This window comes from Myotis myotis, unplaced genomic scaffold (assembly GCF_014108235.1).
Source record: "Myotis myotis isolate mMyoMyo1 unplaced genomic scaffold, mMyoMyo1.p scaffold_m19_p_7, whole genome shotgun sequence".
In the NCBI taxonomy this organism is placed as follows: Eukaryota; Metazoa; Chordata; class Mammalia; order Chiroptera; family Vespertilionidae; genus Myotis; species Myotis myotis.
This window is the reverse complement of record NW_023416379.1, coordinates 71,194,932-71,319,845: the sequence shown is the minus strand read 5'-3', so window position 1 is coordinate 71,319,845 and position 124,914 is coordinate 71,194,932. Positions and strand designations below refer to the sequence as shown.

General features: G+C 39.9%; 1 protein-coding gene and 1 non-coding gene across 11 annotated transcripts; one reads left to right on the top strand and one right to left on the bottom strand.

Annotated features, from left to right (window-relative positions):
* Nucleotides 1-19,571: 19,571 nt before the first annotated feature.
* Nucleotides 19,572-19,634, bottom strand: LOC118660860. The gene has a single exon (XR_004969055.1). It is a non-coding gene; the product is annotated as a U7 small nuclear RNA (small nuclear RNA).
* Nucleotides 19,635-23,384: 3,750 nt separating this feature from the next.
* On the top strand, nucleotides 23,385-119,579 carry PHF3 (PHD finger protein 3). Of its 10 annotated transcripts, none has more exons than XM_036317818.1 (16): nucleotides 23,385-23,519; nucleotides 36,290-36,558; nucleotides 74,063-74,224; nucleotides 82,430-84,203; nucleotides 92,299-92,608; nucleotides 96,172-96,355; nucleotides 98,975-99,122; nucleotides 99,205-99,361; nucleotides 100,780-100,896; nucleotides 104,662-104,793; nucleotides 106,546-106,681; nucleotides 109,237-109,432; nucleotides 109,916-110,063; nucleotides 113,103-113,192; nucleotides 115,347-115,542; nucleotides 115,939-119,572. In XM_036317818.1, exons 2-16 carry the CDS (start codon nucleotides 36,315-36,317, stop codon nucleotides 118,041-118,043), a joined length of 6,099 nt encoding a protein of 2,032 aa, XP_036173711.1. In that variant the 5' UTR covers nucleotides 23,385-23,519; nucleotides 36,290-36,314; the 3' UTR covers nucleotides 118,044-119,572. The 10 variants fall into 10 exon arrangements, with proteins under 10 accessions (XP_036173711.1, XP_036173712.1, XP_036173720.1 ...); XM_036317820.1 differs by lacking the exon at nucleotides 23,385-23,519 and adding an exon at nucleotides 38,500-38,572 and having other exon boundaries at nucleotides 36,445-36,558; nucleotides 115,939-119,579; XM_036317821.1 differs by lacking the exon at nucleotides 23,385-23,519 and adding an exon at nucleotides 38,529-38,572 and having other exon boundaries at nucleotides 36,446-36,558; nucleotides 115,939-119,579.
* Nucleotides 119,580-124,914: the final 5,335 nt, after the last annotated feature.

Genomic DNA, 124,914 nt, shown 5'->3' with positions numbered 1-124,914 from the left:
ATACATAAAAAAAGAAGTAATATGCACATGAGGCCAAGACTCCGTCATGGTCACGACCAGCTCAGGAGGAGGGGCCGAGCTCCACCCGAGCCTGAGAGATCAACACAGAGGAGTGCCTGCTCCGAGCCTCCGAGGCGTGGCTGGGGGTAGGCCCCCTGCGGACACACACACACACACACACACGGCACCTGCTCCAAGCCTTCGTGGCCAGTCTGTGGCCAGTCCTAAGCCGTTAGTAGGACATCCCCCGAGGGCTCCCGGACTGTGAGAGGGGACAGGCTGGGCTGAGGGACCCCCCGCCCCCCCGAGTGCACAAAGTTCTTGCACCAGGCCTCTAGTGTAGCAATAAAAAAGAAGGATATCTTAGCCTTTGCGACAGCATGGAGGGAATTGTAAAGTATTATGCTAAGCAAAATAAACTAGTCAGAAAAAGGCAAGTATCACATGATCTAATGAACAAAATAAACAGATGAGCAAAACAGATCCAGAAACATAGAAGCATAGAACGCACTGTAGAATCTCAGAGGGAAGGTGGGGGTGGAGGATGGGTGGAAGAAATTAACCAAAGAACTTATATGTATATATTAATAACCCATGAACATAGACAATAGTGTGGTGAAGTCCAGGAATGAGGATGCAGGGTGGAGGGGGTTATGAGGGGCCGGGGGGGGGGAGAGGAGAAGGGGACATCTGTAATCCTTTTAACAGTAAAGAAAAAATAAAGAAAACAACTGGAAGTGCTGCCCTGGCTGGTGTGGCTCATTTGGTTAGTGTAGTGGTCAGCAAACTCATTAGTCAACAGAGCCAAATATCAACAGTACAACGATTGAAATTTCTTTTGAGACCCAAATTTTTTCAACTTAAACTATATAGGTAGGTATATTGTTATTAACTTAATTAGGGTACTCCTAAGGCTTAGGAAGAGCCACACTCAAGGGGCCAAAGAGCCACATGTGCTTGTGGGTTTGATACTGGTCTGGGCATGTCCAGGAAGCAACCATTGATGCTTCACTCTCACATTGACATTTCTCCCTCTCCCTCTCCCTTCCTCTCTCTCTCTCTCTCTTTCAAATCAATTAAAAAAAAAAAAAAAAAAAAAAGCATGTCCTTGGGTGAGGATTAAAAAAGAAAACAGCTGGAAGTAATAAGTTCTATTTTGATAGAGTAGAGATCACTACAAACCATAGCATCATTTTGTAGCCAGTGTATCTGATATTCCTATTTGATGGCACGTAGGTAAACCACAATATATGCATAGAATTTCACAGTCAACAAACAAGTATAAAATTATCACTGAATATATTAGATTTTTATTAGAAATTTCATTGGCTTACAAATAGTTATATATTTTTAGAAAAACTTCATAGCGAAATCATAAAGAAAATAGCTCTTGGGATCTTCTTTAGTTACCTTTTTATATTTTTATATCTAATCTAATAAAAGAGAAACATGGTAATTGGCGTACGACAGCTACCCTTCCCATTGGCTAATCAGAGAGATATGCAAATTAACTGTCAGCCAAGATGGTGGCCGGCAGCCAGACAGCTTGAAACTAACATGAGGCTTGCTTGCTTCAGTGATGGAGGAAACCAACATTCCCGCCTGCCTTGCAGGCCTCTGAGCCTGCAGTTTGAAACATTTTAACAAAAATAGAAGCTAAAAAAAAAACCCCAGAAACCAGCTTTCAGCGAGCTGGGATCTCAGAGCTGGAGTCAGAGCTGGAGTTATACATTGTTTCAATTACCTACTTTCAGCAGCGGAGGCCTAAGAGCTGGAGCCTCAGAGCTAAAGCTGGCCCAGAATTAAAAAAAGAAAAGAAAAAAAGGAGCGGTTGGGAGCTTCCGTCACCTCCCAGCCTGAAAACAGCCCTCAGCCCCTCACCCAGACTGGCCAGGCACCCCAGTGAGGACCCCCACCCTGAAGGGTGTGTGACCAGCTGCAAACAGCCCTCAGCCCCTCACCCAGGCTGGCCAGGCACCCCAGTGGGGACCCCCACCCTGATCCAGGACACCCTTCAAGGCAAACCAGTCAGCCCCACCCATGCACCAGGCCTCTATCCTATATAGTAAAAGGGTAATATGCCTCCCAGCACCAGGATCAGTGGAGCAGAGACGCCTCCCAGCACCGGGATCAGCGTGACAGGGGGCAGCGCCCAAACTCCCTGATCGCCCTGCAGCTCTGTGTGTGACAGGGGGCGGGGCCACAACCTCCCTATCGGCCCTGCTCTGTTTGTGACAGGGTGCAGCGCCCCAACCCCCTAATTGGCCCTGCTCTGTGTGTGACAGGGTAGAGCCATAACCTCCCCATCGGCCCTGCCCTGAGTGTGAGAGTGGCGGCGCCCCAACCCCCTGATCGGCCCTGCTCTGTGGGTGATAGAGGGCGGCGCCACAACCCCCACCCCTCCCATGGGCCCTGCTCTGTGTGTGATGGGGTAGAGCCATAACCTCCCCATCAGCCCTGCCCTGAGTGTGAGAGTGGTGGCGTCCCAACCCCCTGATCGGCCCTGCTCTGTGGGTGATAGAGGGCGGCGCCCCAACCCCCTGATCCACCCTGCTCTGTGTGTGACAGGGGATGGTGCCCCAACTCCCCTATCAGCCCTACTCTCTGAGTGACAGGGGGGAGCTCCTCAACCCCCTGATGGGCCCTGCTCTGTGCGTGACAGGGGGTGGCGCCGCAACCTCCCCATCGACCCTGCCTTGAGTGTGACAGGGGACGGTGCCCCAACCCCCCAATCGGCCCTACCCTGAGCGTGACTGAGGGTGGCATCACAACCTCCCGATCCGCCCTGCTCTGTTCATGACAGGGGGCGGTGCCCCAACTCCCCAATTGGTCCTGCTCTGAGCCCGACCAGGGGCTTCACCTAGGGATTGGGCCTGCCCTCTGCCACCCGGGAGCAGGCCTAAGCCAGCAGGTCATTATCTCCCTAGGGGTCCCAGACGGCGAGAGGGCACAGGTCAGGCTGAGGAACCCCTCCCTTCCCCCTGAGTGCACAAATTTTTGTGCACCGGGCCTCTAGTTAAATTATAAAACACTTCAGGCATATAAAAAAGTATGAAAATAAAGATACGTTTACTAATGAACCACAAGATTGAACAAAAGTAAACATCTGACCACATCAGCTCCCTTCCTCCTCCCATTCTCTCTCTGCCTCTCTCTCTTTCTCTAAATTAGATACAATTAAAAAATCATCCCCATATTTCTACCTTCCTTTTCTAGCTCTGCCATATAGGACTGCAGATTGTAATCATCGTAGTTTGCATGAATGGCGCCCCAGAAAGTCATGCAAAGCAGAACACAATTAAGCATGGCAGTCCCAGTATTAATGTACTGAAATTAGTAATTTTCATTATTATTCTCATTTTTATACTTTCACTACAAATGAGGATTATATATAAATGTTCTTCATATGTTGACCTTGAAATTTTTACATAGATGATTTATTTTGCAATTTGTTTTTTTACTTTCCTTATCTATGTCAATACGTGTGTGTCTATAATTATTACTGCTCTATAGTATTCCATTTTATGAGTCCCCCTGGGTTCCATTGCTTCTGAGTTGCCTATCAAGGATTTTCCTGCCATGTATGTTCCTCTCTTCCTCAACTACCTGTAAATCACTTTTGAAATTTAATAACCCATCACACACACACACCCTTTTCTTCTTTGTCCAAATATGTTATATATATATATATATATATATATATATATATATATATATATATATATATATATATATATATCTTACCTAATAATAGACAAACATGCAAATTGACCATACCTTCGCTATGCTCCAAGCCACACCCACCAGCCAATCAGAGTGACTATATGCAAATTCACCCAGCCAAGATGGTGGCCGGCAGCCAAGGAGCTGGAGCAAGCAGGAGGCTTGGTTGCCCCGGCAATGGAAGAAGCCAATCTTCCCGGCCATCTTCCCGCCCGCTGCTGCCTCCTTTCAAGGCAACAAAGTTTCAATTATAGAAGGTAAATAAACCCCAGATATCTGCTTCCAGTCGCCATGGCCACGGAGCTGGAGTGAATGGAAAAAAAAAAAAAAAAGGAAAGGCTGGGAGCTTCGGTCACCAGGGGGCTTGGTCAGTCTGAAAACAGCCATCAACCCCTCACCCAGGCTGGCCAGGCATCCCAGTGGGGACCCCCACCCTGAAGGGGGTGTGGGTAGCCTGAAAACAGCCCTCAGCCCCTCACCCAGGCTGGCCAAGAACCCCAGCGGGACCCCACCCTGATCTAGGACACCCTTCAGGGCAAACCAGTCAGCCCCCATCCGTGCACCAGGCCTCTATTCTATATAATAAAAGGGTAATTTGCAAATTGACCCTAACAGCAGAACGACTGGGAATGACTGGTCACTATGACACACACTGACCACCAGGGGGCAGATGCTCAATGCAGGAGCTACTCCCTGGTGGTCAGTGCACTCCCACAGGGGGAGCTCTGCTCAGCCACAAGCCAAGCTGATGGCTGCCAGCACAGTGGTTGTGGCGGGAGCCTCTCCTGCCTCCTCAGCAGCACTAAGGATGTCAAACTGCAGCTTAGGTCTGCTCCCTACTGGCTAGTGGACATCCCCCGAGGACTGTCGGGCTGCCAGAGGGATGTCTGATTGCCAGCTTGGGCCCGATCCCCCAGGGACCGGGCCTAAGCCAGCAGGTGGACATCCTCCGAGGGGTCCCAGACTGCAAGAGGGCATAGGCCGGGCTGAGGGACCCCCCACCCCTGAGTGCACAAAATTTTTGTGCACCAGGCCTCTAATATATATATATATTTTCAATGTGCCTCACCATCTTTGGCATTTCATGCCTATGTGAATTCTCCATGTGCTTATATTAAAAACTTTTCTTTTCTCCTGTTGATCTGTCTCTGTTAATTTAATTATTAGCCCAGTTAGAAGAACTTAGAGAAGGTGGGAGAAAAAAGTTTTGTAACCACTTAGAAATCTTATTTCTTTAACCTGGCCTTTTATTTTGATTTTGTTTTTCTTGGACTCAAACAGGCCTCCCTGGCACCCTGATTCATTCACCTCCCTCTTCCTTGCCTAATCATTGAGCCCGCAGGACAATGAGGTTCTGGTCAGTATCCAGTAGTCTTACAAACAAAGTCCTGGGTCTATTGACTATTGAGACAGAGTTTTCAAGCAAACTAAACATAATTTTGGCTTCAGTGATGTTTTAGCTGGACCCAGGAAAGCAAAACGATACCACAAAGCAAATCCTTGCAAAATTGGACAAAACAACTCCATGGCTGACATCAGAACCAAATGCAATGATCAATTACCCCCTACCCTAGCACCAATCAATCAGTAGAGACCACAACCCTAACTCTATTGGTCACCATGATTAATGATTTTTTCTTTATGTAATCCATCTCCAAAAAGCCATTGAGGGGCCAGGTCTTTGAGCATGAGCTACCTGTGACTCCAGGCATGCCGCCATGTGCTTAATAAATCCTTACTTTTTTGGCTGCAAGCTCCTGTTTGTGTCTTATTGGGCTTTGAAGTGTTCAGGCAAACAGAGCCCTTCAGTCTGGTAATAGTATTAATTATATTTGTCCCCACACTGTTCCTGGATGTTCATTGCAACACTGATGGCAATAGAAAGAAAAAGGGGGAAAATGAACTACTCTCATACAGGAATGAATAAATTGTGGTTCTTTCTGAGTATTTTGTTTCTTAATAAACAGCTTAAAATTAATATCCAAAAATGCAGCTTCAGGGTGGAAAATTTTGGTTCCCTTCATCAGGCATCCCTGTTGACATGACTGTGTTTCTTTAGGGAATAAATATACCCAGAAACAGAACTGCTCACAATGACCATATATAGATATTAAATATAGCCAAATGCATCTCTAGGAATCAAACTGTGAGCTCCTGGGAAGGTTAGGCTACAGTAATAAGTAGACCAGCGGTTCTCAACCTGTGGGTCGCGACCCCTTTGGCAGTCGAACGACCCTTTCACAGGGGTTGCCTAAGACCATCCTGCATATCAGATATTTACATTACGATTCATAACAGTAGCAACATTACAGTTATGAAGCAGCAACGAAAATAATTTTATGGTTGGGTCACAGCATGAGGAACTGTATTCAAAGGGCCAGAAGGTTGAGAACCACTGAAATAGACCCCAAAATGCCCTGCTTCAGTTCAATAGCAGTTTACTTTTCATTCACCTAAAAGCTTACAACAGCATGTGCTCAGACCTTCATAGTTACATATAACTTGCAGAGTGGATTGGGTGAAGGGGACCCTGCTCCGTACAGCTATTCAGGTAACCATGCTGTCAGGGATTCTGCCATTTTTAACATGTGCTTTCCAAGTTTCCCTGTGCATTGCCATCCCAGTAAGCCATAAAGGGAAAAGTACATGGAGAAACACATCACTTAAAAAAAATTATTGAATTTATTCGGGTGACATTTGTTAATAAAATTTATAGGTTTCAGGTGTACAATTCTATAATACATCATCTATATACTGCCGTGTGTGTGTTCACTACACAGTTAAGTCTCCGTCCACCACAATTTATCCCCCCTATACCCTCTTCTACCTCGCTCCACCCCCCTTTCCCTCTGGTAATCACCATACTTTATAAAGCACATCACTTTTCATCCCATTCCACTGGTAACACTCAGTTACATGACCACATCTAAATGCAAGAGAAGCTGGGAAAGATAGTCTATGTCCAGGAAGAAGAGGAGAATGGATTTGATAAAAACTTAGTAATCAGTGCTTTCTTTATTTTCCCAAGTAATGGAAATAATTATATTTCTTCTAGGAGTGTACAAGAATTTCTAATCCTGCTCTGCCAGTGTGACTCAGTGGTTGAGCATCGACCTATGAACCAGGAGGTCACAGTTTGATTCCTGGTCAGGGCACATGTTCGGGTTGCAGACTTGATCCCCAGCGTGGAATGTGCAGGAGGCAGCCAATCAATGATTCTCTCTCATTATTGATGTTTCTATCTCTCCTTCTTCCTTCCTCTCTGAAATCAATAAAAGTATTTTTTTTAAATAAAATATTTTCTCTTCTTATATTCAATCAACTATGCAAGTCATTCTATATTTCAGTTTACTATATTTAAACCACTGTTTCTCATAAAGCTTTTATTTTTTCCTGGTATTCCTAATTGCTTTTCTTTTGCCTTGCTGATAAAACAAAACAAAAACAAAACAGAAAGCCTCTGAATCAGCCCAAGGAGCAGGCCAAGGAGATGAACGAGGAAAATAAGGCAGGCATTTGAGCAGGAGCAAAAAGAGAAGAAACTCCTAGGAACTAAAAGGGAAGGCCTTGGAGAAGGGCCCACTGGCCACAGGTGGAAAGAAGAAATCTGGCAAAAAGTAAGCTGTTCCTTGCGCCTAGGCAGGGCAATGATGATCCATAATCCCATTCCTGTTTTAATACACGGATTCCCTGCCATCACATCTGTTGTCACCCAAAGCTAAAATGAAGTGCTTTCTTGGAGCCTGTTGTACATTTAAGTATAAACTTTTGTAATAACAATAACAGTCGTCATCATGCAGTGGCTCATCTTCTCTCTAGTTCTCCCATTCATAGTGTCTACCTTGACTGTGAGGACAGAGTAAACCCAGCACAGAATTATCCAAAGTATGTTCTATTCTTCAGCCTTTGCTCTTTCCTGAATTCTGTGCTGCCTGGAATTATTAGTAAACCAATGCACTGGGGAAAAAAGACAAATGTCAGTTGGATTTTCATTACTATACAAGTGAATGAACCTGGATTCTCTTTATGGAAGCTTTTATTTATTTTATTTATTATTTTTTTATGGAAGCTTTTAGAATTTTATCTTTATCCTTTGTAAGGTGAAATATAATGAGGAAAAATATGTATATTTTATTTTATGTTTTATACAGTTACCGGATTCTTCATAGGTATTTTGCTTTCAGCCTGGCTGGTGTGGCTCAGTGATTGAGCATCGACCTATGAACCTGGAAGTCATGGTTTGAGTCCCAGCCAGGCACATGCCAGGGTTTCGGGCTCGATCCCCAGTGTGGGGTGTGCAGAGGGCAGCTGATGGATGTTTCTGAGAATATTTTTCCATTGATTTTTAGGGAGAGTGGAAGAGAGAGGGAAAGAGAGAGAGAAACATCAATGTGAGAGAAGCACATCAGTTGGTTGCCTCCTGCATGAGCCCCAACCAGGGTCCGGGCTGGGAGAAGCCTGCAACCAAGGTATGTACCCTTCACCAAAATCAAACCCGGGGACCCCTTGGTCTGCAGGCTGATGCTCTATCTACTGAGCCAAACCGGCTAGGGCTCTCTCTCATCATTGATATTTCTCTCTCTCTCTCTCTCTCTCTCTCTCTCTCTCTCTCTCTCTCTCTCTCCCCCTCTCCCTTCCTCAATGAAATTAATAAAAATATATTTTTAAAAAACACAAAACTTTATTTTCAGTCCCATCCCCCCAAATTTCTTTTATAATCTTCTGTCCTCTAGTTCTTTAATTCTCTGTTTGTGAAGTACATATCAGTCAACTGTTGGAGTTTCTGGATTGATCTTCTATATACCATCTTTCCATCTCCATCTTTTTCCTCTTCATTCCGGGAGACTTCCTTGTAGTTCTTTTCTTTTTTAACAATCATTTTTTTGCTTCCAAAGCTATTTGTGTTTTCTGATTGCTTTTTAATAATTCCTAGCATTGTATCTAGCATAGTTTTATGGGTAAAATATCACGTTGAGCTTTTCAGAGGGCACTAATTCCGTCTTACTAGTACTGTAAGTTCTCTTCTCATCCCAAATTGGCTGTTTCCATCAATTTTTTTGATTGTTTGGTTGTTCATCATGGCCTTTTACATTCCGATTTTTAATTTTCTTCATAGTTCTGGGGATATGTACTTTTCCATTTATATTTACAAAATAAAAGGCCAGGTTAACTAGTATAGATGCTGATGTAGGTTTCTACTGCTGTGTATTGTTCCTCCAATAGGCCTCACCCGGGGCTAGGAGCAATATATAAGTAAATGAGTGAGAGTACTGGTTGGCCAACTTTATGCAGGCTTTCCAGGTAGAGATAAAGAGGACAGTTTGGAGGACTACCAAAAGTCAGGATGGGGGTGGGGAGACTGCTCTGGGATATAACTCTCATAGCAGAATCCTTAGGCCTCCTTAGGAAATTTTTTAAAACGTCTTTGGAAAACTGCCCCCACTCTTAGCCTACTGGTAAATTCAGGGCTTCTAGTTGCTGTGCTCTTTCAGAAAGAGGGGTACCAGGAAGACAAACACAATAGTTGTTCCAGAAATAGACTTACTAACTACCATGTTGGAACATGACAATTTCACAACAGGAGCCTCTGTAGAATCTTCCGCTGGCAAGTTCAGATCCTATCGGTAGCTTTCCCATGCTTGTATTTTAAACTGAAGCTTCTGCTTTGTGTTATTTGTCAATGAACTACTATCCATTTTCCTTCTTCCAGAAATTCATTGATAACTCTGCTTAATCAACTGTTTTCCCATTTTATTTACTGCTATGGTTTTATTCCCATTTGTATTGCTTTATTATCATTTCAATGATATTTAGGGAGGGATGAACAGTAAGTGCACTCAATCTGTTAATTTTATTTATTTGTCTTCAAAATATTTACTGAGAGCATACAAGGTGTTAAAATTAACATGAGATTGGTTTCTTGGTCTGTAAAATTTCCCATTCTTGGGAGGCCATTTTTCCTCTTATTTCATATGTAAGACACAAAGGGCTCTAACACTCATAACTACAGCTCTTAAGAAAAACTAAATGTCTCTGGCCGGTGCAGCTCAGTTGGTTGGGGGTCGTCCCACACACAGAAAAGTTCAATTCCTGATTAGGGCACATGCACAGGCTGTGGACTCGGTCCCCAGAAGGGTTTTTGGGGAGGTTGTGCAGGAGCCAGTTGATGTTTCACTCTCATATCAATGTTTCTCTCTCTCCCTCTCCCTTCCTCTCTCTCTAAAAGCACACTGTCTAAACCAGCAGTTGAACTCTCTTTTCCTGCTACTTTTATCTTAGGTATTTTCACCTTTCTCTTACTCCTTTCAGTCTGACTTCCGAAAATTTTTAAGAGTATAGAGTAAACAGCAAGGAACAATTAAGGAATAATTAAGGAATTATTAGGCCAAATCTGAAAAAGGAAACAAGAACCTGGAGAGTTACTCTAACAAGGAAACTGCTTTTGGCCAACATTTTCCCAAGGTCCAGGGAGGGAGTAGAATTTGACATCTTTATGGAGTGCAAGGAAGATAAGTCCACCCAGGTCTTGAGCAAAGGTGTGTGTGTGTGTGTGAGCGTGGGAAGGAGGGAGGGGGGCCCTAAAGGATTATCCCTGCAATAAACAGGGGCTGTACTTTCTTTTTTGTTTTTTTGGGTTTTTTAAAATATATTTTTATTGATTTTTTACAGAGAGGAAGGGAGAGAGATAGAGAGTTAGAAACATCGATGAGAGAGAAACATCGATCAGCCGCCTCCTGCACACCCCCTACTGGGGATGTGCCCGCAACCCAGGTACATGCCCTTGACCGGAATCGAACCTGGGACCCTTCAGTCCGCAGGCCGATGCTCTATCCACTGAGCCAAACCGGTTTCGGCTCTTTTTTGTTTTGTTTTAATATATTCTTTATTGATTACAGAGAGGAAGGGAGAGGGAGAGAGGATAGAAACATCAATGATGAGAATCATTGATCGGCTGCCTCCTGCATGTCCCCTACTGGGGATAGAGCCCACAACCCAGGCATGTGCCCTTGACTGGAATGGAACTCAGGACCTTTCAGTCTGCAGGCTGATGCTCTATCCATTGAGCCAAACTGGCTAGGGTAGGGGCTGTACTTTCAAGCTGAGAAAGAGCCCATGTAGAATTACAGCCCAGTAGAAACTTCTGGGACATCCAAAAAATTCAAGACATGAACTTGGTTTTCTATGGTCCAGGACTTATACATGCCCTGACACAAATGCTACTTTTTTTGGAGGAAAGTAACTTCAAAGTATTTTATTTGCCATCACAATGCACGACAGCCATAGACAATCTGCTTCCATGAGCAAGAAGCAGATCCTCAGAGAATTCAGATATTGGAATTACCAAATGCAGGCTCTAAAAATACTATGCTGACCATTTAAATAAATAAAAGACAAGACTGAAGAATAGGAAACTATAAAAAGTAATACCTGGGGAGTGGGTAAGTGTGAAAAACAGAATCGTCTTTTAATCTTTTTTTTTTTTTAATTTTTTTTAAAAATATATTTTATTGATTTTTTTACAGAGAGGAAGGGAGAGAGATAGAGAGTTAGAAACATCAATGAGAGAGAAACATCGATCAGCTGCCTCCTGCACATCTCCTACTGGGGATGTGCCCGCAACCCAGGTACATGCCCTTGACCGGAATCGAACCTGGGACCTTTCAGTCCGCAGGCCGATGCTCTATCCACTGAGCCAAACCGGTTTCGGCGTCTTTTAATCTTGATAATCTAACAGGAGAGGTTCTAGGCCCCTCATGGGCGTGGGAAATAATAGATAATAACAAGAGCTGACAGAACCTGGACATTTACCATATACCAAATCTTTTCTTTTCTCTTCTTTTCTTTTCTTCTCTTTCTTTTTTTGTTTAGTCTGGTAAGGCTGCCATCACAAAATACCACTGGCTGGATGACTTAAACAACAGTATTTCTTTTTTCTCACAGTTCTGGAACCTGGACAGCCAAGATCAAGATGCCAGCTGGGTTGGTTTCTCCTGAACTCTCTATCCTTGGTTTACAGCTGTATCTACCTCTTTCTGTGTTGGCCTTTTTCTCTGTAGTCCATGATAACACTAAGCAGTGTTCTAAAAGCCTTACATTATTTAATCTTCAGAACTCTTCTAGAAGATAGGTGCCCTTATTATCTCCATTTTTTAGGGGAGCAACCAAAACATAGGCACTATAAGGGCAACTTCATTGCTGTGTGTTTGACAATAATTTTTCCTGACCTGTAATATCAAACTTTTAAAATTAAACCGCTAATACTTTTTATAATAAATATATAAGAACAATAATTTTTTTAAGTTTCGGATTTATTATTGTTTTCTAGAAGCTCATTCTTTTAAGGTGCCATTTGGTTTGGCACCAGTTTTTGCTAAATATTAACTACCATGCAAGCATTTGTCATTTGCCTAAAATGTTAATCTCTGCATGACTAAATATGTACTTCATTTCATTGTAATATGAAAGGGATACCCAGTTCCTCCTACAGCTGCTGGAGCTGGCATGCTCCAGTTCTTATGTAGTGTGTAGGAATTTGATCTCCTTATCCTGTAGTGCATCCCTCTTGCCACCTTTATTGAGGGTGGAGGTGGGGGAACAAGAGTCCAGTGATCCCATAAAAATATCAATGGCTAAGTTTTGGTTTATAGATATTTAGCTTAATCTTATTAATGGGTTTCACATGAGCTCACAGTGTTCTCCTATTATCCTGCCCCAGCTTTCCTCAAGTTCATTGCCTACTAAATCACTAGTATTGTGTTTGGGGAGGGGGAGACACCATGACAATGGTGATGGCCAGACTGAAGGTCACATCTCTCAAAGCTGTCAAAAGTGTGAACCTCCAAGGTGCTAACAAAGCAACACATCCCCCGAAGTCTGGTGGATGTCAAAGCTGTCTGTGTTCTACTCAGAAATAGAGGAAATGCCTCCTCCCTCTTCTACATGAGCCTGGCTTGTGGCTGAGTGGCACTCCCCCTGTGGGAGCGCACCAGATCGGACACTTGGCATTCTGAATACCAAGGAACAGTGCCTTGCATCTTCACATTTCCTGAACTCCTTCAATTGAAAACAACTCCTTTGGCTTCTTCCTGGAGAAGCACTGGGACAGAATTATACTGGACCTACCTGGCTCATGAACCAATATCCATTGTTGCTCAGTCTCCACTCTCTTTGACCCCAGGCATAGGGGATGTTGGAGTGGGGTGATTGGATAGAGACAGTAAAAGATGGTAATGAGACACAACAAAAATGCTTTCTTAGAGGTTAAAGTCCTCATGCAAATCCACTTTTGGTAGATTTGAGTAATTATGCCAAGGAATGTTTATTAGATTTCTATTATGAGCCAAATTGTTCTTTTTGTTTTTTGTTTTTTTAAAAAAATATATTTTATTGATTTTTTACAGAGAGGAAGGGAGAGAGATAGAGAGCTAGAAACATCGATGAGAGAGAAACAGCGATCGGCTGCCTCCTGCACATTTCCCACTGGGGAGGTGCCCGCAACCCAGGTACATGCCCTTGACCGGAATCGAACCTGGGACCTTTCAGTCCGCAGACCGACGCTCTATCCACTGAGCCAAACTGGTTCTGGCTATGAGCCAAATTTGTGCTGGGAATGAGGAGAGGTTTGAGCAGTTTTGTATAATCTTTGCTCTTTTGAAGAGTACAATATAGGAGAGAGGAGGAACATTAAACAATTAATTTACACATGCTTAATTAAATAATTACAAGTGGTAAGAGTTAGGGGAAAAGAGACCATAACAGAGGATCTGTGGTGTAGGGAATTAGGGAAGGTGTCCTGAAAGAAGTGATGTTTGAACTGAAACCAAAGGATTAGGTGGTTTTATGATTCTGTTCATATGAAATCTCCAGAACAGGCAAATCTGTAGAGAAAAGAAGTAGATTAGTGAAAAGTAATTACTGGTTGCTTAGGGCTGGCGGGAGAATGAGGGTTGGGTGGTGATGGCTAAAAAGTTAGAGATTTATTTTTGGAATGACAATGTCAAGGTAAGAAATGTCCAAACCTGTAGGAATTTTTATGAGTATATTTGAGCCAAATTGACAACAATTGCTGGGAAGCAAAATTTCAATGGGTTGAGGAAGTGCTCCAGAAAATAGCAGTTTTGCACCTTATTTTATGCATTAGAATAAAAGAAGGAGACATAAAGGGGTTATATGAAATCCATTGGTGATGGATTAGGAAGGCAGAAGTAAGCCAAGTGGGGAATTCTCTGGGATTGGACAAAAAGTAAAACAGAGAAACACATACTTCTTTTACATTGGTGGGTATTGGATAGTTAATAGATAACAATTAACACAATAACAATAACAATTGTAAAGATTGACATTTGGCTGACCTGTGTGACTCAATAGTTGAACATCGACCCATGAAACATGAGGTCACTGGTTCGATTCCCACTCAGGGCACATGCCCAGGTTGCAGGCTTGATCCCAATGGGGGGCATGCAGGAAGCAGCCCCTCAATGATTCTCTCTCATCATTGATGTTTCTATCTCTCTCTTCCTCACTCTCTGAAATCAATAAAAGTGAAAAATAAAAAAAGAAATGTTCATTTCAGTCCCTCATATGTGGCTACTTTAGAGGTCTCTGAGTTGGTAAGACTCACAATGTAGGCCTTCCCTGAGCTGGTCAGGTTTAGTATGTGGCCCATTTTCCATCCACAAAAATCTTTTTTTTTTAATACTATATTTTTATTGACTTCAGAGAGGAAGGGAGAGGGAGAGAGATGTAGAAACATCAATGATGAGAGAGAATCATTGATCAGCCGCCTCCTGCATGCCCCCTACTGGGGATTGAGCCCACAATCCAGGCATGTGCCCTTCCCCGGAATCGAACCTGGGTCCCTTCAGTCTGCAGGCCAACGCTCTATCCACTGAGCCAAACCGGCTAGGGTGCCATCCACAAAAATCTAAAATTAATTGGTATTGGTGTGCAATTTTATGAATGGACTTTAAAAATTAAATTGTACAATTCAAATGGATACATTTTATGATATGTAAAATTTATCATAAAATTTATCAACAGCCGAACCGGTTTGGCTCAGTGGCTAGAGCGTCATGTGCCTTGGTTACGGGCACATTCCCACTGGGGGGCGTGCAGGAGGCAGCTGGTCGATCTCTCTCATCGATGTTTGTAGCTCTCTGTCCCTCTCCCTTCTTCTCTGTAGAAAATCAATGAAATATATTAAAAAAAAAAAAATTATCAACAAGCCCTAGCCAACTTGGCTCAGAGGATAGAGCGTCAGCCTTCGGACTGAGGGGTCCCAGGTTCGATTCCGGCCAAGGGCACATGCCTGGGTTTCAGGCTTGATCCCCAGTAGGGGGCGTGCAGGAGGCAGCCAATTGATGATTCTCTCTCATCATTGATGTTTCCATCTCTCTCTCCTCCCTTCCTCTCTGAAATCAATAAAGAAATATATATATTTTTAAAAAATTTATCAACAAAGCTGTTACAAAACAACAACAAAAAAAAACAGATCATGTTGCTCCTTGCTTAAAAATCCCTCAATGCTTCCAATTTTGTTTGCAACAGATTCTAGCTTACTAGGTTCTTGCCAATCTCTCAGCTCTCTGTCTCATACTTTATGATTCAGTCATACTAGCTTTTTCTTTTTCTAGAACATCCCAAATTCATTACCACCATGGAGTTTGGGGATTAGCTTTTTCTTCCGATTAAGCACTCTTCCTCTATGACCTCCTTGGTTATTAGTGAAGAACCACAGTCTCACCCCCTCAGTTCCCAGTCCCTCTTCTAGTCTGATGAAATCCTCTTCCTTGGTCCTCTCTTCCCACCTTTCCAGTTTGTGCTCTGATTTCCAGCTTGTGATAAGCAAAGCTTCTTACATATTTTTATTGACCGTACTACCTGGGAGAACTTTTCTCCTAGGGCCTGGACCCTCCTAGCAAATGCTGCATTGCCTTGAGGCTCTCAGATCTGCAGATAAATTAAACACAAGAATTTATAACTTTTCCTTCAATAGTTTGAATTCAAACACCAATGACAAACAAGTGATTAGCTTTGAGTGATATAACTGGAAAGAGTCATGAACGTATTGTTTAGCCCAGGAATACTGGGACTGCTCCCTTTTGAGAAAAGCCATAGAAAAGAAGTTCCTTAGCCCCTATTCTGAGGCAGTCTGACCTAATGGACCTGCATTCTGCTTTGCTGAAACTTGCTGAGATTCCTGTTGGTGACATGACTCAGTGCATCTTGGGAAACTGCAAGTTGTTGGGAGGATAGCCACCACCTTCTTTGTCCCCTGGGGGAGTTGGGGGAGGGGGACTGTTACCCTTTCTGTGCCTTTGGGCCAAGGACCTGCCCTTTAGCGTTCCTACTGTGCTAAGGGCCAAATACAGGCAGTGCAAGACTTACTTTTATCTTAATCCTATCGATGAATCTGGTTCTGTATGTGCTAGGAGTGGAAATCACTGCTTTCTCAACTGGAAGATGAGTCTTTAACCAGTCAAAAGTTATATTTAACTGCCTCTCAGCATTTGACCTTTACCTCCTTGATTTAAACAAATTCTGGCTATTTCCTGAGGACCTTATTTGCTCTCCAATTCTCTCAAGTGGAGGCTACATATTTTTTACATTCCTCTTACCTTAGGTTAGGCTTTCCATTTCTGCACTGCAGCTTCTTCTTCTTCTTTTATAAATATACTAGTGGCCGGGTGCACGAAACTTGTGCACGGAGGGGGAGTGGGTTCCCTCAGCCCAGCCTGCACCCTCTCCCATTGGACATCCCTCTCACAATCTGGGACTGCTGTCTCCTAACTACTCACCTGCCTGCCTGCCTGATTGCCCCTAACTGCCCTCCCCTGCTGGCCTGATCTCACCCCCAACGCACCTCCCCTTCCAACCAATTTGGTTCTGATTGGTCAGTTTCTATGCTAGTCAGCGTCAAAAGCTCCACCTCCTAGACAGCCATTGGCTCCTCACAGTTCACCCAAATTTGGTTCTGATTGGTCAGTTTCTATGCCAGTCAGCGTCTCTGGGCTTATCTCTGGGCCTGATCAGAGGGGTGGGGCTGATCAGCAGCCCCCATGGAGGCCTGAAGAGAAACAAAGGCGTGGCTGCTGGCAAAGCCCAGAGAGAAATAGAGAGGCAACAGCTGCCACAGAGGCTGCAGATCAGATCCTGCCTCTCTCTCTGGGCCTCTCTTCAGGCCTGATCCACAGCCTCCTTGGCAGTCAATGGTGGGTCGCCACGGCAACCCAGCACTTCCAGTGGGACTGACTTCCAGTGTTCGGTCGAGCCTTTGGTTGGTCCTTACAGTCCCTGGGTTTTTATATATTAGGACTAGAGGCTCAGTGCACAAAATTTGTGCACTGGGGGGGGGCATTGCTCAGCTCTCCTGTGTCCTCTCGCAGTCCAGGAGCCCTCGGGGGATGTCTGACTGACAGCTTAGGCCCACCGTCAGACATCCTTAGGCAGGGGTGGGCAAACTTTTTGACTCGAGGGCCACAATGGGTTCTTAAACTGGACCGGAGGGCCGGAACAAAAGCATGGATGGAGTGTTTGTGTGAACTAATATAAATTCAAAGTAAACATCATTACATAAAAGGGTACGGTCTTTTTTTTTTTAGTTTTATTCATTTCAAACTGGCCGGATCCGGCCCGCGGGCTGTAGTTTGCCCACAGCTGTCCTTAGGGCTGCTGTGGAGGCAGGAGAGGCTCTCGCCACCGCCGCTGTGCTTGCCAGTCATGAGCCTAGCTCAGCCGTGGGCAAACTACGGCCCGCGGGCCGGATCCGGCCCGTTTGAAATGAATAAAACTAAAAAAAAATAGACCGTACCCTTTTATGTAATGATGTTTACTTTGAATTTATATTAGTCCACACAAACACTCCATCCATGCTTTTGTTTCGGCCCTCTGGTCCAGTTTAAGAACCCATTGTGGCCCTCGAGTCAAAAAGTTTGCCCACCCCTGGCCTAGCTTGTGACTGAGTGGCACTCCCCCTGTGGGAGTGCACTGACCATCAGGGGGCAGCTCCTGCATTGAGTGTCTGCCCCCTGTTGGTCAGTATGCATCATAGTGACTGGTCATTCTGCCGTTTGGTCGATTTGCATATTAGCCTTTTATTATATAGGATTTGTATTGATTTCAGAGAGGAAGGGAGAGGTAGAGAGAGAGAGAGGAGAGAGAGAAACATCAATGATGAGAAAGAATCACTGACTGGCTGCCTCCTGTACAACTTCCACTGGGGATCAAGCCCAGAAACCTGCAACCCGGGCATGTGCCCTGGCTGAGAATCAAACCATGACCTCCTGGTTCATAGGTCAATACTCAACTACTGAGCCACATCAGCCAGGCTCCCCTCTTTGATCTTTAATGAACTGATACTGTAGGAACCAAAGTTTCAGTCATGGCATACATTTTTTCATATCAAAATTAACTTTTGTATCTGTATTGTGAGATGTCTTCCAATGCCTCACTCTCCTCCAGGCTCAGTTTTCCTGGGTAAAGTTTACAAGATCCAAATTTTGTCAGTTTTCATAATTTTCAAGTCACTTACAAATATATTGTCAGTTTTAGCCATTGTTGGTTGCCCTGTTTTCTGCCAAATTTACTTTTCCTGAGTTAATTTGGAGTTTTCAATATAATATGATTTTCTGATAGGTCTTTTAACTAAAACAGTGTCCTGCATGAGGTTAGATCCATTCCCCGTGTTATGCTGGTTCTTTCTTTTAGCAAACTTTGCATGGATTGTGTTTATATCTGGAAGCAAAAAGCAAAGATCATTAATGGACAAATGTGAAATTTAAGTGCTTGGCTTGTTCAAAAATAATAGAATCAAAACATTATGATTTGTGACAAGTTTGTTGGATTTTTTAGGATTAAAAATCTTTGTTTTATAAATATGACAGCCTTATGGTTCCTACATTCTCTTTTTACCTCCATTTTTTAAAAATTAAATCTTTATTATTGAAAGTATTATATATGTCCCTTTCCCCCCTCATTGACCCCTCATAGTCTGCCCCTACCACACGCCTTGCTATCCTATTGTATGTGTCCATGGGGTATGCATATATGCATATAAGTTCTTTGGTTGATCTTTTTTTAAAATATATTTTTATTGATTTCAGAGAGGAAGCAAGAGGGAGAGATAGAAACATCAATGATGAGAGGGTATCATTGATTGGCTGCCTCCTGCTAGCTCCCTGGGTATGGAGACCAGAACCTAGGCATGTGCCCTTGACCAGAATCGAACCCGAGACCCTTCAGTCTACAGGCCGATGCTCTATTCACTGAGCCAAACCAGCTAGGGCTGGTTGCTCTCTTCCCACCCACCCTCTCCCATCTTCCCTCTGTGCATTTTTTTTTTTTTTTAGGGTGTGGCAAGCCGGCACAGCCATGGCATACTCAGCCCCACATTGGGTGCCTTATGTGCCGAGCCAGCTCAGCCAGGTTCAGTGAGCCTAAGAGGGGGCAGTGAAGGATTGAGAAAAGACAGACAAGAGTATGAAAGCTGGGTCTGTGTGGGACGCTGTCTTCTCTGATGGAGAGCTAGCGATAGTGCCATGGACTACAAGCTGTGTCTTTATTTTATAGCCAGATTCCATGAGGCAAAGTAAGGGAGTGGTTAATATGTTTACACTGTTCTAATCTACTCAATTACATGCACCTGAACTCTATCAAGTCCACATTACTCAGACACATGGGGCCACGTGTTCCAACCAGAGTTTCAAGCTTACAACTATAGCTGTTGGCTATAATTGTGCTGGGAGGGCTCTGCCATCCAACCTGGGACTTGCACGTGGCCATGGGAGGACTGTGCCCTCTTATTAGTCCGAGGCTTGAACCTGTCCAAACACTGTAGCTGCTCTCCACATTAGGGCCTTCCGGTGAAAGCTGGAAGACCTGCTGGACAAATTCAAAAAGAGCTGTAAGAACTTGAGCATCTTTAAAAAGTATATTTTTATTGGTTTCAGAGAGGAAAGGAGGAGAGATAGAAATATCAATGATGAAAAAAATCATTGGTTGGCTGCCTCCTGCATGCCCCACACTGGGAATTGAGCCTGAAACCCGGGCATATTGCCTTACCAGGAATCAAACCCTTATCCTCCTGGCTTCCAGGTCGACGTTCAACCACTGAGTCATGCCAGCCAGGCCAGCATTTTTTTTTTTCTTTCATAAATTTACTAAAATTTCTCTAACATGGTAAGTTTTTCCTAGCTCGACTAAAGGGATTTTCCATCTAATGACTTTTCATTTGAGTTTTATTCTATTGAATTCCTTTAGGATTGGATTTTGTTTATAGCAATAATCTTATTTTTTTTTCTTAATGCTTTTGAAATAGGAATTTTGAGGGGTGAAATAGGCAGGTTTAGGGAATTTTTAAAATTAAGGGGGTCCATGGAAAAAGCACAGGGCTACAGAGTTACAAAAGTTACATTTCCATAAGACAAGGGAGTTGGGAGAGACAAGTTACATTTCCATAAGATAAGGGAACTGGGAGTAGCAAAATGTCTATATTTACAAAATAAAGGAGAAAGAAAGCCCAAAGGGAATAGGAGAACAATGAGGGAGGAGGGCCTCACATGTCCCATGTGACGTTTGACCTTTGAGCTCAGGAGTTGCTATAGTGACCAAATTAAAGGGGAATAGCGACCAATCAGAGGGGATATCAAGGCACAAAAAACTCAGTTTTTATAAACCGTGGAAAAAGGAACTTGGTGGGACTCTTTCCCCCTCCCCGCGTAGGAGTCTGTGCTGTGAGATTCTTTTCCCCTCCCCACCTGGGAGTCTGTACTTGTTCTTCAATAAATTTCCACCTTTACTATACCACCTTTCATTTGTGGTTTCAGTCTTCAACTTGGATGGACAAAGAGCCTGGGGAAGCCAGGAGACCACCGTGTGTTCCAATCCAAAAATCCCGTATCACTTTTTTCAAATTTCACATTGAAGTCCAGAAAAAGATAAAACTAGATTTATTTTTGCAATTCATGCCAGACGTTCCAAGTAAAAAACATTTTTAAATTACTCATTTCTAGCCCTAACCAGTTTTGCTCAGTGGATAGAGCGTTGGCCTGCGGACTGAAAGATCCCAGGTTCAATTCTGGTAAAGGGCATGTACCTTGGTTGCAGGCACATCCCCAGTAGGAGATGTGCAGGAGGCAGCTGATCTATGTTTCTAGTTCTCTATCCCTCTCCCTTCTTCCCTGTGAAAATTCAATAAAATATATATTTTTAAAATATTACTCATTTCTATTTTCCTTTTTTAAAAAACATTTTTTTTTTTTTTTTTTTTTTTTTTTAGGGAGTGAAAGGGAGGGGTAGAAACAGAGAGAAACATGGATATGAGAGAGACACATTGATTGGTTGCCTCTTGCATAGGCCCAACCAGGGCTGGGGATTGAGGTACATACCTTTGACCAGATTGAACCCATGACCCTTCAGTTCGACACTCTAATTGAAACAGGAATTTTTAGGGGTGAAAAAGACAGGTTTAGGAAATTTTAGAAATTAAGAGGACCATGGAAGAAGCACAGGGCTGCAGAGCAGCAGAAGGTATATTTCCATAGAATAGGGGAGCTGAAAAGCTGCAACAGGTATATTTCCATGAATGAGGGAGCTGGAAACAGCAAAAGATCTATATTTACAAAATAAAGGGAAGGAAGCCATTCATTCAAAAGGAGAAGAAATCCTAAAAGGGAATAGGAAAACAATAAGAAAGGAGGGGAGGAACTGTGAGGTTCCACCTTTGAGCCCAGGAGTTACTATAGTAACCAGTTTAAGGGAATAGTGACCAATCAGAGGGGATATCAAGGCACAAAGATCTGCAGCCTTTATAAGCTGTAGGAAAAAGGAGCTCAGTGGGACTCTTTCCTTTTCCCCACGTGGGAGTTGTTCTTCAATAAATTTCCACCTTTGCTATACCACCTTCTGTCTGGGGATTCATTCTTTGACTCTGTCCGACAAGAGCCCGGGATCTAGTCTGCCCAGGAGAATACTGTGTGTTTTCCAGTCCAAAAATTCCGTTTCATAAGCACTGAGCCAAACTGGCCAGGGCTAAAAAACAATTAAAAAAAAGATTGTAAAACAAAGTTTTGAAGGGTTGATGAGTTAAGGCAGGGGCTGGAATTCTAGGATTCCCAGTAGAATTAGGACAACCTAAATTTCCTTTGTGGGCAAGCATTTAGAATTTGGAGTGCTTGAAATATCAGAAGACTGGAGAGAGTTACAGAAGAGATCTTCACCACATGCCTGTAAACTATTATTCTACTCTGTACAAATCTTAAGATGTGGCCTGTGGTTGGCGTGAGGCTTAAATCAACAAAGGTTTTCGAAGAGCACAGCAGGTGCTGGCTGCCATTTAAAATTTCTTTTTTTATTGCTGACAGTATGGCTGTCAGAGGGCACTGTAATGGCCCCTGCAGATAGCAGACGTAATTCCTGTCCTTAACGGGTTCATTTTGGAAAAAAAAAAAAGTTCGTTTTGGTTAGAGTGATGGCTAGCAAGTTACTCGGAGTGCTTAGTAAAGGCTGAGATAGGGGTCAGTCCAAACTGCTGTTGGAAACACATAAGCTAGAGTGGTGGTTTTTCAACTTTTTGGTCTCAGGACCTTTACACACACACTTAAAAATTACGGAGGGACTTCCAAGAGCTTTTGTTTATATGGGTTAGTTACACTTATTGACGTTTACCCTCTTAGAAATTAAACCTAAGCAAAATGACATTTAAAAACAATTCGCTGTGATCACATATAGCTATGATGAAAAACATTTTTCCCAAAACTTAATAGAGTGGCACTGTTTTTACACATTTTTGCAAATTTCTTCAACGTGTGGCTTATGAGATGGCTGAATTCTCATTCTTGCTTCCTTATCGTTTTGGTTTAAAGAGATCAAGAAAGTTTGGCCTTATACATATGGAATGGCAAAAGGACTCAAGAGTCTCTGAGAAGTCTTGGGGACCTCTCAGGGGGTGCCCCGGCCACACTTTGAGAACTGCTGACTTGGGCCAGAAATGTTTCTTGGAGGCGGCAACTTGAGTCCTGAAGGACAGCAGCCATTGAGGGTGGAGGTGGCTCCTGCTGGGACTTCTGTGCCGCGCCAGCAGGGGCTCTTGGGCAAGAGGCTTTCCTTTTTTCTCCTCTGCAAAGGACCCGGGGAGCAGATCTGCCCATCGATATCACACTAACTATGAAGCCTCGCTGCTTATTACAACCGAGAAAAAAGACCGTCCCTTCGCCTCTCCCCTTCCGGCTGCCGGCGAGGTGAAAGCTAGAAGCCCGCGGGCGGTACGCGGTCGTGTGAAAGCTTAGGAACCGGGCGGAGGCGAGTCGGAGCGCGGCCGCCGGGGGCCCCGCAGAGGCGCAGCGCGGCGCGGCACGGCGCGGGAGGGCCCACGGTGCGCAGGCGCGGCGGCGGTCCGGCCGCGGCCCCGGAACGGTAAACAGAGGGGTCACGTGACGCGGGCTGGCTTTTACCCCCGCGCCGCCGCCGCACGCCGATGGCTGTGGGGTCTCGCACCGCCGTCCAGTCCCCGCGAGGCGAGCGACCCTCGGGTTCCGGGCGGCGGCGGCTGCAACGAGGACTGGGAGGGCGGCGCAGAAGCCAGGAAGGTGTCGTCAGCAGCAGCCGCCCGACCCCGTGAGGAGAAGAGGCTGTGGCAGCGACGCCGACGTCCTGCGCATACCCCCTCTCCGCGGCACCCACCGGGCCCCCTCCTCCTCCTCCTCCTCCTTCTCCTCCTCCTCCTCCTCCTCCTCGGCGGCGGCGGCGGCGGCCACCATCTTCCTCTTGCTGCCAGTGGTAGCGCTCGTCGGCGGAGCTGGGTGAGTTGCGGCTCTGGCCGCGGCCAGCGAGACGGGCAACCCTCCCCTCCCCCATCCCCTTCCACACGCACGACGCCTCGGCTCCTCTCCCCGCCCCTCCCGCGGCGGGCACTCCGCGCCTCTCCCCGGCGCGGCGGGGAGAGCTCTCTGGCCTCTTGCGTAACGTCCTCGGCCTACCCGGGCCGCGCCTCCGCCGCCCGGGACCGTTTGGACCGCGGGCTGGGGAGGGAGGGCGGGAGGGAGCCGCGGTGGCGAGGTCGCCGCGCGGAGGGTCGGGACCGCGGTCTCTCCCCGGTCCCGGCTCCCGCTCCCGCTCCCGGGCCCTCCGGGGTGAGTGTGCCCCGTCGCTGCCGCGCGGGCGAGCAGGCCTGGAGGCGCGGCGGGCCTGGCTGGGAAGGCCCGGCCTGCAGGCCCCGACCCTGCCCACTCGGGCCTCTTCCCTCCCAGGGAGCCCGGCCATCGAGCTTGGGGCCCCGGGTCCGGGGAGCCGCGACCGGCCTTGGCTGCGAGGCCGAGTGCGGTTCCCGCGTTTGGAGACGGGGGAGTTGGCGCTCCATCCATCCTCTTCCTGCCGCGCGCTTTTGTGCTCGGGAGCCAAACTGTCGACGCCTTTTTGCTGAGGTTGGAAAGGAGAAGCCTGGGGCCCGGCCTCCCGAGGACCCGTGTCATTGACCGAACCACTTGTCGCTGTGTGCGTGTTGCTAATGGTGCCCAGTCACTAATCACCTGACACGCACCGGGGGCGGGGGCGGCGAGGAAGGGGGAGAAGCGGGGAGCGGCGCGCAGCCCCGGCCCCGGCCCCGGCCCCTGCCTGCCGCCTTCGGCCCGGCCCGGCCCGGCCCGAGGAGCCTTTCCTGCCTTCGGGTGGGAAATGCCATTTCCTAGGGACTTAGGATTCGAGGTCATTTGAGCTTGGTGTGTGGGTGCTGTTCAGGAATCATTCGCAGAATACGACCATGGATGGCTAGGGAGAGTCATTCTTGTAAGTAGCAACAAAGCTTTCCTCTCCGCCTGGCCCTCGTTCATCTTCATCACGTGTAGAGAGGCTTAATTTGCAATGAGGCATAGGTCATTGGACCTTCACCAGAGAAATTTACCACCTTGTTTTTAAGCTAAAAAAAAAAAAAAAATAAAAAATAAAATGATATAGCAAACTACTGGGGAATACTTAAGTACTACGTTCTATTTGGTTACTATTTGGGGGGGGGGGGGGGGGTCGAACTTGCCTTTTTCCCAAACTGGTTGGTTGAGATCTTCCAAAATAGGACGCCTCCATTGCTCATTCATTTCCTACCATTTTTTTTTTTTTGATAGTTGACAGGTGTTGGGGATTGTGAAAATGTTTGGATGTGTGTGTGTAGTAGAAAAGAGACACGAGTCAAAGAGCCAGGAAACCTTTGTAGTATTCTTTTATTTTTGAACTTGTAGCTTCATTCCAGAGCCCATAAGGTGTTGCATGAAGGTTGTTAGTTAAAATAGTATTTTTAACATTCACTGCCACGTGGACCTTTTCTGAATTTACTGTTTTTCTCAGTTCTTTTGTTTACTGGCCATATGTTAATTTCCCTCCACCATCATCACTATTACTGCTTTGAACTGCATACTCCATTTCCCCAAGATAGTAACAGAATTTAAAGGGGGATTTTAGGAGTTATTATTGCACGCACAGTTCAGTGGATTCCTTAGCAGCAGGAAGTTGGCCATTTTTTAAGGATGCAGACTTACAACCTTAGATTTTGAGCTTTATTTGATAGCTGTACTGGAGAATTGTCAAAAGGATAAAAAAATGAGTTAGTGATAGGGCCAGTTTTCCCATTCCTTGCATGCTTTATAGGTCCATTTATTGAAGAGCACGGACATGTGATTTATTATACTGCTTTTGCATCCTTATGGAGGATAGTGAACTTCTTTATCACACTGAATTAATTATGCATTCCATGCTGTTTGGATAGACCTCAGCTAACTTTAGCTGATCCTGTAGTATACTCATCGGGTTGCAGATTCAGATACCGCAAATCTAAGAGAAGTGGTTTCTGTAAATGTAGGTGAAAAATAGTTTTAGTCAAATTCAAATTTCAGGATAGAAAAATTGAAAGGAATTTGTATGTTAATTACTTATAGCCATACTATTAAAATTTAAATTGTATTTAATGTTGGAATCAGCTAGGAAAGGTTAATCTTTGCTTATGTAATAGCTTTTTAATAAAACAATTGATTAAAGTTGGAAGGAAGCAAGTGATTTGGATTAGTGCAAAATTTAAGAGTTTAGATTTTTACATTGTATGGGTTATACTTGGAAAAACTGGTAAATGTAAATTATGTATGCAGTTCTGTTTGGGGGAGGGGTACTAAAATATAGATAATGGTTATCTTCCTTGACATGGTAATATGGCGTTTGCCTTTTTGATACATTTTGCTTTTATTAATTTTTAAAAAATTTTATTGATTTCAGAGAGGAAGGGAGAGGGAGAGAGAGAATCACCAGTGATGAGAGAATCATTGATTGGCTGCCTCCTGCACACCCCACACTGGGGATCGAGCCTGCAAACTGGGCTTGTGCCTCAACCTGGAATTGAACCCTGACCTCCTGGTTCATAAGACTGACTCTCAACCACTGAGCCATACCAGCCAAGTGGTACATTTGGCTTTTTTAAGTGTACTGTTTTGTCTTCAGAAAGATTTCTCATGAAATTCTTTTTACTTAAGGTTTGGAGATATCTTTTCTATATTTTGGGGATAATGAGTTTTATTGATTAGCATCTCAGGTTTGTGGATTATCATAACTACTTCACCACTCACTGTCAGGGAGTTCAGGGTTCTTGGAGTCCTGTTTTCTTTTTTAAAAAATATTTTTTTATTGATTTCAGAGAGGAAGGGAAAAGAAGAAAAAGGTAGAAACATCAATGATTGGCTATCTTCTGCATGCCCCTCACTAGGGATCGAGCCCACAACCTGGGCATATGCCCTGACCGGATTTGAACTGTGCATGACCTGGTTCATAGGTTGATACTCAACCACTGAGCCACCCTAGCTGAGTGCAGTTTTCTAAATATTTTCATGCATCTACATTTCAAGAATTCTCACATTTGGTTGCTGGATTTCTTTTCTTGGGCTCTATTTCTCTTTTATTTCTTGGAGCACCCTCTGAGGATCCTGGAGTATCTTTTCAAAAGCATAGGCATTTTACATTTTAACTACAAAATTGACTTGGCAAATTGTTACACATTTATGATACTGGTGCATTTTTGAGAGCAGAAATGTATTCTTTTTTAAATTGTTGCCCTGTGATTAAACAGGGAAAGATATCGAGAGTATTGAATTGATTCAAAGTATTTGAGCTCCACGTGCTGTTTGTACTCTCAAGGAATATTCTAGATTGAGAAAAAGATTTAAAGAAATGAGGTGTTAGATCATATTAGTTATTAGAGTTAAAAGCTATTGTATGAGAAATTGCCCAGAGTATGGACTGGAAATTCTATGCATTGTGCATTTAATTTAGATTATCTTGTAATAAGGGAATTTAAATTTTTATGATAATTTGTATAATGCAGAGGGGATGAAGAGAGATAGTTAAGTAAAAACTTCATACTATTACAAGTTTTAATATCTTAGCTCAAATATAACTATCAGACGGTTTTGTATGACATAGTAGATTGTACAGGAAGGCAAAACTTCAGTCTTTTTAAAAATATATTATTTATTTTTTAATATTTTTATTGATTTCAGGGAGAAAGGAAGAGAGAGAGATAGAAACATCAATGATGAGAATCATTGATCAGCTGCCTCCTGCACAACCCCCACTGGGGGGGGGGGGGTGTCAATCCTGTAACTGGGCATGTGCCCTGACCGGGAATTGAACTGTGATCTCCTGGTTCATAGGTCGACACTCAACCATTGAGCCATGCCAGCTGGCTAGAGTTTTAATTCATTCATAATTTGTGTGAGCTGGCCACATGAAAACATTCTAATATTGTAGGCTGAAAATAAATGGCGAAGTTTGTAGTTGATAATTTGTAAAATGTTTATACACATAGAGGATAGCCATTTTATTTTTTATGTGTAGGGAGGGGCTAAATGCATATTTCCTAATTTATTTTGGAAGAAGTGTACATCACTTTGTTTCCAGTATTTTTATTTATTTATTTATTGATTTCAGAGAGGAAGGGAGAGGGAGAAAGAGATAATGAGATGGAATCATTGATTGGCTACCTCCTGTGCACCCCCTACTGGGGATTGAGCCCACAACCCAGCATGTGCCCTTGTCTAGAATTGAACCCGGGACCCTTCAGTCCACAGACTGATGCTCTATCCACTGAGCCAAACCAGCTAGGGCTGTTTCCAGTATTTTTTTAAAGGTTTCATTAATGGTATATTAACAACATAAAAATATGTTATGCAAGCAGAGTGCATAAAGTGCAGACTTGGGAATCATACTGCCTGGGTTCTGATTTAGGTATACCGGGTATGTGACTTTAAGCAAATTATGTAATGGTTGGATCTCATTTTGCTCTTCTGTAAAATAGAAATAATAATTGCACTTACCTCACAGAGTTGTTGTGAGGAACAAATGAGATAATGCATAGAGCCTGGTTGGTACCTTGTACATGCTAAATACATCTTAGTTTGAACTACTATTACTTAGGCCATAATTTTAGTGGTGAGTTGCTTTCACTGTTTTTATGGTTAATCCAAACTGTTAATGCTTCCCATAATGTCAGTAGGATATGGTTGTAAACTTTTTTTTGGTAAGTATGTTTTTACTGATTTTAGAGAAAGGAAGGGAGAGGGAGAGAAGGGTAAAAACATTAATGATGAGAGAGAATCATTGATCGGCTGCCTCCTGCACACCCACCTACTGTGGACTGAGCCGGAATATGCTCTCACCGGGAATCATCCATGATCTCTTGGTTCATGGGCCCATGTTCAAGCTCAACCACTGAGCCACACCAGCTGGGATGGTTGTGAACTTTAAAGTTACGTCTTAGTACTGTTCACCTTACACTTGATAGTTCTTTTTCTGGGTTCTTGGTTCTGCTTTGGTCTTAGTCTTAGTAAGTCATATACCTTGGATTTTTATATATTATTTTTCCTGATAAATTCAGAAAAGAAGTTGTGATTCTTGGCTTTTTCTTATGAAATCTTGTTAATAGATTCTAACCAATGAAACTGTACCCTAATTTAACATGGGTATGCAGAACAAGTGATTAGGTTGTATCACTTCGTGGAATTTTTGTCATATCACATGGCGTAACCACTTAGTGATTTTCCTTGACTTTACATTGGAAGGGTAACCTATTATTTCCTTTTAATGTTACCATATCATGGTGGTTAAGAACTGACTTTTGAGTCAGAGTGGATTTGAGTCCCAGCTCTGTCACTTACTTTGTAATATTGTGTGTAACTTTGCTAAGCTTTATCCTCTCTCATAAATTGAGAATGTAATAGTACCTGCCTAATTGTGTGGTTGTGAAGACTAAATGACGTTATGCACTTAAATGAATGTAGCACAGTGCCTTACACATAATAATCATTCAATTTAATTTTACAAAGAGATAATAAATACAGGGTACTGTTAAATGCATTGACTCTTGAATGAAATTCTGGGTTCAGATTTCATCTCTACCACTTACTATGTCAGATCATTTTATTTTTATTTTTATTGATTTAAGGGAGGAAGGCAGAGGGAAATAGAAACATCAGTGATGAGAGAGAGTCATTGATCAGCTGCCTCCTGCATGCCCCCTGCTGGGGATCCAGCCCACAACCTAGGCATGTGCCCTTGACAAGAATTAAACCTGGGACCCTTCAGTCCACAGGCTGATGCTCTATCCAATTAACCAAACCAGCTAGGGCTCAAATAATTTTTTTGATTCCACTTTTATTTTATTTTTTGTATAATTGGGATTATAATACAGCATTGGTGTGAGGATTATATTAATAAATGTCGAGCAGAGTTTCTTAATCTCAGCATTTATTTTTGGGGGGCAGGTTAATTCTTTTTTGTGGGGCTTTCTTAGTGCATTGTAGTATATTTATTAGATGTCAGCCTTCCCTCTCCAGTTGCTATGACCACAAATGTCTCCATACAATTCCATGTGTAATTTAGATTATCTTTTAATGGTCAAGGGATTTAAGTTTTTGTGATCATTTGTATAATGAAGATGGGATGAAGAGAAATAGCTAACTAAAAATTTCAAAATATTACACAGGAGTTTTAATTTCTTAGCAGTGTATCTTTTTAAAAAAATACATTTTTATTGATTTCAGAGAGGGAGAGAGAGAGAGAAACATCAGTGATGAGAGAATCATCCATCAGCTGCTTCCTGTATGCCCCCTACTGGGGATCAAGCCCGCAACCTGGGTATGTGCCCTTGACCAGAATCAAACCTGGGACCCTTCAGTCTGCAAGCCTATCCTCTATCTACTGAACCAAACCAGCTAGGGCCAGTCTATCTTTACTAGACAATTTTGCATGGCATAGATTGTACAGATTGGCCAAATGTTCTCTGGAGGGATGTAATCACTTCTGATTAAAAACTGATGTAAAGCATGTAGGACAGTTCCTGGCATGAAGTTAGAGCACATTAAGTTTTACATTTTGTCATCATTAGTAGTAGTGGTATTTTTATTTTTCTTCTCTTTCTGCTACTAGTACTGCTACTGCTACTGCTGCTGCTGCTGCTGCTACTACTACTACTAGTACTACTACTGCTTATTAGAAATTTGTTCATTGTAAGCATGCTTAATTAATTGATGGCTTAATTTAAACTGTGGTGTAAGGGCTGGAAGGCACCAAGTAGTTGTTTCATTCCTAGGGCCTTTGCATTTAAGTCTTTGCCTGGGTTGCTGTTTCTCTTATGCATGGATCATTTCTTCATTTCAAGTTTTGGCTCACATGTTTCCCTGTTAGCAGGTCCTTCATTTACCATCATATACAGAATGCCCTCTTTAACCTTAAACCCCCCCTTCCCAAATCACTATTACCCTGCTTTGTTTTTCTTCTTAGATTTTGTAATCTCTTGATATATATTTGTTGTCCTCTGCCACCCAAATACACATAAGACTATAGTCTACACGAGACAGCTTCCTAATACGATAACCTGTTAGGGCCTTTTGATTGCTTTAGCGATTTAATTTTTAGGTTTATATGTACTATTTTTTTTAAAGAAGATAAGATATCTAGTTTTACTTGAAGATGTTTCTGAAAAGTTGAGCTACTCTACTCTTAATTTACTTTTAAGTTAAAGGGGATCTTTGTAGAAGTACATTATTGTTGTTGGTACTTTCTAAATCTTATCTTTTTACATTCTGTTCATACATGAAACACTTGGAAAATAATGTATGCTGGTTTCATGAGTGTAAATGAATGTATAATTCTTTGAGAGTTCAGATGAAACAAGCATTTTAAAGTGGGATCTATCTCCAGACTTAGGTTAAATTTTATTCAGAATCTTAGAACTAATACTTGAATCTTTCTAAATGGTCCATTAGGATCAAAGTTGGCTGTATATAATTAGCAAATGCTATTCTCTTTGCCTGAGTATCTTCTGGACTTTTAGGAGCCAGCACTCACATAACCTGCTTAGCTTTTCTTGTCTCAACGATTTTCACCTTTCTCTGTGATACTGTCTGCAGCACTTCAATATAACACTTTTATATTTTGTTGTGATATTTACATGTATTAGTTTTTATGTCTGTCCTCTGTTTTGGGGTGTGCGTTCCTTGAGTTAGAGACGGGTTTGTTTCACTGGCACCTATGATGCTTAATAAGTACACTATGAATAAATGAGTAATTTTGAATTAAGCAGGTTATCCAATTTCCTGATTTAGATTGATACATTTATTATCTGTAACCATGAGGTGTGACTATGAACTCAGAAATATTTATTGATTTTAGCATATATGTACTGGTCTAATTGGATATGTACATTTTATTAGCCACCTAAAATAGACTCTAGATAGACTTGTTATGTTTTAATTATTAAATTTATAATCCCAAATATAAGGAAGCATTTAAAATTTCAATGTAAGAAATAGGAATTTGTTTAAATTAAGTTGATTAATAGTCTATTTAATTAATTAACTTAAGTTTTCTTAGTTAGATTTGATTATCTTTGCCTATTTACATTACTAGGTATCTCAGGGCATTATATTTTAGATTGTGTTTATTTTTTTAAAAAAGGACTAATTTTGGAATAATTTCAGAGTTATAGAAAAGTTGCAGACATAGTATAGAATTTCTATATACCCTTTATTTAGTTTCCTTTATTGTCTTATTTGACATGCCAGTGTCTTTATCAGAACTAGAGATTAACATTTGTACATTACTATTAACTGAATTCCAGACATTATGATTTTACCAGTTTCCCAACTACTGTCCTTTTTCTATTTCATTTTAAATGTGCGTTAATCTACACTAATAAAAGAGAAACATGGTAATTGGCGTAGGACCGCTACCCTTTTCATTGGCTAATCAGCGAGATATGCAAATTAACTGTCAGCCAAGATGGCGGCTGGCAGCCAGGCAGCTTGAAACTAGCATGAGGCTTGCTTGCCTCAGTGACGAGGAAACCAACGTTCCCGCCTGCGGCTGCAGGCCTCTGAGCCGGCAGTTTGAAACATTTTAACAAAAAAACAACAACCCAGAAACGAGCTTTCAGCAAGCTGGGATCTCAGAGCTGGAGTTATACATTGTTTCGATTACCTACTTTTACCAGCGGAGGCCTAAGAGCTGGAGCCTCAGAGCTAAAGCTGGCCCAGAATTAAAAAAAGAAAAAAAGAAAAAAGGAGCGGTTGGGAGCTTCCGTCACCTGCCAGCCTGAAAACAGCCCTCAGCCCCTCACCCTGACTGGCCAGGCACCCCAGTGGGGACCCCCACCCTGAAGGGTGTGTGACCAGCTGCAAACAGCCATCATCCCCTCATCCAGGCTGGCCAGGCACCCCAGTGGGGACCCCCACCCTGATCCAGGACACCCTTCAGGGCAAACCAGCCAGCCCCCACCCATGCACCAGGCCTCTATTCTATATAGTAAAAGGGTAATATGCCTCCCAGCACTGGGATTAGCGGAGCCGAGAGGCCTCCCGGCACCGGGATCAGCATGACAGGGGGCAGCGCCCAAACTCCCTGATCGCCCTGTGGCTCTGTGTGTGACAGGGGGCGGGGCCACAACCTCCCTATCGGCCCTGCTCTGTTCCTGACAGGGGAAGGCGCCCCAACCCCCTGATTGGCCCTGCTCTGTGCCTGATAGGGGGGAGCTCCCCAACCTCCTGATCGCCCTGCGGCTCTGTGTGTGACAGGGTGCGGCGCCCCAACCCCCCCACCCCACGGGCCCTGCTGTGTGTGTGATGGGGTAGAGCCATAACCTCCCCATCGGTCCTGCCCTGAGTGTGACAGTGGCGGTGCCCCAACCCCCTGATCGGCCCTGCTCTGTGGGTGATAGAGGGTGGCGCCCCAAACCCCTGATCTGTCCTGCTCTGTGCGTGACGGGGGGAGCTCCCCAACCCCCTGATGGGCTCTGCTCTGTGTGTGACGGCGGGGAGCTCCCCAACCCCCTGATCGGCCCTGCTCTGTGCGTGACAAGGGGTGGCGCCGCAACCTCCCCATCGACCCTGCCTTGAGTGTGACAGGGGGCAGTGCCCCAATCCCCCAGTCGGCCCTACCCTGAGCGTGACTGAGGGTGGCATCACAACCTCCCAATCTGCCCTGCTCTGTGCATGACAGGGGGCGGCTCCCCAATTCCCCAATCGGCCCTGCTCTGAGCCCGACCAGGGGCTGCACCTAGGGATTGGGCCTGCCCTCTGCCACCCGGGAGCAGGCCTAAGCCAGCAGGTCGTTATCTCCCAAGGGGTCCCAGACTGCGAGAGGGCACAGGCCAGGCTGAGGGACCCCCTCTCCCCCCCCGAGTGCACAATTTTTTGTGCTCCGGGCCTCTAGTCCTATATAATAAAGAGGTAATATGCAAATTAATGCTCATGCCCTCATAAGATGGCTGCCTATGACCAGGCCAGCAGGGGGGTTAGTGAGGGATGACCAAACGACCTAACAAGCAGGCTGTGTGGGGCGACCAGGCCGGCAGGGGGTGCAGTAAGAGGCAACCAGGCTGGTGGGGGTTGGGGGAGGGTGCAGTTGGGGGCAACCAAGCCGGCGGGGGTGGGGGGGCAGTTAGGGATGATCAGGCTGGCACGCAGAGGCAGTGAGGGGCGATCAGGCTAGCGGGGGGAGGGGGGGGGGCAGTTAGGGGCGACCAGGCAGGCAGGCAGGTGAGCGATTAGGAGCCAGTGGTCCAGGATTGTGGGATCCCAGATTGGAGAGGGTACAGGCTGGGCTGAAGGAACACCTCCCCCCCCCCCCCCCCCGCACGAATTTCATGCATCAGGCTTCTAGTTTTAATATAAATACATTGTAGAAGAGATATTGAGATCTGTCTATTTAGAAGAGGATTACTTTTTGTGAGAGAAAATTTTCTTTTTAAAAAACTTAAAATTCAGTTACAATAAATGCATCCATTTAAAATGAACAGGTTGATGAATTTTGGTGGATATATATACATTCATGAAATTACTACCACAATCAAAATTTAGGATAGTTTCATTATAAATTTCAAAGTATCTTCCTGTTCCTTTGCAGTCCATCCCTCTCTTATTCAAGGCCCAAGGCAACCACTGATTTGTTAGAAAATTAGGGAAAATAGTTTTTAAAGGAGAGCCTTTAGCTTACTAGGTCTGTGTTGCTCAGTTGGTTGGGAGTCATCCTGTGCACTAAAAGGTTGCTGGTTCAATTCCCTGTCAGGGGACATGCCTGGGTTGAGGGCTTCATTCCCGGTGGGGGGTGTGCAGGAGGCAGCTGAGCAATGTTATGCTGTCACAACAATGCTTCTTCTCCTTTTCGCTCTCTCTAAAAATCAGTAGGCTATTCTTAAAACAAAACACAAGTGCCTTTAATGAATCAAATCTAGTCAGTTTTAGCTAGGTAGCTCAGTGTGTAAGGATTATGGCCTTGGGCTGTGGAACTTGTAAACCTGTTTGAATCTTGGCTCTGTTTTGTGACTTGGGAAGACATTTAAATTATTTGAATGCGTTTTTGTTCTTAAAACAATTAATGGAAATACATTAATTAAATGTAGGTAAACTGTTAGCAGCATATGATATATATACCTAGTAAATTGTAGAATATCTTTGAACTTCCTCTCTCCTCATTTTCTTTCTTTCTTTTTTAATCCTCACTGGAGGATATTTTCCCATTGATTTTTATTTTATTTTATTTTGTTATTTTTATTTTCCCATTGTTTTTTAGAGAGGGGAAGGGGAAGGGGGAGTGGGGGAGGGGGAGAGAGAGAGACAGACAGACAGAGAGAGACAGAGAGACAGAGAGACAGACAGACCTATGTGAGAGAGACACATCAATTGGTTGCCTCCTGCCTTGGTTGCCTCCCCCCCAGGACCTAACTGAGGTACATGCCCTTGACCTTGACCAGAATCAAACCTGGGACCCTTCAGTCCGGGGGCCAACACTATCCACTGAGCCAAACCAGCCAGGGTCCCCTCATTTTTATAGGGAAAATAATTCAAGGACAGTTTGAAGAAGTTTTGGTAGATTTGGCTAATCTAAAAAACCTTGGAATCTTGCTTAATTAGTGGAATTTTCTAGCTAACTGAATATTACTAGATTTTTGTTGACTCCCCTGCCCCCTAGAGTACATTACTTCAGTTTTCTCTGAAACCAATATTGAAAATAATTCAGCTTTTTATAATTGAGGCTCCTCTAGAGTATAAGACAGCCGTGGGCAAATTACGGCCCTCTGGCCGGATGTTTGAAATGAATAAAACTAAAAAGAAAAAAAAAAAGACCGTACCCTTTTGTGTAATGATGTTTACTTTGAATTTATATTAGTTCACACAAACACTCCATCCATGCTTTTGTTCCGGCCCTCCGGTCCAGTTTAAGAACCCATTGTGGCCCTCGAGTCAAAAAGTTTGCCCACCCCTGCTATAAGAGGACTTTTACTGAGTGATATCTAGTAGGGTACATTTCAAATAGGAGACTAGCTTGATATGTGTATGAGCTGCACATAACTCACTAAAATAAATTTAAGTCTCTGATATGTTGTTGTCTTGTTTATCTCATTGTATCCTAAAAGGGTTCCCCCCTCAGTGTGTGTATGTGCACATCTGTTCCTGAATGTGTGTAGTTTTTTGAGTTTTGACTTGTTGGTTTTAGTTTAATAGTTTGTTTCTACCTTCCCCACTCCCCCCACCAGAAATCTTTTTCTCTCTATATTATCGTTCTTTAAATGCTTTGTAAATAAAACAAGGCTATTTTACAGTTTTAATATGTATGGGACAATAAATTATTTGACTTTAGCTCTTTTATATGGACTTATTGTAAAACCAATGTCTTATTCTTAATTTATGGAAAGATTATGGTTGAAAACATGATTTTTATGGTTTAAGCCTTGTAGTTCTTTCAAATGTGTGGAATTAATGGAGTATGTACATAGTGTTGTTTTTTTTTTCTTTTCTAAAAGTGAGTGAACATTTAATAGGGTTTCTGGTACTATGATATTCTACATGCATGATGAAGAAACATTTAGTAACGATTCGTTCTACATATCCAAATGTATATTGGAAACAGTGAGGATTTTTTTTTTTTTTTAACAGTTCAATTCAATTCAAGTGTGTTCTTAGACTCAGAACTATTAAAATAATTTGGTTTTAGGTGATTATCAATTGGTAGCTTTATTTCTTATGGTATTTTTTTTGTCTTTCTATAGGGTTGAAAGACACACAGAAGTCTTCATGGATATAGTTGATACATTTAATCATTTAATTCCTACTGAACACTTAGATGATGCCCTATTTCTAGGATCCAACCTGGAGAATGAAGTCTGTGAGGATTTTAGTACAAGTCAAAATGTCTTAGAGGACTCGCTGAAGAACATGCTCAGCGATAAGGATCCTATGCTAGGATCTGCAAGTAACCAGTTCTGTTTGCCTGTTTTGGATAGCAATGATCCCAATTTCCAGATGCCTTGTTCAACAGGTAATTCTTAACTTTTTTTTTTTTTTTTTTTTTTTTAGTCTGCAATTTAAAATAAAAAGAATTTTTAGCAGCATTTTTTTTTCCTTTTTCTTTTTTTGTTGAGGGCAGTGAATTTAGGGTTCTTTCCTTTGAATTTAGATATTCTAGGCATCAGAATTAGAATTTAAACTAAATTTCCTTCTAAGGAGTGTGGAGTTATTTTCGAGGATATTATGGATATAGATAGGGCAACCATATAATTTTATCATCCTAAGTGGGACACTGAGAATTATAGGGGATGCTGTTAATAATTATTTCATGACAACAGGTGTAATTAGGATTTTGCCTAGCAAATTGGGACATGACCCTAGGCTTGCTGGAGTCAAGGGGAACAGCTGAATTGACCTTTCTGTTGCCCTTTCCAGCCTTTCAAGTTTAATATTGTCTGCTCCTATCAGATCTTCTGATATTTTTACAAGTACCTCAGAACCAGAGAAAGAACTCTAGACCTGTGCTATCTAACATAGTAACTACTAGCCACATTTAACTATTAATCACTTGAAATGACTCTGGTCCTAATTGAGATGTGCTATTAAATGCATACCATATTTTAAAAACTCAATATGAAAAAAAAGAATGTAAAATATTTCATCAAAAATTTTTAATGTTGATGTGATATTTTGAATAATTTTTGTTAAATAAGATTTTAAAATTCATTTCACCTTTAAAATATATATATATGTTTAATAATAACTTTTTAAATATATGTTTTTTGATTTCAGAGAGAAAGGGAGTAGGAGAGAGATTGAGAGAGAATCATTGATCGGCTGCCTCCTACACTTCTCCCACTGGAGATAAAGCCCACAACCGGGCCTGTGGGACAAACCATGACCTGGTTCATAGGTCAGTGCTCAACTACTGAGCCATGCCAGTGGGTTCACCTTATTTTAAAATTTTATTTTTGTTTTTAAAGTGGTTACTTGAAAATTTAAAATTAAATATGTGGCTTACATTACATTTCTGTTGGCCAGCACTGCTCTAGGATCTCTATGTAGTTGAAGTCAATGAAAGATTGAGGAAAGTAACTTTCTGTAGGGCTAAACTAATTCTCAATAAGAAATTATTTTGGAGCTAATATTAATATGTGGAAAAATATATAGATTTTCTTACATAGTGCAAAGAGAATATTACAACAAACTTTGGTGCAATTAACCTATCCTTTAAGCTAGAATTAGATAAGGGAAATCAGCTTCAGATGGAGAAGCTAGGCTTTCCCTTCATTGTTCCCTAGAGTAGTTCAGAGGTTTAGGTTGTGTTGGTCTATTTTTCAGTGACTCTAGACTTCCTCTGCATTACAGTTTTTCAGTATATTTTTTCATTTTCTTTTAACTTTTTCTACTTAATATAATAATACTTAAAGTTTTGGATTAGGTGGCCTGCTATTTATCCATAAATTTATCAGATAACTCTGCCTAAAGACCTCGACATTTTGGCTAACTAGGAATCTTTTCATTCTAACTACTGTATCTTTTGAATTGCTTGCTAATGATGTATCTCTGAATTATATACATTGTTTGTGTTATTGCATAGGCTTACATTGTTTTGTTGTATTCTAAATGTTTTAAAGCTGTAAAAATTTTGTTTTATGTATATGCATTGTTCAAGTTTTTTACTTTGGTTCCTGTGTCAGTACAGTATATTGAATTATCTTTATTGTCAAGCATTTTTGACAATGTTTGATTGTATGTACAAAATTTCAGTTTAGTCCAAATTAAGTAAAAACATTTATTGAATACTTCAGTGCTTGTTACTGGGAATGCAGTAACCCACAAAGATGCTATACTAGGCCTTGAATTGGCAAGTATAACATCCCCTAGACTTATTTACTTAAGAATTCCAGCCCTTTAGTAATATTGGTATTCCTACATGCAATCCTTTTTTTTTCTTCTCCTTTTTCTTCAGTTTTGGTGAACATTTTCTTTTGCTTATAGAATACTTTGAACATCTTTATTCACATGCTTAAACTTTTTTTGAGGTATGATTATTATTTGTGATTTTATTATTTTGTAAACTTTAACTTTTTATTTGAGTTTTAAGTCAAATTATTTAAATATTTTATTTTAAATTTGTTTGCTACAATTATTTATTTTGGTTCCGAACAGACTGTTTCTATTAATATATGTGTAGTACATGTTTTTAAGATATACAAGGGAATATGTGGGGGGAAACTTAAGGTAAAGCTTTTCTGTCTAGGATTATTTAGATTTCATTGTGCCATCAGGCAGGGGATTTATCTTGATTGCTTCAGAATTTGTGTTGCCCATTGGGATATTTGGTTTAGTAAAAGGCTTATATATTTTCTAATGATAGCAAAGTGGAATACATGAAAAAGTTTTTCTTTTAAAATCTGTTTTGAAATAATAGATTTAAGAGCATTGCAAAGAAGAAATTTTATTGTAAATTATTTACTGAAAACCCAATGTGGGCAACTTGTACAATTTTCAGATAGTCAGAAACTACTTCAATTTTTGCCATATGACACAGTTCTTACCTATATGTTTGTATTTGGATTTATAGGTTTTTACTAATTGTCTTAACTGAAGCTTATCAGGGAAATGACCCTATCGGTATTTCTCAGGCCAACAAAAGCTACAGATTATGGTTATTTGGTAACATTGGTTTTGGTAGTGCTAAACTATTATATCTTGTTCTCTATGCTGAACCAGGTTGGTTTGCTGTAATTGTTAAAGATCAGTATTTTGGTTGGCATAGTTGAGTGGTTTGCATTATATTTAAGCTGTCTCCAAAAATCATAGAAGGCGCTTTAAAGTTTAAAAATAGGAAAGAAAAAGGGAAGATTATGTCTAGTGTTCTGTCATATGCACAAAAGTTAGGATACTAATTGTTAAACTCTCCAAAGCAGCGGTCACCAACTGGTGGTCCGTGGACCACGTCCGAAAGGTTGGCTACTGCTGCTGTAAAGTGTTTCTTTAACTACAGTGTTTGCATATGGTTTTTATTTTATTGGAGTGACGCTGGTTAACCAAATTATACAGGTTTCAGGTGCCCAATTCCACATCACATCATCTGTACACTGTATTGTGTGCTCATCACCCCAAGTCAGGTCTTCTTCCATCACCATTTATCCCCCCTATCCCTCCTGTCACCACACTGTTAAATATGGTATTTTTTTGGATTTGCCCAGTAATACATTTTAAAAAAACTCCAAGTGAGGAAAATCATTACGTGTGAGAGAAATATTTGATCTTGATGATAAAATCAATTATTAGTGTTTTTAAAAAATCCTGGTATCCTTAAAATGAAAATTAGATTTTCCCAGGTATTATGTTCAAGATACCGAATATATTGTGTATATACACTACTTGAGGAATGTATTCAAAGTCATTATAATGGTGTTTGAAAACCTGGCATTATAGGGTCATGAAGAAATGTTTATCATTTTACAAACAAATGTTCCCTTTTTACATAAATAGCTATGATTCATAAATGTGAAATAAGTCTTGCATTTATGATCTATTTCTTTATATGATATATTGAAAATAAATGTCCAGTAACTATAATTTGATTTGTTGCATTAAGACCAGGAAGACACACTGTAGATATAAGGATATTCAGAGCAGCCTTTCATTTAAAAGCACTTGTAGGTATTGCATCCTTTAATGAAAACCAAGATGTCCTTTCCAAGCTACATCGGGCTTGCAAAGTTATCATTCACTAAATTAAAAAATTATAGCCCTTTTGTAGCATGGATTTTAGAGGTTAAGTACATCAAAAAGTCATGGAATTCTTACAGTATCTTGGCATATTTGTTAAATGTTGACTCATTGTGTATTTAAGTGTAAAGGAAACTTTGTGCTAGCATGCATATATAATAGTTGTTTTCTTATCGTGAATGACATTGGTAATATATGACATCAGGCAGTGTTATTTAATAAGGATTTTAGCACGTGCTGCTTCCTTCCGAGCAAAGTATTGTAATAGCATGTTACAAGTTTCTCGGTAGTAGTGTGATATGGTCCCTTTATTAGTTCACAGATTTTGTTTTAAATATTTTTATTAATTTCAGAGAGGAAGGAAGAGGGAGAGAGATAGAAACATCAATGACGAGAAAGAATCATCCATTGGCTACCTTCTGCAGGCTCCCTACTAGGGATCGAGCCAGCAATCTGGGCAAGTGCCGTGACTGGGAAATGAACCGTGATCTCCTGGTTCATAGGTTGACACTGAACCACTGAGCCACACTGGCTGGCTGACACACAAATTTTTAATCTTTAATCATAGATCTATAGCTTGGGGCTTTATCATTTGAGGCAGATTTCATTTGTAATATTGGAAAAATTATATTGTACTTGTTCTGGAGAAATGATTAGTGTCCTTAGTGTATCACTGAGATTTGTTTGAAAGGTGTTTACAAGTTTTTATAGCTTCATACTTCTCTTGGACAGTATTTCAAGACAGTGCATTGAACTAACCACAGTGGCCCTCTAGTCCAAAAAAATTCATGTTTTCAGAATTCTTATTTGTACTTTATTTGTGGGGGGGTAGCAAACTTTTTGTACAAATTAATTACAGATAATGGATCTAACTGCACATTATTTTGAGTGGTATCTGTCATTTAAAATTTTTTTTTAACTTCTGAGCTTCAGTGAACCTCTTGTGCCATTGTTCTTATTTTTGAGAATTGCATTTGAACAAGAAAATACAAACAATATATGTAAAGTAGTCATGCAAATGAGATGAAAATATATTGGTTAAGACAGTGTATACTCTTTTTTTTTAATTGATTTTTTTTTTTTTTTTTTTTACAGAGAGAAAGGGAGAGAGATAAAGAGTTAGAAACATCAATGAGAGAAACATTGATCAGTGCCTCTTGCACACTCCCTACTGGGGATGTGTCCGCAACTAAGGTACATGCCCCTGACCGGAATTGAACCCGGGACCCTTGAGTCCGCAGGCTGACGCTCTATCCACTGAGCCAAACCGGCTAGGGCTGACAGTGTATACTCTTAATTGAGTGTTAGAGAAGAGTAACTGATCAGCCTTTTAAGAACATGCATAGCCTCTAAGAATAAAACTATTTCTGTAAGGTTGATGATTAATATTAAATAATCATTTTGAGTTATACTTAAAGGGATTTTGGTGAAAGTGGAGTATGTTTAGAAGAGAGCAAACAGAAAAGAGAGGCAAGATTCAAAATGTAGCAGTTAGGGGGAGACAAAGTTTGACTAAAAGAAACGTGGGATTCACCCCGAATAGAATGATAGTTCCCTGTGGGAATATGGGATTTAATCTTTTGCTGGATATGACTCTCTAGCCTGGGTTGTTTCATTGGGAATTAGGTGTCAGATCCACATACCTCATTTTATTGCGATTCACAGGTGTTGTGTTGCTTTTTTTTTTTTTTTAATTACAAATTTAAGACATCCTCTGCCAGCAAAAAGATGACAGCTCATTTATTGCAAAACACACAAGGAAAGGAAAAATGTAGGGCCAGGTAGTGGAATCAGAAGTTAAGATAGTAAAATATTTGCTGCAGGTGGGACACAGTTTTGGCTTTCAGATTTCTAGCAGTCATTGTGTGAAAGTACAACATTCCACAGTGAAACATTAGTGTCCTTGAAGTAAAAATAAAAACAAAATCGGTGCCCAGGAAAAGGAAAACTATTTCTGACACTAAAATCAGAAATTTCATGTACAGTTTTATCATGATGTGTGATATAATAAAGGAAAATCCTTAACATGCTTTTAATGAACTGGGCATTTTTTCTATAATCTCTCTCAATATGCATCACAGTACACACATATTACAGGGCTAGTATAATGGTTTGGCCCAATCACAGGTTAGATTTTAAGTCACTTTTTTGTTGTCGTTAACCCTTTGAGTGCCAACCAATATCCTAGGAACTATGCTAAAATTGCCAAGGCATTTTTACAGATTTTACAGCAGTTTAGGAAAAAAATGAATCGCAAGTAAATGAAGTTACATATTCAAAAACTTTTTTTTCCCCCCAGGTATTTTTATTTATTTTTTTTAAATTAAATCTTTATTGTTCAGATTATTACATTTGTTCCTCTTTTTTCCCCCCCTAACTCCCCTCCTCCTAGTTCCCACCCCACCCTCCGCCCTCACTCCCCACCCACTGTCCTCATCCATAGGTGCACGATTTTTGTCCAGTCTCTTACCGCATCTCCCACACCCCTTTCCCCCCCAAGAATGGTCAGTCCATTCCCTTTCTATGTCCCTGATTCTATTATAATCACCAGTTCATTCTATTCATCAGATTATTTATTCACTTGATTTTTAGATTCACTTGTTGATAGATGCATATTTGTTGTTCATAATTTGTATCTTTACCTTTTTCTTCTTCTTCCTCTTCTTAAAGGATAGCTTTCAGCATTTCATATAATACTGGTTTGGTGGTGATGAACTCCTTTAGCTTTTCCTTATCTGTGAAGCTCTTTATCTGACCTTTAATTCTGAATGATAGCTTTGCTGGATAAAGTAATCTTGGTTGTAGGTTCTTGGTATTCATCACTTTGAATATTTCTTGCCACTCCCTTCTGGCCTGCAAAGTTTCTGTTGAGAAATCAGTTGACAGTTGTTTGGGTATGCCCTTGTAGGTAACTGAGTTTCTTTCTCTTGCTGCTTTTAAGATTCTCTCTTTGTCTTCTGCTCTTGGCATTTTAATTATGATGTGTCTTGGTGTGGTCCTCTTTGGATTCCTTTTGTTTGGGGTTCTCTGCGCTTCCTGGACTTGTAAGTCTATTTCTTTCACCAGGTAGGGGAAGTTTTCTGTCATTATTTCTTCAAATAGGTTTTCAATATCTTGCTCTCTCTCATCTTCTGGCATCCCCATAATTCTGATGTTGGTACGCTTGAAGCTGTCCCAGAGGCTCCTTAAACTATCTTAGTATTTTCGGATTCTTTTTTCATTTTGCTTTCCGGTTGGGTGTTTTTTGCTGCTTTGCATTTCAAATCTTTGACTTGATTCTTGCGATCCCCTGGTCTGCTGTTGGGAGTCTGTATAATATTCTTTATTTCAGTCAGTGTATGCTTAATTTCTAGGTGGTTCTTTATCATAACATTGAGGATCTCATTAGATTTCTTGAGGATCTCACTATATTTATCGGCGGTCTCACCAGTCTTTTCGAAGGCCTTACTAAGTTTATCGGTGACTTCTAGACAGTTCTTGAGAGACCTTAAAAGTGTGGTTTTGAACTCAATATCCTCCATTTCTGTCGTTTTTGTCCTGTTTCTTTGTCTCCGCGTTTTTTATACTTTCTTGATGCACCCCCTTGTGGTCTTTGTGCGCAGTCTTGTTGTAGTTAAGCCTTGATTGTTGTAGGTAACACTGGGGGGGATTTGACCTCCAGGACAACTGGCTGTGAGAATCAGCTGTGTCTGCCGTGGGAGAACTTCTATCCTCTAGGGAGGTGCTAATCTAGCCTTTGCCTAAGGCTATCCCACAAATACCTCTATGCAAGGCTTGGGCAGGGCGGGTCCCAGGGGATCAACAGGGCGGGCGAAGCGAGCAGTTATGGCTGCTCTCAGTTCCGTCCCCAGAGGCTCTGCCTCTCAGAGTCCCAGCAACCGCTGCAAACCTCGGAGAGAAAGCTGCCCTCGAGTTCCGACCGATGCCAGACAGTCCTGCTTCTCCCGTTTGAGTCTGGGTCCTCAGAGACTCGCCCGGAACTGGAACGCAGAGCCTGAGACTCCCTCCTGATTGAAACAGGCAACCGCGCCCTCAGCCACCAGCCCGCTCCGCACGCACCTCCACACCTTTGTATTTTCCGCACTGCGCCTCCTCTGAGTCTCGGTATGCTTTTCTCTTTCCTTCTAGTTGTATAATTTCCCCTCAGCCAGCCTTCCTGTCGTTCTGGGTGATGTCCGTTCCGTCTTTTAGTTGTATTTTTGAAGTGGTTGTGCGAGGCAGCAATCTCCGGTGTTTACCTATGCCGCCATCTTGGTTCCATATTAAAAAACTTAAGGAAACCTTTACTACATTTGTTTTCATCTTTGACATATATTGTTTGCTGATTGTATTATAAATACTAGTAGAAAAAAAAATTGCCGCTAGTGCTCCCGGCACTTTGGCAAAAGATAGGAGGAGCCGATCATGCTCCCTGGCACTCTAGGGGTTAATCCTCACCAGTTGATATTTTTTCATTGATTTTTTTTTTTTTTAAGGGAGTGGAAGGGAGAGGGAGAGGCAGAGAGAGAAACATCAATGTGAGAGAGACTCATCTATTGGTTGTCTCCTGCATGCACTCCAACCAGGGCCAGGGATTGAGCTTGCAAATGAGGTACATGCCCTTGACTGGAATCAAACTCGAGACCCTTCACCCTTCAGTCCACAGGCCAGCGCTCTATCCATTGAGCCAAATTGGCTAGGGCTTAAGTTACCTTCCAAACAACTTCCTTGGATATCATTTTCTCCCACCAGATTTTTAGTTTTCTTTTTCTTTTTTTTTTTTTTTTTAAATTAAATCTTTATTGTTCAGATTATTACATTTGTTCCTCTTTTTTTCCCCCCCATAACTCCCCTCCTCCCAGTTCCCGCCCCACCCTCCGCCCTCACTCCCCACCCACTGTCCTCATCTATAGGTGCACGATTTTTGTCCAGTCTCTTCCCGCATCTCCCACACCCCTTCCCCCCCCAGGAATAGTCAGTCCATTCCCTTTCTATGTCCCTGATTCTATTATAATCACCAGTTCATTCTGTTCATCAGATTATTTATTCACTTGATTCTTAGATTCACTTGTTGATAGATGCATATTTGTTGTTCATAATTTGTATCTTTACCTTTTTCTTCCTCTTCCTCTTCTTAAAGGATACCTTTCAGCATTTCATATAATCCTGGTTTGGTGGGGATGAACTCCTTTAGCTTTTCCTTATCTGTGAAGCTCTTTATCTGACCTTCAATTCTGAATGATAGCTTTGCTGGATAAAGTAATCTTGGTTGTAGGTTCTTGGTATTCATCACTTTGAATATTTCTTGCCACTCCCTTCTGGCCTGCAAAGTTTCTGTTGAGAAATCAGCTGACAGTCGTATGGGTATTCCCTTGTAGGTAACTGAGTTTCTTTCTCTTGCTGTTTTTAAGAGTCTCTCTTTATCTTTTGCTCTTGGCATTTTAATGGTGATGTGTCTTGGTGTGGTCCTCTTTGGATTCCTTTTGTTTGGGGTTCTCCGCGCTTCTTGGACCTGTAAGTCCATTTCTTTCACCAGGTGGGGGAAGTTTTCTGTCATTATTTCTTCAAATAGGTTTTCAATATCTTTCTCTCTCTCATCTTCTGGCACCCCTATAATTCTGATGTTGGTACGCTTGAAGCTGTCCCAGAGGCTCCTTACACTATCCTCGCATTTTTGGATTCTTTTTTCATTTTGCTTTTCCGGTTGGGTGTTTTTTGCTTCCTCGCATTTCAAATCATTGACTTGATTCTTGCGCTCCTCTGGTCTGCTGTCGGGAGTCTGTATAATATTCGTTATTTCAGTCCGTGTATGCTTAATTTCTAGTTGGTTCCCCAATATAAGATCGAGGGTCTCATTAGTTTTCTTGTAGATCTCATTAAGTTTATCGGCGGCTTCTAAACAGTTCTTGAGAGACCTTAAAAGTGTGGTTCTGAACTCTATATCTTCCATTGACAATTTTGTCCTGTTTCTTTGTCTCCGCATTTTGTTATGCTTCCTTGGTGCACCCCCTAGTGGTCTTTGTTCGCAGTCTTATAGTTAAATCTTGATTGTTGTAGCTAATTCCAGGGAGGGTTTGACCTCCAGGCCAGGTGGCTATGAGAATCAGCTGTGTCAGCAGTGAGAGAACTTCTGTCCTCTAGGGAGGTGCTAATCTAGCCTTTGCCTGAGGCTATCCGGCAAATGCCTGTGTGCAGGGCTTGGGCGGTGTGGGTTGCACAGGATCAACAAGGTGGGCCGGAGAGAGCAGTTATGGCGGCTCTCAGTCCCGTCCCCAGGGGCTCCGCCTCTCTGAGTCCCAGCACCCGCCGCAAAGCTCAGAGAGAAAGCTGCACTCGCTCTGACCGAAGCCAGACAGTCCCGCTTCTCCCGTTTGAGTCTGGGTCGCTAAAGACTCGCCCGGATCTGGAGCTCAGAGTCTGCGACTCCCTCCGGATTGAAAACGCCAACCGCGCCCTCCGCCGCCAGCCCGCTCTGCGCACTCCGCACCTCAGAATTTGACTTCAGCACTGCGCCTCCTCTGAGTGTCCGTATGCGTTTCTCTTTCCTCCTAGTTGTAGGACTTCCACTCAGCCAGCGTTCCTGTGGTTCTGGGTGATGTCCCCTCCGTTTCTCGGTTTCACTTTTGAAGTAGTTGTTCAAAGCAGCAAACTCCGGCGCCAGCCTATGCCGCCATCTTGGTTCTCTCCCCTCTTAGTTTCCCACCAGATTTTTAAATGTATTGATGTGAAGGTGAGTTTATAATACTGTCTGAGAACTGGGAATGCAGTTTCTCCCCTCACCCCCTTTTCCAACTAAGTGCATAGGTATAAACTTTATAAAGAAAATAGTTATATGTATGGGATTATGTAGATTTAAAGGCTATGATGGGGGCATTTGTTTGAATAGGAGGCTGTTCTGCCCATCCTGAGCAGAGAAGGACAGAGCCAAGATTTTCCTGAGAAGATAATTTTGGGACCCTTTGTAATACAGAATTGGTCAGGAGAAGCCTCATAATTTCAGACGTAAATGAAGATAATTTTGGCATAGATAAGTTTTGTTTCATAGACCATATTTAAAGTGGCAAAACATTGAGTAAAATTCATAGATTCTATCATGTTTAGTTCCAGTTGATTAATCTTGCTGTTTTCTTCTAGTCGTGGCAGGATTGTGGAATCCATTGTTCCCATTTTCATCATAATCGTTGTCTGGATTCCTTCGGAACTCTTTAAACCAGGTCTTTCTGTTTCTACCCTTTGTACTTTTTACCCATTCCATAATTATTTGTCTTAGTTGGAGAATTTTCTGAAAAGATTTTTGAACTGGAGCTACATTGGTATCCTTAGCTGTCTGTTCTTCCCTAAAGTATCACCTTTCCCTAATTTTGATTTTTTTTATTATAGACTTTATGTCTTTGAGTGCTTCTTGAATGACAAATTACTTGCCAATTATAGTTACATAACAAAAGAGGTAAATTGTCATAGGATGATGAGCTAAAGCAGAGGAATATCCAAAATGATGACATTCTTCTAAGCATAAATGATCTAATTCCTCTTTTCCTGGTAAAGCTATTTACCTGTAGCCAGACTCTATGATTAGCATGAGGGCACTTTACTAGTTGGGTTGCACAACTGTACTAGGTACCAATCAGAGAACATGTGAATTTGCCCCCTTAAGGTGAGTGGACAGTGGCATGGGATAGTTTAAGAGAGTGAACAATAATTTATAGATATTTTTATTCAAAATTATGTCTGAAACTTATTTGATTATATTGTGGTTATTTTATTTTTTAGATCCTCACTTGAGGATTTGTTTTAATTAATCTTTAGAGAGGAGAAAGAAAGAGAGAAGGGAGAGGAAACTTTGATGTGAGAGAGAAACATTGATCAGTTGCCTCCCATATGAGCACTCACTGGGGATGGAACTTGCAACCTAGGTATGTGCCCTGACTAGGAATCAAACCTGCAACCGGGTTTGATTGTGTACTGGACGACGCTCCAATCAACTGAGCCACTGGCCGAGGCATAGTTTGGTTATTTTAGTTTTTAATTTTCTTAAATAGGAAAAATGATACATTTGACAAATCTCATAAGACTGCTTTGAAAAACTAGTCTAAAACAAGATTGCTGGCCCTGGCCTGGTAACTCAGTTGCTTAGAGCATTGTCCCGATGATATACCAAGGTTGCAGACTCGATCCCCAGTCAGGGAACATACAAGAATCAGCCAGTGAATGCACAAATAAGTGGAACAACAAACCAATGTTTCTCTTTCTCCCTCACTAAAAAATAAAATAAAATTTAAAAACAAGATTGCTATCTGGTTATTGGACTACCACCACCTGATAATGATGTATTCTAATTACCTGTGTTTTGAGTAGAAAGGCAAAGGTTTTTCCCCCCCCCCCACAAAATTAATGATCATCTGATCATTTTATAGCTGTTATTGGTCAGGAAACACTCTTTTATTATTTATAAATATAAAATTCATATTTTATAGAGAATATATGTCAGATATTAAAGATACCTTAAATTTTATTAAAGTATTGTTAAGAAACAGCTATGAGTCATTTCTGAAGATATACCAGTATAAGTTTGAAATTTCTCATTAGGAAGGTTAGGAATGGTCATATTTCCAAATTAGCTTTAACATGCTTTTTAAAACCTGTAACTTTGTTGTTTTAGAATTATAATAGAATGAGCCTGACCACTTTGAGTCCTGGTTTTGTACAGAAGTATGAAAGAGAATTGTTTTTAAACCTCTTATCCTGGAACATTTTGAAGTGTGTAATATGCTTGTTTACCATCTTATAGTTTATTTTCTGAGTTCTATCACCTGTCTACCTCTTCCTTTTTCCCAGCTGAATTCTTTTTAGCTTCATTCTTTATCTGAAAACAAGGTTTTTCCTTTCAGAATTAATTGCTTACTCTATCAGTATACCTCGTCCATGATCTCAGGTCAGCATTTAAGCAAGAAGCTTATCATACTAATATATACCCAATTTAAACTTGATTGATAGTTCTTTAACAGTTCCAGAACTATTTGTATTATTAAAAGAGGATGTTTTCTAATGCAAATAATTGTGCAATTATTGGGTGTTCATACATTTTAATAATTATGGAGTAAAAAAGTTTTATGGCCTGGCCAGCATGGCTCAGTGGTTGAGCATCGATCGACTTATGCTCCAGGAGGTCCATGGTTCGATTCCTGGTCAGGGCACGTGCCTTGGGTTGTAGGCTTGGTCCCCAGTTGGGGAACGTGTAGGAGGCAGCCAATCTATGATTCTTTCTCATCATAGATGTTTCTATCTCTCCGTTTCCCTTCCTCTCTGAAATCAATAAAAGATATTTAAAAAATTTTTTATGGTACCGTATGTGGATAATGGGTAGTCTTTGGGCAGAAAGGCTGAACTATGATTTTGTAATTTGAAAGGCTAGGATTCTTAGTTTGATAATTATTTAATGTGGTACCAACTTGATCAAATGTACTTCTTTTTCATAATCATAGAATATTATTTCATACTAGATGTGCAAAAGTTGATATTTAACTTATTTAATCTTTAAAGTAGTGAATTATTCTACTTTAAAATTCAAAAATAATTTTGGTGTAAAGAAAATTAAGGATCCTTGAGCAAATACTTCCTTGACCTAGGTTTTGATCTTCTATTCCTTTGTCATATTAACCCATACTTTTTACTCTTCCTGTTTTTTTCCCCAGCTAGTATGAAAAATGAATAAAATCTCTATGCCCTTTGCTTTGTTGAGGATGTTGATTAAAAAGAATTCTGATAAAGGAGAGCTGTATCTGTGATTCTTCTGGGATCTCTAGGATGAGACTGGCTGACTTTTAGTGGGCCGAGAGAAATTTGCTTGTTAATAGGACCCCTTTCCTGTCTAACAGGTGTACTTGCCTTGCAGCCAGAGTTGAATTTTATAATTCCTTGGTGGTTGTTGATTCCTATTGTTACAGAACATTAAGAAAATTAGTTACCTGGATTTCCCTAACCAGACCTAGGTAGTTTCAGCATTTAGGCTGACCCCAGAAATGCTTTCTCTATTCCAGGCTCTTTGTTCTTTTCCTAGTTGGTTGCTGTCATGGATTTGGTTCTCATGGACTGGGTCATCTTTGGCCTAGGATTAGGTTCAGCTGGGAGTGACAGAAAACTCCAGATAACAGTGATGTAAAGAAATAAATTTATTTGGTCATGTATTAAAAAAATAACTGAGAGCTGTTATGGAGCTCCACAGTGTCAGGGACCTAAGCTCCTCTACATGTATGATCCCGATTTCAAGGCTTACTGCATAGTTTGACATGGCTCCTCCAGCTGTCAAGTTGGAATTCTAGTCAATAAAAGAGAAAAGGGGAAAGGAGAAGGGGAAGGTATGTATGCTCCTTCTTTTATCATCATATCCTGAAAGTTGCATGTACCATTTTATCTTATATTCTGTTGGCCATAACTTGTGGCCACATCTAGTAGTTAAGGTGGATTGAAAAGTATAGTCTTTATTTTGGGTGACAATGTAAATAACAAGAATTCTAGTAAATGAGGAAGGATGGCTGAATGGATATTGGTCAACAGCTAACCATCTCAAGCATAGCTTCTGTAGTTTACTCCACGGAGGTTAGGTTAAGATTAGAACCTTTTACGTGGTAAGCTGACCCCAGCTCACAGGTCATCCTGTGAGGTTTGAATACTGGGTTTGTTTTCAGTGCTGATTCTGCTTCACTTGTCAAAAACTTTTCTATGTTCCATATCTATTTTTTACTCCTAGCTAGTGGAACTTGTTTGGGTCTCAGTTTGTAAATTCGGATTTCTGTTCATTGATCATGGTCAGTTGCTCATATTAAAGATATTAAAAGGCCCTCGCCAGTGTGGCTTAGTTGGTTGAGTGTCATCCTGTGCACAAAAGGTCGCTGTTTCAATTCCTGGTCAGGGCATAGGTTCAGTGTGGGGATGGGGTGGTAGTGTGTGTGCGGGAGGCAGCTGATAGATGTTTCTCTGTCACATTGATGTTTCTCTCCTTCTCCCTCTCTCTTTAAAAATCAATAAGAACATTTAAAAAAATTTAAAGGGAGATTAGATTCTTGTATTGCTTCACCCTGAAGGGGTAGGTGTCAGAATCACTAATTGTGTACCTCAGGCTTCATTTCATTAAGTATATTTATCATAAGACCTTTTTGAGTACTTATCAGTACTTTTATTTTTAAAAAATGCTTGTCCTACTGTGCTAATATGTTACTGTCCAATGTAACATACAATAGGCATTTAAAAATAATTAACTATAAAAAAGATTAAAATGATTAGCTATAGATAACGTAAGTGGTATTTACACTTTAAGAATTAATTACAGCCGAAGCCGGTTTGGCTCAGTGGATAGAGCGTCGGCCTGCGGACTGAGGGGTCCCAGGTTCGATTCCGGTCAAGGGCATGTGCCTGGGTTGCGGGCACATCCCCAGTGGGAGATGTGCAGGAGGCAGCTGATCGATGTTTCTCTCCCATCGATGTTTCTGACTCTCTATCTCTCTCCCTTCCTCTCTGTAAAAAATCAATAAAATATATTAAAAAAAAAAAAAAAAGAATTAATTACAATTGTATAAAAATGTTTTTTGGAGTGCAGTATGATTGGATATACTTATTTATTTTACTTTTTTAAATGCTTTTTTATTTTTTAACGACTAGTAGGTTTTCTGAATGCATATGTTAAGAATTGACAAATTAGTTTACCAGTTTTTTTTTTTAAATATATTTTATTGATTTTCTACAGAGAGGAAGGGAGAGAGATAGAGAGTCAGAAACATCGATGAGAGAGAAACATCGATCAGCTGCCTCCTGCACATCTCCCACTGGGGATATGCCCGCAACCCAGGCACATGCCCCCGACCGGAATCGAACCCGGGACCCTTCAGTCCGCAGGCCGACGCTCTATCCACTGAGCCAAACCGGCTTCGGCAGTTTACCAGTTTTTAACATTTGTAGGCACATTTGTGTAATTAAAATTAAGTATGTATTAAAAGCTTAATTTCACAGAAAAGTTTTCTATATGTATTACTGTAACTTTAAATTTATACTGACTAGTAAATTGGTGTATTCACCAATCACCGTGAGTAAACACATGCACACTGCTGGCGTATGCCTTAGCATATGGAACATTGGCCAGTATGCATTTAAACTGCTGCAAAAACTCACCCCACCCCACAACAGAACCAGTTACTGCAGTGTGGTTACGTGCTAATCATTCAGCAAACGTTGTTTACATTGGTGATTCTTGGATTTAAATATGTAGACTGTAGTTGTAGATATGTAATATTATGTCAGGAAATTACTACAGTGTTTTTCCAACTTAGGACCTATTCGTCAAAATTGATTAAACATAACAGTAAATTAATTACAAAAAATAACCTGTTAACTTATAAGCAAATTTTGGTTAAAATCATTTAAAAATTAACAGGGTGCTAATTTTTACATGACATACAGACTGGAAATTTTGTCTGTTAAATCCAAAGTCCATTAAATCAAGGTTTGCAAAATTGAGGGTTTATGGTACTTAATCTTTTTTTTTTTTTAAATTTCATCTTATTCTGATACAATCTTTTATACATCTGGTTCTAAGTTGAATTTGATTTTAATGTCTGTTGTGGATGAAAAAGATAAACCCAGGAAAGATACATGTATTCAAATAGAAAAAGTTCACTGTAGGTTCTACTAACAAGTCATAAGCCTAGTTTTTTGTTTTATTGAGTATACAAAGTCTGTTATTTGCAGCTCCATTGGAATATATCTGCCACCTTTAGTGTGTCTGTTGTTCTTTTACACCAATAGGAAGTCTATGTTTTAAAATATTTACCATTTGAGCTCAAAATTCTCTGAATCTTTTTTTAATATCTCAAGAAAAATGATTTTAAATATAATAATGTTACATGCAATATCAATTACTCAAGAAAAATGATCTTACATATAATAATATTACATGCAGTAAACATTAATATTTCAAGAATAAAAGAATTTTAAGTATAATAGTACCCAAACTGTACTCACATAGTATGATATCACAAAAGTTGTAGGAAATATTAAAAATCTGCAAATAACAGGATTACTTCTATTATATTCTAGAATATTCCCCTCCCCTCCCATCCTGTTTTTGTTCATCAGTTCATGTTCATTATATTCCACAAATGAGTGAGATCATATAATATTTACCTTTCTCTGACTGGGTTATTTCACTTAGCATGATTCTTTTAAAGACTATTTTGTCGAATATGAGTATTGCTACTCCAGCTTTTTTTTCTTTTCCATTTGCATGGAAAATTTTTTTCCATCCCTTCACTTTCATCCTGTGTGTGTCTTTTTTTTTGAGATGGGTCTCTTGTAGACAGCATATACAGTGGGACCTTGACTTACGAGTTTAATTCGTTCCGTGACGGAACTCGTAACTCAAATTACTCGTATGTCAAATCAAAAAATGAACGAGTGAGACACGTGATGCTGGGCTGATGTTGTGGCGTTCACTGTGACGTTCGCTGCGCCAACTAGCAGTGGGGTATCTGAAGCTGGCACGTAACCCGAATTTTAACTTGCAACTCAAAGCAAAAAATTGGCCGAGAGACGACTCGTATCTCGAAAAACTCGTTAGTCAGGACACTCGTAAGTCAAGGCCCCACTGTAGTTGGGTTATGTTTTTGTATCCATTCAGCTACTCTACACCTTTTGATTGCAGCATTTATTTCATTTACATTTAGGGTTATTATTGAGAGGTATTTATTTATAGCCATTTTAATTCTGTATGGCTAGGTTTCTCTCTCTAATTCTTCTCAGCAGTCCCTTACAGCAATCCCTTTATCATTTCTTGTAATGCTGGCTTGGTGGGGATGAACTGCTTTAGCCTTTTTTTGTCTGGGAAGCTTTTTATTTGACTGCCTATTTTGAATGATAGCCTTGCTGGATATAGTAATCTTGGTCTCTGATCCCTGGTTTCCATTTCCTTAAGTACTTCATGCCATTCCCTTCTGGGCTGTAGAGTTTCTGAGGAGGAATCAGGTGTCAGCCTTATGGGAACTCCTTTGTAGGTACCAGTTTTCTTTTCTCTTGCTGCCATTAGATTCTCTTTGTCTTTAATTCTTGGCATTTTAATTATGATGTGTCTGGGCCTGGGTCTGTTTGGGTTCCTCTTGTTTAGGGTTCTCTGTGCCTCTGAACTTGTGTGACTTTTTCCTTTTCTACAGTGGTTCTCAACCTTCCTAATGCCGTGACCCTTTAATACAGTTCCTCATGTTGTGGTGACCCCAAATTTCATTGTTACAAATTTAACGTAATTAAAGCATAGTGATTAATCAAAAAAACAATATGCAATTATATATGTGTTTTCCGATGGTCTTAGGCGACCCCTGTGAAAGGATTGTTCGACCCCCACAGGGGTCGCGACCCACAGGTTGAAAACCACTTCTTTACCAAGTTAGGGAAATTTCCTACCATTATTTCTTCTAACGCCTTCTCTTTTCCTTTCTCCCTTTCTGTCTCTTCTGGCACACCTATTCTAATATTGTTACATTTCACATTGTCCCACAGCTCCCTTAAGCTGTCCTGTTTTTTAATAGTTTTTTTCTTTTTGGTTCTCTAATTGAGTGATATTTTCAACTCTTATCTTCTAATTCACTGATTCCTTGGTCCTCAGCTTCCCCTAATCTGCTGTGTATTCCTTCCAATGTGTTCTTTATTTGTGTATGTCATTCTTTATCTCAGACTGTTCTTTTTTCATAGTTACTATATCTTTTCCATACTGTTGAGCATTTTGAGCATCATTACTCTGAGCCTCTGTTTCAGATAAATTTCTTATCTCTGCTTCATTTATCTCTTCTGGAGAATTCACTAGTTCTTTCATTTGGGGGTTTCTTTGTTTCCTCATTTTGGTTGTCTGGGTTTGTGACTATGTTTTAGGTAGATCCTCTACGCCTCTCAATCTTTATTGCAGGACAGTGTTAAAGGTTGTTTCTGACTAATTGGATCAGGCAAAGACTCAAAGCTTCCAGAGACCTTTTCTGACTATGGACTAATAGGATTTCGACTTGAATTGCCCCCAGGCAATCGTCCTCAAGTGTGGCGAGAGTTTTTTTAACAGGGTGGGGCAGTTGCTTCTGCCTAGAGGTTAATTGTTACTTTTAATCTCTTAAATGGCCAGTAGGGTGTGTTTCCCCCAGGCAAGGCAAGTGTCTGTGTGGGAAAGATGTCCTCTGCTGTGTGAGGGAATGACTCAGCCCAGGAAACTTGGGGTATCTGCCTTCTGAGCTCTATCCCCTGAGACCCCAGTCCTGGGTTCTGCTCTCACAGCTCTAGTCCACTTCACCTTCCCTCTGCCACAGCACAAGGTGGGTGGCTCCACAGGGAATTTTTGTGCATTGGCCCTTAAAAGGGTGCCTGAACTTTCAGCTGCCACTCCCTGGCAGGCAATACTCCACTGCTTTTCACAGCCAGATATTATGTGGGTACCCTCCTCAGTTTGGTGCTCTCTGCTGGGGAGCTCAGCTTTGGGATTAGATCCCAGAGTTATCTGTGGCTTCCCCCCCCCCCCCCCCCCCCCCACAGCTGAGCTATCTCTCTGGGACTTCAGTTGCCATCTGTGGGTGCCTGGCCAGCCCTTTCATGCCTCCACCCCTCCTACCAGTCTCTGCGGTTTCACCTTTGGTCCTTGGGTATAAGGGTTCTCTTCTGTGAGTTTTCCATTGATTAATTCAGGAAGCCTTTCCATATTTCAGTTGTAATTCCAGCTTGTTCCTGGGAGCATGTTTGTGCAGCATCCTCCTACTCTTTTTTTTTTTTTTTTTAAATATATTTTATTGATTTTTTACAGAGAGGAAGGGAGAGAGATAGAGAGCCAGAAACATCGATGAGAGAGAAACATCGATCAGCTGCCTCCTGCACATCTCCCACTGGGGATGTGCCCGCAACCCAGGTACATGCCCTTGACCGGAATCGAACCTGGGACCTTTCAGTCCGCAAGCCGACGCTCTATCCACTGAGCCAAACCGGTTTCGGCAGCATCCTCCTACTCTTCCTCAATTTTTCCACTAAATCTTTTTATTTGGGAAAATTTTAAGTGTCCAGTAAGAGTTTTTATAGGTGCCACATTACATTTTTAGTCACAAACCACAGAATGATGGAAACATTTCTAAGCATAATTTCCTTAGCCAAAATTATTTTTAGAAAAGTAATATTTTTTACTCATTACTAAACTATCAACTTTGTCTTGAAATGACAGATTAGGGTGCTACTTTTTTTTTTCTTTTTAAAATATTTTTATTGATTTCAGAGAGGAAGGGAAAGGGAGAGAGGTAGAAACATCAATGATGAGAATCATTGATCAGTTGCCTCCTGCATGCCCCCCTACTGGGGATTGATCCCACAACCTGGGCATGTGCCCTCGACTGGGAATCGAACCGTGACCTCCTGGTTCATAGGTCGATGCTCAGCCACTAAGCCATGCCTGCCAGGCTTGTGTGCATTCCTTTAGTTATGTACATCTCTTTGGGAGAACATCTGCTTAGTGTATACTTAAAGTTTAATGAAAGCTTTTTATGTAAGGGTGTCTGTTGAAATGGTAAATGCTTTATTTAGTGGTAATACCCCCCCCCCCCAATTGTGTAGTTTATTTTTACACTGGAGGCCCAGTGCACGAAATTCATGCACTGTGTGTGTGTGTGTGTGTGTGTGTGTGTGTGGAGTCCCCCTCAGCCTGACCTGCGCCCTCTCACAGTCCGGGACACCTCGCTGGCAGTCAGACATCCCTCTTGCAACCCGGGATCCCTCGCTTCTTCTGCCCGCCTGCTCGCTCCTTACCACTCGTCTCGTTGCTTCTTAGCACTGCTGCGGAGGTTGGAGAGGCTCCTGCTGCTGCGCTTACCATCTGTGAGCCTGGTTTCTGGCTGAGCGGCGTTCCCCCTGTGGGAGCGTACTGACCTGTGTTGAGCATCTGCCCCCTGGTGGTCAGTGCGCATTATTGCGACCAGTTGTTCTGCCATAACGGTCACTTAGGCTTTTATTATATAGACTAGAGGCCCGGTGCACGAAACTCGTGCACGGGTGTGTGTGTGTCCATCAGCCCAGCCTGCACTCTCTCCAATCTGGAATCCCTCTCACAATCCGGGACTGCTGGCTCCCAACTGCTAGCCTGCCTATCTGCCTGATTGCCCCTAACTGCTTCTGCCTGCCAGCCTGATCACCCCCTAAACACTCCCCAGCCAGCCGGATCAACACCTAACTGTTCCCCTGCCAAGCCCAATTGCCCCTAACTGCCCTCCCCTGCCGATCTGGTCGCCCCCAACTGCCCTCCCCTGCAGGCCTGGTCGCTCCAAACTGCCCTCCCTTGCAGGCTTGATCACCCACAACTGCCCTCCCCTGCTGGCCATCTTGTGGTGGCCATCTTTGACCACATGGGGGCGGCCATCTTGTGTTGGAATGATGGTCAATTTGCATATTACCTCTTTATTATATAGGATGTGAATTAAAAAAATGATATTGTTGAAAGTATTACATAGGTCCCCTTATTGTCCCCCTGGGTACCCCTCCCAGGCCTTCACCACCCATTGTCTGTGTCAGTGGGTATGCATATCTGCATACAAGTTCTTCGGTTGATCTCTTCCCACGCACCCACGCTGCTTTCCTTCTGAGTTTCAATAGTCTGTTACATACTTCTATATCTCTGGATCTATTTTGTTTACCAGATTATTTTGTTCATTAGATTCCACATATGAGTGAGATCATGTAAGACTTGTCTTTCTCTGACTTGCTTATTTCGCTTAGCATAATACTCTCCAGGTGCCTGCATGCTGTACCAAAGGGTAAGAGATCCTTCTTTTTTTTCTGCTGCATAATATTCCATGGTGTAAATGTACCACAACAATTTTATCTACTCATCTACTGAATGGCACTTGGGCTGTTTCCAGATCTTAACTATAAATTGTGCTGCTATGAACATAGAGGTGCATACATTTTTTCTGATTGGTGTTTCAGGTTTCTTAGGATATATTCCTAGAAGTGGTATCACTGGGTCAAATGGCAGTCCCATATTTAATTTTTTGAGGAAACGCCATACTGTTTTCCATAATGGCTGCACCAATCTGCATTCCCACCAGTGTAGTAGGGTTCCCTTTTCTCCACATTCTTTTTTTTTTTTTTTTTTTTTTTAATATATTTTATTGATTTTTTACAGAGAGGAAGGGAGAGAGATAGAGAGTTAGAAACATCGATGGGAGAGAAACATCGATCAGCCGCCTCCTGCACATCTCCTACTGGGGATGTGCCCGCAACCCAGGTACATGCCCTTGACCGGAATCGAACCCGGGACCCTTCAGTCCTCAGGCCGACGCTCTATCCACTGAGCCAAACCGGTTTCGGCATTCTCCACATTCTTGACAGCACTTGTCATTTGTTGATTTTTTGGTGGTAGCCATTCTGACAGGTGTGAAATGATACCTCATTGTCATTTTAATTTGCATCTCTGTGATGATTATGACTTTGAGCATTTTTTCATCTATCTCTTGCCATATGTATGTCCACTTTGGAGAAGTGTCTATTTAGGTCCTTTGCCCATTTTTTAATTGGGTTGGTTTGTCCTTCTTTTAAGTTGTATGAGTTCCTTATATATTTTGGATATATATATTTTTAAAATATGTTTTATTGATTTTTTTACAGAGAGGAAGGGAGAGAGAAACATCTATCAGCTACCTCCTGCACACCCCCCACTGGGGATGTGCCCACAACCAAGGTATATGCCCTTGACCGGAATCGAACCCGGGACCCCTCAGTCCGCAGGCTTACGCTCTATCCACTGAGCCAAACTGGTTAGGGCTATATTTTGGATGTTAACCCTTTATCAGATGTATCATTGCCAACTATTTCTCCCATACAGTAGGCCCCCTTTTCATTTTGTTGATGGCTTCTTTTGTTGTGCAGAAGCTTTTTATTTTAATGCAGCCCCAATTGTTACTTTTCTCCTTAGTTTACTTTGCCCTAGGTGATGAGTCTGCAAACATATTGCTACAAGAGATGTGTGAGAGTTTGTTGCCTATGATTTCTTCTAGGATTTTATCCATTTTGAGTTTATTTTTGTGTATGGTGTAAATTGGTGGTCTAGTTTCATTTTTTTTGCATGTACTTGTCCAGTTTTCCTAACACCATTTACTGAAGAGACTGTCTTGACTCCATTATACTCTCTTGCCTCCTTTGTCAAATATTAATTGAGTGTAATGGCTTGGGTCGATTTCTGGGGTCTCTGTTCTTTTCCATTAATCTATATGCCCGTTCTTGTGCCGGTACCAGGCTGTTTTGGTCACAGTGGCTTTATAGTATAACTTGATATCTGATATCAGTATAACTGATCTCTCCAACTTTGTTCTTAAGATTGCTGTGGCATCCGGTCGGTATGGCTTAGTGGTTGAGCATCAATCTATGAACCAGGAGGTCGCCGTTTGATTCCTGGTTAGGGCACATGCCTGGGTTTCAGGCTTGATCCCTCAGAGTGGGGCGTGCAGGAGACAGTCGGTCAATGTTTCTCTCATCATTGATGTTTCTCTCTCTCTCTTCCTTCCTCTCTGAAATCAATTAAAAAATATATTAATAACTATTACTGGGTTAAGGTGGCAACAGCCAAAACTTTTCTTCCTAAATACTTGGGATAACAAATATTCTGTAGGGGTATATAACCTTGGCAACATGAAAATCTTTAGTTCCTCTTTAGCCTTTCCTGTAATGGTTTTATGCATTCATTGATAAATCAGTTGTAGCAAAGGGATGATTTTCTAATTCTATCTTTTCTTTTACATTTATTTGTTGGCATTCTTCTGGTAAAGAAAAATTCTCCCTCATTATCTGGTTACTCTGTACTGCAGAGCCTACTGAAGAGGCAGATTAAAGTTAAAGAATTGAGGTTTCATTACTATTTTCCAAAGTAAGGAGTTGGTGAAATGATCACATCTAATGCCAGAAGTGGCAAATTATTATTATTATTATTTTTTGGCTATTTTTTTTTTAGGTTGCCATAATAGGTTCATGGGTTTTATTTTATTATTTTTTAATCAGAGAGGAAGGAGAGGGAGAGAGAGAGATAGAAACATCAATGATGACAGAGAATCATTGATCAGCCTCTTGCACATCCCCAACTGGGGATTGAACCCGAACCTGGGCATGTGCCCTTGACGGAAATCGAACCCAGGACCTTTCAGTCCGCAGGCTGATGCTCTCTCCACTGAGCCAAACTGGCTAGGGTGGGTTCATGGATTTTAAAAATACATTAAGTGCTCACTTAAAATCACTGATAGGTTTTGTGCCTTTAAGAGAAAGGATGTATAAGGAAACCAATTTTACTATAGGCTGATTAATATATAAACAAGAGTTAAGTTCTTTTTTTTCCTTTTGTCTAAAGTTTTACATATGTCTTCTTTTACCCCAATTGACTTCCCCCCCTCCCCCAGCCATTCCCACCCCCGGCAAGCTCCCACCTCTCCCAGTGGCTGTGTCCATTGGTTATGCTAATAGGCATGCATACAAGTCCTTTGGTTGCTCTTTAACCCCTCCCTTTCCTACCATTTGTCTCTGGATCTATTCTTGTTCATCAAATTATGTCGATCATTATATCCCACATATGAGTGAGATCATGTGATGTTTATCTTTCTCGGACTGATTTATTTCGCTTAGTATAATGCTCTCCAGTTCCATCCATGCTGTTGGAAATGGTAAAAGTTCCTTCTTTTTTATAGTGGCATAGTATTCCATTGTGTAGATGTACCACAGCTTTTTAATCCACTCATCTGCTGATGGGCACTTAGGCTGTTTCCAAATCTTAGCTATTGTAAATTGTGCTGCTGTGAACATAGGGGTGCATATATCCTTTCTGATTGGTGTTTCTGGTTTCTTGGGATATATTCCTAGAAGTGGGATTACTGGGTCAAATGGGAGTTCCATTTTTAACTTTTTGAGGAAAGTTCATACTGTCTTACACAGTGGCTGCACCAGTCTGCATTCCTACTAGCAGTGCAGGAGGGTTCCTTTTTCTCCACATCCTCACCAGCACTTGATTTGTTGTTGATAGCCATTCTGACAGGTGTGAGATGGTATCTCGTTTTGATTTGCATCTCTCGGATGATTAGTGACTTTGAGCATGTTTTCATATCTCTGGGCCTTCTGTATGTCCTCCTTTGAAAAGTGTCTATTTAAATCCTTTGCCCATTTTTTTGATTGGATCATTTATCTAAGAGTTAAGTTCTTAATGTTTTGAAATGATGAACTTTATTCAAAGACCTTCTGTGAAGTGTCCTTGGACTTAGTAGTGTATCTTTCTTTTTTTTAAAAAAAATATTTTTATTGATTTCAGAAAAGGAGTGAGAGGGAGCGAGAGATATAAACATCAATGATGAGAAAGAACCATTGATTGGCTGCCTCCTGCACGCCCCTTACACTGGGGCTTGAGTCCACAACCCAGGCATGTGCCCCAACCAGGAGTCGAACCATTACCTCCTCATTCACAGGTCAATGCTCAACCACTGAGCCATGCCAGCTAGGCAGTAGTGTATCTTTCTTAAACATCTAGTATATTCATCCATCTAATTGAGAGACTAGGAAAACAGATTATTAAAAATATGTGAAATAAAATAAGGGTTTAGCCTTGGCCAATCTTGCACAGTGGTTAAAGCGTCAGTTTGGGGACCCAAGGGTCATAGGTTGTTCAATTCCCAGTCAAGGGCATGTATCTCAATTGCAGGTTAGATCTTGCCCCAGTTGGGGTGAGTATGAGAGGCAACCAGTTGATGTGTCTCTCTCACATTGGTGTTTCTCTCTTTCTCTCCCCCTCTTCCCTCCCGTCTACTTTCTAAAAATCAATGGAAAAAAATATCCTCAGGTGAGGACTTTAAAAAAAAGCTGGTAGATGCTTATGAAGGTGTAATAACAAAAATGAGCCTCATTTTTCTCTGCTATTCACTTCATTTTTCTTATGAAGGGCTTGAATTAGAATCTTGGCTGAAATTAACCTGGTAAGAGATCACCCAGTCCAAAATGCTCATAAGAGCCAAGAGAGACTTATTGAAGATAAAGTATTTATTGACTTCGAAACTTACATTGTGGAATGGAATGAGATATATTTTACTGTATATAGTCTTTGGTTTAAGACTAAATACATATAGTATTAATTCATTTATTGTCATTAAATTAGGACCTTTACCTAGGTATATTTAAGTTTATCAGGTATGTTTAGGTTTATTAGAATTCCTTTCCTTGTGTTCCAAGTTCTAATACTTGCACATGTTCTAAATTTATTGCAGAGTTGACACTTTTTTATATCAAGCTTATATGCATTTTTAAATTACCTTTATTGAGGTATAATTGACATATAAAATTGTAAGATATTTAAAGTGTACATTATGGTGATTTGGTATACATATGCATTATAAAAGGATTCCCCCATTTAGTTAATAACCATCACCTCACATATTTATCTTATTTTGTATGTGTGAGAACATTTAAGTTCTATTCTAGTCATCTCAAAAGTACGATACAGTGGTTATCCACAGTAGTCACCCTGTTTTACATTAAGTTCTCAGAGTTTACTTATCTATAGTTGAAGGTTTGTACCCTTTTGTCAACCTCAACCCAACTCTGTTTTCTCCCACCCCAAAACCCCTGGCAATCACTTTTTTATCCTTAGTTTGACTTTTTTTTTTTTTTTTTTAAGATTCCACATGAAAGTGATACCCTGCAGTATTTGTCTTTTCTGTCTGCCTTATCTCACTTAGCACAATGCCCTCAAGGTTCATCCCTGTTATCCCAAGTGGCAGGATTTCTTTCTTTTTTTTCTTTTTCCAAATGGCAGGATTTCCTTCTTTCTCATGGATAAATAATATTCCAGTGTGGTGTGTATGTGTATGTATGTATACCATATCTTTATTCCTAGGTGTGGGAATGCTAGATTATGTGGCAGTTCTATTTTTAAATATTTTTAGGAACTTTATATTGTTTTTAATAGTGGCTGCACTAGTTTACATATCACCAATAGCACAAGGATTCCCTTTTCTACACATCCTCACTAACACTTAACTTTTAACTTTTTGGTAATAGTCATTCTAACAGGGTGTGAGGAACTACTGAATTGTGGTTTTGATTTTCATTTTCCTGATAATTAATGATATTGAGCACCTTTTCTTGTATCTCCTGTTCATTTGTATGTCTTTAGAGGAATGTCTATTCTATTCATCTGCCTATTAAAATTTTTTTGTGTGTGCTGTTGTATGAGTTCTTTATACATCTTGTATATTAATCACTTATCAAAAAATGATTTGCAAATATTTTCTCCTGTTCCGTAGGTTGTCTTTTTGTTTTGTTGATGGTTTCCGTTGCTGTGTAGAAGCTTTTTCATTTGATGTAGTCCCATTTGATTATTTTTGCTTTTGTTGCCTTTACTTTTGGTGTCAAATCCAAAAATTTACTGTCAAACAGTGATGGCAAGTAGCTTAATTCCTGTCTTGTCTTCTTTTTCATTGATTTTATTGGTATGGTATAAGATAAGGGGTCCAGTTTTCAGTCTTGCATCTGGCTTCCAGTTTTCCTAGCATCATTTATTTTATTTTTTATATATTTTATTGATTTTTACAGAGAGGAAGGGAGAGATTGTTAATATATTAATATAATATATAAATATAACATAATATATTTACATGATAGAGAGTTAGAAACATCGATCAGCTGCCTCCTGCACACCCCCTACTGGGGATGTGCCCCCAACCAAGGTACATGCCCTTGACTGGAATCAAACCCGGGACCCTTCAGTCCTCAGTCCAACACTCTTTCCACTGAGCCAAACAGGTCAGGGCCCTAGCATCATTTATTGAAGAGGCTGTCCTTTCTTCATTTTATATTCTTGGTTTCTTTGTCATAAATTAATTGACCATATATGCATGGGTTTATTTCTGGACTCTGTTCTATTCCATTGATTTTATGTGTCTGTTTTTATGCCAGTACCATACTTGTAATTACTATAGCTTTGTAATATAGTTGGAAATCAGGAAGTGTGCTGCCTCCAGCTTTGTTATTTTTTTTTCCTCAGGATTGCTTTGCTTTTGGGGTGGGGGGTCTTTTGTAGTTCCATATAAGTATTAGGATTTTTAAAATATTTTTGAGAGAGGAATGGGGGAGGGAGGGAGGGAAGGAGGGAGGTAGAGAGAGAGAGAGAAAGAAACATTGACTTGTTGTTCCACTCATTTATGCACTCATTGGCTGAATTTTGTATGTATACTGACCAGGGATCTAACCTGCAACCTTTGCATATCAGGAGAAAGCTCCAACCACTGACCTACTTGGCCAGGGTTGTTTTTTCTAGTTCTGTGAAAAATGCCATTGGTATTTTGATAGGTATTGTCTTGAATGTGTAGATTGTTTTGGGTTGTATGGACTTTAAAAAAAAATTACATTTATTGATTTTAGAGAGAGAAACATCAGTTTGTTGTTCCACTTATTTATGCATTCATTGCTGCATCTTGTATGTGCCTTGACCGGGGATCGAACTTGTAACCTTGGCATATTGGACCAATGCTCTAGCCAACTGAACTACCAGCCAGGGCACTTTTAATTTTTTTTTAAATCCTCACCTGAGGATATGTTTTTCTTGATTTTGAAAGAGAGAGAAACATCAGTATGAGAGAGAAGCATAGATCATTTTTCTCCCTGTACACACCCTGACCAGGGATCGAACCAGCAACCTAGGTGTATGCCTGACCTGGAATCGACCCCTCCACTTTTTGGTGTACAGGACGATGCTCTAGTCAATTGAGCCACCCAGACAGGAAGGTAGTATGGACATTTTAACAATAAAATTCTTCCAATCCATGAACATGGGATAACTTTCCTTTATCTTGTATGTGTGTCTTCAGTTTCTTTCATTGTTTTTAGTGTACAGATCTTTCACCTCCTTGGCATTGTTAATGGGAGGTTATGTCTTTAGTCTGTTTTAATATACTTGATCAAAGTTTTTTTCGATAGAGATTTTATCAGTTGTAGCCCTAGAGAGTGCTTGGTTGCTATGCACATACCCTGAAAAATGATGTCTTTCTGAGTAAGGAGCTTTTTTGTTTGGTTGCTCGATGTTGGGATGCTTCCTTCTAATCTCTGTTTTCTAAACTATTGCATTCTTACTCTGAGTTCTGCAAGGAATTAATTAGCACTACTGTGATGGGAGTAGAGGCTAACTTCTTGCTTGGAGTGTAGTTTAATGTGGAGGTTCTAATCTCATGACATTTTAAAAAAATTTGAGCTGTTTTTAACACTGGGTACTGTATGTTTTAGCTGCTATTCTAGGAATTAGGGATGTCTCAGAAAGTAAAATGACAAATTCTTGCCCTCGTGGAATTTCTGTTCTGTTTAATATTGGATATATCATTAAAATCTTTTCCTGGGCTGCTACGGATTAGGGATGTTACCTTCTAAGAACTTTTTCTTGAGCCTTGATTGTCTCTGGTTTTTCTCTTTTATTTGAGTAAAATTGAACACAATGTTATAAAACACAGTGCCTGGTTGAGATCTGTGTTTTTGATATATGAGACCAATAAATAGTAATAAGATCCATATTATAAGAGTAGAGTTGCATTTTTTTTTAACTGATTTCTTTTTATGGTAACATTCTTATTAAATAGCATTTCCAGGTATCAGCAGTTTGGCTCATGGTTCCACAATTGTGAGGTATAATGATTTGTATTGGCATAAAAGTAGTTGGTACTGTTTGTTCATTTAACAAATATCCCTATTGTGTGCCAGACTCTTTCCACTGCTGGAGGATACAGTGGTGTTTGAGACAGTATACCTGTCCTCATGGAGCTCACAAATAAAGTGTAAGATGATGCAAAATGTGTGGTTGTTTGATTGGCAGTGGGAAGTCATGGTTTATTTGATTTGGGCTGGTTAGGGCAGGCCTCTCTGTGTAAGTGACCTTAAGAGTAGCAGCATCCTTAGAGATAAGTAATGGCCAGCCTTTTGAAGATTCTGGGTAAGTGCCCTAGCTGCTTTGGCTCAGTGGTTGGAGCATTGCTCCCCGGATTGAAGGGTCCCAGGTTCGATTCCGGTCAAGGGCACGTACCTTGGTTGCAGGCTTGATCCCGGCCTTGGTCGGGGTGCATGCGGGAGGCAACCAATTGATGTATCTCTCTCACATTGATGTTTCTCTCTCTCTGTCTCTCCCCCTCCTTTCTGTTCTCTCTCAAAATCAATGGAAAAATATCCTCAGGTGAGAATTAACAGCAACAAAAAGATCCTGAGTCAGTGAAATACATTCCAAGTAGAAAAATAGCAAATGAAAAGTATACCTACATTAATTTAAGTGATTAGTTAGTCCTTTTTATCAAGTTAAAATCTATTGTTGATACTAAATAGTTCTAGTATCCTCTTGGGTTGTGTTTACATGATTATATTTATATTTAGCTTTACACAAGTGAGTCTTAATTGGTGGTCCATGCAAATCAACTGTGAAGACAGTTATTTCCCATGTGCTCTCCCACCTTAAAAAGAAAAACCTAAGAAATAAAAGTAAGATTTAGCTCTGGCTGCTTTGGCTCTGTTGGTTGGAGTGTCGTCCCATGCATCAGAAGGTCATGGGTTTGATTCCCGGTCAGGGCACATACCTAGGTTGCAGGTTCTATCCCAGGTGGAGCCCATATCGCAGGCAGCCAATTGATGTATCTTTCTTAAGCACCTAAGTACTCCCTGATGCTTCCCAAACACACAAGCTTGTATTAACAGTGTTAAACTGGTCACTAGTTTTTCCAGAATTGGCCAGTGGGTGTCCCAGTGCCTTTTCTGTGTGCTTGTTTTTAGAAACATTGGGGCACATCTAATCCAGTTGAAATTTTGGTATGTATATTTCAGCATTTTCCTTAAAATCATAATCAGTGTTGCCTGGGAGTGAAACATAAACCTTTAGTAAATTTTCAGCCCTTATATCTTAGATAATATTTAGATTATTTTATGAAATTAGATTTTCATGTTTTGACTTTAGGTTTCTATTCTGTTTTCCATAGATATGGGTTGTAGTTAACATGATGGAATATCCAACGCTCCCTTTTGTTTTATATGTGCTTGACAGAATTGAAAAGAAGTATATACTCTGTCATTCTTACAATTGAATTTCAGTGTTACCTCATATAATCTTTTTTTTTTTTTTTTAAGCAGGCTTTTAAAAAATATACATATTTTTACTGATTTCAGAGAGGAAGTGAGAGGGAGAGAGATAGAAACATCAATGATGAGGTAAAATCATTGATCAGCTGCCTCCTACATGCCCCCAACTGGGGATCAAGCCTGCAACCCTGGCATGTGCCCTTGACTGGAATTGACCTCGGGACCCTTCAGTTCGAAGGCCAACATTCTATCCACTGAGCCAAACCGACTAGGGCATGACATATAAACTTTTATATTTATCCACTAGTATATTTATATTGCCCTGTTCTTCCACTCTGTGCACAACAGAACTCCTGGAATTTCTATGCTCTCTATCCCCGCTGTTTCTCTCCTTCAAATTCAGATTTCACCCTCACTGGTCACTGTCATACTACCAGATCCAAGGGCCATTTCTCTTTTATTCTACCTATTAGTGCCACTTAGCTCAGTTGATCTGCCTTTTGAAATAATCTATTCACTTTGACTTTTTACAACTCTCTTGGTTATTCTCTCACTTTCCTTTCTTCCTCTTTGCTGCTTTCTGACCGAACACTGGAGTATATCAGGGTTCAGATTTTAGGCATTATTTTAGAAATCTGTTTCTACTGACTTTTGTGGTAATGTTACCCAATTTCATAATTTAAAAAACTGTAATTCAGTATCCCAGTACACATACATACATACATACATATATACATACATATCTCCTTAGCCTTAACTTGCCTAAACTCTAGACACCTGTGTTTACTTCTTTGGATGTCTATTTGTCATCTTAAGCTTAATGTCTAAAACGGAACTCCTTGATACCTACTTCCCCACATCCCAGGTTCCCTGGTACCATTCTTCTTACAGTCTTCCCCCTTGGCAACTCTTTCTTTTGAGTTTCTTACTTTGCATCATTCTTTACATATCCTTTTCTTTCACATATTCAATTGGTCAGCAGTCTGGCTACTTATACTTCTGTTTCTTCACTGCTACTGTGGTCTTAGCCATTTCCATCTCTCACTTGGATTATAGCTTTAGTCAGTAAGTGGCTTCCCTGTTTCTGCCTTTGAGGATTTCTACAGTGTATTCTCAAATGAGCACCAAGAATGATCCTTTAATAAGTTAGGTCATATCAGCCTCATGTTCACAGTGTTATGGAAACTTTCCATTTTGCACAAAGGAAAAAAGCTAACGTCCTTTTGGCCTACAAGACACTCCTCAATTTGGCATGCTACCTAATTTTTAAAAAAATGTTTTTATTGATTTCTAGAGAGAAGAAAGAGGGATAGAGAGATAGAAACATCAATGAGAAAGAAACATCATTAATTGGCTGCCTCTTGCACTCCAACCAACTGAGCCACACTGGCCAGGGCAGTGTCAGTGAGTTCTTACTGAGGCATAATATGCAGCCCTTTACACTATAAATTGTGTGTAATCTTTATGCAAAGTTATATAATGAGATAAAATAGTAAAATAATATATATTTGCCTTTAACTCAGCAAACCTATGTTTTAAAGTTTATTGTAAAGAAGGAATTGAAGAAGAAAAATATATGTGTATAGTAGTATTATTTGTATTTTTCAAATTAGGAACTGCTACTATCTAAAATGATAACTTCATCCCAAATGGTTAATTACATATAACGTAAAACTTGATGGCGAATGGACTGATACAGCCTATTTTAGGAATAAATATATGAATTATCCATGAAGGAAACTCTGTTTCAAAACACAAGACTTATCTTTATTCTTGTGACTCTGGAAAGACATCATGGTCTTTAGTTTTTTTTTTAAATCTGATTCTTAATGTGAACTTTTATAATAGAGGAAATACTTGCCATAGAAGTAGTTGAGTTGGCTTTTGTACTGCCAGCATGAATTAAGAAATGTCAAATGTGGTTCTCCCTTTTGTATGGTACTAAAGTGATTTAAACTAATTCCAGTTGTTGAGAAATTTAATAAATCTAACTCCAAATGATTTTGTTTTGTTTTCTTTTGTCTCCTTTTCCAAAAAAGAGATCAGAATTAAGTAGTCTGAAATAAAGTAGTGTTAGTGTTAGGAGGACTTCCCATAGACCTGACTGGCATCACACCTCAGCACATTTAATTAGGGCCATTTCAGTATAGGGATGGGGGAGGGATTTTAATGTGATTTAAATTCAGGTTAAAAGAGATTTCTGAATATGGTCCTAGATTTTATGCCAAAATTTCCAAATGAGAATGACACCTAATTCTGAAATGTGGGAATGGGGGAAAAGCTTATTGTTTTTTCTGCATGGTATGGCTGGCTGAACAACTTGTCTTCTAAACAGTTCAGGACGTTGTACTTTTTTGGGGTAAACCAAAGTTCCCGTTGTAGTGGTTGTATTGAATAGGACTGGTCACTTTTTAAAAAGTTGGATATCAAACACTGAATCTTAGCTTGCCTGTGGCCCTGGGAAGGGAAGATGTGAGAGGGCCCTGAGAATAGGCAGTGTTCTGAAAAGAACCCAGGTTCTCCTTTACTTCTACTCATTTTCTTAGCAAAAGCAGTTGGATTAAACTTTTTAAAGTACCTAATTTGAAGGATTTGCCTGAGATTATTCTTTACTGTGAATTATTTCAATTGTGCATTAGAAGAAAGAAATCTCAGATACCCTTTTTAATGGTTAATTAGTTCTAAGGCAGTGGTTCTCAACCTTCCTATTGCCGCGACCCTTTAATACAGTTCTTCATGTTGTGGTGACCCCCAGTTTCGTTTTTACAAATTGAACATAATTAAAGCATAGTGATTAATCATAAAAACAATATGTAATTATATATGTGTTTTCCCATGGTCTTAGGCGACCCCTGTGAAAGGGTCGTTCGACCCCCAAAGGGGTCGCGACCCACAGGTTAAGAACCGCTGTTCTAAGGGAAGTTGAAGAAAATAAGGGAGAAGGAATACATAATTTTTGATTGTGAGGTACATGAATGGGGATACTTTGAAACAAAACAGCAGTTAATATAGGGCTTTCTATGTAGCAAAGCCCTTTACACATATTAATTTGATGATCACAGTAACCCTCTGATCACTAGTATCTCCACTTTATACAAGCATTTAAGGCACTGAGAGGTTAATTAGTAGGTGCTTTAGTAGTTGGGGATCCTTGGATAGTATAAGAATCCTAGGACATACATATTTGAGAAGGATTGCAGTGATGACTGTGGAGAAAAAGCTTTGTGTGTGATTGGGTGACAATAGAGGAATCTGGGATACTAGGAAACTTACAGTCTTTATGAGAGATGATGGTGGTTATGAGTGGAATGTTAGCTGTGGAGGAGATAAATGGTCATATGAGTGATATGTATATTTTAAAATATTTTAAAATATTCCACATTTCAGAGAGGAAGGGAGAGGGAGAGAGAGAGAGAAATGTCAATGATGAGAGAGAATCATTGATGGGCTACATCCTGCACGCCACCCACTGGGGATCGAGCCCACAACCCCAGGCATGCGCCCTTGACCAAAGTCGAGCCCAGGACCTTTCAGTTTGCAGGCCGATGCTCTATCCACTGAGCAAAACGGGCTAGGGCTCAGATGAGTGATATTTTATAGGTAGAGCTAGCAGGGTATGCTCATAACTTGGACGTGGGATAGGAGAAAGGAGCTAAAGATAGTTCTAGAGCAGGGGTGGGCAAACTTTTTGACTCGAGGGCCACAATGGGTTCTTAAACTGGACCGGAGGGCCGGAACAAAAGCATGGATGGAGTGGAGTGTTTGTGTGAACTAATATAAATTCAGAGTAAACATCATTACATAAAAGGGTACGGTCTTTTTTTTTTTTTTTTTAGTTTTATTCATTTCAAATGGGCCGTAGTTTGGCCACGGCTGTTCTAGAGTGTTGAGGCTTGAACACTGGGGTGAATGAATGAGGGTTCTGTTACTAGGAATATCCTTGGTTGGGCAGTTTTATTGAGGGGCAGGAGAATAGGTGGTATTAGTGTTTATTTTCAATATGTTAAGCTTGACATACCTAGTGGAGATGTTAAATTATACTCTTCCAAAGGTCATCTGTGAGTTGGGGATAGAAAAAATAACTTGGGAGTTATCCAAGTATAGATGGGTCCTAGATGAGATTGCTTAGGGAGGAGTGAATGTAGATACAGAAGAGAAAAGGGAGGACTGAACCCACTTAAGTCTTGCAGTATGTAGACATCTGAAAGAAGTGGGAGGCTCTATCAAAGAATTTTAAGGAGTGGCTAGAGGATGTGATGTCTAGGAGCTAAGTGTGGAGGGAGAAGTGTCAGCTGTGTCAGATGCTGCTAGCAAATGAAATATGATAAGACTTAATAACTGACATTTGAATTTGGCTTGCTAAATCCTGTTGACTCTGCTTTGCAATATAGCTCTAAAATTCATAACATACCTTTTCACTCCCTATGAACAAACACTATTATTCAGACTTTAGTCACTTTTCTCCTGGACTATTTTCCTCTTTTGAATTGTTTTTTTTCTTTACATGTTCATTGTAGAAAATGTGGAAAGCACAGAAATAACAATGAATAAAAAAACTCCAAAATTCCTTATCCATCTTACCACTAGAAATATAATGACTGATAACACTTGGTTTTGTTTTTTTTTTTAACTATTTCTATCCATATTTGTAATGCATATATTGTATATATGCTTTTATATAAAATTGATAAAATAGTCTTAAATTTTGCTTTTTAAAATGAACATGGTAGAAATGTAAATATGATATTAAAAATTCTTTGAGAATATATGTGAATGTGTGGCAACATAAGTTTCCATCATGGTGGGATAGCTTTCTAACTGGACTCTCCACCTGTTTCTCCTTAAATTATATCTTAAATGAGTCCTGATGAATTTTCCTAAAGTATATTCTCTAAGCTTTTAATGCCAAGCATAGTGATACTCTGTGAGAGCAATACAAATGGCAGGAAATGTGGAAAACAGCAAAAAGTATATTCTTGTCTTTTATAGAACAGCTGTTATAATTTTCATCTATTTCCTGCTAATTTGTCTGTTTATCTAAATGTCCATACACACATATCATTTATTTGTTAACAAGGATCAAAGTATGTTTTTTAAAAAGCCAGCGTTTTTTCCATAATTCAATTTTCTATTCTTTGTAATTTTGTGGTCAACGTGCATTAGCAGTTTTGTGATTCCATTTGTCAGATTGCTCTTCAAAAAGATTGTACCATTTGAAACTATATTTATAAGGAATTTTGTTCTCTTTAAATTTTAGGATAGACTACTATCTTGTTGAGCTCTTTTAAATGAAGTTCTACTTGGCTACAAAGATGATGACTAGATAACTTGTTGAGGGTCCTTCTAACCCCCTAGGATAAAGATAATAACTAACATATGTCTAGTATTCTAAAGTTTACAAAGTGAGTTTTCATACATTACTTCTTCCTCACAAGTCCTGTAAGGTAGGTAGGAGAGGTATTGTTATTCTCATTTTAGAGATAAAAAAACAAAACTGATATGCTAGGTTAAGTGACTTGGTCAAGTTTTATTTAAGTACTGGATGCCTGATGCACGAAATTTGTGCAAGGGGCTTGGTCCCCGCCCGGGCCCTGGCTGCCTTGGCTTTGTCTGGAAGGACGTCTGGTCTAATTAGCATTACGCTTTTATTATAGGTTCTAGCGGGGATTTGAATTTGGGCCTTCTGATCTAAATAATCACATTCTTTTTTACTAGATTTCATGCAACTGCATATTTAGAATTGTTTTATGTCAGCTAGTTAAGGTATATTTGTTATATAAAGAAATAAACCCAGTGACAGTATATAAGTATAGTGTTTCAGTATTTATATTTTCTTAAGTATTTCTCAGTCCTTTTCTATATCTTCCCACTTTCTCTCTTTTGAGTAGGAGAAAGTAATTTGATTATATAGCTATATTAAACAACTACCATTTAAGATTTTAGAGAGGAAGGGGGAGGGAGGGAGGGAGGGAGGGAGAGAGAGAGAGAGAGAGAGAGAGAGAGAGAGAGAGACAGACCGACCGACCAATGATGAGAGAAGAATTATTGATTGGCTGCCTCCTGCACAACCCCCACTGGGACTGAGCCCACAACCTGGGCATATGACCTGACCAGGAATAGAACTGTGACCTCCTGGTTCATAGGTCAGTGCTCAACCACCGAGCCATGCCACCTGGGCAACAACTACCATTTTTTTCTAGCATTTGGGGGAAGGGGAAGTTTCACAGTGTTTTCATTTGTGTCTGTGTATTACCACTAAAAAGTATTATCTACAATACTTTCATACATGTAGCATATAAAGTTAGAATATTTTTGGTTCTAGCATGAATCTAGAATCACAAGCTTTTTAGGATATTAAACTCTTCTGTACTACTTTAACCAAAATTGGTAATCAAGTACTCAGGTATAGTTAGTTGCTTGTTATGTTCACAAAGGAACAGTGAATAAGTGACAGTGATAGTGGAGGTCAAATCAAGAAAGATTATAGCCTTTCCTAGTTTCCTCATAAGGTAGTTTGTAAACCTGAATTGGGAGCTTGGTAGTGGCAATATCATATACTAGGAATAGACCTAGATTTTCAAGCCTATGTACTATTGCATTCAGTTCTCACAGTATTCTGTACAGGCCATTACGTACTTAAACATCCCCAATATTTTTTAGAAGTAATTTTTTTGGTTGTTTTTGTTTTTTTCTAGTTGTTGGTCTTGACGATATTATGGACGAAGGAGTTGTTAAAGAAAGTGGCAATGATACCATTGATGAAGAAGAACTGATTTTACCTAACAGGAATTTGAGGGACAAAGTAGAAGAAAATTCAGTGAGATCACCAAGAAAATCACCTCGTTTAATGGCACAAGGTAATCCTTTCAAAGATTACCTAGAAAATCCAAGGTGTAGGGACAGATGTGAGAAATTGTCAGTTTGCTGAGCATTTTGATAATGAGTTTTGAGCTTATACCAATATGCTGACATAATTTTTATAAATTTTAATGGAAATGATACATTCGCATAATTTAAAGAATTGACTAGTTCTATGAGTTTCCAGTACTCACTATCGCACTACCCATTTTCATTTCCCCAGAGACATTTATTCCATGTTTCTGAGTAGCATGTATATTGCTACTTTATGATTATTCTGATGTAGGTATTTATTGACTTCCCACTGTGAATTATGATGATTTAGCATTCTTCTCTTGTCCCTATCACACAAAAGTACATTTTCTCATCCTTCTATATAATTTCGTTAGAGCAGTAGTGTTTATGTATGTTACTGTGATTTTCTATTCTAGCAGAGATGATCTGTTTAGTGAACTGTGGTTACTTTTCCTATACATCTTTTTGTCTTTCTGATGTAAGATTTTTTTTTTCATTTGCTTATAGCTTTATATATTTGTACACACAGCTTTTTAAAAAATATATTTTTATTGATTTCAGAGAGAAAGGGAGAGGTAGAGAGAGAGAGAGATAGAAACGTCAATGATGAGAGAGAATCATTGATCAGCTGTCTCCCACACGCCCCCACTGGGGATTTAGGTTACAATCCATGTGTCCTGACGGAATTGAACCATGACCTCCTGATTCATAGGTTGTTGCTCAACCACTGAGTCGTGCTGGTCAGGCTCTACTCAGAGCTTTTGTATACATGTTAATAATTACACCCCAACCACTCTGCCAGTTGTCTAAATTTTTCCTAAAGATATCTGTGCATATCATATATTCTGTAATTGTTATTTCATTGAAGAAATATCTCTGGGAGCCTTTGATCTACTCCTAAGGGCTCTCCCCTTACCATTCTGAGGATTCTGTTGTGTATTACAGTTTCTATTTTCTCTTTTTTGGCTTAATGCCTTCATTTTGGTGACACACTTCTTGTATGTTTGTAAATGTGATTAATTTGTCCTTATTGAAGTCATGGTTTGGTTGAGCATTGAATTCAGGGTTGGAAATAATTTTCCTTCAGAAAGTTAAAACTATTCCATTTTGGGGGGGTATATGTTAGCTACTTTTCTTCTGGAACTTAGTGGAATCTCTTCCTTATCAGCTCTAGTGCTTTGATATTTCTGATACTGCATCTTGGTGTAGGTGTGTTTTATATATTGAGCTTGGTATTCAGTAAGTCCTTTTAGTCTGAAACTGTTATTATTCAATTCTGGGAACATTTCTTGGATTGTTTCATTGGTAATTCCCTCTTTATTTTCTCTGCTCTTGCTTTCTGGAACTCCTGTTATCTATCTATCCTATCTAATAAAAGACAAAAAGGGTAGTAATTAACCGTACCTCTGTTACACTTCCCATCGGCTAATCAGCACCATATGCAAATTAACCGCCATCCAAGATGGCAGCTAATTTGCATACTGCAGGCAGGGCTGGCCAGTGCCAGATGCCATCCGGGCCGGGTGCGGCCCTGGGCGGCCGGGCTTAGGCGGTGCGATCGCATCACCTAAGCCCCGCCCCAGCCGGGACCCCCGTGTGCTACCTAAGCCCCGCCCCAGCCGGGACCCCCGTGTGCCACCTAAACCCCGCTGCCAGCTGGGACCCCGTTGCGATCCCAGAGCAGGCAAGTGCGGAGGGCGGCGGGCTCCAGGAGCAGGAAAGTTCCCCATAGGCAGGACCCAGCAGGGCCTGCCCCTGGTCTCTGAAGTGATCCGGTGATCCAGGAGCAGGAAAGCGCAGCCTGCAGGCAGCACCCCACCCTGGCCACTGCTCAAGGGAGAGAAAAACACGCAGTGGAGGCCAGGAGCCTGAGATATCAACACAGAGGGGCTCCTGCTGCAAGCCTCCATGGTGTGGCTGGTGGCAGGCCCCCAGCGGGGACACACACACACACACACACACACACAGGACGCCTGCTCTGAGCCTCTGCTGCCAGACTGTGGCCGTCAGTAGGACATCCACTGAGGGCTCTCAGACTGTGAGAAGGCAGGCTGTGCTGAGGGCACCCCACCCCCCAGTGCACAAATTTCATGCATCGGGCCTCTAGTCCTCCTATCTCATAAAAGAGAAACATGGTAATTAGCGTACGACCGCTACCCTTCCCATTGGCTAATCAGTGAGATATGCAAATTAACTGCCAGCCAAGATGGCAGCCGGCAGCCAGGCAGCTTGAAACTAACATGAGGCTTGCTTGCTTCAGTGACGGAGGACTGCAACGTTCCCCGCCTGCCGCTGCAGGCCTCTGAGCTGCAACTCTGAGCAACTATGTAACAAATATAGAAGCTAAAGAAAACCCCAGAAACCTGCTTTAGTCCGCAGTGCTTCAGCCAGCAGGATCGCAACATTGTAAGCAAAGTCCAGAAACCTACTTTCAGCAGTGGAGGCCTAAGAGCTGGAGCCAAGCCTCAAAGCTAAAGCTGGCCAGAATAAAAAGAAAAAAAGGAGCAGTTGGGAGCTTCAGTCACCCTCAGCCTGAAAACAGCCCTCATCCCCTCACCCAGGCTGGCCAGGCACCCCAGTGGGGACACTCACCCTGATCCAGGACACCCTTCAGGGCAAACCAGCCGGCACCCACCTGTGCACCAGGCCTCTATCCTATATAGTAAAAGGGTAATATGCCTCTCAGCACCGGGATCAGCGGAGCCGCGAGGCCTCCCGGCACGGGGATCAACGTGACGGGGCAGCGCCCAAACCCCCTGATCGTCCTGCGGCTCTGTGTGTGACAGGGGGCGGGGCCATAACCTCCCTATCGGCCCTGCTCTGTTCCTGACAGGGTGCGGCGCCCCAACCCCCTGATCAGCCCTGCTCTGTGCCTGATAGGGGGGAGCTCCCCAACCCCCTGATCGCCCTGCTGCTCTGTGTGTGACAGGGTGCGGCGCCCCAACCCCCTGATTGGCCCTGCTCTGTGTGTGACAGGGTGCGGTGCCCCAACCCCCTCCACCCCCCGCTGACGGGCCCTGCTCTGTGTGTGACGGGGTAGAGCCATAACCTCCCCATCGGCCCTGCCCTGAATGTGGGAGTGGCGGCGCCCCAACTCCCTGATCGGCCCTGCTCTGTGGGTGATAGAGGGCAGTGCCCCAACCCCCTGATTGGTCCTGCTCTGTGCGTGACGGGGTGGCGCCGCAACCTCCCCATCGACCCTGCCTTGAGTGTGACAGGGGATGGTGCCCCAACCCCCCAATCGGCCCTACCCTGAGCGTGACTGAGGGTGGCATAACAACCACCTGATCGCCCTGCTCTGTGCATGACAGGGGGCGGCGCCCCAACTCCCCAATCGGCCCTGCTCTGAGCCTGACCAGGGGCTGCACCTAGGGATTAGGCCTGCCCTCTGCCACCCGGGAGCAGGCCTAAGCCAGCAGGTCGTTATCTCCCGAGGGGTCCCAGACTGCAAGAGGGCACAGGCCGGCTGAGGGACCCCCCTCCCCCCCCCCCCCCCCGAGTGCACAAATTTTTGTGCACCGGGCCTCTAGTATATATATAAAAGCCTTAGCAACCATTAAGACCGAACAACTGGAATGACCGAAACAACTGGTCAACCAGTTGCTATGATGCGCACTGACCACCAGGGGCTGATGCTCAACACAGGAGCTGCCCCCTGGTGGTCAGTGCCCTCCCACAGCCAACCGGCAGGCCCCACTCAGCAGGCAGCAGGACTGGGTGAGACAGCCCTGTTAGGCCTGATTGCTGCGCAGGCCTAGGGACCCCACCCGTGCACGAACCTCTGGTTCTAAAATATTAGATAGCAGGGACTAGGCTTTCCATTTTCTTTATCTTGCCTACTTTTCACCTCAGTCTTTTTCCTCTATTTGCTAAAGTTTTCTCATATTTGTCCTTCAACTTTTTCATTAAGATTTGCATTTATAATTTGTAATGTTCTGTTTTTTGCTTTGGGAATAGTCTTTCTGTAGCATTTTAGTCTTGTTTCATGTATGCTGTATTTTGTTTTCTTTTGTAAGGTACTTACGGTGTTTTAAAAAGTTTTTTGTCTTTTTTTTCATAGTTTCATTTTTTTCCATGTCATTTTTGTCTTTCATGTTAGAGACATGCCTGATCTTGATTGTTTGGTCATGCTTAGGAGTAGGGAACTAAAATTGTATGGAACCTTTTAATGTGTAGATTGGGTTTTGTTAACTCTGAGTATTGCTGTATGGTGATGTGGCTGTGTTGGGGAAAATTCTGGTTCCCTGGGCCTGTGATGAATTATACTTTCTTGTCTCAGTTATCCCTCAACCTCCTCACCCCTTTGGATTGATTTGATTGGATTTCAAATAGGATCGTTTTAATTTGATTGCATAAATATGTTATGGATATTTTGAAAGTCTTCTTTTCCTTTTGGTTTTTAATACTATATTGAAGCTGTTAGCCTTATCACTTTCTGTTTACTGTTATTTATTTATTCACTTAATCTCACAAATTTCAGTGTACTTGACTCTTCAGTTCTTATCTGTGACTGATGTTCCTTAGCCTAGAAACTCTTGTTTTACACTCTCCACAGACTAAATCTTTCAGTGTTGGATTAGGACCAGGCAAGGGAAGTTGCCCAAACAGATGGAGTCTGGGAGAGGAATGTAGGGATCTAACTACTTCTTTAATAGCTTTCTACTTATCCTAATTTTAACCACCTTCCTTCATCCCCACATTAGAATCATCTGAGGTCACCAATTCCTAAGCCTTTTGAGGTGTTAATAGTATTAGTTTTTGTCAGCACTGTCAACTTTTAGTGTTGGTCTTATTTTGGACTTCTCAGGTCATTAGTTCCTTCTTTTTTTAAAAAAAAAAAATATATTTTATTGATTTCTTACAGAGAGGAAGGGAGAGGGATAGAGAGTTAGAAACATCGATGAGAGAGAAACATCGATCAGCTGCCTCCTGCACACTCCCTATTGGGTATGTGCCTGCAGCCAAGGTACATGCCCTTGACCGGAATCGAACCTGGGTCCCTTGAGTCCCCAGGCCGAAGCTCTATCCATTGAGCCAAACCAGTCAGGGCAGTTCCTTCTTTTTTTATTTTTTAAAGCTGAGGTTTTTATTTTTTTTAATTAAATTAAATTTTTTTATTGATTTTAGGAAAGAAAAGGGAGTGAGATAGAAACATCAATGATGAAAGAGAATTCATTGATTGGCTGCCTCCTGCATGCCCCTTACTGGGGATTGTGCCCCTGACCGGAATTGAACTTGGGATCCTTCAGTCCGCAGGCCATGCTCTATCCACTGAGCCAAACGGCTAGGGCAGTTCCTTCTTTTAAAAAAAAAAAAAAAAAAAAAAAATATATATATATATATATATATATACACACACACACACACACACACACACACACACACACACACACACATATATACACACACACACATATATACACACACACACATAGATAGATAGATAGATAGATAGATAGATAGAAAGAAAGTGAGAGGGAAAGAGATAGAAACATCAATGATGAGAATCATTGATCAGCTGCCTCCTGTATGCCCTTGACTGGGGGTGAAGCCCACAACCCAGGCATGTGACATGACTGGGATTCAAACCTTGACCTCCTGGTTCATGGGTTGATGCTCATCAGCTGGGTCATTAGTAGCTTCTTGATCATCCTTGTTTGGCTTCCAAACTGTCAGTTTTCTCTTCTGTTATTTCCTTTTAGATTTATGCCTTTTTATAGCTTTAGTGGGGTTTTGAAAAGTGGATTGACTTAGATGCATATATTTACTTTGTCATCTTTTTCTCAATTTATATTTTTAATCAGTTATTTTGTATATACTTGTGACTTTGAGAAATGAAAAGAATAGAATGCATATTATAGACAAATTTTTGGCCTATACAGCTAGGCTTCAGACTAAGGCAGTTGATATTTAGAGGAGAAAAGGGGACTTTTTACCCTTTGCTCAATAAATCAATTACTATTGCAAAACCATTTTTTAAAAAATATATTTTTATTGATTTCAGAGAGGAAGGCAGAGAGAGAGAGAGAAACATCAGTGATGAGAGAGAGAGAATCATTGATCAGCTGCCTCCTGCACGCCCCCTACTGGGGATCGAGCCTGCAACCTGGGCATGTGCCCTTGACCAGAATCAAAACCGGGACTCTTCAGTCCGCTCTATCCACTGACCAAACCACCTAGGGCCAATTTTTTTTTTTTTAATCTGAATACCTTCTCAGTTAAATATGCTATTCATTTATCATTTTTAGCAACCACTTAGGTCAGGAGTCCTCAAACTTTTTAAACAGGGTTCAGTTCACTGTCCCTCAGACCGTTGGAGGGCCGGACTATAGTTTAAAAAAAAAACTATGAACAAATTCCTATGCACACTGCACATATCTTATTTTGAAGTAAAAAAACAAAACGGGAACAAATACAATATTTGTATTTGCGTGTGGCCCATGGGCCGTAGTTTGACGACCCCTGACTTAGGTAATGGATGTTAAACGTTCTTCATTTATTTTATGTCAGGGCAGGTGAATAAAATAGAGCTGTAAATTATTATAAGCTGTCTTCAAAGCTTTACAAATTATCTAAATACTAATAACCAGCCATTAAAATTTTAGTTATTTAACAGTATTATATAGTTGAACATGTGATAAACAGTTCATAATCCACTAAGAAAAAACTTGAGTGCTTAACCTAATGACCAAATATTATAGATTTGGATGACCATATAATTTTTTGTCCAAGCTGGGGCACTTAAGAGTGAAAGGGTATGCTCTGACATAGGACTGTTATAGACAGATAGGGACATTTATACTTTAAGAGTCCCACAGTTTAGTGATGAATGACAAATTAGGAAAGTGTTCTAAATATGGGTGCATAGTAGGATTTTGCATTAAAAGGAAGGGGAATTTAAAAAAAGCTGATAGTGTTTAGTTATACAGAATTGATTCAGAAGTATAGGATATGCATAGGTTTGGAAATAGCTTTTTATTTTATAGTTTAGTTTGTGAGTTGTTTTTTCTTTTTAACTTAGTGAATTATTTAGCTTTCTCTTTTTCCAATATTTTTTTTTCTTTCCCACACTTTTATGTTTCTCCTTCCCGTAGATAAAATATACAGATAGGGAAAGAAGGAAAATTAATAGATTTTTTTATTAGAAGCATTGTTAAAGGTGAGAAGGTTTATTCAATTATTTTCATACTCTTCATTTTCTTTTATGATACATTTTCTTGGCTTAAGTGTTTTTCATTGTAATTTTTCTTTCTGTTGATCTAATACTCTAGTCTAGTATATACTTCATTTCCTCTTTTAGGAATAGCTTGGATGCTAAAGTGGTAATATAAGTGAAGCACATTCAAAAAGAATTTGAGTTCTTTTGAAGTTGTGCTTTAAAACACAGAGCTTGTTTGTAATAGGTAGTTTAGTTCATTTTATTGGTAGTTGAATTTTTGTTTGGGTTTTATATATTTAAAAATATTTAATGTTTAAAATGGTATGGCAGCCTTGCTTTAGGATGGGTATTGATGTAAATGAAGCTTTTTCAACTTATTTTACTCCCAGCTTATTTCTTTTTATTTTTTCCTTTATTGATTAAGGTATTACATATGTGTCCTTATCCACCCATTGCCCCTCCCTTCCCCCCCCCCCCCCCCCCCAGCTTATTTCTGATCGAAAAGAGACTTGGTTTAAAAAAAAAAAAAAAAAGAGCCCTAGCTGGTTTGACTTAGTGGATAGAGGGGTCAGCCTTTGGACTAAAGGGTCCTGGGTTCGATTCCAATCAAGGGCACATGCCCGGGTTGCTGGCTCGATACCCAGTAGGGGGCGTGCAAGAGGCAGCCGATCAATGGTTCTCTCTCATCATTAATGTTTCTATCCCTCCCTTATTCTCTGAAATCAATAAAAATATATTAAAAAAAAGAGATGATGAAAACATTTGTCTTATAATAAGGTATAATAGTCTAAACTTTAGAGGTCCCCCCCCCCCCCCGCCAGAATTTATAGAACTTTGATAAATATAAAATTTAACATATGTATGTATATATCTTAAAATCACCATCATGAGTAACTAACTGTTCAGGACATTTTCGTTGAAATGATACATTTTGTAGCTCAGAATAAAGAAGTGTATATTCTAAGTTGTATTGAAATAAAAACACATGGCAAAATAGCTAAGTTATTTTTATTTTTTTCCCTTGTGATAGAACAAGTAAGAAGTTTGCGACAAAGCACTATTGCCAAGCGTTCAAATGCAGCACCTTTAAATAGCACAAAAAAAGCACCTGTGAAGACTGTATCTGCCCCTAAAGCAGGGGGAAAACAACCAGAAAGGTGTCAGATAAAAGAAGAAGCTTGTACATCACCGAAACCTGAGTATCATAAAGAGAGCAGAAGGAGCAGTCGGCATCTTGAACAAACTGAAGTATCGGAAGTATCTGTGTCTTCAAGTCACTCTTCAGTGTCATCTTGTCTTGAAATGAAGGATGAAGTTGGATTAGATTCTAAGAAGTGTAATAATCAGGAAAAAGCAAATGTGCCATCTGATGAATTAAATTGTCCACTCCTTTCAGAGACTTGTGATAGTATTGAAGAAAAGAAAAATGAAGCTCTGGTGGAATGTAAAATCAAGACTGTTAGTAGCCCATTGTTTACATTTTCAGGTAAAGAAGAACATGAACAGAATGATTCTATTTCAGATAAAGTGGATGAGACTATTGTTGAAGAAATGAGTACAAAGGTTGAACAAGAATCAAAGGAAACGGTCAAATTATCCCTTGAAGGTGACCAAATTGTTGAGGAACCAGAATCTGCTGCTGCTCTGTGTGGTGATGCTTCTTGTACAAATCCAAATAAGACCGAAAAGAACCTTGTAGGTTTGTCTAGCACTGTGGATGAAGTAAATGAATGCCATTTGGAATTGAAGAATACGATGGAATTTGATCAAGCTAAGAACTCTCTTCATAGAAATGAACTAGAACCATTGAGTTATTGTAAAGACATAGAGTCTAATCATAAACAGTTGGAGAGCACTGAATTTAACAAATCAAACTTTGATGAGGTCGTTACTAGTGCTTTTGAACCAGAGTGTAATATTGTAGAAAATGCTATTTGTGATGTGCCTGACCAAAATTTAAAACAGTTGAATATTGTTGAAAGTATTAAAATGGAGTCTCATGAAACAGCAACCCTTCAGGGTGACAGAAACAGCCCATCAAATAGTGTTTCTTGCTTAGAGTCAAAAAACATAAAATCCAAACACACAAAACCTGTAATTCACTCTAAGCAAAGCATGAGCACAGATACTTTGAAAAAAATTGTTGCAGCAAAGCATGAATTAACGCATATCAAAACTAAAGCTAGTGTCAAAAGTGTGAAACGGAATGCCGATGAACTAGAATCTCAGCAAAATTTTCATAGGCCAGTCAAAGTGAGAAAAAAACAAGTTGATAAGCAGTCAAAGATTCAGAGTTGCAATTCTGGGGCTAAGTCTGTGAAAAATCAAGCTCATTCTAATTTGAAAAAAACACAAGATCAAAATTTAGTACAGATTTCCAAACCTGTAACACATTGGTTGAGTGATAAGCCTCATGATCAGCCTGGTTGCTCTAAAGAACCTCATCATCCTGCACAAACTGGACATCTATTACCTTCCTGCCAGAAACAGTGCCACAAGCCCCAACAGCTGGCTCCAGCAGTAAAAACCAATAGTCATGTGAAAGAAGAGTTTGAACATGCAAGTGGTACAGAACATTTTAAGGAGGAGGATAAACTGAAACAAAAAAAACCCGAGAAGAACCTACAACCCCGCCAAAGAAGAAGCAGCAAAAGTTTTTCTTTGGATGAGCCACCATTGTTCATTCCAGATAACATAGCTACCATAAAAAAAGAAGGCTCAGATCATAGCTCTTCATTTGAAAGCAAATATATGTGGACTCCCAGCAAGCAGTGTGGGTTTTGCAAAAAACCCCATGGCAACAGGTGTGTGTGTGTGTGTGTGTAAGAGAGAGAGAGAGAGAGAGATGTGTGATGTGTACATTGAAGAGAAATTCCTTTTTTAGTGTGGGATTAGTGTGAACATTTTAATAGAAAGAAATTAACATACAAAGACTTTTGCAGAAAAAAAAACCCTTCATCAATCCTGGATTAGTGATAGGAAGATGGAGCCACTGAATTTGCAAATATATTATCTTAGCACATTTTAAAAAGTATAGCGTGACCAGCAGTCGGTATATGTGGAAATGTTCCATCATTGTAACCAGTTGGTTTAATTTAGTCATTACATATAGAGAAACAAATTTTTTCTGCTAATCAGAAAATGGTTACACTGCTTTGGGTCTCTATATATTTTATTTGGCTTGAGAAAAATTAGTAATAAAGTGTGAAGGTCATAGTGGAAATTCTGTTTCTTTTGAAGGTTTGGGGAGAGGGGGTTAAATGAAGCACACTATAACTTCAACTACTTCATAACTATCAAACTTAACCTTGGAGTGAAATTTGACAGCTAAAACAACTGCTATATTACCCAGGTGAATTTTATATGTATTATGGAATGGAGTAAAAACATTTATTAGTTTCTTTTTGGAAAATTTTAGTGATTTGGAGGATTTCTTGTGAATTCCGATCTTTTAAGAAATGATTTTTAACACTGTCCTTTGGCATTCTTTCCTTAGGAATCAGTGTTTTGTAGTTGATGGTACTCCCACCCCCTGTTCCCCATCCCCCATCCCGGCCCATATATTTTATTTGTTAGTTTTTTAAGAAAGGAAAACAAGAAGTGAAGTGGATATTGCAGCTACAAGATTATCCTGTTCAAGTGTTAAGATTGCTGTTGGGACTTCTATCAACATTGATAATGATAAAAGAACATTAAAACTTGCACATTGTAATGTTCTCCTTACTCATGAAAGTAAATGTTATAATGACTTTCACAGCACTATCAGATTACATAAGTGAAACTATTTAGGGGGGACCTTTTAGTAAAGTGTGTTGTACATTATTTTAGTGTGGGAAAATGTGGTTGGGGAGAATGTGTGGGTAGTTTTGGGGCTATTCCTGTAAAAAATCAAGTTTATGTCAAAGGGCTTCTTCATTGTTGATTCAGCCTGTGGCCTATTTTTAGTGTGATTGGTTATTTATTTTATAACAACATATTTCAGTTTTTCAAAGTTGTGACTTGTTTGAAGGTAGTGCTACATTTGCCCTAACTTATATCTTTATGCTTTTTTTTTTTTTTTTAACTTAAAACACTTTATTCAAATATTCTAAAGTGGGCCTGTTGAATTTTCAGGTCTAAGAGAATTCGGGGCTGGAAGGTACATGTAAGTGCTCTTTTATGCCAGCCCCTTTTTCTTCCAGAATCTTCTATAAACTATCCCAGTGACATGTGGTCAGAGGAAATAGAATAGGAGTCTTAGAGTGAATGAATTTCTGAAATGAAACTTTGGCCAAGAGTTGGAAGCCAGGTTAAGGATGTTATTATGTAACTTTTTTTGCAGATAAAAGTTCTGTTCTGATGATCGGTCCTTAGTAGTTTTGCTCAGGCTTTTAAATGATGACTATCACTTTATCAACATCAACAGTTATTTTCCTAAAGTGAAGATTAAGTCCTACTTTTTTTTTTTTTTTTTTTTTTAATCGAGTGCTGCCTTTTGGATCTACTCTATAAGATCTAGAATTTTTTTGCTTCAGTCTGGAAAATGACAGTATAGGGATTTTGAGTTCATCCTATGTAATTTATATGAATAACAACATTGGAAACAGTCTTGGAAGAACCATTACACATTACTTCAATTTTGTGAATAAAGAACCCTAAATAAATGATTGGTTTTTTTCTTTACATATTAACTAGCCTACACTACTTTGACACATTGTGCTTGTATAGATTGAGGTTACTCAAAGAATGTACCAGTCACGCAGCATGTAATTTTCTTTAATTCATGCATAAGAATATGAATTAGTTAGGAAGGGCATATTTGGAAATAATTTTCATCTTTTTCATTTCATGCACTAGCCCATTGAAAGCTATTTTCTAGCACTTAAGACAGACAGCTTTGCTTCTGTAAAGACTATTTTAATAAGTCTTAAGCATTTTACATGTATTCCAATAGAGGTTAGCTTCTTGAATGTGTTCCCAGTGGAAATTATGTTTTTAAATAAATTTGTTCATGGTATGGCCAAATGTAATATTTGACCATAAGCAGAAACAGTAAGTATTGACTCTAACAATTGACACATCATACTGGCCTGTTTTTTTATTTATTTGTTTATATTTTAGATTCTGTTTTCTTCATTCAGCCATACAACAAAGGTGTACACATTATTTTAAAAACCAGTTTATTTCTCATTTTAAAAAAATTAATGTCACTTTTGAACTACTTATAAACATAAGCCAGCTAGTGTTTCAGAAGGAACAGATAGTCTTTTCATACTACCTTGTAGTTATTAGTTGTCCTGAAAACATTTGCATCTTTATATTACAATTTCTTGTTCAGTTATAGAAGATTAGTTTATTGGATGAAATCTAAAACAAATTTTAGCTGAATGGATTCAAAGCTTTACAAACAAAGCAACCTTTTCTGAGAAGGAAATTTTCGCCTAGAATAAATAATACTGGGTTTTTTCTTTTCAGGACTTTAAGAGTTTGAAAAGTATTTTTCTCTGCAGATAAGGTTGTTAGTGACAAAAACAGGATTAAAGTTTATGTGGAATTGAACCCTTTTATTTTAGAAAAGAATGAGTGTATATACATTCACAGTAATGCCTAGATTTGCCACTTAATAAAGAACTGAAGGCCCATCTTGTAACAATTACATTGTCAGTGAATTAATGACATGAATTTGTTAAGAATAGGAGTTCAGTGTTGCCTCTGGGGGTTACTTTGAAAAAACTTGAAAATTTTCTAAAAATATATTTTGGCTTATGCCAAAAATATTAGAATATTAAATTAGATTCTAATTATAGTGGATCTCATTTATTTTTTTTAAATTTTTATTTAAAATTTTGTGTATGAACCTATAATAGAACAAAAATATTTCCAGACTCTTCAATTTAATTGATATATGCTGACTTGGTCCCCTTAATTAATCCAGAGCTAAACTATACACCATATATACATATACATACACAAATTATATATATATATATGATTTCAGTGAAAGAGTTAACATCCAGGTTGTAGAATTATTTTGTTAAGCCTCCCTGGAGGATATTTTTTCCCCCATGATTTTTAGAGAGAGTGGAAGGGTGGGAGGGAGAGAACATCAATGTGAGAGGTACATTGGTTGCCTCCCACATGCGCCCCAAATGGGGCCAGGGATAGAGCCTGTGACCCTTCAGTTCAACGGCCAATACTCTAACCACTGGGCAAAGCTGGCCAGGGCCCAGGTTGTAGCCTTTTCAGTGATTTTTACCTAGTAGTAACCAGATCAAGGGCAGCAGAAAATGAGAGAGTAACCCTGTTAGCAGTGTGATACATAACCCTCCTCCCCCCATGAGAAATAATACAAAAAGGGAAGAAAATATATAATCTTACCTTTGTGAATCTATACACTATAACTGGTCATAATGTATAGGTTTTTAAGCAGTGTCTTACTCTGACAATGGAAGTAAAGGGAAATCACTATTAGCTTTCCTTTAATATTTCAAAGACATTGTTTTCAAGCAATAGCAACTTTGCAATGTGAATAGAACTTTTAAGCATCTGTATTCAATTTATTTTTCTGTTGGCTGCAAGTTTTTGTAATTGAAACATGGACCCATCTAAAATGTCCCCACACCTAAAGAAACAATTTCTGTATTGCAAACTAACCATGTTGTTTAAAAGCTTACATAATAGGGTTATGAATCCAAAACATTCTAGTTTTGTTTTTACATAAGGCACGAGATTTTTTGTTTTTTCCTCCTAAACCAAATGATCATTGGGGAAATGGTGACTTATAAAGCCAGCACAGTTAGGGTAAAGAATGGTGAATTATAGACTTGAAGTCTTGGTTTCCTTCATGCACAGCAGTAGCTTGGTATACAGTAGAAAGGCACAGAACAAGAGGGCTGCTATTGAGGAATGAGAGATTTGGGATAACTTTTCAGGATACCATGTAAAGCATGAACCTCTTATGATTTTTGTATTTCCAATATTAAAACAGAACCTCTGGTGCATTTAGGGAGAGTTGGGCATGTAACTTTTACGTTTAATATCTTCCTATTGGACCACAATTTTTTATTTTTATTATTTTATTTTAATTTTCTTAATTAAATATTGTTCAGGTTATTACAGTTATTCCTCTTTCCCCCCCCCCCCCATAGCTCCCCTCCACCCAGTTCCCACCCCACCCTCTGCCCTTACCACTCCCCCCCCCCCCCCGTCCTCATCCATAGGTGTATGATTTTTGTCCAGTCTTTTCCCGCATCCCCGCACCCCCCAAGAATAGTCAGTTCACTCCCTTTCTATGCCCCTGATTCTATTATAATCACCAGTTTATTCTGTTCATCAGATTATTTATTCACTTGATTTTTAGATTCACTTGTTGATAGATGTGTATTTGTTGTTCATAATTTGTATCTTTACCTTCTTCTTCTTCCTCTTCTTAAAGGATACCTTTCAGCATTTCATTTCATACTGGTTTGGTGTTGATGAACTCCTTGAGCTTTTTCTTATCTGTGAAGCTCTTTATCTGACCTTCAATTCGGAATGATTGCTTTGCTGGGTAAAGTAATCTTGGTTGTAGGTTCTTGGTATTCATCACTTTGAATATTTCTTGCCACTCCTTCTGGCCTGCATAGGTTCTATTGAGAAATCAGCTGACAGTTGTATGGGTACTCCCTTGTAGGTAACTAACTGTTTTTCTCTTGCTGCTTTTAAGATTCTCTCTTTGTCTTTTGCTCTTGGCATTTTAATTATGATGTGTCTTGGTGTGGTCCTCTTTGGATTCCTTTTGTTTGGGGTTCTCTGCACTTCCTGGACTTGTAAGTCTATTTCATTCGCCAGGTAGGGGAAGTTTTCTGTCATTATTTCTTCAAATAGGTTTTCAATATCTTGCTCTCTCTCATCTTCTGGCACCCCTATAATTTGGATGTTGGTACGCTTGAAGCTGTCCCAGAGGCTCCTTAAACCATCTTCATATTTTTGGATTCTTTTTTCTTTTTGCTTTTCCGGTTGGGTGTTTTTTGCTTCTTCGTATTTCAGATCTTTGACTTGATTCTTGTGATCCTCTAGTCTGCTGTTGGAAGTCTGTATAATATTCTTTATTTCAGTCAGTGTATGCTTAATTTCTAGTTTGTCCTTGTTCACACCCTTGAGGGTCTCACTAGACCAGGGGTGGGCAAACTTTTTGACTCGAGGGCCACAATGGGTTCTTAAACTGGACCGGAGGGCCGGAACAAAAGCATGGATGGAGTGTTTGTGTGAACTAATATAAATTCAAAGTAAACATCATTACATAAAAGGGTATGGTCTTTTTTTTTTTTTTTTTTAGTTTTATTCATTTCAAACGGGCCGGATCCGGCCCGCGGGCTGTAGTTTGCCCACAGCTGCACTAGACTTATTGAGGATCTTATTAAATTCATCGGCGGTCTCACTAGATTTCTTGAGTGTCTCACTAACATTATCGGCGGTTTCTAGAAAATTCTTGAAAAACCTTAAAAGTGTGGTTTTGAACTCTATATCCAGTAGTTTGCGGTCCTCCATTTCTGTCATTTGTGACCTGTTTCTTTGTCTCCACATTCTGGCTGCTTCCCTGTCTTGATAGAGTGGCTTTCTGTGCTAGGTGTCCTATAGGGCCCAGTGGCTCAACCTCCCAATTACCTGAGGTGGACACTCTTGGTGCACCCCCTTGTGGGCTTTGTGCACAGCTTTGTAGTTAAGCCTTGATTGTTGTAGGTATCACTGGGAGGAATTGACCTCCAGGCCAATTGGCTGTGAGAATCAGCTGTCTGCAGTGGGAGAACTTCTGTGCTGGAGACACCCTTCTGGGGCAAGACTTGCTTCAGTGGGGCTTTGGTACTCCCTGAGTATGTCCCCTGAGTGTGTCCCTTATGGATCCGAGGAGTTGTAATCTGGATGTTCTCACTCTGACCACTGGGTACACTGACTCTTGGATCTCTAAGGAGGTGCTAATTTAGCCTCTGCCTGAGGCTACCCAGCAGGAGCTCAGCTATGAAGGAATGCAAGCTGCTATGGGGCCTTGGGCCAGCTGCAGTTTGTTAGGTAATTTTCGGATTGCAAAGGGCCAGGCCTTTCATATGCAAAAGCCGGCGCACAGCTTGGGCGGGTCGGGTCCCAGGGGATCAACATGGCGGAGCAAGCAGCTTTGGCTGCTCCTCAGTCCTGCTGTAAGAGGCCCCGCTTCTCAGTGTCCCGGTAAACGCTGCAAGCACCTCTGAGAGAAAGCCACCTTCGAGTTCCGACTGATGCCAGGCAGTGTAGCCTCTCCCTATATGAGCCTTGGTCCCCAGAGACTTGCCCGGAACTGGAGTTCAGAGCAGTCGGGAGCTTGAGACTCCCTCCTGATTGAAAAAGACAACCACGTCCTCAGCTGCCAGCCCTTTCCGTGTGCGCCTCCGTACCTCTGCACTTTACTTCCACACCGCACCTCCTCTGAGTCTCGGTATGCTTTTCTCTTTCCTTCTAGTTGTAGAATTTCCACTCAGCCAGCCTTCCTGTGGTTCTGGATGATGTCTGTGTTATGTTTTAGTTGTATTTTTGAAGTGGTTGTGCGAGGCAGCAATTTCCGGTGTTTACCTATGCCGCCATCTTGGTTTCCCTGGACTTCAGTTTTTTAAAAGGAGTTTTGAAAAAAAATAAAACCTTTGACATGAGGTGCCACTATTATTACTACTAAAATCAATACAAAGTCTTATTGTTAAAGAATAGACCCGAATTATTCTATCTTAATTTTCTGAACATAGCATGAGTTACTAACCTGAAAAATGAAAATGTTAAACATGATTGAGTTTTGTAGTTTTTCTAACAGGTTGTAAAATATGTAAATAATTTCTCCCTGAAATTGCTGATTTGCCATTTTAGAGTCATAAATCTCATGACCCTAGACGTTTTCATGGGTTAGTGAAGTTATTTCTTTTTTTAGATATATTTTATTAATTTTTTCAGAGAGGAAGGGACAGGAATAGAGAGCTAGAAACATTGATGAGAGAGAAAAATCAATCAGCTGCCTCCTGCACACCCCCAACTGGGGATGTGCCAGCAACCAAGTACATGTCCTTGACCATAATCGAACCTGGGACCTTTCAGTCCACTGGCCGATGCTTTATCCACTGAGCCAAACTGGTTAGGGCGTGAAGTTATTTCTTAGATAAAATGCCGCAAAAGGAAAACTTTTATAAGGACATTGCTTAGAAATTTTTTTAAAAGTCATCATCAATATTTTCACATTAACATAAAGTATTGATCTTTATTTTGGAAAAAGTTTACTAGGTGAAGTATTTGGTCAGAATTAAGGAAGTCCACACTCAAACGTACTTAAAGATTTTTTAGCAAAATCAATGTCACACCCTGAAACACAGTATTTTGAGCTCAAAGAATAGTTATATAATTAAGATGGTTAATGAACAATTTGAGAGACTCCATTACATTAGTTTTTGAGTTGCATTTTTGTTTTCTGCTTTTTTTTGTCATTTAAAATTACTCATTGGATAAATTCTCTAATTTTATGTATGACAGATCTGTGTTAAATGTAACTTTGGTGGATTGTGATCATATCACAGATCTTGATCATATCACAGATCTTTTTTTTTTTTTTTCATATCACAAATCTTAACCACCCTTCTCAGTAGAGAAATTCTATAATTTCTTATTTTATAAAGTATACTGACGAGGGTCAGTTGCCCTTTATTTTAGTCCTATGTGTTTTTTTTGTTTTGTTTTCAGTATTTTCTCATTCATACCAGAGGAGAAAAGTTTCATTTTCATTGAATATTCTTTTTGAAAACTTGCTCCATGTTGAACTGATAGAATGGGTTAAAGATAGAAAACATACAAAAAAAGTTAATTTTTGAAAATTTAGGCTTTTGACATTGATTTTAAAGAAAATGTATCAAAGTTTTTTTCTTCTTCTTCCAGGTTTATGGTTGGCTGTGGAAGATGTGATGACTGGTTTCACGGTGATTGTGTCGGGTTAAGTCTTTCTCAAGCACAGCAAATGGGAGAGGAAGACAAAGAATATGTGTGTGTGAAATGTTGTGCTGAAGAAGATAAAAAGACTGAAGAAACAGATCCAGATATTTTGGAAAACCAAGCTAAAGTTGAAGTCCATACTGAAGATAAAACAATGGACTGTGAAAAGCTTGGATTATCAAAGCACACATCAACAAATGACAAAACCAAATGTACAGATGATGCAGTGAAGCACAAGGTCAAAATTTTAAAACGGGTGAGCTTCTCGCTAATGTTTTCTGTTATCTTAAGAAATTTGTGTAGGCTGATAATTAGAATTTGAAATTTCTCCTTAGGATTTATTGTTCTAGTGTACATTTTCAAACTTATCTGCACTAATAGAAGAGAAATATGCAAATTGTGTCACTCCACTACGCCCACCAGCCAATCAGAGTGACTATGCAAATTAATGCAACAAAGATGGAGATTAATTTGCATATGCAGGCATGGAGCAAAGACTGAAGGCTCCAGCCAGAGTAGAGACTGAAGACTGAAGAGGCTTGGCTTCTTTGCTGCGGCCGGACCGAAGGCCTGGGTTCCGGGTGGCGGAGGAAAACAGGTGCCAGCAGCCAAGGGAAGGAAGGCCTATTGCTCGAATCTTCGTGCAATGGGCTTCTAGTCCTGTCCTATATAGTAAAAGGGTAATGTGCAAATAGACTGAATGGCAGAACAACCGAATAACTAAAGTGTAATATGCTAATGATATGCTAAGGCTGCTCAACTGTTCGCTGTGATGTGCACTGACCACCAGGGGGCAGTCAACTGGTCGACTAGTCGCTATGACATGCACTGACCACTGGGGGACAGATGCTCTGACTGGTATGTTAGCTTGCTGCTGGGGTCCGGCCGATCGGGACTGAGTGAGATGGGCCAGACACACCCTGGAGCCTTCCTGCAGTCCCTCCCCGGCCCGATAGTGCACTGGTTTCTCAGCCTGGTCTGCACCCTCTAGAAATCCAGGACCCCTCGGGGGATGTCTGAGAGCTGGTTTCAACCCATTCCCGCAGGCCATTCCCGTTGGGAGGGCGCCAGACGCAGGGCTCATGGCTGGCAAGCACTGCTGCAGCAGTGTGAGCCTTTCCTGATCGGGACTGATTGGGTGCAAGCCCGCGGCAGGCACAGTGGGGCTGGGATGAGCTGGGGTGGCAGGTAGAAGCTGCAGATGGCATTGGACTGCGGGTTTTGGCCCGATCCCTGCAGGCCACCCAGAGGGACCCCACCCGTGCAAAAATTTGTGCACTGGGCCCCTAGTTTTTCCATAAGAGTGGATGGATTTTTATGTAACATACAGATTTTATTTTTGCTATTTCTAATCTCTAGTTTGGTACTTGGATTTTCTGTGTAGGATGTGTGTGTGTGATCTTGTATTGTTAACTGTAAATTGTGCTTACTGATAAAATTTCTTTACCAAGCTTTTCAACCCAGCTGGCATGGCTCAGTGGTTGAGCATCAACCTATGAACCAGGAGGTCACGGTTTGATTCCTCGTTGAGGCACATGCCCAGGTTTTGGGATCGATCCTTAATGTGGGGCATGCAGGAGGCAGCTGATCAAGGATTCTCTCTCATCATTCTCTCTCATATCTCTCTCCCTTTTTTTCTGAAATGAATAAAAAAATTTTAAAAAGTTTTTCGGTTCGTAAATGTCTATTAATCCTTAAACTATGTTTGGTATTATTATTTCCAAATGAAAGAGTTTTATTTTTCTCTGTAAGGAAAAGTAATCAATTTGTCTTACCTTTGTCCTAGTATTTGCTTGGAACCCTCACCTCATAATTTTTCTTTTAAAATGTGGACTCTTTAAAAAAGTTGTCAGTTTTCCCTCATTCTTATATTTTTAGCTACCTTCTAAAAGTATTTTATAAATAGATATTTAAAGATATTTAGTCAATTTCAGGAGCAATGTATAAATTTTCTTTGTCTACCTTTTTACTATTGTTTATTTTTCTAATTGATTCGTCGTTATTATAGATAGCGCAAGGGAGGAAACATAGTGGCAACGAACGTACATGGAGAGTTAAGTATCATCCAAAAAACAGTGAACATGAATCGTAGAGTTGGAAGGAATCTTGGAAATCTTTTAGTCCTACCATTCAGATTTAAGAGCATGCGCATATTTTCTCCAAAATCTCTATTACTTACAAATTCAGTTCTTTCAGGCACTCCTTATATGACAAATCTGGATTAAGTTCCAGTTTGCCAAATCCTTGTATCCACTGTTTTCTGTCTGCCAAGACTTTGGAATCAGATTATGTCCTTCTGATATATGCTGTTTCTTTATTGATCTGATTAGCACCAAAGTAATTGATAATACTTTGAAAGCTCCATTGAGAAGAATTTATAACACACCTTTGGAAAACTTCTTTTATCATCAACTATTACTCATCACTTCTTGGGTACAATTTCTTGGCCATTTAGAAATATGGCTCATTGTTTTGTCATTTAGCTGAGTTGTCTCCAACTTGTCTAAAATGACCTTTAAAAAAACATTAACATTGTAAATGGTTTGAGAAACCCCCCATTTCCAGAAAAAGACCTAGTCTGATTTTGTAAATGCATGTGCTATCCAAGTGATAACTGCTTCCTTTTTGATGAACCGTTGAATCTTATTTAGACATGTCTGCTTTTAGTTTATGAAGTCTGCTCTTTAAAAATCACTTGTTACCCCTAGATTTTTATGTTAAACCATTTATTGAGTTTCTATTGTATGCCAAGCCTGATACCAGATTTTGGTTTATAGCACTGATTGAAATATATTCCTGCTCTCAAGTAAGTCTATTTGGGGAAGTAGAAAGTAAATAAATAAAATTAGAAGATTCCTAGTCTGGAGAAAATCAGTTTTTGTATGTACTCTATGACTTTATGTCTATATACAGTGTTCTTCTCCATGTTTTTTATTTACTATTTTTTATTTTATTTCAGAGAAGGGAGAGGGAGGGAGAGAAAAAAATAAAAAAACTGATGAGAGAGAATCATCAATCGACTGCCTCCTTCATGCCTCACACCCACACCGGGAACCAAGTCCACAAACTGGGGATATGCCCTGACCAGGAAGGAATTGAACCGTGACCTCCTGGTTCACAGGTTGACACTCAACCACTGAGCCATGCAGGCCGGGCTTCCCCGTCTTTTAAACATTAGTGTGATGTGACTGATTTCTCCCAGGGTTCCCAGAATGCCAGTTTCACCACCAGCTGTGGGTTATATTAGTATAAGAGTAGCAGGTATCCTGATGGTTTGTTCTACCTTATGGGAGTTAAAATTGCCACAATTAGTACACTGAGAACTTAACTGATACACTTACTATGGATGAATAGAACTTCATTTGTTTTAGAAAATAGTGAAAAATATAATAACCTGTTTCTCTACAATTTTTCCCTCCATTTCCCATATCCACAGGCAACTAAGAACTATTTCTATCTTATATCTCTAATTTTCTTTCTAATATTGTTATTGGGAATGTGATCTCTATTTTTTAGTTCTCCTTTATATAAAAGAACTAAATAGTCTAGTATGTGTTCTGTAGAAAACATGCTTAACAAATGGATTTTGAATGAAAGGGTGATTCTCCTTTTTGCTAATTGAATTATTTTTTGTGCATCTTTAAAAATCCCTTTAAACAGTTACTGGGCCAAAGAATAGAAAATGTTTGATATTGTTATAGGTTGTAATACTAATAAGGTTTAATTTTTTCATCTATATCTCTTGAGGCTTGAGTTAAAGATAGTGTAGAAATTTTAATTCTAGTAATTAAATACTTTTTTTTCTTCTTTTTTTTTCAGGAATCTGGTGAAGGTAAAAACTCATCAGACTGTAGAGATAGTGAAATGAAAAAATGGCAGCTAGCTCCTCTTCGAAAGATGGGACAACCAGTTTTACCTCGGAGATCCTCAGACGAAAAAAGTGAAAAAATACCAAAAGATTCCACAGCTGTTATTTGCACAGGGGAAAAAGCTTCAAAACCAGGTAGTGAGATTAATAGAAATTATTATATACTAATGTATTTATATTTTATTTCATATACTATCAGTTAAAATATTTAGGGAAATTAAAAATTTTTAACATTTTAATGTTTTGGTGATTAACCTTACTTGAAATTAAAAACCATTACTTTAAATTCTGGGGAAGTACTAATGAATTTAAGGTACAACTCCTTCCTTCATGGCACTTAAATACCAATGGGAGAAGACAGACAAGAAAATGGTATGCTATTTAACAGAATTTAGACACTATGAAGAAAAGGTAGAGTAATGGGATAGAGAATCACAGTATTTATCAGTGCATAGTAATTTAAAGTCCAAACTTAGATATATACAGGTAGAGTTCAGTAATGAAGAGACAGAAGCACAGCCCTTGGAGAGCATCTACATTTAGAAGTTGGGAAGAAGAGGCAGTTGGCCTGAGTGAGATCAGAGTAGTAAGAGACCATGGTGGCCTGGAAGCAAGATGAAGTTTGATACAGGAAGAAATAATCAACCATGTCAAATGCTGTCTGGTCTGGACATTTAATAAGATGGACATAGATTAAGTATGTGGTTTAGTGAAATAGAGATTATTGGTAACCTTGATTAGAATGATTTTGGTGGAGCAGTGGGAACAGAAACCAATTGTAGTGGCTTATGGAAGAATGGAAAGTGAGGAACAAGATGATTACAGATAACTCTTTCAAGGAATTTTGCTGTTAAAGGGAACAGATAGTGTGCTAACTAGAAGTGGATATGGCATCTAGCACTTTTTATTTATTTTGAAAAAATCTTTATTATTGAGGAAGTATTACCTGTGTTCCCTTTTTGTCCCATTGAACTCATAGCCTGCCCTAGGACTTTTTTTTTTTTTTTTTTTTTTTTTTAAGGAGATATAGACAGTGGCAATGATCCCGTAGACAAACAGAATTTGGTGATATAGGAGAGATTATGTGATGGATGAAGTTAAAAAATCCATGAGATGAGGGGGTGGGATTCACATTGAAGTGTTAGGTTATAGAAAAGGAAGATGGTATATGATAGGGAGGACAGATACAGGTTGATTTAGTGATGGGAAGATGTGATAGCTGACATTTTTCTGTTTTCTTAGTAAAAATATGAAGTGAGAAAATCAAATGAGGTTGAAGGTGAGGAAAAGCGTTGTTGGTTTGAGAAGAGAGGAGAACACGAGTAAAATTGATGTTTTGAAAGTGGGAGAGGAAATTTTCTGAGAAAATTTAACAGGACTAAGGCAATAGATTGAGTTATCTACTTACGATTTGTGGCTTATAAATTTAAAGTGAGACCTGTCCACACCAGAGCTTATTTTTTTCCAGTTATCTTAAGCTGTTCGTAGGCTATTCGGTGTTGTGATTTTGCCAGTGCGGAGGTTTAAAGGAGAGAGAATAAAGGCATTAAGTATGCAAAGGAGTGGTAATAGTGTTGGACTGTTTAATCAAAGTTGGTTATGTGGGAGAGTGAGGGCATAGACCAGTGATGGCGAACCTTTTGAGCTCGGCGTGTCAGCATTTTGAAAAACCCTAACTTAACTCTGGTGCCGTGTCACATATAGAAATTTTTTGATATTTGCAACCATAGTAAAACAAAGACTTATATTTTTGATATTTATTTTACACATTTAAATGCCATTTAACAAAGAAAAGTCAACCAAAAAAATGAGTTCGCGTGTCACCTCTGACATGTGTGTCATAGGTTCGCCATCACTGGCATAGACGATAAAAAGGATAGGTTTAAGAATGAGGAAGGAGATTTTAGAATAAGTTGGTGTGATAGGAGGTCAGAGTAGTGGAATGTTCGACATTTTTTGGAGATGCACAGGAATTAGTAATGGTGGATTGGAAAATCATTTGAAAAGCTTAACATTCAAATTACAATATCAATCAACTACGTTTGTTTGTTTTTTAAATATATTTTATTGATTTTTTTTACAGAGAGGAAGGGAGAGAGATAGTCAGAAACATCAATGAGAGAGAAACATCGATCAGCGGCCTCCTGCACACCCTGCACTGGGGATGTGCCCACAACCAAGGTACATGCCCTTGACCGGAATCGAACCTGGGACCTTCCAGTCCACAGGCTGACGCTCTATCCACTGAGCCAAACCAGTTAGGGCCAAGTACGTTTGTTTTAAAACCAGAGGAGATTCATGAATTTTGTGGTAGTAGTAAGATCATTACATTATTTGCTCTCTTAATAAGTTCAGGCCACATTTTCTAAATAGTTTTTTAAAAGTTAATGCATATATGTAAAAAGTAACTAGCTTTAAAAGCCATTATTTAAAATGGAAAAGAGGCTGTATCATTTTTTAGCTTTAGTTACTTAATTTCTAATTAAAATTTTTTTAAACTTGAGGTATAACTGGCACAGCGTTATATTAGTGTTAGCTATACAGCATAATGATATAATATTTCTGTATATTATGAAATGATCACCACATCTGTCACCATATATAGATTTAGAATGTCAAGAGTATTTCAATATGGAGTAGTTAGAAATAGTCATTTTTAATCAGTCAGTTTTGTTTATAAATTTACGTCTGTATTAAAAAGAAAAATATGTTTTTAGAAACAATGTAATGTGTTTTTATATTTATTTAAATTAGGTGCTCATGAGAAGCAAGAGGTAAAAAAGAAGAAGATTGAAAAAGGAGCGCCTAATGTGCATCCTCCTGCTGCCCCTGCTGCCAAGCCCTCTGCAGATCAGATCCGACAGAGTGTCAGACACTCTCTCAAAGACATTCTGATGAAAAGGTAATACACATTACTGTTGTGGAAGATTGAATAATACGTGCTTCTTGTATTTGAAAAATAATTAAATTGTTCTAATTTTAAGACTTACAGATTCAAATTTGAAGGTACCAGAGGAAAAGGCAGCAAAAGTTGCCACAAAAATTGAAAAAGAGCTTTTCTCTTTTTTTCGGGACACAGATGCTAAATATAAGAACAAATATAGAAGTTTGATGTTCAACCTGAAAGATCCTAAAAACAATGTAAGTGTGTTTTGTTCATGTTCATAGGTACTTATGCTTCTTACTTTACTGAATGCATAAGGATTTAAGATTGTAATACAGTAGATCTATAATTTATTGGAGTGAGACCATGGAATTTTAATAGTCTTTTGCTTCTGGATTGAATTCTGCTTAGTGGTGACTAGTACTATAGAATGAGTCTATTAAAATATAAAATACTAAAACTGTCTTAACTGATTTATGTGAATTTTCTTTGCTTTATGTTCCTTGTTCAGTCCAATTTGTTAAAAAGAATTCGTATGTATTCTTCAAAAATGATTAAGCTAAAATTGACAATACTATTTAATACTTCTGATTTAAATCAGAAAATAACTGCATTCCTTAAAATAAATTGCATTTAGATAAAAAAACAAAACTATTTTAAGACATTTTTATTACATTAAATATGACTTTAGTTCTAAGTATCTTTTATCAGTGGAGTAAACATTCACAATGAAAATTTAACTTTCTTGGGATTTCTTGTTTGTGATTTAGAATCTAAAAGTGTGTGTGTGTGTAGATGCAAATGCCTTGCATATTTGGTTAAATTTGACAAAGCTTTCACATAAGTGATAGCAGTTTGTCAGTTTGCATACCTATATTTGCTATAGTATGTAGTTTAAGTATTTTCTTGAAATATTCTAACAGCTACTTAAGAGAATTCTACAGTGTAGAATCTTTACTTTATGGTGCAGTGGTTGGCAAACTGCGGCTCGCGAGCCACATGCGGCTCTTTGGCCCCTTGAGTGTGGCTCTTCCACAAAATACCGACTTCTGTGCATGGGCCACAAAGTTTCAATCGCACTGTACATGCACGCCCGCACGTGGTATTTGTGGAAGATCCACACTCAAGGGGCCAAACAGCCGCATGTGACTCACGAGCTGCAGTTTGCCGACCACTGGCTAGGGGATCTATTACTTTCTGAATTGTATAATCTGGAAGTTTTTCTTCAATAAGAAATTAGTTCCTTTAGGTTTCTTTTTTTCAGTTGATTCTTCCCTCTGGAATTCCTACAGGCCTGCTAAGATTTAAACATATGCAATCTTAAAAATATGAAAGACATCATATTTAGTAAAGCTCTTTTATGTAGTACTTTGTCTGTTATAACAGGGTGTCCTTGGGAAGACATAATACAGCTTTGGGATAGATGTTGTAATGTTTCCAGTGTACGTGCTTCTGCATCATGTGTTGCTTTTTTATGAGATGTGTATTTTGCTGCCTTCGATAAGTTCCTAGGCTACAAGGTTGTCTTTTAATCTTACAGTAGGCAGTAGGTAAATTATAAAACATTTATAAATCAGTTTTCAAAATTGCATCTTATTTATTACAAGTTTCTGGGTAGCCGCTTTTTTTCTTCTGAAAATGTTTTTCTCCCCTTCCCATTTTAAAATACTTCCAGATATTATTTAAAAAAGTACTGAAAGGAGAAGTAACCCCTGATCATCTTATAAGAATGAGTCCAGAAGAACTAGCTTCCAAAGAGTTAGCTGCTTGGAGACGAAGAGAAAACAGACATGTAAGATTACTTATGAATATGTGTTTGACTATATTAAAGTCTATATTTTTTAAGCCTTCTAGTTGTTTAACCTTGTTCTTAAATGCTATCTTTCATTTTTCTTGATCTCTGCTGCTTTTTTTCATTTTCTCAAGTTTTCAGGTTACATAAATACTTTGTGTTTTGTTATATAATTTGTAAAGCAGAAGGTGGGGAAATAGGTGCATCTTAATCAAATCTTGACTTTTCAGAAGCCCAGTTTGAAAGTATTATGAGTATTAGTAATTTGGAGAGCCAGATTTAATTCAGAATGAAAATTTTGTAGGTTTATAATCCCCATTTGAAGTTTCAAATGCCGAAAGATCTGAAAAAGTGTTTTTTCCTATAACAAATTTACTGATAAAACTGACCTGAATTGCCATGTCTTAATGTATTCACAGAAATGTTGTGTATTTAATTAAGTAGCACTAACTGGAGTGTTATGTAACATATACAATATGTGCACCATATTGCATTCTTAAAACTAAAAAATTCTAAAAGTCACTGATGCTAAGAGTTTTTAGTTGAAGGTTGTGAACTTGAAATACCTTTAAAGATTTAAGTGAGTATGTATGTGACTTGAGGTATGAGGTAACCCATCATCCACTATTTTATTACAATGGCTCAGAACATTAGCCCTTTATTCTAGAAAATACTGGTTACTTATACTTCATATTAACTCTACATAATTTACCTGATTCTTCATAATATTTATCTGCATCTTAGGTATTAAGTTTCCAAGTAGATCTTCTGCCAAATCTAGTTTGAAGTACCAAAGGCCTTGATTTCATATATTATACTTTTTCACATATTTTTTTAAATTAAATCTTTATTGTTCAGATTATTACAGTTGTTCCTCTTTTTCCCCCCATAGCTCCCCTCTACCCGGTTGCCACCCCACCCTCTGCCCTTACCCCCCCTGCACTGTCCTCATCCATAGGTGTACGATTTTTGTCCAGTCTCCTCCCGCATCCCCACACTTCTTCTCCTCCCCCCAGAATAGTCAGTTCACTCCCTTTCTATGCCCCTGATTCTATTATAATCACCAGTTTATTCTGTTCATCAGATTGTTTATTCACTTGTTTTATAGATTCACTTGTTGATAGATGTGTATTTGTTGTTCATAATTTGTATCTTTACCTTCTTCTTCCTCTTCTTAAAGGATACCTTTCAGCATTTCATTTAATACTGGTGTGGTGTTGATGAACTCCTTGAGCTTTTTCTTATCTGTGAAGCTCTTTATCTGACCTTCAATTCGGAATGATTGCTTTGCTGGGTAAAGTAATCTTGGTTGTAGGTTCTTGGTATTCATCACTTTGAATATTTCTTGCCACTCCTTCTGGCCTGCATAGGTTCTATTGAGAAATCAGCTGACAGTTGTATGGGTACTCCCTTGTAGGTAACTGTTTTTCTCTTGCTGCTTTTAAGATTCTCTCTTTGCCTTTGCTCTTGGCATTTTAATTATGATGTGTCTTGGTGTGGTCCTCTTTGGATTCCTTTTGTTTGGGGTTCTCTGCACTTCCTGGACTTGTAAGTCTATTTCTTTCACCAGGTAGGGGAAGTTTTCTGTCATTATTTCTTCAAATAGGTTTTCAATATCTTGCTTGCTCTCTTCTTCTGGCACCCCTATAATTTGGATGTTGGTATGCTTGAAGCTGTCCCAGAGGCTCCTTACACTATCTTCATATTTTTGGATTCTTTTTTCTTTTTGTTTTTCCTGTTGGGTGTTTTTTGCTTCTTCGTATTTCAGATCTTTGACTTGATTCTTGTGATCCTCTAGTCTGCTGTTGGAAGTCTGTATAATATTCTTTATTTCAGTCAGTGTATGCTTAATTTCTAGTTGGTCCTTTTTCATATCCTCAAGGGTCTCACTAGATTTATCGAGGATCTCACTAAATTTATCAGCGGTTTCTAGAAAATTCTTGAAAAACCTTAAAAGTGTGGTTTTGAACTCTATATCCAGTAGTTTGCTTTCCTCCATTTCTGTCATTTGTGACCTGTTTCTTTGTCTCCGCATTCTGGCTGCTTCCCCGTGTTGATAGAGTGGCTTTCTGTGCTAGGTGTCCTATAAAGCCCAGTGGCTCAGCCTCCCCAATTACCTGAGGAGGACACTCTTGGTGTACCCCCTTGTGGTTTTTGTGCATAGTCTTGTTGTAGTTAAGCCTTGATTGTTGTAGGTATCACTGGGAGGAATTGGCCTCCAGGCCAATTGGCTGTGAGAATCAGCTGTCTGCGGTGGGAGAACTTCTGTGCTGGAGACACCCTTCTGGGGCAAGACTTGCTTCAGTGGGGCTTTGGTGCTCACTGAGTCTGTCCCGAGTGTGTCCCTTATGGATCTGAGGAGTTGTAATCTGGATGGTCCCACTCTGACCACTGGGTCCACTGGCTCTTCAATCTTTAAAGAGTTGCTAATTTAGCCTCTGCCTGAGGCTACCCAGCAGGAGCTATGGAGAGATCTGCAGGTTCCTCTTCCTTGTTTGGGTTTTGGAGGTGCCCAGATGAGGCCCAGCTGTGAAGCAATGAAGCTGCTGTGGGGCCTTGGGCCTTCTTTTGGATGTTCTGGGTCTCTCTGATCCAGCTGCAGTTTGTTAGGTAATGTTAGATCTCAAAGGGCCAAACCATTCATATGCAAAAGCCTCTGCGCATAGCTTGGGTGGGGCAGGGTCTCAGGGAATCAGTAGGGGGGTGGAGCAAACAGCTATGGCTGATCCTCAGTCCTGCCCTAAGAGGCCCCAGGTCTCAGTGTCCCACAGTAATTGCTGCAAGCTCCTCTGAGAGAAAGCCGCCCTCGAGTTCCGCCCGATGCCAGACAGTCCAGTTTCTCCCTGTATGAGTCTGGGACCCCAGAGACTCGCCCAGAACTGGAGTTCAGAGCTGTTGGGAGCTCGAGACTCCCTCCCGATTGAAAAAGACAACCACATCCTCAGTTGCCATCCCTTTCCGTGTGTGCCTCCGTACCTCTGCACTTTACTTCTGCAGCTCCTCTGAATCTCAGTGTGCTTTTCTCTTTCCTTCTAGTTGTAGAATTTCCACTCAGCCAGCCTTCCTGTGGTTCTGGATGATGTCCGTTTTGTCTTTTCGTTGTATTTTTGAAGTGGTTGTGCGAGGCAGCAATTTCTCGTGTTTACCTATGCCGCCATCTTGGTTCCTATCTGCTTTTTCACATATTTCTTTACTTTCAGACTGTGTAATTTCTCCTGTTATTTTACTTAAAAAAAATCTTTTTTTAATTTAGTGAGAGAGAGAGGAAGGGAGAGGGAGAGACACACACACACCAATAAGAGAGAACCATCAGCTGGCTGCCTCCTGCATGCCCCCTCCTGGGGATCAAACTCCTAACCTGGGCACATGCCCTTACCAGGAATTGAACCGGCAACCTCTTGGTGCATGGTACAACACTCAACCAAAGGAGCCACGCCAGCCAGGGCTGTTTTATTTTTTATTTTTTGAAAATAGTATTTCCTCTTCTTATTCTCCATATCCCAAATATGCACATGCCTTTCTTCTTTGAAACTGGGGCTGTAAGTATCATCTGCAGTAAAGACCTGCTTGTTTATCTTTAGGCCTTGTACCTGATTTCTTTCTTTAAATGATGATCTGTATTAAACTAAGGTGAGGTAAATAACTGGACCCATCTTTACCTTCCTTAACCTCTTGCATTCTCATCTACCTTTTACTAGTTCTTGTTACACTTCTTTATTATGTTTTATTGCTGAGCTTTATTTTTTTTAAAATATTTTCTGTTAGACCATAGAGATGATTGAGAAAGAGCAGAGAGAAGTGGAAAGACGACCAATCACAAAAATAACTCATAAGGGTGAAATAGAAATTGAGAGTGACGCTCCAATGAAAGAACAGGAAGCAGCCATGGAGATTCAGGTAAAAATAATAAAAATGTTGTGTTTTATAGTGCTCAAAGCATACAGATTCAGAAAAGGTTTCTTTGCCTAATGTTTTTAAAGTAGAAAGAAGAGTCTTAAAAAAAATGTATATATTTTAAAGTAGCCTATTTTTTTTTTTGGTTTAAAGGATTTCTGGGAGTGTTTAAAGTATTGTTTCTCTGTATGTAGTGGATAGACTATCTGTATTATGGGCAGCTATTAAGCAGTTGTTAAAATGTATATTCCTGGGGTCTTCATGACGTAGTGAATTTCTTAGTAGGCCTTGACATGTGTAAGTGTTTCTTAGGCAGAATGTAGTTTGAGAGCTGGTGAAACTTCTTCTTTTTTTTTTTTTTTTTTTTAAATAAGAAGTGAAACTTCTTATTTATAAACTAGAGGCCCGGTGCACAAAAATTTGTGCACTCGGGATGGGGGTCCCTTAGCCCGGCCTGTGCCCTCTCGCAGTCTGGGATCCCTCGGGGGTGACCACCTGCTGGCTTAGGCCTGCTCCCCGGGGCATTGGGCCTAAGATGGCAGTCAGACATCCCTCTGGCAGCCCGGCAGCCCTCGGGGGATGTCCACTTGCCAGCGGGAGCAGCCCTAAGCTGCAGTCAGACATCCTTAGCCCTGCTGAGGCAGGAGAGGGTCCCACCACCACCACTGTACTGGCAGCCATCAGCCTGGTTTGTGGCTGAGCAGAGCTTCCCCATGTGGGAGCTACTGACCACCAGAGGGCAGCTCCTGCATCGAGCGTCTGCCCCCTGGTGGTCAGTGTGTATCATAGTGACCAGTCATTCCCAGTCTTTCTGCTGTTAGGGTCAGTTTGCATATTACCCTTTTACTATATAGGATAGAGGCCTAGTGCACGGGTGGGGGCCGGCTGGTTTGCCTTGAAGGGTGTCCGGGATCAGGGTGGGGGTCCCACTTGGGTGCCTGGCCAGCCTGGGTGAGGGGCTGATGGCTGTTTGCAGCTGGTCACACCCCCTTCAGGGTGGGGGTCTCCACTGGGGTGCCTGGCCAGCCTGGATGAGGGGCTGATGGCTATTTTCAGGCTGGCCACACCCCCTTTAGGGTAGGGGTCCCCATTGGGGTGCTTGGCCAGTCTGGGTGAGGGGCCGAGGGCCGTTTTCAGGCTGGCCGGGACTGAAGCTCCCAGCCTCTCCTTTTTTTCTTTTCTTTTTTTTTCTCTGGGATTTATTTACCTTCTATAATTGAGGCATTGTTGCCGTCACTGGTGCTCCCAGCTCTGAGGCCTCAGCCACTGAAAGCAGGTATCTGGGGTTTGTTTAGCTATAATTGAAACATTGTTGCTTTCGGGCTCAGAGCCGGGCCGCGGCAGGCGGGGAACCTTGGCTTCCTCCATCACTGGAGCAAGCAAGCTTCATGTTCACTTCAGCTGTGTGGCTGCTGGCCGCCATCTTTGTTGGCAGTTAATTTGCATATCACCCTGATTAGCCAATGGGAAGTGTAGCAGAGGTATGGTTAATTACCCTTTTTGTCTTTTATTAGATAGGAGGATATTAGAAAATAATATGAAATCTTATTAGACATCTTGAAGAAAGGAATGTTTAAGTTTTGCTCTGTTTTAAGTCAATTAATATCTAAACATTTGTTATTTAACAAAGTAGTTAAAAACAACCTGTAAATGGAACAGTTTCATTTTAGAAAAATGCCAGTATGAAATAAAAATTGATGTTAATTGAGGCCAAACTTTATCTGTTAAAACTAATTTTGCTCTAACTTTTGTTAGGAACCTGCAGGTAACAAGTCTTTGGAAAAGACTGAAGGATCTGAAAAACAAAAGGAGGAGATTGACTCTATGTCTAAAGATACCACAAGTCAACACAGACAACATCTTTTTGATCTTAACTGCAAAATTTGCATTGGTAAATGGAAATTTTTCTTTCTAAAATGTTGCTTTCACTTGGAAAGGGGGTTACTTGTATTTATAATTTAAGTAGATTTTTGTTTTCCCAGTATTGGTGGTGAAACACCTACCTACTCCCTTTGAGCAATAGCACATTTTTTGTGTGTGACTTCAGGCTTGGCATGTAATTTTATACTATTGTGTACTTTACTATTTAAAATCAGTTGTATTATATAATATCTGAACTTATCAACCCATTGTCAAATGACTAAAATTTAACCATTACAGTAGACTTCAGAAATTGAGAGCAGTCGTGATGGTACTGTCATTTAGTAAGTGAAGGAGTGAAATAATATTCATAATGTATTATATGTAATGAAACATCAGAAATTACCTTTTTCTCTAGTATTTTTGTTGTTGTTGCTAATCCTCATCTGAGGATATGTGTCCATTTGAATTTTTTTTTAAGAGAGAATGGAAGGGGAGAGGAGAGCCAGAGAAATATCGATGTGAGAGAGACACATTCATTGGTTTGCCTCCTGCATGTGCCCTGCTGGGGATTGAGCTTGTGACAGACACTGCAGTTCTGAGACTGACACTCTATCCACTGAGTCAAATGGGCTATGGCTTCTCTAATATTCGTATTTTTGGTCATTCATTTAATAAATATTTGAGTTCTTACTCCTTGCCAGGCACTTTGCTGGAAGAAGGGAATATAGTAGTAGTGAAACAGATGTTATCCAGGCTTTAAGAGAAACTGTAGTCTAATGGAAAAGACAGACAGGTGATGATTTGAGTTACAGAAGTACAGTTGTTATCAATGTATTTGGGTAGCAGAAAGACCTGGCCTAGATTGCATTGTTAGGGGAGGTTTGGCTGAGAAATTAACATTTACACTAAGACATGAAGGTTGAGAACTATGCCTGCAAAGAGAGGAATAGACCATTCTACTGGGAATGGCATGAGCTTGACTTGAATTCAAGAAAGAGAAAGGCACATGATTTGTTTGAAGAGATATTTAGAAATCAGATTTCATAGTATCTTATAGCCATTGCTTTTCAAACTGCAGACTGTAACTTAATAGTAGAAATAAAATCCAGTGACTAGAATTTCAAGGAAAAGCAGTTATTTATATAAAACAAAAAATACAGACATACATACACGCATATCTATAAAGGATAAGCACATGTACATATACCCTGTAGTGAGTAAGAGATCATGCTGTAAAAAGAGATCATAATAAAAAATGCTGAAAAATCTACTTTTGTAGGCCACATTAAAGATTTTATTTTTTTACCTAAGAGCAGTGGATAGTGACTTACTGGTTTTAGAAGGGAAATGACTTGATAAGATTGGAATTTTATGAAGATATATCTGACTTTGCCTGGAGATTACAGTGGAAGAAGTTAACAGAAAGGAGAAAGAATAGATGAGTCCAAGTGGGAGATGGTGGTATTTTAATTAGAGTGGTAGCACTGGAGATGGAAATAAGTAGGGGTTTTGAGAAAATACCCAAGTTAGTAATATTAACACATGTTGGAGATTGACTGGAGTAAGGGCCTAAGAAATGGTGATGTGTTATGGAAGATTTTACATTTATATTCAGTTTATTCATTAAGGTAAAGGATCAAGAGTGTTTTTTAAACTCGAGAGATAATAGTTCTCAGTGTTTATATTTTTACTGTAGTATACTAAAGGAATAATACTTTGTTCAGAACATGAAAAATTCTTTTAAGTTAGTTGATTGTTGCTCTCCATCATTATACTAGAGACTAGATGAAATGTATTATAAGTTATGTAATTTCCTATAATAAAAATATCTTACCAGAATTGTACAGTCTCTGTACAGTGGTAAAGACTCAAGGGCAGAGTGTTTTTTTACACACTGTTACCCCTAAAGAAAGCTATCCACGATGTTTACTAGTATTTAAATATACCCAGTTCATTTATCTGGGAAAAATCTTAATAAAAATACTTTTAGTTATTTCTATTACTTTTAAATATTTTTATGGCAATTGTTTGGTAATGGTAGCACACAAAACATTGGTTAATGCTACTAGGCGTATTTTCTGAACATTTTAGTGATTTTTTTTTTTTCTTTTTGATGTAATAGCATTGTCATTTTCTAAACTTTACTAATATTTTTCATGTTTAGTAATGAAGTCGCACTGCACTATGCATGTGTTACATGAACTACTCATGTACCACAAAGTAGGCTATGGATTTGTTTTACTTAGTTTAGTTCTTAAGTTACTTCTGAAGATTGTTGGAATTTGTTGTCATTTAGTTTAAAAAATTTGCTAGGGTATCATGAAACCTATTTTAGGTTCCAGTTATATTTCCATTTCAGCTTGTCTGAGCTGCTTAACATCCTTTTTTATCTAATTTTTCACATTAATCAGAGAGGTATAATTTATCAGTATGAGAAATTATATGATTAAAATTTACTCCAGGAAATGTATGGTCATGCAACAATTCAGTCAGAGAAACCGAGTAACTTTAGGAGTAAAAATGAATAAAGTTACACAAATTTCAGTTCACAAATATAGCTTATTTTGGTGTTTCTGGCTTTAGGTCGAATGGCACCACCTGTGGATGATCTTTCTCCAAAAAAGGTGAAAGTTGTTGTTGGAGTATCTCGTAAACATTCAGACAATGAAGCAGAAAGTATAGCAGATGCATTGTCTTCAACCTCAAATATTTTGACTTCTGAATTCTTTGAGGAAGAGAAACAAGAGTCTCCAAAGTCAACATTCTCTCCTGCTCCACGGTAATTTTTTCTTAATACAACCTATAACGATTATTATAAATACTTGCCAACTTACACATGGAGGTCTTCAAAAACAGAAAAATGATATATTTTTTAGGAACCGTTGAGAAAGTAATTGTATCTCCCTATGCTCTAAATTAATTGAGATAAAAGAACAACACTGGGAAAGTTAATTTAGAGATTTGAATATGTGAGGACTATAAAACTGCCTTTAATTATGTTCATGCCAAAAGGCAGGAGAAAGGTCATTAAAGGAAAATTGTTGGCACTTCTAAGCCAACTAAGAAGGATGACATTGTAAAGCATGACTATGTAAATATGAGTATAATTTTATAAAGTGAAAATATATTTTAATCAATAGCCTTTACATATTCTAGCCTTTTTGACATGTAAAAATAGAGAAATAATTGATGACGGTGTAGAAAATACATTTATTCATGAACATATCTGTAGGCTGAAAACTTTTTAATGTCATCTTTTTAGTCCAGAGATGCCTGGAACTGTTGAAGTTGAGTCTACATTCTTGGCTCGATTGAACTTCATCTGGAAAGGTTTTATCAACATGCCTTCTGTTGCAAAATTTGTTACCAAAGCCTACCCAGTGTCTGGTTCCCCTGAGTACTTGACAGAGGTAACTGAACTTTTCTGCCTTTCTTGACATACATGTTTCTGAAAGCAGTAGCAAGGAAACAACATAATAAATATCATAAAAATGTTAAATAAAAATATTTCATTTTTATTCAGAATAAAAATATTTATTGACATTGACCCTTCAATTAATGGAATTATGAGTTCCCAAATGGAGTTTTAGAACTATAGAAAACTGATCTTAAAGTGTTAAATCCACATGTTAGAATCTGCATGGATATTTAAGATTTTGTTAAGTACAATTTTTGTTTAAAAATTATAGCTTTCAGGAAGATTTTTCATTGTTAACAAGCCTTCTAATTTTCCTACTGCTTGCTTTCTCAACTCATGACTACAGTTCTTACCTATTGCTGTCAGTGAGATATAGACTGTAGTTGAAACTCGAGAGCTCGTTGACACTCCCATGAGACCAATGATCATAGTTGGCTGTAGTGGTATCCTTGGCTGGTTTTTTATTTTATTATTATTTTTTGGGATGTGGTAGAAAGCTTTATTTGCGTGAAATTATAACCCTTGGTTTTCAAAGTCCCATTTCCCTTACACCAGTCCTGGAAAAGGTGCAGCTGGGGCTTTAGTAGAGCTAAAAGCAAAGCCAGTGTCCCGAGTTTCCATTCCATGGCGAAGCTGGGTCCAGTATAGCATCAGACTAATTCCAGTCCATCAGTTCGTTGTGTATGGGAGCTTGAGAGCCCTGAAAGCCAGAAGTCATGCTTGAGCAGCAAGAGAGAAGGGGTCCAAGAGCTTAGCTGGTTTTTTATCTGAGGGAATAGGGACTATGATGCAATATTTATGGAAAATAAACAGCTGTAGTATTATATATAGTATAATAAATAAGAAAGTATAATTTTTAAACACTGAAGCTTGCTTTTTTTCATGTTTATGCAGAAGGAAAATATATCAATGCTCCTATACTGTATATTTTTCTATTAATCATGTTCATATCTGACATTAACCTTTTCCATTCTCAGTCCACTGATCATAAAGGCAAAAGTTAAAAAGAAATTTAATTTCTTCAGTAATTCAGGAAGCCTAAACATATATATGCTTGTAAAAAACGTTTTGATTTCAGAGAGGAGAAGGGAGAGGGAGAGATAGAAACATCAATGATAGAGACTCATCAGTTGGTTGCCTCCTGCACCTCCCTTCTATTGGGATTCAAACCCACAACCTTGGCATGTGCACTGACTGGGAATCCAACCGAGACCTCCTGGGTAACGGATCGACGCCCAACCACTGAGCCACTCTGGCTGGGCGCTTTTTTTGGGGGGGGGGCGGGGGGTTCTTTCTCTCACCCATGGATGTGCTTTGTCTTAATTTTAGAGAGAGGATGGGAAGGAGAAACATAAATATTAGAGATAAACAATTGGTTGCCTCCCATACGTGCCCCAACTGGGTATTGAACTGCAACCTAGTTATGTGCCCTGATCAGAAATCGAACCCAAAGCCTTCTGGTATGTGGGACAATGTTCCAACCAACTGAGCCATACCCTGTCAAGGCTATGTTTATTCTTTTTAAGACTATCATAAATTTTTCTTTGTATTAGGCTGTAGTTTAACTCAGTGTAATGTTGATTATCTGATATTGATCAGTTTGTGTAGCGGTTGTGTTTTTTGTTAATGAGTAATTATTATTTTTATGTATGGTTTGTCACTTTTATAAGAGAAAGATTAAGTGGACCCATGATGCTCTTCTTTTTGAACATATCTATTTAGAAACTTAGTTTTTGATCAATCCAATGTGAAGATCCCTCTTCATTTAAATGGAGAATTAAGTCCTGAACTATGGGCCCCTTTAGATTTTAAACAAAACTATTATTCTATTTTCTGAGCCATTTTCTTTTTTAAAATTTTTATTTATTGATTTAGAGCAGCGGTTCTCAACCTGTGGGTCGCGACCCCTTTGGGGGTCGAACGACCCTTTCACAGGGGTCGCCTAAGACCATCAGAAAACACATATATAATTACATATTGTTTTTGTGATTAATCACTATGCTTTAATTATGTTCAATTTGTAACAATGAAAATACATCCTGCATATCAGATATTTACATTACGATTCATAACAGTAGTAAAATTATAGTTATGAAGTAGCAACGAAAATAATTTTATGGTTGGGCGTCACCACAACATGAGGAACTATATTAAAGGGTCGCGGCATTAGGAAGGTTGAGAACCACTAATTTAGAGAGAGAGAAACATCAGTTTGTTCCACTTATTTATATATTCATTGGTCGATTTTTGTATGTGCTCTGAACGGGGATCAAACTCTCAAACTTGGTATATCAGGATGATGCTCTAACCAACTAAGCTATTGGGCCAGGGTGATGAGCCATTTTCTATGTGATTGCTTTCTAGAACTCCACTTCTGCTTTCTGCATATTTTTAGTTTGGTTGGGACAACAACCCCAAATAAAATATTTAAAGCAATTAATTTAATCTTAATTGAATTTAATATCAATTATAATTTTTGATTTTTGAGTCCATCGAAAAAATAGTATTCTGATTAAAGTTTTAAATATTCTTAATTGCAGTTCTTAATTGATTTTATTTGTAATTGTTTTCAGAAAAATTGTGCCTTTAATAAAAGTGAACCTTATGTTATTACAGTGATATTCTTTTCTGTGCCAAAATGTATACTATAAAGGCATACCCCTGACCACTACCACCAAATAAGCGGGCAGATGTATGTGAGGGAAAAAAACAGTCTCCCCTAATATTCTGAAATATTCTGCATTTTTCCTGGATTGTCAATGTTTTCCACTATTTCTCTTTCCTTCTGAAAATGAACATGACCTCAGATTGTTTAACTGTATTTTGGGCATCCACCTAATTCATTTGGAACTGACAGTTGAGGTAAAGTCTAATTACTGTCTGCATTCTTGTTCTCTGATGATGCAGTTTCACAATCTTTTTACTTACTTATTTTATATTACTATTTCAAATTAGTCATAGAGCTAAATTTGTATGAGCTATGATTATAATAAATATGTTTACACATTAATCACCTTCATTTTTACCACAGGATCTACCAGATAGTATTCAAGTAGGTGGCAGGATATCACCTCAGACAGTTTGGGATTATGTGGAAAAACTTAAAGCATCAGGAACCAAGGTAAGGAAAACTTTGAGAGAGTATTTGGAAAGTAAACCACTAAGAGTTCTTATGCAAGGTCCCCTGGGGAGGGAACCAGTACGAATTTTAAATCTAAATAATGTGGTTGACAAAACTGAACTAAAGCCATTTGCTAAAGCTCAGAACAGCCCATTATTCCTTTTGTGTTCTTTTTTTCCCCTCCTGATGTGCTTTCTCAGTGACTTCCTCAATGTTTTGGAAGAAATGTTTTAGAGTAAATATTGAGATTCATCCTGGAATTTTACCTTTCTTTGATTATAGACATTTGTTTTAGTGAGAGCACAGGCTAAAACCCTAAAATATAATGCCTCAAAAATACAAAAGTTTATTTTTTTATTATGTTAGGAAGGCCATTCATTCAAGGTGCTTCAGCGGCTCTGGTTCTACAAATTATTCAGGGACCAGCCTCTTCTCTCATTACTTAGCTGGTTCTAAGAGTGTTGTCCTTATCTGCAGCACCAGTGACAAAAATGAAGAATGCCTGTCCAGTTATTTAAAAAAAAAAAATTTGTATTGATTTTTTTTGAGAGAGAGAGAGAGAAACATCGATGTGAGAGCAAAACATCGAGTGGCTGTCTCCTGTTCCCCCACCTCAACCTCACCGCCACAATCCGGGCATATACCCCTGATGAAGAATTTGAACCAGTAACCTCTCGGTGCACGGGGCAACACCCAACCAGCTGAGCCACACTGGCCAGTGCCTGTTCAGACCTAGAAATTGCAAGTATCATTGCAAAGATACTTGCAATTGCAAGAAATTGCAAAGTATCACTGCTAAGAAGGCTGGAAATGTAGTATTGGTTGGCCATGTGCTAGCTAAAAGTTAAGGGCTTCTCTTTGTAATAGGAGGAAAAGAGGGGAATAGATACTAGGAGATCATTAGTAGCCACTTAATAATAATTTCTATTTTTTATCCTTTCTTTAATTCATAGAACAGTACTAAAAGGGAAAAATTAATCATTAGAAGAAGTTGTTTCTCCCTCCAAGGATGATAGTACATAGCATATTATAGACATTTAAAAAATAAATTTTGAGTAAGCAAACAATTTTTTTATCTCTCTCTTAAAATAAGATTAGAAGTCTCTAGTAAGATTAGAAGTAATCCAAAATGGATCTGAAGCTAAAAAGAATATTTTCCAATATAGATTTTAGAATTGAAACTGATAGTATTAGAATACATTTGAACTTTGAAGCTCTAAAAAAATTAACTTTTTTTTGCTGTCACTTTTTCATGACAGCAAAAGTCATGGGAAAGTATTGGGTAGTAGTATTACTCTTATACATTTTGGGAATCCCTCTTGATCTATTCATATATTACTGCCAAACACTGTATATTATGCCTCCATCTTGAACTGACTAAAACATTATACTAGTTGTTACCTCTAAAAGGACAGTTTAGATGATAGACTTTTAATAAGAGGTAGAGCCATAGTTCAGCTCATTCACGTTTTCTATAGGATCTGCATAATTTAAGCTTGTAACAGATCTAGCTTTCCCCATTTTGACAGTATACCTTCGTGAAAAAGAATCCCCCTCCCCTTTTTTTTTTACACTACCAAATTGGGACTCTCTTCTCTGAAACAAAGCCAAGAACCCAGAGGCAAGCACATTGGTACCTGAAGTAAACCAAATGGTTTTCCAAAATATATGGCCTATGTGCATTTGAGGTCTTTTCACCCAGTCCCTTTATTCCTAAATTCAGTCCCTGTAGATTGGATTATCAGTGAATTTGTGGGTATGTGTACATGGTAGGGTGGTGATGGTAGGTGCTATTAATTTGCTGTATGTGGAGAATACAGGCAGCTCTCAGTGGAGGTGTTAACATTGGAAATAAGGATATAGTATCGATATCGAAAGATTTGGGTTTAAAAATCTCTGCCACTGAGAAGTGTGTCATTTTGAACACATTATCTTGGGATGTAATTTCTTATGGGATACCTTTAGTAAGTCCATCAATGGGTCAACAAAGACCTTTTCCCAAGAGTTGTTTTAATATTCTTCTCTACATTTAAGTTGGTATACCACGTTATTTGGTAATCATCATTATACAACTCAACTGGCTGAGAAGTGGTATTTAAAACCAAGCTATCGTTTAGGTTATTATTTTAAACAACCATTTATTTTCTTGAACAGGAAATTTGTGTGGTTCGCTTCACACCTGTAACTGAAGAAGATCAAATTTCTTATACTTTGCTGTTTGCATACTTCAGTAGCAGAAAACGCTATGGAGTAGCTGCTAACAACATGAAGCAGGTTAAAGACATGTACCTTATTCCTTTGGGTGCCACAGATAAAATTCCACACCCTCTCGTGCCTTTTGATGGACCTGGTAGGTATATATTTTAATAGAGTGAATAAAACAAAGTGGGAGGTGGGACCAGAGTGAAAAAACTGACTCTGCTTGTCTTGGGATCCAGGTCTCTGGAGCTGACCCAACAGGGAAGGACACCCACTTAATAGGCTGTAATATGCTAGATGCAAACATTTACACTTTGTTCTATGTCTATGTATTTTTTATTGATATTAGAGAGACGGGAGGGGGGGAGATCCATTGGTTCACTTATTTGTGTATTCAGAGGCTGATTCTTATTGTCCTGACTGGGGATCAACCCCACAAACTTGGCATATTGAGATGATGTTCTACCCAACTAGCTACCCGGCCAGGGCAATTTACCCTTTATTTTAGGAAATTGAAAGTGACTTAATTTATATGTTTTTTATACAGGGCTTGAACTGCATAGACCTAATCTGTTGTTGGGCTTAATTATTCGCCAAAAACTGAAGCGGCAACACAGTGCAAGTGCCAGCCATACTGCTGAGAACTCTGAAAGTGTACCGGTAGCATTGCCACCTGAAAAAAAAAGTAAAATGGAAGTTTCCACAGAGGAGGCACCAGAGGAAGAAAATGACTTTTTCAATTCTTTCACAACTGTATTACACAAGCAGAGAACTAAGCCTCAGCAAGCTGTTCAAGAAGACCTTCCAGCTGTAGTGGAACCTTTAGTGGAAGTCACCAAACAGGAGCCACCAAAACCTTTAAGATTCCTTCCTGGAGTATTGATTGGCTGGGAAAATCAGCCTTCCACTCTGGAATTAGCAAATAAGCCTCTTCCTGTGGACGACATACTTCAGAGCCTTTTGGGCACTACTGGTGAAGTATATGAACAGGCTCAGTCAGTGACAGAACAAAACACTATCAACGAAATTCCATTTATCAGTGAGCAAGCTGACCCCAAAGCAGAGAACGTAGATAAAGTAGAAGCAATGGATGGTGAAGCTAAGGAGGTAAAGGGTAAAGTAGATAATCTTTCAGAATCTTCAGGTAATTCAGTACCAGTAGACGAAGAAACCCCGGCAACGGGGCCCTCCTCCATTTCTCCTGGACCTTCAGCGAGTCTTAGTCTCAGAGGCAAACCACCAGATGTTTCTACAGAAGCTTTCCTAACAAATTTATCCATTCAGTCAAAACAAGAGGAAGCTGTGGAGAGTAAAGAGAGACCATTAAAAAGACAGCTGCTGCAAGATCAGGAGAATAATTTGCAAGATAATCAGACTTCAGATACTAGTTCTCCATGCAGGTTGAATATAGGAAAAGGAAACACAGAGGGTAGTGTGAGTGGCAGTGAAAACCTTGTTGCCAACACAGCCAAGTCCCCACAGTTTATCAATCTAAAAAGGGATCCTAGGCAGGCAGCAGGACGAAGTCAGCAGGTAACTGCTTCAGAAAGCAAAGAAGGAGATAGTTGCGGGAATGGAGAAAAGCACACCCCGCCCGGGCCGTCACACAAGGAGCACTTACCAGAACAAACCAATGTAGAGGAAAAGTTGTCTTCCGTAGAGAAAAACTCAAGTGCTCAGCAGAGTGATAATTCAGGGGTTGCACAAAACTTGGCATCAGAAGACAAACACACTTCGCAAACAGAACAAGCAAAACCCTCAGAGGAGAATATTTCAATGCAAAATATTGAAACTGTGCACCCGTTTCGAAGAGGATCGGCAGCAACAACATCTCATTTTGAAGTTGAAAACACAACTCAATCAGAATTTCCTTCTAAAAGCATCAACTTTACCTCCAGAAGCAGCAGTCCCAGAGCAAGTGCAAACTTTTCACCCATGAGGCCACAGCAACCGAACCTTCAGCATCTCAAGTCTAGTCCCCCTGGATTTCCATTTCCGGGGCCTCCTAATTTTCCCCCACAAGGCATGTTTGGATTTCCACCACATTTGCCACCCCCATTACTCCCCCCTCCCGGCTTTGGCTTTGCTCAAAATCCCATAGTTCCCTGGCCACCTGTTCACCTGACAGGCCAACCTCAACGTATGATGGGTCCCCTTTCACAAACATCAAGATACGTAGGCCCACAGAATTTTTACCAGGCTAAAGACATTCGAAGACCAGAAAGGCGCCATAGTGACCCTTGGGGTAATAGGCAAGACCAACAGCAACTGGATAGGTCCTTTAATAGGGGCAAAGGGGATCGCCAGAGATTTTATAGTGATTCACACCACGTGAAGAGAGAGCGACATGAAAAGGAATGGGAGCAAGAATCTGAAAGGCATAGACGCAGAGACAGATCCCAAGACAAGGACAGAGACAGGAAAAGCAGGGAGGAAGGGCACAAAGAAAAAGAGAGGCCACGGTTGTCACACAGCGATCGTGGAACAGATGGAAAAGCAAGCAGAGATGGTAAGAAACCAGACAAACCTAAAAGTGAAGACCATGAAAAGGACAAAGAACGAGAGAAAAGTAAACATAGAGAAGGAGAAAAGGACAGAGATAGGTACCACAAAGATAGGGACCACACTGACAGAGCTAAAAGCAAAAGGTAAAATCTGCCAGCTGTTTCAAGATTACTCTTAAGTCAATGTTAAATGTTGCATCTTAAAAACTTTGCCTGCTAGGATTGTGCCATCTTTCAGACTTACTATTGGTGGTTTGCAGAACAATAAATTCCATGTGTTGGTGCGGAGTGCTCTGTACCAGTGCTCATCGTCCCTTCATACCAACTGTCCTAGTTATAGGAATATTTTTAAAAGTTTTACATTGCTGTATATTCAAAGATTTGTTTTATTAATATGCAATAAAGGCTTAGAAATTTTAGTTTTATTCCTTAATTGGTAAATATAGTTAACTCTGGAATATATTTACTGCCTCTAGTGAATGTTCTTTATGACTAATTTGAGAGTAATGTGTACTCTGTAAGTTTGTTTTAAATTGCACTGTTTTTAAAGAAACTAGAGAAGCAACACAAAGACAAGCAACTTCATAATCAGATTATATTAATCAGTTTATTGGGCAGTTTCTGATCAAGAATCAGAAGCCCAAGGAGAACATTTACTGCTTTAATCTGCACTCCCTGAAGGCATTTATTACCATGTATATGACAGCTTTGTGGTAGACCAGTAGTTTCCTTTTCCTTTTTGCCTCTTCAGGAACTTGAATACTTAAGCTTGTACATGATCTTGTGTTTTGCTATCCTTTTTACTGTAAAATGTAAATATTTTAAGGGATATTTTGATTCTAAATATGATAAAAAGAATTTCTCACCTATTTTGTGTGTGTGATTTGAAATTCAGTAAAAGAATTTCTTCTCTAAAACTTTGATTACTTTCATACTTTTTTTTTTACTCAGCCAAGTACATACATACAGGCATAGCTATCTGTGTCAGACATTAGGTGAAGGGAAAACCTCACCTATTAGAGGTTTCTGATAAAAATCATGTTCTGAAGGGGTAGAATTTTGAACTACCAATGAAAAACTGCAGCGAGTAGCCCATTTTGTAGGTATGTTTCTGAAGACTTGTCACTCTCAAAATCTGGTACGCCGACTAATCATGGTGATTAGAAATTTACGAGAAACGTGTTGTGAATCTCTTTGTAAAATGTGTAATTAACCCTAATTTGTTTTGGAGGTAACTGCAGTTTTGCTTGAAATAGAAAGCATATGGAGGCTATTGTTAATTCAAATATAAAGTTATTTACAATTTAAACTACACATTGTATTGATATAATTTAAAGCAGTGGCTACCACGTGATTAATACTTGAGGCCAACAAAAAAAAGAGAAACCGGTATTTTTACTTACCTATATTAAAGAAGAAAAATATAAATGGCTTCACAAAATTAAGAAGGTAATGTTTAATTTCCTAAAAAGTCCAAGGATTAGAGTTAAAAATAGGTTTGAAATGGAATCAACTTTGTTATTCTCTCTGGCGAAAGAAGGAGTGGAAATTTAAAACCATACATTTTGTCTAATTTCAACAATTTCCATCTTTTTTGTCATCCTTATTCTCTGAAGTTTTTCATCATAAAAGTTCTGAAACAGAAGACTTGTATTTAAATAAAATTTGTTTAATTTTGGTCTGCTTTTCTTTTGGAAACTAACTTACTTAAAAACAGTGTAAACAAAACTTAATTTGGTAGGTCATCTTTTGTATAATCAGGAAAAAATTGTCAGGAATTCCCCCTGCCACTCCCCCCACCCCCCCCCCCCCCAAAAAAAAACCCACCTAACCCAAATCCTCCAAAATTAGCCTTTTGATTTCAAATATGTATGTTTGTTTAGTAAATCTGATTTTACTGATCTGGTAGGAGGTTGTTCAGACACCAGATTTTTTTTTGCAAAGTACAAGAATGGGTTAACCAGTGAAGAAAACCTTAACGTCAGTTTTGCTTGCCTCTTAACTGGTTCCTTACACATATTGTTGTGATGCTTACTTTAAAGTTATTTATTCATATCTCATTGGATCTTGTCACATCCTGTATAGGCCCCTATTAGTGATAACCATCTCCTGGGATTATGGGACTACTAAGGATTCGAACCATGTCTCCTAACCCCTGGTTCACTGAAACTGGCAAGTAGGGAGAGTATGGGCATATGGACTCGCTAAGTTCTGAGGAATGTAGGGGGAAATAAGAAAAGTTTTCAATGAGTAGTAGATCCAAAGCCATTCTCTGTCCTTAAGTTTCAAAGCCAGCCTTCTACAAACTAGCGAGTTATATGAAGTTCGTTACTTCTGTTTTAAGAAAAACTTGCTCTTTGAAAAGTTTGATGCCAGACAGTTTTATACATACCTCTGTTGAAATAAAATGTACTAGGGTGACTCAGTATCTATAAAGTCCACCCTTTGTGGCAACAACAAAGCCTCCACAAACCCTCTGTTGCAAACCTTGTGCCGAGTGCTTTATGTAAACCTTGTTCAGCCTGAAAGGTAAAGGCTTATATTAGAACTGAGGAAACTGGTGCTTGGAAAGGTTAGACTGCTGTGATCAGGACTGGGATTCTAGCTCAGTTTCATTTTTCTCCAAAGTCATTATGTGTGGCAGCTGTGCTCTGAGAATTGAGAGCAGGAGGGACAAGCCTGGTTATTGTATACCTTTCCCAGCCCTTTCCTCCCCATTCTGCTATCTGAAACCCTTTACAGAGCAATCCATTCCTCAAAAGTAACCAAAATCATGTGGGTTCTCTTGTATAGATTTATAAAGTTTATTTTCATCTCAAATCCTAATTCTGCAGCCCTTATTTTCTATTGCTGTTACGACAAACTTATTACAAAGTTGGTGGCTTAAAACCACACAAATTTATTCCCTTAACACTGCTGTAAATCAGAAGTCTGCTGTGGGTCTCAGTGGGTTGAGATCAAGATGTCTCAGAGTGTGCATTTCCTGGAGGCTTAGAGGAGAATCCATTTTCTTGCTTTTTCCAGCTTCCAGGGGCCATGGATTTTCCTTGCCTTACGGTTCTTTCCTCCATCTTCAAAGCCAACAACATGGGCCTGAGTCTCAAATTGCTGTCGCTGAGGCTCCCTCTTTACCGTAAAGGACCCTTGTGATTCCTGGGGCCCACCTAGCTAAGCCAAGGTGGCACCTAAATTCCATCTGTGACCTTAATTCCCCTTTGCCATGTAATCTAACATATTTACAGGTTCCAGGTATTTGGATGTGGACAACTTTGGGGGCCGTTCCACTCATCACAGCTCTTGACTCACTAATTGTAGCTCAGTTGTGGGTGAAATAATAAATCTTAAAAATTGGGAGTTATAAAACATCTAAGGCCATAGTACAGTGGTGGCGAACCTGTGACACGTGAACTCATTTTTTTGGTTGATTTTTCTTTGTTACATAGCATTTAAATATATAAAATGAATATCAAAAATACAAGTCTTGCCGAAACCGGTTTGGCTCAGTGGATAGAGCGTCGGCCTGCGGACTGAAAGGTCCCAGGTTCGATTCCGGTCAAGGGCATGTACCTGGGTTGCGGGCACATCCCCAGTAGGAGATGTGCAGGAGGCGGCTGATCGATGTTTCTCTCCCATCGATGTTTCTAACTCTCTATCTCTCTCCCTTCCTCTCTGTAAAAAATCAATAAAATATATTTAAAAAAAAAAATACAAGTCTTTGTTTTACTATGGTTGCAAATATCAAAAAATTTATATGTGACACGGCACCAGAGTTAAGTTAGGGTTTTTCAAAATGCTGACACGCCGAGCTCAAAAGGTTCGCCATCACTGCCATAGTAAGTATGTTTAGATGTTAAGGAAAATAATGCCAATAATAGAGAAGAGAATGGCTTAACAGCTTTCTTGCTATAAGATGTGTATCTTTAAAAGTTAGATTTCATTATCACTATCAAGGAAGTTTTTTAGAGCAGTTATCCTTATGATCTTAATATCTCAAGAGTGAAATGACCAAAACGGATAAAGGTCTGAGTTTTTCAGGAAACACTGGGTAGAGTTGTAGTTTCTTTTACAAACAAACAAAACCCTCTTTGAATCAATATATAGACATTCTGGAATCCCACCTCCTATTTTGCTCACACACTTTTCAATGTTAAGAATGGTATGTCTGGCAGCAATAGTGCCGAAGTTCTCAGCTTTAGTTCTCGGGCCTTCCAAGAATGTCTATCGCTTCCTGATTGCAAAAATAAGGCAAAAAAAATTACCTGTAAAGTTCTTCAAATGACTTACCTAGTGTCTTTGTATAGGCTGGAGCCCATGCAGGCAGATTTTGCATTAAGACGTTAAACTGCACCAGTCCTCTTTGTAAATTCTCCGTTTAACAGATAATTACTGTTTTTCCTTTTAAACGTCACATGCTGATTGTTAGTAAGTTCTCTGCTCCACAGTCCTGTCTATTAGTGCTTTGTATCAGTCATGTGTTGTCAGTTGCTTTCTTGTGTTGTCAGTGGCAAAATTATTATAAATATCAAACAAAATGTTAAGTAACAACAGCAATAATGGTGGTGGAGTACAGGTGGGGTGAAAATGCTATTCACAATTATATCCATCACTGATATTGGGCAAAACTGAGTTTCTCAAGTTATCCTTTAACAGTACAGATATCAAGAAAATAATTTACAATGGCTTTATTTAGAACCTATTTTTATGCCCAATTTTGAGACATGTAGACTTGACTTTCAGTATTTTACACATTAGGATATTTGCCGTCATATTTGTAAGTGATATTTATATGTTATTTAAAAATAGTTATAAAAACCAATATTTATTGATGACAATGTAGAAGATAAGGATTTAGCTCTCACCAGCCAACTCCTTTCCCCACCTTCCACCTTCCCACATTCATGTAATTTTTAAGTCAATATTCAAACTTCACATTGCCGATCATGTGTTATAGCTGAGCTATGTAATAGAATATTTTCTTATGTAATTTTCTTTTTAATAACATTTGCTTATTTTATTTTTCTTTGTGTATATCAATAATTCATTCCCGAAAATGAAACTAAGATGGCATAGATAAACACCGGGAAATTGCTGCCTCCCACAACAATTGAAAAATCTTCTAGGAACACAAAACGGACATCATCCAGAACTACTGGAAGGCTGGCTGAGTGTAAATTCTACAACTAGAAGGAAAGAAAAGCACACTGAGAGCCAGAGGAGCTGCGGAAGTAAAGTGCAGAGGTACGGGGGCGCGCACGCGCGGAAAAGGGCTGGCACCTGAGGACTCGGCTGTCTTTTTGAACCCGTAGGGAGTCACAAGCTCCTGACGGCTCTGAACTCCGGTTCTGGGAAGTCTCTGGGGACCCAGGACTCATACGGGGAGAAACTGGACTGTCTGGCAGCGGGCGAACTTGAGGGCGGCTTTCCCTCAGAGGTGCTTGCAGCCGTTACTGGGACACTGAGACGTGCGACTCCTTAGGGCAGGGCTAAGGATTCGCCATAGCTGCTTGCTCCGCCCTTTGATTCCTTGAGACCCCGCCCCACCCAGGCTGCGGCAGAGACTTTTGCATATGAATGCCCCGGCCCTTTGCAACCTGATAATTACCTAACTGCAGCCGGGCCAGACAGACACAGAACTTCCAAGAGAAGGCCCAAGGCCCCACAGCGGCTTGCATTGCTTCACAGCTGAGCCGCATCAGGGCACCTCCAAACTCCAAAAAAGGAAGGGGAATCTGCAGTTCTCTCCGTAGCTCCTGCTGTGTAACCGCAGGCAGAGGCTAAATTAGCACCTCCTTAGATCCAAGAGCTACTGTACCCAGTGGTCAGAGGGAGACCATCCAGATCACAACTCCTCAGATCCATAAGGGACACACTCAGGGTGCAGACTCAGTGAGCACCAAAACCCCACTGAAGCAAGTCTTGCCCCAGAAGGGTGTCTCCAGCACAGAAGTTCTCCCACTGTAGACACAGCTGATTCTCACTGCTAATTGGCCTGGAGGTCAATTCCTCCCAGTGATCCTACAACAACCAAGGCATAACTACAACAAGACTGTGCACAAAGCCCACAAGGGGTGCACCAAGAGTGTCCACCTCAGGTAACTGGGGAGGCTGAGACACTGGGCCCTACAGGACACCTAGCACACAAAGCCACTCTATCAACACAGGGAAGCAGCCAAAATGCGGAGACAAAGAAACAGGTCACAAATGGCAGAAATGGAGGAAAGCAAACGACTGGATATAGAGTTCAAGGCCACGTTTATAAGGTTTTTCAAGAATTTTATGGAAACTGCCGATAAATTTAGTGAGTCCCTCAATAAGTATAGTGAGACCCTGGAGGACATGAAAAAGGACCAACTAGAAATTAAGCATACACTGACTGAAATAAAGAATAATTTACAGAGATCCAACAGCAGACAAGAGGATCCCAAGAATCAAGTCAAAGATTTGAAATACAAAGAAACAAAAAATACCCAACCGAAAAAGAAAAGAGATTCCAAAAATATGAAGATAGTGTAAGGAGCCTCTGGGACAACTTCAAGCGTACCAACATCAGAATTATAGGGGTACCAGAAGAAGAGAGAGGGCAAGATATTGAAAACCTATTTGAAGAAATAATGACAGAAAACTTCCCCTACCTGGTGAAAGAAATAGACTTACAAGTCCAGGAAGCACAGAGAAGCCCAAGCAAAAGGAATCCAAAGAGGACCACACCAAGACACATCATAATTAAAATGCCAAGAGCAAAAGACAAAGAATCTTAAAAGCAGCAAGAGAAAGACAGTCAGTTACCTACAAGGGAGTACCCATACGACTGTCAGCTGATTTCTCAACAGAAACCATGCAGGCCAGAAGAGAGTGGCAAGAAATATTCAAAGTGATGAATAGCAAGAACCTGCAACCAAGATTACTTTATCCAGCAAAGCTATCATTCAGAATAGAAGGTCAGATAAAGAGCTTCACGGATAAGAAAAAGCTAAAGGAGTTCATCACCACCAAACCAGCATTATATGAAATGCTGAAAG

What these genes read in the sequence shown, in the direction of transcription:
- PHF3 (XM_036317818.1), top strand. Translation starts at nt 36,315, where the DNA reads ATGGATATAGTTGATACATTTAATCATTTAATTCCTACTGAACACTTA. An exon ending in AAAAAACCCCATGGCAACAG is followed by an intron (nt 84,204 to 92,298) that starts GTGTGTGTGTGT and finishes TTCTTCTTCCAG; the next exon opens with GTTTATGGTTGGCTGTGGAA. An exon ending in TAACTGCAAAATTTGCATTG is followed by an intron (nt 106,682 to 109,236) that starts GTAAATGGAAAT and finishes TTCTGGCTTTAG; the next exon opens with GTCGAATGGCACCACCTGTG.